Consider the following 114,310-nt stretch of genomic DNA (forward strand, 5'->3'; position numbering starts at 1 on the left):
TTGGGCTGTCTAGAGACAGTACGAAACAGAGAGTTAGAGAAGCATGATATTATAGATTATTGTAACTTCGCTCAACGTCTACGAATTTAAAGGCAAAGAAAAGCAGAGCTTGTTTCAGTAATTTCTTAGTACCTTTAACAAGCAGAAATTATAAAGTACAACGTTTAGAAGGTGAAAGGCTGTCGAGCTAACCTAGCTGTTGCTGCCAGATAAAGTTCACTTATACAGAGACTAAATGCCAAATGACAGAGCGCCGCGTACGGGGGGAACTGTTAATGTCTGTTCGATCAGCATTAAGTTATGAAAGATGTAGGGGACGTATTTGAAAGCAAATAAAAAATACGTGTTCTCGAGAAATTATCGTGTGCTTACAAGTTAGTATTTTGTACGAACGAGATGCTTAATTTTTCTGTTTGTTTTTTTCTCTAATGGGCTTCCATATGAAATGCACACTTTTTGACATCAAATTATCGTAGCTATGTTTTCTGCACATCAGAATTACCACTGAGTGAAAATTGTTGTTTTCCTGTCGGAAGCTAGATCCCTTTTGTCTCAAAAAAGTAAAGAAGGAAAAACCCATCACCTCATAAGTTTTGTAATATACTTAGAATAACAAACAAAGCTATGCTTTTTGGCCCAACCGAAAATTTCTAATCAGTGTCTAATTATACAAGAGGGCATAATTAATCACCCCTTTTTTTACAGAGAGAATAAATGCACTACCCCTTCTTTATGTATGCATGTGAAGAAGCACAATCTCAGCGTCCTTTTAAGAGCGTTTTATCTACCCGGAAGAGTGTGATGCTCTACGTTACATATTTGGTATTATCGTACACTATACTATGCCTGTATCCCCATTCTCCTCTTGTTTAGAGAGTACTCATATGAACCAGTTTGCACCCTGACCCCCTGGCACTCTATGACGTCATCGGACATTTATGTCCGAGCCGGGTTCAAAGGGTTAACATCATATTTTCACTGTGACCTGAACTACTCACATCTAGGCATACGCGTGACCTTCGTTGGTGTGTTCATGAATATAAAATGGAAAACGCATACAAAATGACTGGTTATGCGTTCTCGCAAACGAGCAAAATCATACTGAACATTCACACGTCATAAATTAGCTGTTCCAACCACCAATGTCTTTTTCGAAGGCACTTTGACCATTGATGTCTCACATAAAACGTCATAAAACGGTGGCTCTCTATAACAACACCTAATGTTCAAAAATGAAACTCAGCTCTCCAATAAAATCTCTATTTTGTTTCATTTTTGTTTTGTTGAAATATAGAGAAATTTTAGACTCCCAGCTCACTCTATTTAGCAACTTCTCTTGAAAGACAGAATGTATCTAAAGTAAAATAACATTGCTCGGGATATATCGTTTGGGCAATTTATACAGTTCAAGTTCAAAATTCAAAAATCATAATGTACAGTTTTTACAGTAAATACGTCTTATACACAACTGCTCCAGCTGATTAATCCACAGAATGCGATCAGTACAGAGATACCGCAAAGCGGGGCATAATCAAGATGACTTTTATATCTTCTCAGCACATTTGTCCAGTGGTACAAGTAATTCACTCATTTTCCACACACATGTTTTCATACGGCTTATCCTTGTGGCTGAAGAATATAAGTGCAGACTCGTAGTTTTGGAAATGGAAATAGTACCCTTGAAATGATTCAGCGTTAAGATTGTACGCGCCTCGAAAGTGAACAACTTAAACAGTTGCTAAAACTTTCCTGGATGAAACTTTCATCCATTCTCGAGCAAAGTCTGGTACTAGAAAAGCAAATCAGCTAACCTTTACCAATATTGGAAATTCAAAATGGCCGCCATCCCTGGTTAACTCCGTGGGGGAAATAAAATTTGCGATCTTCGAAAATGTTAGACGGTGATAATTTTCCTTACTCCAAGGACAAAGAGCTTTAAAATCAGCCCTTACAAGTGGTATATCAGAAAAGAGTTGTCATAATTTGAGAGTCCGAATATCTGTCCCCGAGGCGCGTTACACCTTTAAAGTCACAGAGATCCGATTGTTTCGTTATGCGCGTGCGCTTTGAATCGCTGTCAGAGCCTCCCATCTGGAAAAAATAAAACAATAGAAAAAAGTAAGTTAGAAATGAAGAAGAGCAAAGCAGGGGGAATAAAATACTTTTAAGAGAATCTGATGCGTTTCAATTAATTACAGAATATCTGTCAACCGATATATGTCACATGTATGTTCGGTATGATACTCTACATTGGTACAGTAAAAAGTTAGGTCGACCAGCGCTAGCGAGAGATAAAATACTTGTTAAAAAGCAGAGGATAAAACTGCAACAAGTTAAAACAACTACAGTAAAATACTGACCGACCAGCGGGAAATAAAACACTTGCAAAGCGCAGAGAATAAAAACGCAGACGTTTCGGGTTCAACCCTTCGTCAGTACTACATTCGAGTCGCCGCCGGAACTGAGGATAAAGCATGTTTACAAGATAAAAATGAAGCATCTAGCTTTTATTAATTGAAATATTGAAAATAGCTCTGACGTTTGGGCGGGTTTCCATTTTGTAAATGTGAAAGCTCTTGATATCATAAATCATAAGTTTACCAGACATGGATCATCTCTTCTTACAGCAGCAAACAGCGGCTATTAAGATCGCCGCGAGCACGGCAGCAAATGCCACAGCGCTGACAACGGCCACGACTATGACCAAACTATCTGTGTGGAGACAGGTGTTGACGCATTGATCGGACAGTCAACGAGTTCAATGATTGAAAATTTATCGTCATTAATGTAAAACACCACATGAAGTATAAGCGACCAAATCGTTCTCACATTGTGCATCTGTACGAGATAGTTAATATCATATGTATAAGGTAATTATTGTTATTAGACTGTGAAAGGGATGCAGTGTATCAACATACGGTGTATCTACATACAGGCTTTTTAGAGCTTTTTACATGAAAGGCTGTTTTCACTGTGATATTTATATTTGAAGCAAGTTAGTGTTTACCTGACGTTGAAGTAGGCTCTTCGGTTCCATCTTCAAACACAGCTACAATAGAAACGAAGCGTACAGAAACAGTGAACGGATTTCGGACTAAAATTTGTACTGCACTAAGAAATTCAGGGGGCAAAGTCAATGATCAGCTGCGACCAAATGAATCAAGAAATGGGAAAACTGCATCGCTGCTTCACTTTTCGTCAGTTGTCCACGACAAGTAACAAACTAGTCTTATTCTCCTTCAGTCTTCTGTTTCTAGCCCGATGCTCAGAGAGCATAACAAGACAAGTATGTCGACAGCATACTTAGTGATAGTCCCTCTGACCAAACAACCACTTTAAACGCAACCGTGCACATTCTTTTACTCAATACAAACACTTATGCGCTGGAACTGATGCTGATGGGAGCTTTCGTTGTTTGCGTTAACATTTGAAAAGAAGTCTATATAGGCTGAAATTTCTAAAATTATAGCTTTATTCATAGATCATTGTTCAGACAGAAATATCACAAGGCTTTTATTTCATAAGAAGGCCTATTAAATATTCTCTGACAAATAACTCTCTCGTATGTTAATGCCGGCGTTGCCCGATAGGTTTTGTCCGGCCTGATATGAGCAAAAAATGTACTGAAAGGTTCATAAGTATGGCGTTATGCCAATCACGGTCCCTCCACCAATATTTCAAACCTAATAACACCTTAATTAGAATATTCTCCATCCTGCTATTTTGCTTAAAATATCGTCAAGTTTTTTACTTAAATTGATTTTTATCATTAATATCAAAATGTAGGTTTTTTTAATCAAAATATACACCCACTTCATCCTTCGAGTATACTACTGCTACCATACTAAACTTTAGAGTCTCTGCTTTTTGAAAAATATATAGTATGAGGGGGTTTCCTTGTCATCTTTGATGAGACATATTGCTTTGAAAAAAACTGTGTTGGCAACATGCAATCCACCTTAAGACTTTTGCCTCACTCGTCTCGCTTCTTTATTAAATATACATGTATCTCTTACCATTGCTGCACCTTAGTATTTCCATACAAACGGCGAATAACACAACTCCACACGACGCAAATATCGATATGAGTCGAATCACTGGAAGTAAACAAGCTTATGCTTTCTTTTTATATCTCCTGCAAGTTCATAGGATTGGCGTTGTGATATCATATGTTATCATTAATGTAGCAGTATTTTCTATACAGATATCAGAACCCCAATTCCTATGAACTTGCAGTGGATATAAGGTATAACATGCCTTGAGGACAGATATTCGGACTCTCAAACTTTTACAATATTCCATTGATCTACCACCTGTAAGAGGGTTCAGTTTGAAACTCTTGGAATGAATAAAGTTTTCACAGGTTTAGTTTTCTGAAAATTTGATTTTATTTCCCACGGCAGAGATAACACAGGGATAGCGGCCATTTTGAATTTCAGATATCGGTAAATATTTGACAAATTGTTTCTCTAGTACTAAACTTTACGCGGAGATGCCTGATTTTATAATTGATATGGCAAATGGGCTTTTCAGAGTTTCGTCGAAGAATTCAGTCTTTCACTTTTGAGAAATATACTACCTTGAGGAAGCGAGACGTGACGCAAAGGTCGATGCGAGTGATGATAAAAGAAACATCCCAGGTTTTCTTCTTTGCTTTTTTGAGGATATCTTTAGGCAGCATTTTTTTTAGTTTCCTCAAGGACGTTTCGCTCATGGTTTCTCAGTCTGGCACAAAGCGTAGATTAACAATGGACTTACATGTACTAGTGATGGTGTAGGCTGGCGTTTCTGACGTCACTACAGCTGTGGTTGGGCAAGGCGTCTGGCAGTAGACACGCACCTCATAATCCTTGCAAATGGGAGGGGTGTTATCCGAGTGATGGCATGATAAACCGAGCGAAAGGCTACACACTACAACCTGGCCCGCTTCATCGTACATTGAGTGCGGCGGGATTGCCAAACGACACTCGATGTCAGTGGGCGAGGCGCAAAACGTAAAGTGGTCCCTGAGGTCGCTCAGCTTCTCATATTCACCGCTGGCTGTATTGTCCACATTTCCACCAAATTCATCGTTCATCCAGTCGGTCCATCCACCACATGATGCTGAAAGTAGTAAATACAATCGTTGGACACATATATACATATATATATATATATATATATATATATATATATATATATATATATATATATATATATATATATATATATATATATATATATATATATATATATATATATATATAAAAGTATACAGATATCCTCGTGGCAAACTACAGTGCTCGATTCTAAAGTAGAGCGTTATAAATAATAAGTCAAGTAGGCCTACAAAATAATAATTCATGCATCCGGCAATGTTCAGACAGAAGTGAAAGGAAAGTGATTCCTTTCACTTCTGGCTGAAGATTGCAGGATGCATGAAACTTAAGTAACAGATATCATTACTTTGTACTCGAAGTAATTTGTGTTATTATATATATATATATATATATATATATATATATATATATATATATATATATATATATATATATATATATATATATATATATATATATATATATAATCCCATGGTATTTTTCTCTGTTTGACGTCATCGTATACGAGTGTTTTTCGCGGAGCCGTACAACTTCGAGCCGAAGGCGAGAAGTTGTGCAGCTCCGCGAAAAAAAACGAGTATACGATGACGTCAAACAGAGAAAAATTCCATGTGATTATATATTTATCACATGAACGGTCTTCTTATTTTTCTTTGATGTAGATGGATCAAAATAATTGTAACAAATTGCAAATTTTTATCGCGATTTTGTGTTTTATTTACGCGGATTACTTACATTTAATGAGTAAAGCGGTCCGTCACCCAGGAGATGTGCAAATGTTTACAGGTATACTTTCATTCATAAATGCCATTAAGCTAAAAATTTGATACATGGAATGGTACCTCCACCAATCAGATATACGGATTCGGTCACGTGCGCGTGTCAATCATTGTCTCGCGCTGGAGCGATGCCAAGGCTGGCCATCGGCGGACATACATAGCTTTCACCGTGCTGGCGACGGATAACGATAGTATTTTGAGTTATTTAGAATATTTACAATTATATTTATAAAGCGAATGCAACGGTACACGATCGAAACAGTAGTTATCATTCTTAGAGATGCTGTGGCTTTTAAAATATCACAAGTTTACGGCCTTGGCGAGCCCGAAAGTTTCAGATCGATGACACAGTACACACACAGTGCACGCTTGTAGTGGGCACTGCGCGTCACCGGTCTCCGCCGGTGGCCAGTCGTCAATGTTTTCGTCATACGGACTTTGATATTTGCTGTGACACATATATCCCCCGTAGGTACTTCCAAATTTTGTTACTTGACGGGAACTCTGTTCTGTTGTGCGTGTTGTCCGAGTCAACTTTCGAAATGCATCGGATTCTACAGTGCTGCACTGCAGAGTTTACGCTTCATCGACAGCTCAGGTTTGATTCCGATCGAGAAATCAACGGAATAATTTGTGTGATGAAGGAAACTTATCGTTGTTCGTCGATATTTGTGCCTTCTATGTCGCTTTCCCGAAGTTTATACGGAATTCATTTATTAAGTTGAACGTCCGTTGAGGTGTATCTTTCGAGTTTATCGCCAACCGGGATCGCCAGGTACGACGTCGCTTGGCGATCGCGACAAATCGGTCTGTGTAGCGACGGGCACGTACGAACGGTACCATTGCAGGAAAAAAGTTCCGGTTGATGACGTACAACAGCAGTAATATGGATTTCTTATCCGTGCTGGTGTACGTCACACAGGTGGAGATACGGGCCAGTTCATATGTGATAAATATTATATATATATATATATATATATATATATATATATATATATATATATATATATATATATATATATATATATATATATATATATATATATATATATATATATACAGAAACTTCGTACTGTGACGGTGACAGTACAGTTGCATGGTTCTATAATTATGGTATTGTAGACGTTCAACGAGGCGAAAAAACAAGTAAAAGACTGACCCATTTGACTCATGTAACGACCGACAGTTGCCCTCATAAGTTTTGAGAGAAATTTCCACACCGCAAACTGAGTGTATTAAACAAAATAAGAAGTTACGCACAAATTTTCGTCGGTTAATCTATGGGTAAATCTTCGGGGAAAGGGAAAGTATAATTATGAAGTAAACGGAGCACACTAACGACCTCAATTTTTTCATTCAATTTATATCATTCAGATACTACTATGCACTAAAATTTTGTTTGCTTACTTTTTGTTTTGTTTTTATTACCTAAGTTCAATTTAAAGGGCAACACAATCTGGAAGAGAAAATCAGGTTAATTTTAATTAAGTTTAATGTGTATTGTGAATATTTGAGATTTTTTGTCACTTAGATGATCAGAAATTTTATTTGTTGAGGGCGATGTTTCCATACCAACTTCTGAGTTACTTGATTCAGAGTTTTATTTGAATAAATGATTGACATACAGAGTTAATAAATCGGACAGAAGTGCAACTTTGAAGACTTTTTACTGTTTTCCTCTGTTTATTGACCTTGTTTTCACCTCCATATATATATATATATATATATATATATATATATATATATATATATATATATATATATATATATATATATATATATATATATATATCCTACAATATATTATATATATCCTACAATATATATATATTCCTACAATATATATATATATCCTACAAAGTTCGGAAACCTTCACGGTGTAAAACAGTGCTCAATACCTGTATGGCAGATCGATTTACGGTAAAAATTGATAACAAGTAGAAAACAGGACTAAGGCGTTACTCAAAGTTTCACGCTACATTTGTATATGTGTTATCTGTAGCGATCATCAGACCAATGGTTCAACTTATCTTATTTTTGAGGTTGAACCGTTCGTCTGATGATCGCTACAGAGAACAAATATAGCGTGAAACTCTGAGTAACGCCCAAGTCCTACTTTTTACTTGTTATTAATTGTTACCGTATATATATGATATATATATATATATATATATATATATATATATATATATATATATATATATATATATATATAATTGAACATACATTTAGAAAGTGAGTGCTACATATAAAGACTGACAGGTAGATAGATAGATAGATAGATAGATAGATAGATAGATAGATAGATAGATAGATAGATAGATAGATAGATAGATAGATAGATAGATAGATAGATAGATAGATAGATAGATAGATAGATAGATAGATAGATAGATAGATAGATAGATAAATAGATAGATAGATAGATAGACACACACACATGTAGGTTGGTGGATGGGTGGGTGGATGGATTGATGAATGGATGAATGAATGGACAGATGGGCGGACGGACGGACGGACAGACAGACAGACAGACAGACAGACAGACACACCAGTGATGTTTTAAAGGATCTGTCGGTGACTATATCATCAATGGCTTTCTATTTTAGGGCCTGAAAAACATTTCTTGTTAAAGGAGGGACTCTATAAACTTCGGTTGATGTTGTTAAGGCTACAACGGAAAAATTACAGAATAGATTATCCTGACGACCCTGACATCAACTGTACCCGTTCCCAAGTTGATCGCGAGGCAATTTTTAGAAAGTGGCTAGCCATACGGAATTTCATTTTTTCTAAACACACACAAAATAAAAGCGATGCCAGTGAGTGACCCCTTAAATACTGACTGGCAGTCCTCGAATGAGATAGAGGCTCTCTCACGCCGAGTGGGTTTTACAAGTTAGTTCATATAGGTCCTTCAGTGGGCACAGTGTCAAAATGTGAACACGTGTAACCACAGCAACACATTATGGGTCTAAAATATGCATTCGTCTGCACACGTTTCATGACCGAGGCGACATTTCTAGCCTTGTCGCGTGCGAAATCTTTGTAGATTTTGTTTATCGTCTGCTTTAATCTGTTGTTATTGCATCAAAATTCCACAACATAGTAGTGTGTCAACGCGGGCTTGCTTCGGTCGCCTCTTATGGCCATATGTCTCACTGGTCACCGTCAATATATCCGTGACTATTCTAACTTCATATACTATTAGTAGCTATCCCATCGCTGTATTTCACTTCAATTTCTCACATCTTCCCCATAACTCAGTACTTATAAGCATCCATTCTTCAAAGCCGACAGAATTTAAAGCTTATGGCAAATTTAAAGTCACAATTTAGTTAAAATTAAAATGTAAACCTAGCGGAAACATCTTGTTCCTCACTGAATGAACAGTGTAGCGGTTGCTATCGAAAGGGGACCGTTGATTAGAGTTTACAGATAACGAAGAATATGTGTCGTACAGTCCTACACAAGCAAGAAACTGAAAATATTTTTGTTTCGGCAGGTTTGTAATATCTTTCATCGATTTCCAACATATTATCTTCATGTCGGTAAATATACATGCGTCCGTTTCAAAACTTGATCGAAAATCATTCCGCTCGTAACCGTTTCGATAGCGTGGGTTGTTCAACGGTGGGACATAAATAGGCAATCACCTCATTATGTGGTCTCGTATATCGCACAATGCGTGTGAAAACCATTGTGAACTATCAACCTAACGACTCTTTTGAAAGAGGTGTCGACGATAAATTATAAGTGAAATGGATCGTGTAAAATGTGGGACCCGCTTGCCAGCTTACTCACCTTCGGATAATTCGAGGTGTTGCCCGATGACAAGAAAAACCGTGGCCGCTGTCTGAAGTAACGAGGGAGCCGTTATCTGTGCCATGTCCAAAATAATGAAGGCTCTACTCGTCTGATATTGAGAAAGGCTCTATCGCAATGGACGGTTGTCATAGACGAAAGTCTCTTGTTTGTCCCAACAGACAGCGTGAAAAAAACTCCACATAATTAGGTTTTGTGTGTTATTCACACCGAGTCAACACAAAGGACATCATCCCATTTTCAGGATGGAATATTCAATTCCTTGAACACATAAAAGTCGGTAGGTGTGCGTGTCGGAAGAGCGGTAGCACGCCTTATACAAATTCTCAACACCTGTTCTTGACCGACAGGGCCGGACGGATTAGCGCGCGAATTCAAAACGATGGACCCGATCGGTCGTGTGTTCAATGGCCGCGGAAAGTAGATTGCTCCGTTTCAGAGGGACTACTCCATGCGTTAAAGGCCGATTCTTTACAGAAGCACGCATTTTTTTGTCGGGTCGATAATTGCCTCACTTGTGGGGATTTTGAATATTAATGACGAGGCGTGAGTGTACTTACCAGCGGAAAATTAGCCGCATATCTTTGATTCCCTTTGGCAGCTCATTGTCCGGCGGTTCCAAATTAGACAAAGGAAAGAAAAACACCGTCGCCACTCCAATTTCCACATTTAAATTCTTGAAGAGAAAAGAGACTATGAGCGAGTTCATGACATTTTCCTTTCAGATCAGTCACTGTCACCATTCCTTTTACCGATCAACAAAAACCTGTTTGCCTCAAACGACAATTAAAAATCTGCAGCGAGCCCTCGCCAAACAATGCGCGCATTGAACACTTTTATATGCAACGTAAGCGCGGCATTGATACTCCGCGCATGCGCTGTAAGTGACCTTAGTTGACGTTATTTATCAAATTTATCAGAGCACAATTAGAGGTTTAAATTCCCGAATAGTCTGTTTTTACGCCTCGAGAAAAGAAAATACCAGATATAAGATTTTGGAAAGCAATTGGAAGGTGCAGCTGAAAGGGCAGGAACAATACGCAACAAAAACACGCAGATGAAACTGACAACCTTATTTGTTACAAGCACTCCGCTTTCTTTTATTCACAGCTTTCAATATAAGTTTGTGCATAGCTTCCCGAACAATGAAAAACTAAACATACCGCTTACAATGAAAACCCGTGGGGGGAACCGTCAGAAAACTATGCACTCTTTAAGAAACAGTCAAAGACCCTTATTATTATCAAGATGATTCACATATAGTAGGAAAGAATCCGTTAAAGGCATGACGTCATTGGTCCAGTGGACGGAAACAATGTCTATTCATCTTCGGTATGTTGTTACAGGTTATTGTTAATTTATTCAAATAATATGTAAATCGTAGTGACCTAAACAGAGCTAATTATTGTAATGATATGATAAACATGTTAAACAATAAAATATTGTCTTAAAAATAAATACATCCTTAGTCACCGACAATAAGAGACAAATATTTCAATGACGCAAAGAAGGGCTCTATAGTATATTGCTATGGCAATCGGATTTGAAAAATAAGGTTTAATCTTCTGAAGTTAGGAAACACGCTTGATTTGACTGATCCATTGATCCGGACAGGTCAGCCTTGAACCTACCGTAGGGACAGCAATATCCGTGCCATGGCCTTGATAGCAAACAAATCCCTTCCTTTTTATATGGCATATCGTCATTTTTTTATCACACATGGGAATGCGCTTATCAATTTTCCCGAGGATCGACGTTGTTTCGTCTCTACTGAAAGTATCATTCACGCGAACCGACGCAGTGCTTCGACGAGGACACATTACTCGGGCTTGTGGACACAACCGCCAACCCACCGACGTATGTCATCCCGAACAGCGCCCTCGACACCCATATTCAAAGAACGTACAACCATCGCTGTCCGAGACCATACTTATCTACTGGGAATTATGATTTTAAGCATGGCGTCCAACTCCGGTTCCAGAGAGCTGGGCCTACTTCGTTAAAATTACAGAATTCCGAATATTGTAAGACAGAAATAACCAGATATCGGTTATGATATCAAGGACATTTTTCCTGCGTAATATCACCGACTTATCTCTTTAGTACATATCTCTATGATCAAAATCTTGATTCTAATAATTAAAGAGAAGAATTGAAAAATAATGTTCTTTGAAAAAGTTTATGTTATGGTTAATATGAACGAATAGAAAATGGATAGGGGGGGGCACACTTCAAATCAACGGAGTTGAGTGTTTAGAATTTGTGTTTTTTACTAAGCCGAAGATTCAGGTTTCGCTGTATCAACCAGCAAAACGGTACTCCCCGTGTCCGCCTTATCTCCGTCTTCGGCAACAGCTTTGTCGTCCACGTTCGTTTCCTCCGTCGTTTTCTCTTCGTCCGTCAAACCAGACTCGGACTTCGCTGACAGCGCCCTCCGGGTGAAGTAGTAGACAACGACCTGGATGACCACTGTTGCTATGGTGACCAGCATACAAATTGTCACAAGGGCGGCGGCGCCGCTGAGTAGCCCGTAGTTTACACCTGGAATTATATAGGCGCAATAAAAGAACGTATATGACTAGACGATAACACAATGCCAGGGACATAGTCACCAGAAATTCCAGCAACTTGTTGAATGTGTCACTTGTCACGACAGGCGCACGTTAAAAATGTGCCACCATTATTCCTAAATTATTCAGCATAGCCTGTGCACGGACGAAGAGCATTGTTACCAACGAGGCGTAAATGTTTACTTCAGTCTGTTTTGGAAACATCTCGGTCAGACCTGCATTGAATATGGCCAAGTATGACGCTATACAGATTTTACAACAAATTGTCATCATTTCTCAGCCGCTTTTGCTTTGGGCATTTGGCAAAGCATCGATGTCTCGGTGAATTTGACGACTCGCTCGAAGAAACACTGTAATTACGGTGCTGGCATTCCTATTTCCACAGTTTGGGCATGTGAGCTTTCAATCGTATGATTCATTATGACTTCAAATTCGTTCAAAATGTCAAAATGTCAAGAGATCCAAATTTCTTGGACCAGAGCGCCATGTTTCCCGACGACATATCAATATTTTATTTCACAAATGGTATAATATTCGCTTAGAATTTGACGATGTGAGGAAACTTGAATGCTGGGCCTAGGGCTTCTCTACATCCATCGAACTCAATGAAGCCAACACTTAAAAAACTTGAATACTGATTGACTGCTACATGTATGTCAGCAATATGTAGTCAGCATTACTTCATACGACACGCTTGTCGACCAAGTTGTGTGTACACTTTTTCTGTATAGAAACAGTGAATATATATATATATATATATCTATATATATATATATATAATATATATATATATATATATGTGTGTGTGTGTGTGTGTGTGTGTGTGTGTGTGTGTGTGTATTTCAATTAAACAAACGCTCTGAGCTGGTTTCAAATATTGCCACAAAAACAAATATTGATATTTAAATATTGAATTTCAACACCACCTCTTAAACACAGCATAATGGTACGTCCCAACCATGACGAGAGTGAAGATCTAATAAAATTTAGTTTTGTATTTTTATGCATGATGTATATATATATAATCACATACTGTCATTTTATCGTACTATAACAGGCTGAAAAATAATTTGCATGTTGAACTTCGATATTTAACAAAATACGAAAAAACAAAGTGACCGAGATACACTTTTACCAAGGTTTGTAGTTGTCTCACGAACATAGTTAATCACATGAAACACAAACTCTAAAAAACGCACTAAGTGTAATGACTTTTCAATCGTAGATGAAGTCACTCACTGTCGATTGGTTGCTTATTAACGTTGCCATCAGTAGTCGCTGAGTTATCGCCACCGTTCGTTGCCGAGGTAACACCGCCGTCTTCACCCACTGCGAAGAGACAAGTAAATAAAGACAATTGAAATTTTGACTGTTTACGACCCATAAACATAAACCATTAATATAGAAATAACGGGCGACGCGCTGACCATTAACGTTTATTTGTGGGCAAGGGCGAGAGGAAAGCAAAAAAGTAACGGGCGAGGCTTGCCGAGCCCGTTAATTGGCTTTCCTCGAGCCCGAGCCCATAAATAACGTTAATGGTCAGAGCGGAGTCTGTTATTTCCATTATATTATCAGCGAACCCAAGAAAACCGTCAAAATTTCCGAAAATTTCAGGAGCGAACGACAACTGGGCCCCAGAAACGGAGCAATACGCGACGCACTGTCACGCGCGCTGTAAAAAAAAAATGGCAAATCCGGAGATGTTTTCAGAAAAAAGTATCTCAACTTGACCTACAAGTGCTCCACTTTATTTTGTGATTTATTATGATTTACGTTTGAGCTGTAAAGTTACGATACTTTGAGTTGTTAATCTTATTATTCATATTCACGGGCATGTAAACAAACCATTACTGTGTATTTGTGGTCAGTCACGTGGTTCAGCTCAACAATCAAATGCTACGGCAGGGCACGGTAATATAACTGTCTATCGACTCTCAATCTCGTGGTTAAGTATTTTACAATTCGCAATACAATGTTGTTTTTCCCGGGTAAGGAAACTACTTGATACTGATAGTCATAAAGATAAATTTCCCCTACTTCATCTACCATTTACATGTAGGCGGAGTATCAAAAGGATTGATCGTCTCATCAGCATAGCTACCTCTACAAAAATGTAAGGCTACTGAAAGATATCTTCTATCAATCTCTCTATCTATCTATCTATCTATCTATCTATCTATCTATCTATCTATCTATCTATCTATCTATCTATCTATCTATCTATCTATCTATCTATCTATCTATCTATCTATCTATCTATCTATCTATCTATCTATCTATCTATCTATCTATCTATCTATCTATCTATCTATCTCTCTCTCTATCTTTCTATCTATCTATCTATCTATCTATCTATCTATCTATCTATCTATCTATCTATCTCTATCTATCTATCTATCTTTCTATCTATTTTTCTATCTATCTATCTATCTATCTATCTATCTATCTATCTATCTATCTATCTATCTATCTCTATCTATCTATCTTTCTATCTATCTATCTATCTATCTATCTATCTATCTATCTATCTATCTATCTATCTATCTATCTATCTATCTATCTATCTATCTATCTATCTATCTATCTATCTATCTATCTATCTATCTATCTGTCTATCTATCTGTTTTATCGTTTGTGCCTGTCTTTTTGCCTAAAAACTTACCTACATGCCTACTTATTTTACTTATTTTGCTTTAGTATCAGGTAAGCGGTTCGTAACAATGGTTACATATCCGTTTGTGACTTTTTTTGTTGGAAAATTATTTTCTTTCTGAACTTGAAAGATATTGTAAACGATATGATACCTATAACCTGTGTGCACTGTACTAATAATCCAAAAATCGTGCGTTTAAAGGTATATTGTCACCTGTTCAGATTTTGCCACAGTTACCATGGAAAAAGAAAATCTAACCGATCACAGATTTTAAGCGGGTGGCCGCTTTTTTAAAAACAGCGCCCTCACATGGGCATTTTGAATACCAAGGAACCATATGTGGGCATATTTAGATTACAGGGGACTGTATACCTTTAAGCATGATTTAGATATGGTATACAAATACATGGAACTAATAATACTCTAAACATGTTAGAAGTCGCGGTTCGGGTGATACGGACGCCACATACCGTACAATCTCACTCCGCAGTCGGTGCAGTCGGTTCCATAAAAACACCCAGTTTCGGCAGATACAAAACCGCCGTCTTCGCACAATGCGTTGTTCGCATACTCACACGAGTCGTTGCAAAGTTCCACTAGAAGAAATAATAAATCATTATTGATTTGTGTAAGGTCACAATCAATGCCTGTGTTATAACACCGTGACATTGGGCTACATTCACAACTACCACTGAAGTGTCATAATGCGAGCACTGATTGTACGCTTCGAAAATCATTTGTTAGCAACATTTACAATTTATTGAAATGATATGTGTAAATTTAACCGACTACTTGGAGTCACTGAATGTTAAATCATTTCTTCCTGGTTCCGAAAATTTCTTGATTCAACGAGAGAGAGGGAGAGGAGAGAGAGGGGGGGAGAGAGGAGTCTGAGGGAGGGAGCATGATGGAGGGAAACAGACAGACACAGATACACACAGACAGACAGACAGACAGACAGACAGACAAAAGATCACTTAAAATTATTTCAACTATAAACAAGTGATGCAAATGACACACTTTCAGCGTCATAAGCGTCACTTAGCGTCACGATGTTTGCGTAGCGTGAAGGGACATTGATATTTCTATGCATTGCTTCCATATAAGTATATCTCCATCAACGGAAAAGGTCCTTAGTTACAAGTTTCTCACAAATGACCTATGGTATTAGGGTATATTGATTCAATTTTCTTAAACTGACCGTCAACTGACGAACAAAACGTACTTTACACTTCGCCATGAATATCAAAGGCAGTTTCCGTTTCGAAAGTGAAAGACTCAAATGTTTTCTCAAACTTTCCTCAATGAAACCTTCAACCATTCTCTTACCAAATCAAGAATAAAAATCAGGGATCGCAAAGATTGGTACTAGAGAAATAAATTACGTAACATTTGCCTATATTCGAAATTCAAAATGGCCACCATCGCTGTCATAAAATCTTTTCGGTAAAATAAAATTTTCGATCTTTAGAAAAACTAAGACTTGAATATTTCTCTTTCTCCGTGGTCTTGAAAATAAACAGTTGATAAAAATTCAGAAATAAATTCTAAAAATTTAAGCAGAAGAGACGAAAGATACGTCTTAGGGTTGATAGAACTCACAATTTCCCAAAAGCACCCTCGGACCGCAGTCGTCACAGTCCATGCCGTAAAAACAGTTTGTAGTGTCAGCGCCAGGTCCACCGTCATCACATATGCCGTCACTGGCTGTGAATTCACACGTATTTGCACACAGTTCTTTTTGGAAAAAAGAAATTGAATCAAAATTTCAGCAACAACGGAAGACGCACTTTCGCCAGATTGTGTTCATGATAGAACACGGTGTAGAGCGACTGTGTATATATATACGTACAGTTAAATTCTCACTGTCGACGAAGCTTAGTGAAACCTTCATAATACAAATTGAATGAAAATTATATTGCTGCTCATGAAGCTTGCTGCACGTACACAGTAATAGTACTGGACAAAATCGAAGTTTGATACGGACCTGAACAAGTCTGCCCGATGTCAATCATGACTGACCAGTCATTTACGAGACTTAATTAACAGAGGAACCGAACAACAACGAGGAGGAGTACGTTTGTGGAGTAAAAAGGGGCACTCACCCCCGGCGGTGGCAGTCCCCGGGTTGGTGGGTACCCATGCTTGTTACCCAAGTTTGAAAAGTACCCCCTTTCCTAGAATATTTCTGAGAAAAACACCCCCTATTTGTGGCAAATCTGGGAGAAATTAGCTGTAAAAAACATACCCTTATTTTCGAAATCTAGGAGGTTAGTATGTTGACTTCCAGGGTTGACCCTGGAGGTTGACTTTGTATACATGTACTAGTACATACATCACAAATGTTTGTCCTCACCTTATTTTAGTCACATTCATACACAATCATCTTCCTTATCCGTTTGCATCTGGAGTTCTCGGCTGGCTCCTGTGTGACAATACACCTCCCATCATCTACTGTACCTCGTGTTTCTAGGAGATTATGAAAGGACTACCCCTAATCTCGGAGGTTACTCTGAAAAAGTACCCCTTTTTCTCGATTAACGGACCTAGAATCTCCGAGATGACTGAAGAAAAATACCCACTTTTCCGTGAATTTGGTAACGCGCATGGGTACCCACCAATCCGGGGACTGCCACCACCGGGCACTCACCAGACGTCAGTTCGATCTCTCTCGGACCACAATCGTCACAATCTGTACCGAGCTGACAGTAAACATACTCAGGTGACCCTCCTTCGCCTCCATCGTCACAGGAGTCGTCTACTGAGAATGTGCAGGTATTCCAACATCCGACTTTTAGGAATGAAAGTGAATAAATAAACTATATCCAATGCATTTTTGTAACAACAGAGTGCACTATGTATGTATGTATGTATGTATGTATGTATGTATGTATGTATGTATGTATGTATGTATGTATGTATGTATGTATGTATGTATGTATGTATGTATGTATGTATGTATGTATGTATGTATGCATGTATGTATCTATGTATCTATCTATCTATGTATCTATCTATCTACGTATATATGTATCTATGTAACTATATATGTATCTATGTATGTCTCTATGTCTCTGTCTCACTATCTATCTATCTATCTATCTATCTATCTATCTCTATCTATCTATCTATCTATCTATCTATCTATCTATCTATCTATCTTTCTATCTTTCTATCTATCTATCTATCTATCTATCTATCTATCTATCTATTATCTATCTATCTATCTATCTATCTATCTTTCTATCTTTCTATCTATCTATCTATCTATCTATCTATCTATCTATCTATCTATCTATCTATCTATCTATCTATCTATCTATCTATCTATCTATCTATCTATCTATCTATCTATCTATCTATCTATCTATCTATCTATCTATCTATCTATCTATCTATCTATCTATCTATCTATCTATCTATCTATCTATCTATCTGTCTATCTATCTATCTATCTATCTATCTATCTATCTATCTATCTGTCTGTCTGTCTATCTATCTATCTATCTATCTATCTATCTATCTATCTATCTATCTATCTATCTATCTATCTTTCAATTCATCTGTCTGTCTATCTATCTATCTATCTATCTATCTATCTATCTATCTATCTATCTATCTATCTATCTATCTATCTATCTATCTATCTATCTATCTATCTATCTAATGTAGCACTTTCAAAAGCGAAGGTTATTTTAAATTCACTTCGACTCATTGATCATTGCTGTCTTATTAGGTTAAATTCAGAATTGGAAAGGGACCGTAGTTCAACCAAAACAACGCGCACAAACACGCATTGAAATGCATGTATTTCCATGTGGGTTTGTACACATGAATTTGCTTGTACCGCCATTTGGTGATCTCTGTAACCTCCATAAATGTAATAATCTCCATAAATGTAACATCAACCATAATTGTAATAAAATGCACCCACAAATGTAATATCACCCATAAATGTAACAAAAATCAACCATAAATGTAATAAAAACACCAACCACAATTGTTATAAATGGTAACCATAAATGTAATAAAAAAATCACCCATAAATGTAATACTTGTCAACCATAAATGTAATAAATCTATTTTGTCGTTGCAATTGAGGAATTGGCCCTTAAATATTTATCTATGTAATAAGGAAAGCAACTCCACACATTATTCATATCTTAATTAATTGTTTGCAATTAGTGTGTTTTGTGTATTTGAAAATGTATTTTACGTTTCCCTGTTTTGTGTATAGAATTTATTGGCCATGGCGAGACACAGCTGTAATCTGAACGTCAGTGCAGTCTCTACTCCAGAGTGGAGGAGACTGTATAACACTACGATCCTTTAACGCCGTTTTTTTCGAAAATTGCCGTACTTTCTTAATCAGTCGCCTCAAATTCGTTTCCAGTGGATAAGTTGTGTGGAATAATCGATAGATTGTCTGTATTCCTATGTTGTCGCACTTGAAGTTTGTTCCTTCACTGGTGATGCTAGGATGTCTAATTTTGTACTACTGTGTTCAAGGTAGTGTTTGTATTTTTTTACTAGATTGAAATATAGATATATGTTCTTGTCACATGTTTTGGGTAGTAAGTTTTTGTTATAAGGGTTATATTTCTCTGTTATTTGGTCTGAGTCATCTGTCATAAACTTTGTGTGATATCACTAGTTTACGAGTTATGTTGACGCTTCCTTATTATATAATTATCAGTGTCTAGAACTGCTGTTCCACTTCCATTATCTAACGGTTTGATCAGTACCTCGCCGCTTTCTGATCGTGTTCTCAAAGTATTCTATTCTGTGTTTCGGAAAGGAAACCTAGTTTCAGGAAAGTATGCAATAACAGTACACTAGTCTTATTAAAGTTATTATTTACTCAGGGCATTGATAAACAAATTATCACATATGCAAGTTCAAGTTTATTACATTTATGGTTGAGTTTTATTACATTTATGGTTAATTTTTTTATTACATTTGTGGTTGCGGGTTGTTACAATAATGGTTGACTGTTTTATTACATTTGTGGTTGATTTTATTACAATTGTGGTTGATATTACATTTGTGGAGATTATTACATTTATGGAGGTTACAATCTCCCTTGGTGTAAAATGTCTGTAGAACCCTGCGCATCCACTTTTTTTATTCCCGAGTTGAAAGCTATACCAATCGATATAAAAACGGACATAATTATTACGGAAATAACAATGAAAATGGGCGAAGTTGAATCGGTGCAGAGTGAAGAGGTTGTCATCATGCCTTTATATGAGTTTAGTTTGTTTTTACAGTACGAGCCGACTTTACTTGTTGACATAGTCAACAACAAACCCATCAATACAGTGTAAATGTTTATTGGCAAAACCTATCATAGTCAAACGTATTAAAATAAAATAAACTATAGCACGAAAAAACCTGTGCTGAGACCAAGACACCCCTACCTCCGCCCCTACCCCTGAGGACGAACATTTCTACGACCCCGTATGGTGGTATCTATAGATCATTATGCTTATGAAACAGAATGTCGTATACGCATATCTGTCGTGAAACATACTTGTATTGATGTTGCTGATGAACAGCATCAACAGTCAATATCCATCTCTACATTGATTAACGCTATTGAGAATTGGACTACTCACGGCCTGGATCTGGATCCCGTTCACCGCAGTCAGTGCAGTCGGTGCCGTAGCTACACTGGCCTGTACCGCCTGGCCCGGCATCCTGGCAGTTGTCGTTTCTGGCATGTACACAGGTATCCGTGCATATTGGGGGGTCTTGTTCGAGAGGGGCATAAAATTAAAGAACCAGTTATTAACATCGAAGTAGCAAAGAATATTTTCTTTAATTCTCTGAGTGAGATGGAATTGTCATTGCGGAAAAAAAACTTATACGTACGCTTGCCCACTCTAATATGTCACACTTTCGCATGTGTATTGACGCTTGACATATATGTCATATCATGCCTTAAAAACATCAAATAAACCCATGTCAAACACAACATACAAGTACAAGATTCAGATTGTCCACGAAGTTCGGCATTATTCATAAGTTTCATTTCACCGAAAGTATTTTTACACAAGTACATACCACACTCTACTCAAAAATGTCTTTAACACGCTTATGTACATGGTCCTATTCACATTTGCTGCTCACAAGACAAGTTGCAAATCACATGCGCACACTATACATATAAGTACACTCTGTCTCTTTCTATATCTGTCTGTCTGTCTGTCTGTCTGTCTGTCTGTCTTCTCTCTCTCTCTCTCTCTCTCTCTCTCTCTCTCTCTCTCTCTCTCTCTCTCTCTCTCTCTCTCTCTCTCTCTCTCTCTCTCTCTCTCTCTCTCTCTCTCTCTCTCTCTCGCATATAAGCAAAAATACCATCTTTCAACCTTGAACCAACAAAACCCTGTAATTATGCTATCAAGACATGTTCCAAGTAATCTAATAAAACCATATCGACGATCAATCATACGTTCTACCGACGATATTGTTCTCAGATGAAAATTATAGGTTTGTAGGTTATCTCGTAGTAGGAACCTCAAAATACGTTTGGAAATCCTCACTATGAAATTATATAGCTCGTAAACACATCACATCGCACACATTGTAAGCCGCAAGCTCACTGATTAATAGATAGTGATTATACGTTGAACGGAGGCGTTTTCATTGATAACTTTAAACTGGGCTTACAATTTCTGTGTGATTATTATCATACGGTGATACAAATCTGTGAATTATGACAGGCCACCAGGCTACCCCTGTCGGCTCTTTCCAAAGAGAGATTGTTATTGGTTCTCAGAGTACCTTTTTAGAGAAAAAAGAGCTATCTTTATATACATTAAGCTTAAGTCTTCATCGTCGATAGCAAAGTATAACATCTCCGGTGCCAAGCGTCACGGTGGCTTGTAGATTTTGTTTAGACTGATTTGCTAAAAAAAACCACTTTTATTTCTAGTGGAAGGCTAATTATTTTGCCATATGCAAATATTTCAGATCTTATAACACCGTGTTTAGAGTCTGAAAGTTATCCAACATTAAGCTCCTGTGCCTCCGGGGATAATCCCCACACAAAAATACTAGTGCACTGCGATGTTTTCGTTTTTCACGGACAAAAATAACCGGTAGTTTTTTGCTTGGGTATTGACGCCTTTCCTTCATCCAGTTGAAATTTGTGGCAAATTTAAGAAACACGGAATATGTTGTACGAGTAATCCTTTTCCTGTAACACCTCTGCTTTACTGACTGCAGTAATCGCGTGATCGTCGTGCCCTCTAACGGCACTGGCAGTTAAATTTTATTAATCAAGTGAACTACCAGCTGAAGGTGAGGTCAATGTCTGGTCAAGTTCTGACAGACAGATTTGACAGATCTATCTATCTATCTATCTATCTATCTATCTATCTATCTATCTATCTATCTATCTATCTATCTATCTATCTATCTATCTATCTATCTATCTATCTATCTATCTATCTATCTATCTATCTATCTCTCTCTCTCTATCTATCTCTCTCTCTATCTATCTATCTATCTATCTATCTATCTATCTATCTATCTATCTATCTATCTATCTATCTATCTATCTATCTATCTATCTATCTATCTATCTATCTATCTATCTATCTATCTATCTATCTATCTATCTATCTATCTATCTATCTATCTATCTATCTATCTATCTGGCAAATTTGTATAGCGCTAAATATCCAAAATTAAACAATGCTCAGTGGCGCTTAGAGTTACAATGAAAATGCTCTCTGGAAGATGTAAGTTTTTAAGCGTCTTTTGAAAACGTTGACATTAGGAAAGATGAGCCATACATATCCTTTTTTGCAGAAAAATTTACTAAACGGAAAAAACGGTCTTGTTGACGAATAGGTATAGCGTACATGTATAATGTTCTTTCTTAATGGTAATATCCTCGAGGCCCTGTAACCGAATTTCGCCTGTGATACTACAATAGTCGTTTGTCCCATACTGTCAGTATGAAATGACAATATGTACACTGCCGGCGATACATCTGAGATCTCCCACCCACCCCTCCCCCGAGCGCCTCAATTAATCAGAAAAGACGTCACTTACAGCATCGTTCACCCACAGGACGTCAGGGGGGAGTCCTTGGGGAGAATGAACTCGTTGTCCTGGCCGGCAGCCATCATAATGAAACACTGCCATGATATAAGTGTAAAGTGTGGCCGACGAGATTATGGCTACTCTCAAGGACTGAGCTATGTAACATGCATGAGCGTAAAAACGCACACGGAGAGTCGGGCTACTTCAGCCCGCCATAACTCATTCTTCACCGTACAGCTTTATACGACAAGTCCCTAGTTTAAAGCCCCTTTGTTTGAGTGTATGTCTTAATAACTTGCTTCTCCAACACTACACATTTTACGTGTACAAAGTCATAGCGAGAACACTGATTAACGAAGTCCAGAATCGAGGAGTCTGTTCAAGGTAAAAACAAAGTGATAAAATGGCAAGTACAGCCAAAAATATTAAAGAGATTGAGCAGAAAATCCGATCACATATGGAACAGCACATACCTTGAAAATGACCCAATTTGGTACAAGCCGACAGCAATATGAACGTAACTTTCAAGACAGTGAATGTCATTTCGTTACAAACTCCGCCGTGTAGGGATATCCTTTCTTCTCTGAGAACCGAGGTCCGGTGATGATTATCGTCTGTACAGGAAAGCTGTTGCAACTGATGCTTCGAACGGAACTTTAGTCTTGATCAGTACTGAAGGGAACGAAGTCAATGACGAAATCATTAAAACGCACAATCAATGAAAACTACACCAGGAGACGAATGCCGTGTTTTCTGTTTGTTGACGACAGAAGACTACCGCAGCTCGCTTCTGTTTCTGAGCCTGTCAGACGGCCATTGACATGTACCAAGTGGTTGAGTGTACGAAAAAAGGAGCTTGTTATTGCTGTTCGAAAGTGTTCACATTATATGTGCCAGATTTTACCCTCCATGGCAATATGTGTTCTAGCACTATAAACACAATAGAGCCTGTTCACTAACTAAAGCGCCTCTTCTAGTCCGTGTAACCTGTACGTCAGGGTCGTTGTTGCGGACTCATTCGGCTGTAAGTCAAACAAAGGCACGCCCTATTTTTTCTTTCAATCTCTTTTATCTTCCTTGCTTTTCTGTTCTTTCCTTTGTAACGCGCTATACCTCTAACCGCTTGCCGTAGTCGCGTACCGTCAGCTTTTGAAGTGTGGAGCTCAACAACAAGGGCTTAGACGCTTGCACCATGCTTGAGGATATAAGCTTATTTGACGGAGAAGCTTTGCGTAAATAATGGTCTCTCACTGTATAGCTAAGGAGAAATAAGCGGCTCTAAAAATTCCCATTATTCGAAGTCGTAACCTCAGTATGGTGTTTCCAACGAGAGGGTTCTCTCACCAGAAACATTCCATTCCATAGAAGTAATGGCGTTTACTTTACACTTCATCGGGAAAAAAGGAAAGAATATCATTTGTTGTGTGTTCGACATGCTTGTGATACGTGGAATTTTTAGACTATTATCTTTGGAGGCGTATTAAGTGCTTTAACATTTTAGGTTTTCCCAGCACATGCTTTCGCAGACGTAAACAGAATTATACAATTGAAATATACAGTGAAGATATTTTTTAGCGTTTAAATATGATTTGCGCATAGCCCTAGCTCACCATGGACACCGATTCAGATGTGACAATAGCGTCACGAATATACGAAAGTACATGTAAGTTGACGTTGTATTAAATTTTAGGCACTCAATGAGATTCTTGAGTTTCGTTAAAATCTTATGGTACATTAAACGCGTGAAATTAACATTCGTCCATTTCTTTTTGGGTTTAACTCATCATTAGTTTTCGCTGAGCCACCGAGGTCAAAATTTGATTAAATAAAGGGAAAAGTAAACGAACACTGCCGTGCAAGTAAATAGGACAATACCAAGCACAAGTTAAGGTAGTATGCGCCTCGAAAGTGAAAGACTTAAACTTTTGCTCAAACTTTCCTGAGTGAAACTTTCAACCATTCTCTTACCAAATCAACAATAAAAATCGGCTGTCACCGTGCAAAGTTTGGAACTAGCGAAACAAATTACCCAACATTTTGGGAGATTTGAAATTCAAAATGGCCGCCATTCCTGTGTTGACTCTGTGGGGGAAATTAAATTTTGGATTTTCAAAAAACTAAGACGGTGAAAGTTTTTCTTTCTCCAAGAGCTTTAAAATAAGCCCCCACAGGTGGTAGATCAGAAAAGAATTGAGTAGGACTATCTGTTCCTAGGCGCGTTCTACCTTAATGAGTAAAATCTAACCCAGATGAGCGGGCACAGAAACAGGGATACACTGTAGATTAACACAATTGCCACATGACCTCGCCACAAAGTCAACAATAGACACCATCGTGCGTGTTGAATGGCTGCTCCTCCCAAGTCAATGTTTAAAATATTATTTATATTGAACAACTACGCACCAAAGTTTAACGACGACGCCCATGTTGAGGACTTCCAAAGGTTCACTATGAAAAGGGGAGCTTGCTTCTCGACAATAGCAAGTCTGTACGCCTCGCGGGTACATCACGCCCCCACAGTTGTCTCGCATACAGACATATCATTTGCATTATATTCAAGTGGCAGTTGCGACAATACGGCAAAACAAACCTGACCGGATCCAAACTAACCTAGCTCGACTAACGTATCGAAAAACAAGCATCGCAGTGTTAAATACCGTAGTTTTGTTCGGTCGCTACTGTCTATGTTTGAATGCACGTGACAATCTCATGTATCGCAGAAGTTCAAGAAGCGAAATGCGTTCGTTTTTAAATTAAAACTATCTATTGTTGATTGACCAATCAGAGTGCTCAATTCATGTGTTTTATCTACTCGTAAAGCCTTGGTCACCAAATTCCAGAAACGAATGACAGCGCCGTAGTAAAGTACTGTCCAATCAAAAGTGAACATGTCATATTCTGTAGACATCTGGTACGTTTTAATATTCAAATTTGGTAACACAGCGGAAACCAGCTGCAACACAAAATCTGCTGAGGTACAAACATAAACTAATGTGCGCTAGGGCATTTATAGGATGTTCCATTACATTGGAAGGCTAATTCACAAATAAAAGTTTTAATTCATATCCTAAACATGTTACATTGACAAAGGGGACAGTTGACGTAAAGACATTGAAAACGAAAATATATCAGTTAGGGGCGATAGTTTTTAAGTCGGATAAAACCCTCATACTCGGGCTCTTCTGGTATATAAAGTCCAACCCTACGATAAAATGTCTCGGCCTGCGGCCTCGACATTTTATCGTTGGGTTGGACTTTATATACCAGAAGAGCCCTCGTACTCGGGCTTTATCCTATACATATGCTGTGGTACAAACATAAACTAATGTGCCCTAGGGCATTTATAGGATGTTCCATTACATTGGAAGGCTATTTCACAAATAAAAGTTTTAATTCATATCCTAAACATGTTACATTGACAAAGGGGACGGTTGACGTAAACACATTGAAAACGAAAATATATCAGTTAGGGGCGATAGTTTTTAAGTCGGATAAAGCCCGAGTACGAGGGCTCTTCTGGTATATAAAGTCCAACCCTACGATAAAATGTCTCGGCCTGCGGCCTCGACATTTTATCGTTGGGTTGGACTTTATATACCAGAAGAGCCCTCGTACTCGGGCTTTATCCTATACTTAATTGGAAGAGCTTTGAAGCTCAGTTCAGTTGAGACCAGATTGATTCTGAGCCGAGCTGCTTTCTAACAGCATCGATTCTTAAACGTTCTGCACCGTTAGCACGCAAAAACACACACTGAGATTGACAGAAAGTTGGGATACTCATATTGACACTTTATGCAAGGACTTGTCATCTAGAATTGGCTTCTTGCGAAAGCTGCGGCTTTGACTCCACGTTCTTCTTATGGTTTATAACGCCACTATTCTGTCTGTATTTGATTGTTGTACTGTATGGGGCAACACCCCAAGGACCAATCTTCTATAAGAATTTATAAGCTTCAAAAAAGAGCTGCTAGGGTCATTGTAGGTGTTGATTTATCTGTGTCTTCCCGAGTTCTCTTTTTACGTCTAAATTGGCTACCAATTGACTTTCGTATAGATTATTTTGTCGCTGTTAAAGTCCTCAATGGTATTGCACCTGATTATTGAGACCAGTTCCGCTATATCGCAGACATAAGCCATTTCAACGCACACAGCTCAAGTAACAATAATTTATATACACCTTTTAAGTCATCTGCTGGACAAAGAACTTTCATTTACCGTGCTAGTGTACTATGGAACGATATTCCATCTTATATAAGAAATGTTGAAAAGTTGTCACTATTCAAAAAACGACTGCTTGGGTTTTTGTTTATCAAATTTAAGTATATATATATGAAGGTTGTTCCTTAGAATTTTTTTCCATCTGTCCCTACTTGTGTCATATGTATTTTACTCAGTACGGATGGATTTCTACTGATGACGTATATTTCTAAGGGCTCTGATGTAAATTACGATCAGTTTGTAAATCAGACTACCCTCTTTACATAAAGTGTAAATAAATAAAAATGAGTAAATACATTTATCAAGTGTAAGAATGTAAATTTTATTGACTTATCTCGAATAGATGATAGAAATTGTCTTAACTGAAACACAGACTCTCGAAAATATCTATCTCTCTATCTTTCTGTCTATTTACATGTATCTATCTATCTATCTATCTATCTATCTATTTACATGTATCTATCTATCTATCTATCTATCTATCATATATAAAGATAGATAGATAGATAGATAGATAGATAGATAGATAGATAGATAGATAGATAGATAGATAGATAGATAGATAGATAGATAGATAGATAGATAGATAGATAGAGTGACATTTCATGAAACAGAACAGTGTCCATGTAATCATTGACCCTAAAAATAGATTAAAATGAAATTGACTTTTTTGCGTAGTTTGGAACCTCACTGTGGTAAACCAATATATAAATTAACAATTGTTTCAACTCGTCCAAATTTCGTTCAACACAGATGAACTACGTTTTAATGAATGTGTCGAATTTAATGTAAACGATAAAAAATGACAATTCGAAGAAATACGTATTATATTAGGGATAGCTAGGATATTTACATTCAGATATTGAAACTGTTCGGTAAAGGTCCATTTTTACGAATATTTATTCTCGATTGCAATATTTGACAAAGTGCGATTGTCAAAATCATCCACAACCTTTGTCTGTTCATCGTATATGTAAGCAAAAATCTGCATGTATGCAATTCGTGATATCTATCAAAACAGTAAAAGAAGTTGTGGATCGTATTTTTCATGAACATGAATTTTTTCACAAAAATGTAAATACCAAGAAATATCTTCAACCCGGGATGTAGTAACATAAAACGCCGCTAGAATCACACCTGGACTACGGGCTTTAATTGATGAAATTCAACATTTTTTTCAAATTATACGATACCCAGCCATCTGGAATAGTACGACGTCTTCGTGTTTTCTTTCATGACGACATCAGGGTAACTGCTCGCAAATGCAATAAACGTAATTATTGTAATAAAATATACTTTACAAGATATTGCATATATATTATATGAGGATTTGTCACCACTTATTTAAATTTTGTGAAATTCAAAGAATTTCTAGAATGAGTCAACGGGTGTCATTTCCGCGACGGTGAAAGCCTGTCCGCGTTTCGGATTTCGTGGATGGTGGGGTTGAACGCCGTTGTTCTTCGGCTTGTCTGATCCGTCTCCGTCTTCGGCGCTTCGGTCCTGGTTCTGCTTATTGTGTGCCTTCAGGGCCTTGATGAGTTTGTGATTAAGCAGCTGGCTGAAGACCAATCCGACCACCATGAAAATGAGACAGAATACCATCATTACCACGATGGCTGTCAGCAGCTTGTCGCTTTCTGAATATGAGAGAGAGAGAGAGAGAGAGAGAGAGAGAGAGAGAGAGAGAGAGAGAGAGAGAGAGAGAGAGAGAGAGAGAGAGAGAGAGAGAGAGAGAATACTGACGACTTAATATTTATAAGAAGTGGTGATTTTAATCGAAATCCGTCGTGTTTGCGGGTCACATTGATCGCGTAAGCCAACTGTGCACTAACGGTTGTCTTACCATGCATATCAGAACGAGACTAGTTACTAATGAATGATTCTTTTACGATAGACGGATAAGAGCGCGCTTTTCCAAGTAAGGTTATCAGAACAGGCTACCTATCCAGTCCACGATCTATTCACCGATACGAGCAAGTGTAAGCTACCTTTGAAAGCGGGTTCTGGTCTAAAAAGAACAGTAATGAAGAACAGTATATGCTCCAGTTTTTTGTTTTGTTTTGTTTTGTTTTGTGAGCCAATGTGAAGAGGTCTGAACATCGGCCACCGAAAGCGCAAACCCAAGAGTAATAGACATCCTTAATTTTCAAGTTATGAGAAACTAACTGAAAATTAAATTTGAAATGTCATAACAAAGCAATCCTTGTTATTCTCAACACTTATGAATAGTTAAATTAACTGAGACTGCGGATGAAGTTACCGATATACTCAATTACTGCTTTTCTGTTAAAGAGTCCAAAAGAGTAAAAAAAAGGGTGACCGTCCAGTTTTTAAGGTAGCATGCGCCTCGAAAGTGAAACACTTAAACTTTTGCTCAAACTTTCCTCAAAGAATCTATCAACCATTTTGTTTCACAATGAAGAATAAAAATCGGGGGTCACCATGCAAATTTTGGTACTTCCTATTAGTGCAACATTTTGCAAATTTTTTTAAATTTTCTGTAATGTTTTGATAATTTTGGACCAAATGGACATCAAATTTCATTGGCTACACTCTTTACTCAAAATTTTGGCAAAAATCTGAGAAAGATTGACTGGGGTTCATTTTATAAAGGGGACAAAAAATAGACTTTGGCGCTCAAAGGGTTAAACCAATAATACTCACTTGATTGTGGTGCGTCAGTGACTCTGGCAGCCGTCGGTGACTCAGTGGTTGGGTAGTCATCTGATGAGAAAATGTATGCCGTCATTTACACACACACACAAGCTATTGTCAAAACTAAGTGGTAGAATCGTAAAGTGGGACGAATGACTCATCTTTCATGATGTCAGTTGGCTCCCTGGCTTGATGGCGGTGTCTTTGGAAGCGTACTCCTCAGCTTGCTACGAAATCATGCCACCCGCAGCTCGACTGGTGACTACATGCGGGTTTCAGATCTGCATTGTTCGTGCCATATTCAGAATATATATATATAGCGTTACGCTGACGGACCACACACAAAATGTCACAGCACTTAACGAAACTTTGAGAGTTGTGTAACAACTTTTACTTTGGATAGAGTGCAATACTTTCAAAACGGTCATGCATATCACTAACATACTTGAAGCAGAATAACATAGTTCGACAGGTAATGTTCTGATCCAAGGATCCAAATGTTTTCAAAAATCTCCTGGCATCAAATTTTCCTAGCCCTCCCCCCCGGCCAACCGACACATAAACAAAGTATTTAAAATAATTAATGAAACAGAAAAAATCTTCCGAAATCGTGTACTGGAACCAAATCAATTGTGAAATCTGTGTGTCTTCCAGTGTTTTTGTTCTGTCAGAAAAATATTTCTCAGTTCATTTTCAAAAGTACGTCTAATCGCAGCCTGCCCATATGTAATGTTGAGAGTTGTTTGACCTCTGAATATCCTGACTAGATTTTATTCAAGTTCGTCAACGATCATGCACAAAGTTAGGGCCAATAGACCTGTTCCCGGTTATCCCACAATGCATTGCTGCAGCTGCGCCAAACACCGTATACACACTCAAAACAACGAAATCATACTGATTTTTTTGTTGTACAACCGAATTATATACAAGAATGACACAAATTTGCCATCAAATTGCCTTGTGTATATTTTATACATAGGCGACGAAAAAAAAGACCGGGGTGTAAGCTGACAAGGTGTTCTATGAGTAATTTACCCTGCGTGTTAACTTACTGCTAAAAAGTTGTATGAGTGGCGCAAGTTTGTACACGTAACGCCCACGGCATCATGAAACCGGTAAAAGAACTATACACTGTGTTTCACACGGCATCATGGGTTTGAATACTGACCGTAGTAACGGATTCCGCAGTCCGTGCAGTCGGTGCCGTATTGACATCCCCAGGTGTGAGATGCGAGGCCCGAGTCGTCACACTCACCATCTTGCGCTGTATCACAACTATCGTCGCAGAGTTCAACTGCAAGAAAAGGGCGGGAAAGTTAACACAATTGGAATAAAAGATTTCAGTTGACCGTTTTGAAATATTTGTGTTATGTTTTTGAATTAATGAATTAATTAGATTGTGATAAATCAATCTGATAATCTTTAAGAAAGAAATGTTGGGGGGGGGGAAATGTTATTACCATTTTTTGCTGGTAAAATGTTTGTACGAGTAGATCTTCCAATGGCGTAAAGCCCACCGTGACGCCTGTAATTATTGAATGTGTGACATAAATTGCATATGAAAGTTTCAAAGCCTTTCCCCTATGTTAAGTCTCTCTAATGTTTCGGCTATGTGACTTTAAAATGGCATAGAGTGTCGTGTAGTCATGGAAACCGACTTGGCTTAGGATTCGATGAGTGCGGCGACTCATGCACTTTAACTCGCCGTAATCCAATAAATCGCTATCAATGCTAGACGTCCGTAGACACCAGGCAAAACCGGGGGAAAAAGACTTGCCAATAAGTTGCCCGAGTAAATGACACGTGTAAACTCTTTTTACGTTTGATCTTTTGGTCCGTTTAATTCCAACACATGCTATCTTTGTCTACGGGTCGATATTCCAGCCGACATGGCTTGACAGACATGGGAACCAATGTAGCTATGACAATCGGTGCAAACAAGCGGATTACACTACTGTTTTGCAGAAAAGCAATTCACAATTCTTACTGCCTCTTGAGAAAGAAAGTTTTCTACGTAAAATGCGTGGAGAACTTCCAGAAGCACGTCTCTATTCACTGTGTAAACGGCATGACGGTAGATTTTGTCACGAACAAGAAGTACTGGAAGTGTTTGGAGAGCTCTTGAGCTTTGGAGGAGCTAACCAGAGGTTGAATGCGGAATCAAACATAGCGACCGACAGTTTCCAATTTAGTTCTCTAATATCCCTTAACACGTAGGAGTCTACCTCTACTATTGAGGTGGTCCAGCTGAAATCGCTCAGAGTATAGCTAATCCGGCAATTTTACTTACTTGGACCGGTCAGAAATCTCGGCCCGCAGTCACTGCAATCCGAACCGAAGATACAGTCTCGATTTCTCGACCCCGGCCCGCTGTCATTGCAGATACTGTTATTGTATTCCGCACAAGAGTCGGTGCACAAAGCTGTGAAAGAAGAATGGAAAGGTGTGGCCCTTACAATGAGAAATAAAAACAACACAAAGTAGACGTCAAACTATGAGATCACGGGTTGCAACAAGCGACGTCTACTTTCTGCCAACTTAAAGAAACGCGGTTTATGTTTCTCTTATTTATTTATTTATTTATTTATTTATTTATTTATTTATTGACATATATCTATGAACTCGAAACGCTATCAAAAGTAAGGAAGAATAATAAAATAAATTGATTCATTATACATTTTTAAATTTGACTTAAAACCGCCATAGTAACGTTCAAAGCCGTACAATATATTACTAGACCACTCAACGCTGATGACATTGTCAGCTGCGAAACAGACTTCGTTGTGACGCGAGTGATCGTAAGAAGATGCACCCTCTCCAATTTATGCATTTAAATTCAATGATGTTTTGGTGAAAGTTTGTCCTAGGGCGTGACAAACTGTAATTTACACGTGTTCAGATAGGCTCTGAAGGCAATTCTGTTTCTCTTTCATAACCAATTGAACATGGTAAAGAACTTTTGACCCTGAGGTACAAAACGAAGAGTTCACATAATTGTGACACGTTGTAACTGATCATGACTTTGCTTATTTCCTCGCTCGTATCGCCGTCGCAGTATACATATGTCCCTTCGATTCTCGAGGAAATCACTCCCATTGCTCAACAGGATACTTACGAACGGTGAGGTCGATTACCCTTGCACCACAATCGGTACAGTCTGTTCCAACTTGACAATAGCTGTATACATCGCGAAGTGCGTCCACTCCATCGTCGCAAAATTGATCTTTTGAGTATCGACACATATCTGAACATTGAACTGAAAAAGACACAAGATATCATTTAGCAAAGATAGATAAATAGATAGATACAAAACATACATACATACATACATACATACATACATACATACATACATACATACATACATACATACATACATACATGCACGCATGCATGCAGCATGCATGCATACATACATACATACATACATACATACATACATACATACATACATACATACATACATACATACATACATACATACATACATACATACATACATACATACATACATACATACATACATAATCAGACATATGCATGCATGCATGCATGCATGCATGCATACATACATACATACATACATACATACATACATACATATACATACATACATACATACATACATACATCTACATACATACATACATACATACATACATACATACATACATACATACATACATACATACATATGCATGCACGCATGCATGCATGCATGCATGCATGCATGCATGCATACATACATACATACATACATACATACATACATACATACATACATACATACATACATACATACATACATACATACATACATACATACATAATCAGACGTTTAGCAAGTTATTTCATTGATGGGAATATCAGGTAGAAAGATCTATAGGTAGATTTGTAGATCTATAGATAGATAGATAGATAGATAGATAGATAGCGATAGATAGATAGATACAGGAGGGAGGGATACAGACAGACATAATAAACAAATAGATATTTTTAGTTGTTCCGTGGTTTTTTTCAATACATATTTCGACATCACTTACTGTCGATCGGTGGTGTGGTAGGTACAGGCAAAACTACCGTTGGACCGACGTACTCCTCTGCAAAATAAAACCAAGAAATTTAGTTCAGAACTGCCATTGGTCAGAGCAACCACAGCAAAACCAGGTGTCTGTATGAACAAGCACAAGAACACCAACGGTAGCAGTGAGAATACCAAAGTTCACCGGATTTCACTACTGACATAACACATTGCTACGATGTCTGAGAGACAATTGCACTCACGACAACTTCATGGATGATGGCTCCGCGACATACATCTTCTCGACATCATACCTTGCAGGGTGTATGCCCCAACATAAACAAATTCCCACTGACGAAAAGTCAACGATTAACCCTTTGAGAGCGGTAATTTTTCCCATCAAAATTTTAGTGGAACATTTTACAAATATTTTGTAATGTTTTTGGTAATTTTGGACCAAATGGACATCACATTTCATTTGCTGCAGTTCTTTATCAAAATTCTGGCAAAATTCTGAAAAAATTTTACTTGTTACTTTATAATGGCCACAAAAATTGACTTTGGCGCTCAAAGGGTTAACAGTGATAGAATGACCGTATGCATCAATGTTACCTTAAAGGTATACAGTCACCTGTAATCTAATTATGCCCATACATGGTCAAAGGGGCGTATTTTGGTATTCAAAATTCCCATGTGAGGGCACTGTTTTTAAAAAGCGACCACCCGCTTAAAATCTGTGATTGGTTAGATTTTTTCTTTCCATGGTAATTTTGGCAAAATTGGAACAGGTGACAGTATAACTGCAAGTTGCGATACAATCACTACAATGTGTTTATTGTTGTTTGTTTTGGAAGAGTGAAAAATAATGGGCGTACCCGAACAATTTTTCACATGTAATATTCCTAGGGTTCCAATGCTTCAAAAAGCCTCTTGAGGGCCCCCTAAGATGACACAATTGTTCCCAAAAGCAGGTTTGGGTCAAGAGGTCGTTAAGCGCGCCGTTTTGGCTTGTCGAGGATAGGATGATTCTTGTACGTGGAGCAGGGCAGACATGGCGAGCTTCCAGGGGTTCAGTTGTCTGTGAATTGCATATCAGAGAGTAATGACCGTGGGATGAAAACAGCGGCGAATGTCATACTTAAGAGGGGTACAACATTTGCAGACTAAGAAATGAATAATTCTAAAGATGCTTACCATAAAATCTTGGTCCACAGTCAATGCAATCAGTCCCATACTCACAGCCAAGTTCATATGAGCCATACCCACCATCGTCGCAATAAGTGTCATTGGCATTTTCGCAGTCGTCGCTGCATAGCTCATCTGTGGTGGAACAAACAGAAAAAGGAATAATCTTATTTTTTCCCAAAATAATTATAAAACTGTGGATACTAGAAACTCATTTAAAATCAGTAAAGCCTAGGATTACCATACTGTAGATCAATTTCTTTCATGAGTTATGTTGTTTCTTCATTGTCGTAAAATGTTTATTCCCCGCTTTGCTCTATGCAGATTAAAATCATTCTGTCGAAATCTGATAGTTTCTTCGCTGGTTTTAAATACGAATGAATTCTTTATCATTAAATCTGTTTTTAGATGGTTTCGGATTATTTCATGATTTTGTAATCATGAACTTAAATGTGAACGTCTCCAAAATGATCAAAAATATCTCGCAAATCATATCGTACACACCATAAAATTAAATCCCTTTATAATTCATAGTAGTTCGGTTTTGTCTACGATTAAGCTTTCCATGCAAAATGTTGAATAGCTGGTTAAAGACCCGAGTTTGAATATCATGATATTTACGAGACAAGTTTTAAATGTTCTCAATTGCCTGCTAAAATAAATGTTTGTCTTTCGGAAGTTGTTGTCAGAACACAGATACGAATTATATTTTATCGTTGAAGTTGTCATACGCAACGTAAACATAGGAGGGAAACAATGTGATATGAATTTCTGTCTCAGGGCAGAGGTTTGGGAGGGAATATTACCAAGCCTAGTATTGCCCTTGTTTCGAACTTGTGCTATAGCCTGACATCGTGACACTTTGATGAATTGGGTAAATCTGCATATCGGAGAAGAATACAAACTCAGCTGTCATGGTAAGGTATTGCGGACAAGACAAAAATTCGAGGGAGAGGCCGGTGTTTTATTGCGGGTGATTTGCAATTTTTTTGCCCGAGAATGTTTGAAGGGACATGAAATTTCATGGAGTGCCTTTTGGGAGGGTCACCATTTTTGTGTAATTGCGCTTCGTCAATAAATATCAAATCATAATACAAAGGGGTCTATCGGGCAAACTATTAACAATTTTCCCCTACAAAACAATCTATATCTGTACTTTTATAATAGGTTTGATAATTTATGTAGTTGATGTACTTTGCTTGAAGAGAGAAGAAAAAAGTGCATGTATGTACAAGAAATTTGATGTTTAGATTTCATGGAAAATGTTGATTCACTACACATTGGAGTCTATGAGAAAACAACGATTTTTTCCAATATAAAACTAGCCATATGTGTTCATATATAGACAAGGGATAATTGATATAAATGTACTTGATTAGAATTAGATGGTTACAAGTGCATATGTGAACAAGAAATTTAAGTTTGGAATGGAATCGAAAATGTGGCTTCACTATACATGGGAGTCTATGGCAAAACTATGAATATTTTTTACAATGTAAAACTAGCGATATCTGTGCATTTATAGACATAAGATAATTGGCATAAATCTATAATACTTGATTAGAATAGGGTAGTTACAAGTGCATACGTGTACAAGAAATTTGATTCTGGAATTTCACTGATACAAACTGAACAATACATTTTAGTCTAGAAGAAAACTTAGAATAATTTTTTTACAATACCAAACCAACTAATCTATGCTTTCATAAGTGTTTTACAATTGATACAGATGTTCTTGATCAAAATAGGGTGTTTGTAAGTGCAAATGTGAACAACAAATATTTAAACTTTACCCAAAAATATCAATTCACCACTCATGGTATTCTAGGGGTAAACTATTAAACATTTTCCCAACAAACCTTGCTATATCTGTGCATTTATAAGTCAGTATTGTTCAATAGTGACTTATAGGCAGTAATAAGTTTCTTGACAAACAATAATAGTACTGTCTGTAACAATTGCAGGCCAAACTGTAAATGAAGGTAATTATTACAGGTATTGTCCATTTTGATTTTGAATAGCTACTGCAAGTACTGTACTGCAAGTAGCTAATAGAATTATTTATTGTAAAATGTGATCTTTTTTCATTGAATTACTTGAAAGAAACCTGCATAAAAGAGGTTATTTTAAAGGTTAAAAAACATTCTTTGAAAAGTTCAAAAGTCAAATGAAAAATAATATTTAAATTAATACATTATTGATATGGAATGTGACACGCAGGGGAGGGTCACTGTTTTATTGCGTATGGAAATTTGTTGAGAGTTACAATTTTTTGCGCAAACGCTTTTGAAGGGTTACTATTTTTTGCGCAGCGTCATTTTGAAAAACACCAGTCCCCGTGTAATTTCTGTCCAGTACCTTTTGCTCTATACTTTACACGACTTCAACCATGCTGTTTTAATTATTTAGAGGTTGGTTGTAGATTTTTCGCGGGATCGTGTTAATTTCCGCTACATACAATTCCAGCGTAATCTATTTCACGACCAATAATCGAATGGTTTGATCTCGAGAAGGAACCATTAGGCCTAGATCCGGTTGGATTTCATTCCTGCGTAAACCTACATTTCTAATCAATACTGGAGTGTTAGTTGACGTCCGCAGAGAGGCTGCTACAATTAATCTCACCTGGGCCCGTCAAAAATCTGGGTCCACAATCCGTGCAATCCGTGCCATAGTAGCAAGAGACTGTGTCCGACCCTGGTCCACTGTCGTCGCAAACGCCGTCACGGTTTCTCTCATAGCATGTATCCAGACATAGCGCTGAAAGCACACCGGTATATGGGACATATATTATGTTGTCAAATGTTTTATGCTGTGCCTATCTATGTAACATGTAATGCATTAGTACATATATATGTATATGCATAATTACATATGTAAGTTTATAGCTATATCTATCTATCTATCTATCTATCTATCTATCTATCTATCTATCTATCTATCTATCTATCTATCTATCTATCTATGTACGTATCTATGTATGTACGTCTGTATGTATGTATGTACGTCTGTATGTATGTATGTATGTATGTATGTATGTATGTATGTATGTATGTATGTATGTATGTATGTATGTATGTATGTATGTATGTATGTATGTATGTATGTATGTATGTATGTATGTATGTATGTATGTATGTATGTATGTATGTATCTATACAAATTGTAATCAGAGTGAACGTAGTCGAATAAAGCTAGACAAAACACAGCAGCTCTTTTTGTATCTGATATAGCATTCTCATATTTGAAGGTTATTTTAAACTCAGTGCGACACTGCCATCATAGCTGTCATATATTCGATAAATTCTATAAAAAAGACAAACTTTGTATGAAACCTTTATTATTTGTTACAGAGACATTTCCAACTATGAAAGATACCATTAACAGGATAATTATTGTGATTTAATAGCTGTTAGCATCATAGTTTGAAGGATAGCAGGATATATGTTACAGCTACAGCATCACAATATTTATTCTGTTAAAAGTTCGTTTCAAGTTTCTAACATGAACCTAAAGCAAATATACTAAATTCAATACAAATCATTGCCCTTCATATTATGTCCCGGTCAATAGTTGTCGGAATTTGAGATTAGTTTTGACGGTAATTTGGAATATAAAACTTTGGGGTATGGGGTAAATTATGGCCCTATTTTATGAAAACTATAGAAGATATTGCATATTGCTATATACCATTTCCAAGTAGAATAAATCACCTTTCTAATGATACCCCATAACCTAGGTCATGTTAAACAGTAAGCTCAGCAGATCACGTACAAGAAGACAGGTTTGACAAAAATTCACGTGGGTCACAAAATCGTGATTTTGTGGTACCCTTCAAAACATGACCGTAACAGCTATTGAGTCCCTATATTTTGTCTGTTAAAATCCCATTTCTTATTCTAGGGATCCCAAGCTTCTGAAAATTACAGGTTTGTTATCCTGTGCGGTGAGGGGGGAGGTGCACGTAGACGCCCCCTCTAGCCTCGGCCTAATAGATTGTCAGTAAAGCTTGCTGTATATAAAGTAAGACAAGGAGGCATAGACAATTTTCCAAATACGCCTAAACAAAATTATTTTATAGAAAAATATTTAAAAATTAAATTATAACAATAGACAGTCGTCAATAATCTATTTACTTGAAGGAGAAAATGGCAATATGACTATGTGTGCACGTTTTCGAGTCTTCTTTTTAAGGCTGTGCATTAGTTCATTGCATAACAATAAAATGCCCATTCACGATATACCAATGTAGCAAAACTTGCTATTTTAGTGACTAGAGACAATAATGCATGGTAAATACCCAATTTTGACATTTATTTTCTTCTTCAGCGCATTGCAATTAGTAAATAACATCCATAAATGTGTTTGATTTGCTTCATTAGGAGGAAACAATAGTTATCGTATTTTCTTCCGGTTAAAAATACTGAATTACCAGAAAAAATCGATTTAAAGTTATCCAATTCTATGACGTCATATTTTTTGACTAAAACCTTATGCATTTTAGAAAGACCAGTATCTAAGCTTTCTAAACTATAAGGTATATGGCATTTCAAGCCAGTTTACTTCATCAAGGAAAGAATGTTGTACCCCTACCCCTAGCTTTTGCACACCCCATACAGATACACGCAATTCAAAATTGACTCAAGAGAAGTAGTGTATAGTTAAATATCTAATGTTAACACTTTTTCCTTGTTTAATATGTGGAAATAAATAATTCAAACACAAAAAGCTGTCAAAATTTTGCTTAATAACAAGTAAATCACAATTGTTACATGGTATTTTGGGTAAAAAATTTCAAAATTGTCAAAAAAATTCATTTTAAAGTCGTCCTATTCTATGTACACAAATTAATTTTGCTAAAGTTGGTGTTTCTCATAAAGAGCAGAATCTCAGCTTTTAAAAAATGTATGGTTTGTGCTATTTCATGCTAGTTTACTCAATGTAGGGGAGGATATAGTACCCCCTACCCCTACCCATTTTTCGCCATTTTTTGCGGTACATGCAAATCAAAAACCAGCCCAGATAGGTAGTGCATCCCAAAATATCCAATGTTAACATCTTTTTTCTTGTTCAGCAGATCCTAAAGAACAAAAAAATACCCAAGTAGTAGGGATGTGGGGGGGGGGTGCACGGTGGGCCCCTCAAGCCCACGGATTAGTACCCGTGGGTTGGTTTGTACCACCATTTGGTGATCTCCCTGGCGTGGTAAGTCTGTAGAACACTGCGCACCTTTTCTTTCATTCCCGAGTAGAAAGCAATACCAATCAAATAAAAAAGGACACAATTATTACGGATATAACAATGAAAGTAGGCGAAGTGGAGTCTGCGTAGAGTGAAGAGAGGGCGATGTGCTGCAACCTTTAATGAAAAGTTGTCATCATACGTTTTATATGAGTCGAATTGTATTGTAACAATGTTTAGTTTGTTTTTTTTTAAAGTAAGAGCCTATGTTACTTGTGGAAATGAATTGGACCAATGGCCCGTTTGTGAAAGCGTCCTGTATACTAGGGTAAACACTATTTGTGATCGCATTGTGTGTAATCTGACAAAATTGATTTTTCCAGAATAATTGAACTGCTGGTTTAACGAGGCTAAGAATCCCCTTTAACAGGATTTGTGACTGTCAGCGGCTTTATATGGATAGAATAAAAGCGGAATGTGTTGTTGGTTTGTTTTGGCGGTGAGGGTGTACGAGTGCTTTTTGCCATTTCATGATCAGAAAAGACAGCTAGGAGCAGAAAAAATCGGTGGCACTGTGAATAACTATGAACAAACGAATAAGTTAGAACACGTCGCTGTATTGGATATTTTTAGCTTTTTGGAAAATGATAGAATAATGTCTACAGACGAGTTTCCTTGGTAACAGATACTTGATTGCATTAGCATATGAAAGTTTATAAAACTCGCTAAAACATGCCTCCTTAAAAAAGCTTTGATTTTGAAATTCTAATGTGGCTCTACATAGATACACAGATACATAGATACATACATAGATACATAGATACATATACATACATATATACATAGATATATAGATGCATATATGTCCATGCATATATATATATATATATATATATATATATATATATATATATATATATATATATATATATACATACATACATACATACACACCCTACATATAATGACATATATAAAATAATATATGTATATATATATATATATATATATATATATATATATATATATATATATATATATATATATATATATATATATATTACTTCCCTTACTTTGTTGTTGATTTGGCAAGAGAGTGGTTGAAAGATTTATTTGGGAAAGTTTGAGCAAACTTGAAGTCTTTCACTTTCGAGATTGAGATTACTACCTCAAGACAAAGTCGTCATCTGCCAAACTATGCTACTCAAGAAAGACTACCACTCAATGACAAGCAATTCGTTTTCCCTGATAGCGTCCGGTTTTGTTGTGACATATTGGTCGACGCGATCATTTGTCCAAGCGTTGGTACGGCAGTAATCTACTGTAAGGTCTGAAAAGGTAGACAATTTTTACCTTCTGCCGACAGGTTGAGGGACCTCACACCACAGTCTGCGCAGTCACTTCCGTACGCGCAATAGGACAATACATAATCGGCCCCTTCTCCTGCATCGTCGCACGAAGAGTCGTTTGCGTCGATACAAGAATTTTCACATAGATCTGTAAAAAACAAAATACGACATTAAAATGAAATGAGCGTATTCTAACCATAGCGTTTTATTTATTCGTCTCTCATGACGGTGACCTATTTTGTGACTTAAGCTTACAATCGTAAATTTAACTATAATTTCATCTAAATGGTCAAATTCAGACTTGGTTTATCAAGAAATTTCAATATCTAAAAATAGTTCTCTGCAATCGGCTGTAGATCTCGCCTTGCTTTTATTATTACCAAAATATTTAAATCTGGTGATTAACAAAACAATCTTTAAAAGAGTAAAATTAATAATTAAAATATGCTCTCACCAGCTTAATCTGTATTTGTATCGAGCTATGAATCGAGTGACAGGATATGTTTAATATTTATTTTCGTCTTACTTTATATTATGACAGGATATTCGACATTTTTTAATGTAAAAGTTTTTTAAATTACAAAAGTGAGACTACTGTGCGGGTTTCATAACAGCAACATCTGTCGCAAAGATATCGCAGCAAAAACAAGATGTGTGGATTTTATTCATGGAAGTCATATTAGCAATATATGTATTCCAAATGAGAAAAGTTTGAAATTTTTATACGGTGTAATCGTTTGAATATTGGTTTGTCTTTGTTTTGAAATCAGTAACTACATATTAATTTTGGTATTTGATGACGAAATAACTCACAGCAACTCACAGCAGATATGTACCGGAACTAAGTACAGTAAATGTTAATCCCTTAACTTGAAAACCTAAAGAATATTTGTGATATTTGAATTCTGGAGTCAAACGACGGATAAGAAATGTCGTTCGGTTAACGTTCTATGACCCGTTTAACGCCTTTTGCATAAAATGGCTTCAACGTTGACACACCTCTTAACTGATTAAGTTTATTGATTGCGCGACACGTAAAACAAATACGTCATTCGACAGTACCGTGTTATTATCTCATTTCATCGAATCGTGACCGAAAAATGTCTGTTGTGATTTCTACTCGATCAAAAACAAGCCGACGATTGTACATACAAAATATTGAATACTGTACGAATTTTATAGGCAATGTAATTTTGTAAGATTTTTGCGACAGCGTTTGTTGCCGCATGATCCTGCCCTTCAACGAGGTTACCAAGTTGATGGAGTCGCCGTTAAATTTTACTCCCTGAATGAGTATATTAGACTCCGGTAAGCAAATACTCTCTATCAATTAGCAAGTCTCGTGTCAAAGCAACCTTTCTCCAAACGCTTTCAAAGTTCGAGCTGAGAACACCAAGTTGGTGACCCTGGACCGTACCGTGGTTGTGTCGTATAGTTGGTCAAGTTCGGCTTTTCGAAAGCCATGGAACCTACCTTCGCTGTGAACCACCAGACTCGGGCAGTAAAAGATCGCCAGAGCCAACGCAAACAGTAGCACAACTTTCATAGTCCTCAGCAAAAAAAAATGGCGTTGTTCAATTGCCGAAATTCTCTCAATACACACCAGCTGCCAGGTCGGTGGGAGACGACTGAAGGGAGTGTTTGCCAACAACTGTCTGTTCAGCGGTTCATTGTTGCGAGGACCTCTTGGGACTATCGTCCCGGGAAACACTAAACAAGTGCACCGAATAACCGGTACTAAGCGACCTCTTCTGAAAGAATCGCCCCGTGATGACAACAAAGGCGTGACGTCTCGGCTTACAAAAGCAAAGACAACATTCAAAGTAATGCTATTCTTAGTCAACTTTTTGTCCGTCGAATTTTGTTTTCATCGAAATCTTTCCCATTCTTGTTTCTAATATTCAATCTTTTGTTGTCGTGTGTTACATGTCTCATACAATTATTCACGAAAGCCTTTTATCGCCATGGGAATCGCTTTATATTTGACATGACTCTAATGTCCCCTTCCGTAATTTATACATTACATCTTATTACATTTAGGCATTTTTAAAGGAAACCAGTATATTTGCCTCTTCTATTCCTCAAAAAATATTGAAATACAGAGTTTTCGCCTTGCAAACATCGTACACACTATGCACAGTTACTTTTTGATAATTGAATTCCATTCAATTGTCGAAAATGACATCAGTGACAAATATACACACAGGCTGTGCCAACGACTTGAACACCACGTTTTAGTCACAATTTTTTGGAGCAGAACGGGAATCGCGTTTAAGGAGAAAGACAAAAACGGGGGCAAGGGCAAATTAAACCAAAAGATGCTGGCGATTGAGCGATAAGCGTTGAATTATTTTGTACTGTGTGATTTTTGTGACGCCAAAAGGCATAAAGTTTGATTTCAGACTGGCCGAAACCTGATGATTTTATTTCTTAAGGATCTTTAAAGAGGGATTTTGACAACACATCAAGCGAAAATGCAAAAGCGTTCTGCTCCACAGACACGTGTGACCATGAACTGTGTATACCGTTCAGCCGACAAGGTCGACACTGATGCGTGTTTCCAATCAAGTCAAGTACCTGTGGTCGGTGCAGAAAAGAAGACACAATAAAAGCGTTACCAAGTAAGGCGAATGGCAGTCAACTTTTATGATATACTTTGTGACTCCTTATTTTCCTTCTACTGTAAGGTATACGAGCGTAACAAACAAGAACTACAATTGAAATCTGTTTCGGAAGGCGGCACCACGCCATACAGTTTCTTTTATAGGTGCACCGCCGTTATAAAAAAAAACATTCAACGCATTTGACTTTCTGGATTTCAGATGTTCGTAAACAAGACCCTGTGTTTTTATAGAATCAATTCACAAAAGATTTCTTTTATTGAGCCGCAGAATCTGGTTTAACGTGTCACTGACCAACTGCTTGGTGTTCCGAGTTTTATCCAACTATGTGGAGATTTCCCGTCTCTCAAGATCTATTGTTTTCCACTAGAATCGCTGTGTGTACTTCTGAAAGAATGCTGTTGAATTTTATGAGCAGTGGACTTGAGTTTACGATCAATTACGACAATCTCCACGTATTCAATATATAAACTTTGTGATTTTATGACAACAAATAACAATACGTTTTGTTTGGATTGCCAAACTGTGACGCCAATATTGTTGCGGTGTGAAGCTGCCCGACGATCGTGTTGAAACGCACCTTTCAAGGGGAAGACAATTTGCCTCCCTGCTTCTATTCTGGCGATGTGTTTGTTTGCTGTTTTCTTCATTAATGAGGCAAATATGCCTGTCTTAAGATCTTGAAAGGGTTGCGAGAGCAAGCAATGGTCTTGAAGTGTAGCGCATTGTAACTTTCGAAAGGACAGCGAATGTAACTCCTTGAAATATTTTACCGGACGACCATTGTCTACAGTTTATGCCGGTAACTTTCAATGGCCGGAGACTCTTGGAAGCCACTCAAAATAAACGGTTTTCGTCACATCTGTCTCTCGTCCATAAATTCAGTCTTTGTTGCCAACCAACCCCCTAAGGAGGCAGTCATAAAGCTCAAAATGTTTGAAACCTCATTAATTGCTGGTCGAACGCGTACGACGGTGTATTCAACTTTATATGTTTCGCTCAAAAGTCAGGTGCGCCTTTTTGACAGGTATATTCGGACTCCAAAACCTTTGAATTTTTCTTCCAGACAGTTTGAGCAAAGAATAAGCCTTTCAGTTTTGTGATAAGTTGTGTGAAACAACTTTCGGAATGACACAAAAAAAACACTGATTAACAATATAAGGTTGTGGGAGTACCAGACGACAATTTGTGGCGCATGGCGGCGACTATTCACAGGAAAGCTAGTCTATCGTGTTATTCTTTTGTTGATAAGGTTTCTCGAAAAATTTAATACAGTCACTTAAGCGAAATCACCATCTAAAATTGCGTCCGCGTTAAGTGATGACTGCTGGAGGTAGTCTGCGCCCGCCACGATCCGCAACTTCATTGATGAAGAATGAGAACAACAACAAGAAGAGTTCGACATCTTGCTAAAAAGGGTAGATGTTACTGAAACAGACAAGGTGACTGCCGCGGGCACTATTCGGATATAATTTGATGCACTCAAATAACGACCCCTTCCACCCATCATTAGCTGATCAGCCGGTCTATCGTGAGAACCGATGTTCACGCTACCGCGGCGTATCGGCGGCGCTACCATGTGAGCTGCAGAGAACGCAAGCTACCCTGAACGATGCGTAGGCCCTTCTCTTTCCAGTATTTGATGAGTAAAACGGTTTGGAATGTGCCTTTTCGGGAGCTATGGAGAGTGTAATATTCGAATAATAACGGTTTCAGGGGGGTCCGCCTTTTTTCTAAAACGCAAGAAATGCTCTCGTCCACAAAAATTGTCGCAAATACTAAGCTTACAAACTTTTCTGACACTAAAATATTAAAGACACCAACAATCTCAGGTCAGTGCCTGATCTCTGTTTGGTGCTGAATTTACGTATTTCGTCATATCTCGTTTAAGAGAACCGCAACAAATAGACAGACAAGATCGATGACAATTGCGAGGTGGTAAAGAAATTACATTACCGAAGTGAATACTCGGGTAATTTTCATAGCGGCTTTTATTTTCTGCCGGTTCCCATGGATTGCTTCAAAGCACATTGTACTGCTGGCTTGTGATTAGTCTTTGGTGGGCATGCCCTGAACACCGCTTGACAAGATCGCAGTGGCTGGTCAATATGAAAGCAATAAAATTCACACAAAGGACACAGCCATGTGTGTGATTTAAGCAATCGAAGCTGTAGTTGTGTACCGATGAGGGAAAAATTAGAGGTTGGGTCACGCCGACGCGATTGTGTTCTGTCGACCCCAGTGCCGTGGTTGTATAATGAAGCGTTTAGCATGGGCGCCCCACGATGTCTACTAATCTCTTTCGCGACGGGTACAGGGTCTCACGTCAGTACATTCCCAAGGTCCTGGATTCTGAAATTTGAGACGTTGTCGCTACGACAACATGACCTGCGCTATGCGGTAACAACAACAACAAGTTGACGTGGTAGTATGTGACAAAACGAAAAGTTTGCGATCTTTGGCGTAACATTATGGTATCTATAACGGTACGACTAAAAGTATATGGCAAGGCGTCGAATTGACTGCAGATAATTTTCCATGCTCTCATTCTGTGATTAAGTGGTCGGTCATCATTTAGGACCTTTGCACAATATAGAAGAAACGTTATAGGGTTTTCCTACGTCATACTATAGATATTAAACATCTCATCATCATCATCATCATCATCATCATCATCATCATCATCATCATCATCTTTCGTCATCGTCGATCAGCTCCCGACATTCGCACTTTCAGATCTAAGCTGAAGACTCATTTCTTCAAGAGAGCTTACCTAGTGTAAGGCGCCAGTGAATATTGCTTGATGGATACTAGGCACTACATAAATTATTCATCGTATCGTATCGTGTCGTCGTCGTCGTCGTCATTGCTGTCGTATATAGTTATTATGGTAGGCCGGGGTTTATAACATGTTTTGGTTGGCATATATGTACTTTATCAGAATGAACTCCTCTTGGTGTAAAGGCCTGCGAAAAATTCCACCTTCCTTTGTGCTGGTACAATTCCTTTCGTAAATCGGCTCGTAAAACTTTCAAATTCGTAATGGTGCCTCACCTTACTCCCGTGACCACTTACAACTTTTTATTAAACCCACTTGACGCAGTCAGAAATTCTGCTTGCACAAAGGCAAAACCAACTCAGGGGTTGTAAATTAGAGTTTACGATTGCCACTCTGTGTTCAAGAGTGAGATAACATAACCATGCATAACACTGGGCCATATATTCAAATGTCTTGTTCGAACAACTTATTTGTCCTATCTACACAACAACCAGAGGGAAAAGACTGGTCACTGTAACTTACAGACTGTAGACCCAAAAATAATTTCCTTATATATATTATGTCTATTTTCTCCTTATCACAGTGTCTCTTTAGGTTTATGAAAATCAGTGCAGTTGATTTCAATTCCCCTAAACACACACTGTCTACATGGACCACTCATGTTTATACTAAGGTTGCAGCAGTGATCCTAAAGAAGGCGTTGCTTCGATAAATTATATCATTAAGTAGAGGCTTTAAGGTATAGCTAGATACCATATAGACCCATTCAGATTTTTATTTTTTCTCAGTTATAGTAGTCCAAACCCCCAATAAAGTTAAATGTTTTCTGAAAGCCCTGATATTGGGAAATCCAACCGTGCGCAGAACATAGTCATTATTTGCATAATTATAGTCACTTGACTTTGCTGAACCTTCCAAAAAATCGGTTTTGCCTTTTAGCAAACACGCTGCAAGATTTCCGGTTGAAATTTATGCATTGACTTAACAATATCCTTCAAATCTTTGTCTGCGATTTTTTCTCCGAGTCTCCATTCAAATTATATGGCGCGACAATTAGAATGCCTTGAAAAGCACCTTAGTCTAACACCTTCAATAGAGCACAACAAAACAACAAACCAAGGCACATAAAGGAAACAGCGGAATTTGTGACTGTATGAAGTAGGTTAAATCAACAATTAAGCGGCCACGGATGCCAGGTGTTACGAACGCGTCACGACATTTCCACACTTTTACACTGTATGTCCACACATGTATGAAATATTCACCTCAGCCCATTGCTCGTATCATTTCAAGTTCATGTTACGTCACTGCTCACTGTGACCTAATAAAATCATCATCAGAAGACTGTATTTTGCATGCTTCTTCGATTTCCAAATTAACTTTTATGAAGTTTACGGTCAATGTTACTTTAACTTTTGCCTTCACACTTTCACCGGCGGAAATACTACCTTCTCTTCCAAATGACCAGGCAAAAAAAATGAATGATTTGCATTTTTCTTTACAGTAGCCTATCATCATACTAGTTAGTGAAATTTTCATGTCTTCGTTATCAATATATTATTGAAAGTCACAGATTCACGTTTTTCGGCTGATCACGCAGAGTGACGGTTCTTTGTCCCCGTCAGATCATGATGTGTAATTAAAATCCTCAGCACCCAATCATTAATGGCCCACATTGTCAGGGCTGTATGGTGGAGATAAAACAGGTGCGTTTACCGACAAGGACTGTATTATTGAAGAGGGTTCTTGGTCGTAAAAGAGCATGTTTTGTCGGTAGATGTAATCCTTTGCTGGCGGGACTCATTACGTGAATGGGTGAGGTTGATTGACACTTCAGTACGACGTGAGATCAGGCAATTATGGTTACTCAAAGCGCGGCATCGAAGTGGGGGGGGGGAGGACAATCAGCGAACACTGATCTCGTACGATGATGTGATGGAGGAGGCCGCAAAACGAAAATCACGATAATGCTGTGAGCAAACACTTATTTCGCGGAGGTCCTCAAGATCCGATTTTTCATACTGGTACAAATGCGGGAAAGTGCCTTCGCCTGTTTGAAGTCGGCAAGAAGAATGCATTTGAAGAAGCAGTCAGTGTCTTACGAAGTACCCATAGGGCCAAAAAAGTCGAGCAGTCAGTCGGGCAAGCAATTTTTATATCGTTCGCGAAAAGTTAGAATGCGCCTTGGGGACAGATACTTTCAAATTTTTACGATACTTCTTTGATCTACCACTTGTGGGGGTTCATTTTGAAGCTCATGAAGTAAGAAAGATTTTTACCGTCTTAGTTTTTTGAAAATCGAAAATTTAATGTTCGCCTTCAGAGTTAGCACAGAGGGGTCGGCTATTCTGAATTTCAAATACCGGTAAATGTTAGGTAATTTCTTTCCCTTGTAACAGATTTGCAGGATAACCCCTGATTTTTAATGTTGATTTAATTTATGTTATGTTTATATTGATTTTTTATGTTGATTTAGCAATAGAATGGTTGAAAGATTTCTCGAGGAAAGAAAATTTTCCCAAAATGTTTAAGTCTTTCACTATTGAAGCGCATACGGGGAAAGTTTTCATTTACACTGCAGTCAAACATCACACGTGCGAAATATTTTGCTTTTCACCGACACTGGCTGTCGTATTCTGAACATGGAAGCGGTCATGGTAAATGTGATTCTCAATACACGCTTTTAAAAATACAAGTGTCCGTGAAACGAGTGTTTCCATAGCAATCCAAGTTGATCGTAAAACACGCTTCTGAGACAAATAATAGAGCAAGTGTAGCATATCGACCAAGATTAATGAAAACCACTGGTGTTCATAGCGTATTGATGACAATTCACCGTTGTCCTTTGTACCTTTCAGCGAAGAGAATGGCAAAGTTTAGGTCAACGGACCTTGCTTCATGCTTGACCTATTTCAAACGGCCGTCCGTTCAACTTCGTCTTGTTTAATTTGTATTTTTACCTGGTGATCATAGGTAGTAAAGGGAAAGCAACTCCACACATCGTTCATATTTGGGTTGTTTGCGTTTTATGTATGATATCGTGTATAATATAAGTGTATATCCTGTTTGGCTGTTTCATGTAAATTGTTGTTTTAGCCATGGCGAGACGTACCCGTAATCTACGTGTCTTGTGTTACTCCGGGTTGGAGCGGAGAGATTACTGTGACACTACGATCCTTTGGCGCTACGTTTCGAAAACAGAGTTTTCTTCATCAGTCGCTTAAAATTCAGTTTTGTTCGGTGAGACGTGTTGAATGGTTGATTGTTTTTATTTTGTAATATGTTGTTCCACTTGAGTTTGTTGTTCAAATAAGGAAGCTAAAATATTTACTGTTTGATCTCGTTGTGTTTGTATAGGTTCTTGTGAACCTGAGTTTGAGCTATTGTAGTTTTTGTGAAGTCTGGCGCTTATCAGTGTGTCGCCTATATTTCTGTTCCTTCTGTATGCGATTATTGGTTTGTTTTGGAACAGTTTTTTTTAGTGTTTCGTCTTTTTCAAGTTCACGCCAGTTTTCTGTCAGTGCTTGCTTGTTTCTATGTATGGGCTGTATGTTGTTATGAAGACTATTGTATTATTGGTGGCGTTATTTTTTTCTTTTTGTTGTTCAAGCAGTCGTTTTCTTTTTTGATGATTTGTCTCTCTGATAATGCGTTCTATTTCATTTTTCTTGTATTGTCGGTCATGTAATTTTTCACTAAATTGTGTGACTTTCTGTATAAATCGGTTTTGTTGTTGCATGTTCTGATGTATCGTAATGTTTCACCTTTGATCAGACCATTGAATGTTGCTGCCGGATGGCATGGGTAATAAAGGGAAAGCAACTCCACACATCGTTCATATTTGGGTTGTTTGCGTTTTATGTATGATATCGTGTATAATATAAGTGTATATCCTGTTTGGCTGTTTCATGTAAATGTTTTATGAAAAATATACATAACTCTTCTTGCCCGTGATTGAACCAGACGCTGTTGCAGAGTGACAAAACCCTGGTTGTTCTAAAGTGAGTGTCCAATCCTTATCAGTGATTTGTAGAATTTTCGCCATCTTCAAGAGTCATACAAAAATGTAATCCGTTGAATAAAGGAGTAGTGAGTACCTACTTCATGTTGTTTAGTGAAAAATTCTTAAAATTCGTTCATTTAGTGTATTCTTGTCACACGTCAACCGATCATGCTATCGTTTGTCTGGCCGAGAGAGAGAGAGAGAGAGAGAGAGAGAGAGAGAGAGAGAGAGAGAGAGAGAGAGAGAGGGGGGGGGGATAAAGTGCACAACCATTAGTGGGAAATTTACGTTATTGTACACAAAAAAGTTTGGTTCTACAGTCAAAGCAAAAAAAGTGTTCAAGTACATGTAACTAGATATATTATTGTCTTCTGCAAACAGCTCATTGCTTGCTCCATCGTGTGAGTTACCCGTCTCCATGCCAACCAGGGTTGCAAAGTTCAATTGACAAACAATATCAGGTAATGAACAACTACTGGGTGACATAGTACTTGAGAGGACGTTCGCCGCCTAATACAACCAATTCCAAAGCCGATAACAATTGTATGGGTCAATTTCAATGTGCTTCGTAGCCTTGATCTGTCCTTTGTGACCTGACTTATCTGCGCCACCGACCGATTTGTGTTTTCTTTCAAGGTCAGTCAGAGCCAGCCGCTTTAGTATCCCGTGTCATAGCACCATGGCAACCTTAATAACCGCCAAGATATTCTACTCACAGGCAACCCAATACACTGTTAATCCTAGGGGGGTCTCTGTTAATGATTCCTTCCTAAGTTCCATCTTCACTTTTAAATGGCTACTGCTAATCTGTTCATGTCGTGATAGCCTTCAAGTTGTTTTCTCCCAAAATAGGAAACAACTAAAATACGCTCCCTACTGAGGGATTTTTGGCTGATGATCTCTTGCCTTTATTCCTCCTGTTTCAATACCTTTCAACTCTTTATGTAGTTCTGAAGCTTCAAGTTCTTCTACTCCAAATTTAAAGGCAATCGAACACACTCTTGTCACTGAAGGATTTTGCTAATACTAATGCTTTTTCAATGACTTCCACTTTTTATGCCTTTTTAGGACGTCTTTCAATAACGTACAAAGGGCTTGCAGGTACCGACTGAAGTGTTGGAACATTATCGTGAGCCAAAGTGCAGTGGTCCCTCTAACACGTCTTTGGCGCAAAAGTAGTACGCAGATTCAATGTATAATAATACTGTAGATGGGTCCAGTTTATTGTTAAATCAATCAGGTTTAAATTACAAGAGCGACAGTTTTCCTTCGATAACAGAAATATTACGCTATAGACCAAATACGTCATGAACTTGTGAAATTCAAGTTATTCAAGGTCTTTTTGTCCCAATATACGCAGAATCACTTCTACACGTCAAATATGTTTTATGTTTTTCAAATACACAATAAATGCCATGAACAGTACAGGATAACAACAAAACCTTGGAAACTCAAATCTCTCTCTCTCTCTCTCTCTCTCTCTCTCTCTCTCTCTCTCTCCTCTCTCTCTCTCTCTCTCTCTCTCTCTCTCTCTCTCTTCTCTCTCTCTCTCTCTCTCTCTCTCTCTCTCTCTCTCTCTCTCTCTCTCTCTCTCTCTCTCTCCCTCTCTCTACACTACATTGGTGCTATGGCCAGTTTTCAGTTGAAGGTGTCTTTCGACGGCATATGAATATGAAGCGAAAAGAAACTAGTATCGTTCGGTTTGCCTGTCGACACACCCATAATAAATTGCGTGACATTTGAGAGTTCTGCCATATATTATAGTGTGTGTTAATTGTATTAATTGACTTTTCAGAATGTAAAATAAGTAGGTTGTACGAACAGTGTTCATAGCCGCCTAGCACATTTGTTAGTGTCCAACATTTACATGTAAAAATGTTGACCCCTCATCAGACGTTAGAAGTCTCATCGCCAAAAACGTCAGTTGTGGGGCCACAAGCCCGGAACTATTTTTGTGGCTCCAGGCTCTAGAAATGCGATGTTTTGAGTTCGAATAGCCTACAGTATGAATGTTTTGTTGTTTCTGGCTGATAGGTAGTATTATCATCAAAGGAAAACACACGGAGCTTATTCAGGCTAAACTTACCGTGCCATTGGCTGAAACACTTACGATATGATTGTGATCGAAAAAAATTAAGAGAGAAATATGTAGACACAGCGCCATCTTAATACTCTCTCCCCGTTTACTGGATTGTGGTAAATTAGATTCCTTATTCACATTACTTCGTTCAGTGAATTTATTGATTGAAAAAGTTCTCGATTGTAATGACGAAGAAAATTCCAAATACACAGTCTAAAAACAACTTGCCCTATTTCAAAGGTTTGATTTATATCAAATGTTTGGAGAAAATAAGCCAATATGCTAACGTCACCTATAGTATAAGCGATTCTTTGCACACTGACTCATGACATCACACTTAACAATATTTATTTGCAAACATTCTTTAAGCATAGATAAGCATAGATATTCTATAATTTGATAAAATCCTAAAACTTTTCAAGTACATTTGGATAAAGTGACCTGTGTGGACCAAAAAAAACTGTATAAAAATTGAGTTGTTACCATTTAACTTTTGTGATGTAATTGTTTTCTGATGATTGCACGATGTGTATTTGTAACATAAAAATTGATCTATTCAAAATTTCCTCAAGCAAAGTGTGAATTTTGTGATCATAATGTTATAATTGGTTAATCATTTTTTTCTAAGCTATATCTACATTTACTGTGTATAACTTTAAGATAATCATGTAAATGTTGATTTCAACATTGAATGTTGCATTGAAAGCTCCTGCAATATTTTGAAATTTGACATCGCTCACAGACTATTTTTTGCATGTACATAAACAAATAATTTTTTGAGAATCATTCTTTTTTACAATTCTATGATTGTCAGTGATTAAATGAAGAACACATGTACATTGTAATTCTAACTATAGTTCGGGAAATATAGTAAACACAGTAAATATGTTCGCCTGAATAATATTTACCTAATAATTTTTATACACAATGCAAACCAGCACAGACTTATCTCGGCGCGTTTTTGCTGACTGCAAACGTTACAACACAGTAAATAAGCATGAGACACCCACTGCTGTAAAGTTCATGAGCAAAGAAACGACTAAATTAATTTTTAGATAGAAATCAATAGAAAAATCATATTTAGTGGGGCGCACATTTGACAATTGCCGCCATAATTGTTAATAACTATCGCTTAGCAACAGCCTAGGTCGAGAAAATGGCAGAGGTCATAGCCTCACTTTGATAGATAACTAACTAATTTAAAAAACAAATATTTGGTAGGTTCCCGTGCTGATGACGTCATAGCTGCATGTTTAATCATTTTGGCCTCTTCCCGGTTCGATGTCAACCTTGGATGAATCCCTCCTCCGGAATTTACTTCGATTTCCTGATGACGTCTTTAAGAGCGATGTGATTCGCCTAATCCGCGTGACCAAGGCGACCACCAGAGCGACCGACAGTACGGAGAAGATGGCGATGAGTGCCGTTAACCAGGGAGAAGACCAATGTGTACCTAATGCAGCAACTGAAGAAAAGAGATTTCTTGCGTGAAATGAACACGCAGCTGTATATGTGTACTTCGACATTGTTCGTTTGTGTTGAAGTTCAATAGCAGACTTAAAAAATCACCGAACCCAAGAGTGTAAACCAACCAGCTTTGTTCCAAAAGCGTAATTGCATTTTATGTACTAATGCTTTTACAATAATCTTGTCTCAGACACTTTCTCGTGCTTATGATCTCCATCGCCAATTTCATCATCATCATCATCTTAGTCATCATCCTACCACTACCACCATTAGGCAAGAAAGATCGTTTCTGATCACCGCACGCGTCATTTCAGAACCTGTCCTTTTTGTTGTTGTGAGGGGTTTACATACTCATCAGTACAGCTATCCTTGATATCCCTGTTTGCATGTCCAAAAATGCTAAACAGAAAACGGAAGTATTATGCAGCAAAGTGATAAAAGACAATAACTGTTGCATCAATAGTGCCGTACCAGCATTGTTAGAAATAAAAAAATAGGAAAAAGAAAGAAAATTGAGTCGCCGCATCACTTTTGCTGAATGACAAGGACCAGAAACATTTTTTTGGCCTTACCACCACCACCACCACCACCATCATCATCATTATTTTTATCATCAATGCAATCAACCGATGGGGGTCAGTTGCTATTATAGGACTCATCTCAACTTTTCCCTTTTTTTTTCCCGCTCCATGTAAATACATTTCACGAATTGTATATATCTGACAAACGTAACCTCCGTTTTAACAATTCAAAATCGAAATCGACGAGACCGGTAATTTAAAAGTTTTGCCCGAAACCACCGTAAAGATAACCCGTTTGAAAACGTTAATAGCTACGTAGATCATTCGAAGCAATACAGTGCGGCCCAAGGAGAGGAGCAGTGGAACGATATTCATTATTGCGATGAATCAGGGGCACGCAGTTTATAAATTGAAAACAATCCAATAAAACAATGTTACTTTACCAGTAATGTTCTCAGAGGGACGATCTGTTGTTCCGTACTCCTGGAACACGCTCTGCCAAAAATTCTTCAGGAAGTCCGACGGCGGATTCTGTTGGTACGGGACGTAAACGTCGTAATAGTCGGTGTAATTGAAATCGCTATAGCTGAGGAAGGAGCTTTCGTCTGGATTCGTTCCCTCATCGGGCACGTCGGAGTCACTCTCACTATTGTAATCTTCATCTGCCGGAGACGAAAGCCCGGGGGTGGACAGTGAATCGTTCGTCGGAGTGTCGCCAGATGCCGATACCGTATCGGTCGAGGGAACGTCATCGGTCGTCAGTAATGTTGTAGGAGTGTCCAGGGTACTGGAAGTAACGTTACAGTCTGTCGAAACAAATCATAACACTAAATCAGCCAAAAATTGCGACTTTAACATCATTTTCGTTTCTGACGTTTTGTGTTTGTACTATCTTGAATGCAAAATTGAAATTTATATGTGATTTCTAGATCTGCCCCATCTTTTCACATAGTACACGATGTGTGGATTAAGAACGATAACTATTGATAATGAGTTATTAGCCATGTTACAGTATGCGCACTGTTAATAAATGACTACATTGTACATCTATGACACACTAAAACATTGTAATCATCTTTTCATTCGTCGTGATCTGAAAAAGAAAAGACAATTGAACGATAAATCTTCAATAAAAGGATACCAAATTTTGCTATAAAAATGTTTACAAACTTTCTGCTTCTTCAGGATTTTTGCTATATAATCCAGATGCAGATTATCTACATTATCCGCTATATCATTATCTCTGTACAGCAGGTCTTAATTGTACGCTTGGTATTTGCTATGAGTACTTTCCTCTCCATTTGGTTAAGGCCTCTCTCTCTCTCTCTCTCTCTCTCTCTCTCTCTCTCTCTCTCTCTCTCTCTCTCTCTCTCTCTCTCTCTCCTCTCTCTCTCTCTCTCTCTCTCTCTCTCTCTCTCTCTCTCTCGCTCTCTCATACTTTGACTATGCTTTGCGTGTCCATGTTGACCAACGCCCTCCCCTCCGCAAAGTAGCGTTCAAAGACATCTACCGTTCTTTGGTTCTGGTGTACGCATCTTAATTGACGAACGTTGGTGTTTTCTTGTCATTCCCATTTATGCGTTGCAGCTCGGAAAGTAATTTCCACGATAAAAATCCACTTGAACCCCATCGTGTTTATTACTCGTACGAACAGGCATAAATCAATCTCGGTCCGATCATGTTTTCAATCACAGTAGATCAGAGAAGTCAAATAGTGGTCACACTGTCGCTGATTCATGGGCCAATAAATATTACTCATATTTCCATACTAATATTGCGCGTCTTGAGAATGAACTTAACGCACTTAACTCAGGTTCGACATTGAACTTACGGAATTGCGTTCGATGGATGAAGTTTAGGGTTAAACTCGGATTGAAGAGTTTCAGAATATAAACATCGCAAGCGTTACTTGTTTGGTCATGGTATCCTATAGTAAACGAACTTATTTCTTCAACAAAACAGTTTGCTCACAAGCTCTGGAAAAGAATTTTAAACTCCTCGTATGTTTCTCAGTCTATGCTATCAGACGTACGGTCGTCATAAGAATCAAGATATCTGAGAGATTCCGATCTCATAAAAACTCCTTTTATTGGTTAACTGATGGTCTTGATAAAATCGACGAAAGTATGAGATTCAATTATGTCCCTTGTTAAAAAGCGTTGCTATGTTTTTTAAACAGGCAATTACTGACTCCCTCAGGGAAATTTTACCCCTCGCTCTAAGTTGTACGAAAGCGTAATCGACATCGAGAGCGTCACACTTATCAGCGGCTACGTACCTGCCCCTTGTAGTTGAAGCAACGAAAGTACAAGTCCAACGCCGAGCCACACACATGCATTAATACCCATGGCTTGATCGAAACTACTATCTCATGCCGATGGTACAAAATATAATTTTGCGCTTTCGCAGGCGCATATGCAACTGTTCAAGCGTTTGTTTTTATCTGACATCGTCATATCCAAGGCTACGACGGTAATGATCAAAACTTCGCAAGGAAATTGATCCGTCCAGCCAAGTGCTCAACCAATCAAACACTGGCCACACGGAGTGGCTTCGTCCAAGTTTTTCTTCGACTATTTGGTCAAAACGCTAATAGGTCTCCCACTTTGACAACCGCTTAGCTTTGGCTAGTGACAAAAGACCGGCTGAAGTGTGTAAATTTCAGCAGAAGTGATGGATGTCCATTTAAAAGCTCGTGAGTGCTCAGACAAGAAATCTGTCTTCATACCTGGTGACATCACAGAAAGGTATCAGTGTACGAACTATGTGTTGTAGGAATTGGACGGACGTCGTACATTTTTCCCACGGCTCAGCTACGGGTATATGTTCTTGCGAAATCGAAATTACGTGCCAAACACTTTGTGACACTTGATCCTGCTGTCGCCAGCCATTGACCAGTTTCAATAAATTATCCATAACACTTGTGGAGGCACTGTCAATGAAAATCATAGAAGTGCCCTTTAAACCCGACAAATATTAACAACATCTCGGGACTTTAGGCATTACTTGTGAGAGAGCGATACGGCTTTAATTTTGTATTTTCATTATGTCATCGGTAATTTGTGGTGATCGTAAAATTAATCAGATGAGTAGATAGGTATATCCACGGCGTACTTTCTATCAGGTTCTCGTGTCGACGCGATCACATCACCAGCAAAATGAATCCCATGAGTCATTCTTGTCGCCCCAGCCTTTGTAATTATTGTTGCAAATGTTGTTGGTGGATTGATACACAGCAAAGTGGCGATGAATTGTGACAGTTTGTTTGCATTGTGACGACATTTACACCACTTCGATAAACATGAATCAAGTTTCAAATGTCACTTTCCTGTCTCTGTATTCCTGTAGTTTTATTGTCCTTGTAAGTCAGATTACTCAATTATCGAAATCGGCTATTGACTAATATTTTATTGACAGAAATTGCACTATGCATGGATCATAATAACATACTTTTATTGATTTGTGAGAGCTTTCATCTTAGTAACGCCTTCAAGGTCTTCCGATCAAAACACAGTATAAGTAAATGACCTACTCACGGCACGCCAGAGCCTCCCACAGAAATAAACATGCTTGTAAATATATTTGATACAAAACAATAGACAACATTCATTATTTATAAGATAATTCAAGCGTCTGTCCTGTTGCTGCTGTGTCAAGCTGAAGTTTAAGGTAACCATTTTGTGATTCCCTTTTCAACGTAGTTTTGATCTTTCCTAAACATGGACTTGGCGACAACTTAACTACAGCTGAAATCTGTGCAATGTATCACCCTTTCTGTGAAATATATCACCCTTTCTCTGAAATATGTTATCCTTTATGTGAAATATACCATACTCTATGTGAGATACAGGGGTAGGCTTTGAGAGATGAGATACCTTCGAAGGAAAGTGTAAGAATTTCTGTGGAAATTAGTTTATCCCTGTTATATCCGAATTTTGTTTCTATCCTTACGAATCAATGTTATGAATAATGTTTCCATATTATTTGCATGGTTAAAGCCATGCTTTAAAATATCGTTAATTTAAAGCATCAAGCAATTCGACAAGATCATTTTACGACACGCAGACAGACACAGCACCAGTATGGACTTAGATGTCTGTCAGCTTACCTCTTGTCGGTAAAGAATGTATAATCTTGAAACAAACGTTGTCAAAGTCTCTGTTGGCCAATGCAAGGAAGAGTCTACCTACCCCTGAGCAGGCAAAACAAGCATGAAACAAAGCAAGGTGTCACTCCTTCAACTTGTTCATGTGTGATAAGTTCTATGAAATGTTTCAAACAGACTAGCCCAGAACTTTCGTCCGCAATGGCAGTGTTATCACAGTACTGCATCGAATCTATTTTTATTTCTTTGTCTTGATAACAAAGCAATTATAGATTTGTGGTCACCATAATTATGTTGTCAAAACGTTAGGAAGGGTTGATACTATTGTACAGTACCTTGGAGCCTTGGTTTGATAAGTCACATGACTCATACCGCGAACTCAAAAGCGAGACTAGTGTAAAGTAGAGACCGCCAGAGGGCAGCATTGCACCGCTCCCACTGAAATTAAAAGTTGTTGCTCTCTGTACCATATCTTACACATATCAGTGTAAGCGGAGATAACCTTTTTGTGCAATTTATGTATCATACTGGGCGCCAACGTTAACTGTCTTTGTTCATTTGACTCTGAAAATATGGACCGATCGTTAAAAAAACACGGTTTCGGAACATATCCTCACAGTCACAGTCTGTTGCGACTGTTTTAAATTCTGAGCGAACGCACACTTGGAAGGTGAGTCGTCGTACCGATCGATGCTATTCGAAGAAGGCCATGAGAAACAAGACGAGAGCCGCATTAAAGGCGGATAAAGATCACAATATTTCTGACGTCTTTAAATTCCGCGTAGTGTCTTCAACACTTCTTCAACGTTTTGTCACAAAGACAGCACCATCGATCGGTGATTGGCACAATGCAAGATGTACTGTAGGGCCAGCTTTCATTGACAAAAAACCCTCAGCATTGTTTGGTCAACAGTATGCACGTGAGATTATTGAAGAAGCCATAGATTTAAACGGTAATTTGATATACCGAATGAGTTGGCTTTATAACTTGATCATGATTGTAAAACCAGTCACGCATTCCTTTAAGACGGTCGATAGACACCTGTACCTATTTAACATTTTGCCTTCACTTAGTAACGGTCCGATGTTTTAGGCAAGCAGCTCATCTGTAAACCGTTATCCTCTCACATGGTATGAGAAGTGCGCCCGCCAGTGGCAGATCTCTGAAAATGCTCTTACTTGCCTGTCACTAGCTATTCCTCTCAGAAATATCTTGTGTCTTGCTCTCATATCGTTCCTTAAAAAACTCATGACAAATTTTGCGTTCATTACATCAGATTTAAGGCTGAGAATAGCCATAAGATACATCAGATTTATAATAAAAACAGCTGTGCCACTTTTTAGTAAGATGGTTGAAATTGGTTGTCAAGCCGTAAAAACACATTTTCAACCGGTAGCATTCCCCACTTCTCTCTTGTCCGGATCCGCTCATTGCTTTTCTTCACCTTATCTCTTGGCCAAAGCTTTAACCATGCACCGGCCGTTTCTTAGCAAGGGGCGGACTCACAGTTTTAAAGATCGGGAGAGCAATAGCGAAAACAAGACAGAGATTGGCAGCTACTGGAGTATGGTGTCAGAGAAGGTCAGCCTTCCAGAGTATGCGTTCATTCCCACCTGGCAAGAAGACAGTGTTGAATGGCAGAAGGTGGCATTATAAACATTCTCGGGTATTCTTGGAAAGCCTGTGTAGTTATTTTTTATTTCGTAGCATGGCTAGTAATAGACTCTCTGCCAACACCAGGTTGATCTTTGAAAGTGCATCGATAAAGGAAGACAAAGGAAACTTCAAAACTGTTGTATGTGTTTGTATTTGAAGTAGCTGTGCGTGATAACAATAAAGTGAACATGACTATTTAGAAACTAAGGAGAGGATTCCATCCATCTTTGAACAGGAAACTTTTACCGTCTGTGAAAACATTTCTACCCTCTAATGTAATCGACAGTCGTCCCTTCATCCATTAAACTGTCATACTGTTGTATCAATGAGGTAAGCTAAAGCTGTGCATTTGGATCTTTCAGTAGTTGAAACTTTGCAAAAAATGGCTGCTGTCTTCTTTTTCTTCTCCATCTGGAGATGGTAACATCAGTCTGATGGTACAGATGGAAACGAAACAAATCTGATGTAATCGACAGAGGTGCTATTTATTGTTTCGGATTGGTACCTTCCCCGCCGCTACAATTTTTGACAGTTGCGTATGGTCCGATTTGTTTGCAAGAACAATGGTAGTATGGACCACAGAGGATTGCCTCCAAGTATGGAGGACATTTGAGATAATGATTGAACTATTGATGATGATGATGATGATGATGATGGTGGTGGTGGTGGTGATGATGAGGATGATGATGATGATGATGATGATAATAATGATGATGATGATGATGATGATGGTGATGATGATGATGGTGATGATGATGATGATGATGATGATGATGATGATGATGATGATGATGATGGTGGTGGTGGTGGTGGTGGTGGTGATGGTGGTGATGACTGTCTTTACTTCCTTCCATTATCATCATCATCATGGCGATGGTTTTGGTGATGATGGTGGTGGTTGTGGTAGGACTCTAAAACGTAGAGTAGCCGGTATTCCGTTGATATCAGTGATGTAAGAAGCTGCATAATCATGAAGTTCCTGGTCGAAAGCCCTTAATGGCCGCTCATTTACCATTGCGTTTAACAACATATCAATGTTACATCTCAGACTCGCGGCCGGATGAGCAAACATCAAAGTAAACACACAAACCTCAATAACAAAAGCGAATGTATTGTTGTCACTCACGAGAAGAAAACGTCTATCAGCAACATGAACAATTGGAATGCTTAGGACTTACCAACCGAAAACTGAAATATTACAAAGAAATAAACCTTAGCATATCCATAGAAACTGTAAGATCCTCCAAAATGAATGCAAAGCTTTATAAAGAGTTTCGCTCACCTGAACAATATGCCTACATCTACACTTCTGGGTTGGCATCAGCGTGCGTTGTTTTCTTTATTTTAGAAAGCAGACAGAAGAAAAGATTTCTTGTCATGAAATTTGAATTTTTTTAATATCTAGAAGAGTCTCTGTACGGATGAGTCAGGTAATCTAGTGATCTGCGCTAGATGGAATAACTGTACGAGTTGTCAAAGGTGCCGACATGTTTTAAAGCCTAACACGACGTTTCACACTCGACTTCGGTCACTGAGTTTTCCTGCACGTTTCATTGTTTCTCAATTAAAGCGCGTGCTAAACGCCAAGGATTCCTGATCATACGCAATTGTTCTATTGCAAGTGCAGAGTACTGTTAGCGAGACAAATTAATATAACTGCTAAAGTACTTCAAACAAGAGCCTTCTAAGTCGAATCAATTCGTTGAAATAGGCCATAGCTGTGAAAAACATGACCGATGTTTAACAAATCCTGCTAATATTTCCAATAAGTAAACGACAGAATAATTTCACAAAAAAAGAGTAATCAACGAAAGTGACGTCACCTCTCCCCCATTTTCCTCCATCTCCTTGTCTTTATCTTCCTTTGGCGCCGTCTTATGAGCTGTCTTTCCACGCCAGAAATAACACAGGAACCCCAATGTTCCCAAGGTGGCCAACAGTCCGGCTCCCAGCACGGATCCAGCTACAATGCCAGCTTCTATAGTTTGCCAATAAAGACGTAAGTAAATATATGTGTTAATGCTGTTACTCCAAATTCTGTTTCTGTTTTAGTTCCTGCCGAGTCATTAGTCTTATTGCGCTGTCACTCCCACTGTACACATCGGGCTGTCCTATACCTCTTTCTGAGCGTCTGTTTATATGTCCGCCTCTCTATCTTATGCCTCTCCGACTGTCTTAACTTCCTTCCATTTCCGTCAGTCTCCCGTCTTGTCTGTCTGTGTCTCCGTCTATCTTTGTCTGTCTCCCTATGTCTGTTCTGTCTGTCTGTCTGTCTGTCTGTCTGTCTGTCTCTTTTCCTGTCTCTGTCTCTGTCTCTGTCTCTCTGTCTCTCTGTCTCTCTGTCTCTCTCTCTCTCTCTCTTCTCTCTCTCTCTCTCTCTCTCTCTCTCTCTCTCTCTCTCTCTCTCTCTCTCTCTCTCTAGATCTCCACACACACGAACAGATATTGTCAAATAAACACAAATACTGGGTCTATGTACATCTTACTCGAACACACTGTGTAATTCACTATGATATATTAAAGGGATTTATTAATATTGCCACATGCCGTACCTTTCGATTTATTTGAGTTCTCACGTGGGAGAATGGATGTTAATGTCAAATTCCTGGAAGGAGTGACCTCGGCATTCCAGAAAGAACTGATTCCCATCCTTGAAGAACTGATTCCCACATTTTCTCTGGCACTTTGAGTGCTCGTGATGCCAGAAACAGTCGACGTTACCAAAGCGAGAACTCCTGTCAGAGAAATAAGACAATAAAAAATTATAAACAATTTATTGCAGCAACATACTTTCGCATTTTCGATATATTTAGATAAACGTCCTCTGCACATATCTTATTGACGACCCGTTATTTAAACGAATATGAAAAAGTCACGGACGACATAGTTCCAACTTGATTAATAAATTTAGAAATCATTGACGTAAATGGGGGCCATATTAGATTGTATCACAAAACAAATCGACGTGCATGCGTATGACATAGGTTGTAATCCTTGTACCAAGTTTAAAAAAACGCTCCAGGCATTTCTGAGAAATATGAGAAAACGGACGCACGAACTGACACACAGACGCGACGAAATCTGTACGTTCGCCCAGACTTTGTCCGTTGGGACTAAGAAGCACATACCACGTTCACCACAGTCCGTGCAGTCCTGTCCCAGACGGCAATTGTGGAAAGGGGCCTCGGGTCCACCGTCATCACAGGCGCCGTCATTCTCGAATCCGTTGCAGTCGTCGGAACAAAAAGTTTCTGAAAACGGAGAGGAAAAAATGACGTCACAAAAGATTTGCATAAATCGCTATTTAATTAGAAGGTGCGGCCATTTTCTGTTTGACTATTAATATACCAGCAAAATCGTTGCAGGCCTAATTACATGTAGTTAAATTGTACAGTGAGACTTCTCAAATATACATGTACATTCTGAGCACCGATGTGCATCAGAATTAATTTATTCAGTTATTCATAGACAGCGATTCGCGAAGATTGCTGTTGTTTTACAAATATAAGGTGTGGTCTTTTTAACAATACTCTTCATCTTGAATTATTTTGTTCGGCTCAAGCGTTGAAAACCTCACGAAGGTCTGTGAAAACACCTTGTCTTCTACTCACCGCCGACGTACGGCCAGCTTCTCGTTCCGCAGTCGGAACAGTCGGTGCCGTAGAAACACTCGGAAAAATTGGAACCTGGGCCCGAGTCATCGCAACCACCGTCGTCAGCGAAGTCGCACGTGTCCTCACACATTTCTGTGATGTGATCAAACAGGTGACGTCAGTGCTTCGAAATATGATAAACTAACATGATCTGGTTTCATCCTATTCGAAAACTTAATTATTGAACCAACTTGTCAAAATCATTATGTTTCACGTTCTTGAAGTTTAAACGACGAAAACCACTCGTCAACAAAAACTGCATAATGTTGTTTCTCTTAAGGTAGTAGACACCTTGAAAGTGAAGGACTTAAACTTTTGCTCAGGTTTTTCCTAGATGAAACTTTCAACCATTCTTTTACAAAATCAACAACAAAAATCAGGGATCACCATGCAAAGTTTGGAACTAGCGAAACAAAGTGCCCAACATTTTGCGATATTTGAAAATCAAAGTGGCCTCCATCCCTGTGTTACTCCAGTGGGTGAAAAATTAAATTTCGGATTTTCGAAAAACTCAGACTTGAAGACCTTGAATGAGCCCCCTCAAGTGGTAGATCAGAAAAGAAATGTATATATTTGAGAGTCCGAATATGTGTCACCGAGGTGCGTTCTACCTACTAGTAAACCCTTGAAGGCATGTACCTGTGTAAGATTTCGCTCTTGAAGCAATTTACTATCTTAAGTTCAATTTCAATTTCATGGGAAAGGGGCCATCGTTTCTGTTAGTTTCATCACCTAAAGCAAAGTCTATCTCCGGCCAAAAGCACCGGAGAGCTGGAACTAATCTTCGTAGGGCGGAGTCCATTCTGACGGACAACACTGTGAGATGGCCAACCGTAAATTTTTACATATCATTCGAACATCTCGTTTTTCTATAAATTATATTTGCTGAATCGAAAAGATTTGTATGCCCAGCCTCAATTTCCATGGTCTTGAAAGACTTCAATCGGTGAATTGCACCATTAACTAGAGAGACATGGGTATCTATATATCCGCTGAACATGAATATGACCTTATTATCATATTTGTATGGCCGTGACTGTTCGCTTGACCACCTTTCAGTTAATGTACATGTGGATCTGCAATTGTAATAGCATTGATCGCGATTTCGGCTTTGTTACTAAATATAGCTGCACGCGCGCGACTTTCGGACAAATATGCTGAAATTCGGACAAATTTTGTTGTCGCATACGCGGCTGCTGTTGCAGCTTGTAGTCTCAGTAATCAATTCATACGAATAAGTGTGACGCTAAATATCCATTCTAACACTCGCAGGTTTTATTTTCGTCGTTTATGCGGAAAATGCAGCCGAAAACGCGGAGAAATGTTTACTTATGCATATTAATGAATAGAACAGTGACGTCATTTGCGATCAGCGCTATTAACACATTGTCCTCAGTCGACGTCTTTTTAGGAAGCTAAAAAAGTGGGACAGGGTTTGTCGTCGTCAATGTCAAATGGTGCGCTGGTCAGTTAATCAAACATACTCACCAATTGATACCACTTTGGCGTTAAAGGCCGCCATACAACAGATGAAAAACGCAGCTGTCAATGTCGTTACCATCATTGTCAAATTCCTGCCGTCGGTGACAATGCCACGGAGTCTTGATAGTAAAGCGTACGAAAGTCAGTTGCTTGACTTTTTAAAACTGAACGATACGACAATATTCACTACCGTGCAATGCGCAGTTACGTATAGTTATGACGACATTGGCAAGAAAACTCAAGATTTTATTTGGTTTGTTTTTGAAATTTAATTAAAAAAGCACCGCCATAATATAGATTTTCCGCTAATCCACTTTCCAGAGGTCAACCGTCCGAAGTCAACCACGAAACGTCAACTTTTGTTGTGGGGAATTTCCCGACAAACAAGCGCACTTTCCATGACGACCACGGGGTCGAAATAAAAGTAGAAAAACAAAATGAAGCATCAAACGTCAAGCATCATCTAATAACTTCTTATTCACACAATTACTCTCTAACTGCTGTCAGTAATTTCTATGACACTGTATGGGTATTGTAAGCTAACTATTGAACAGTCTGTTTTCTCTAGCATCGTTTTGTCTCACTGAACTGTGGTTTGGCAGGCAAAGTTTTCCACACGAGCGATAACTCCGGCAATTGCTACTGCCAATAACATGCTTAAGCACACAAAGGTATCGTTCGAAATACCTATCGTTGAAAACCTTATTGCCATGCAGCAATATGCTGTCACTATTTGTTTCTCCGTTCAACTGACACGTTGAGTACGAATACAAGATTGTACAGCGTCTGAAAGCCAAACAATTGACGAAAAACAAACTGAAATTGTCTATCGTTTTTAAACTTTTGAAAAGAAAGGGCTTTCATTATAATTTTGGTTTTTCCCTTTTTCAACTAATTTAAAGCTCCATCAGCTACAACTGTTGAAATATTTTCGATGTTTCTTCGTATAAAAAAGTTGTCTCCTTCTTTTCTCAATATAATGTCAAATTGACTAGTGTTCTGATTTTCAATACAGCCTATATATGTCTTATGTCGGGTGTTATTGTTAACATTGCAACTCTAGTCAAGCCCACGGTTCATTCTTCAACGATCGACATTGCTTATTTTACTCAGGGCGCAGTGTTGACAGAGCTAGTATTGTGTTTTTACAACACAACCAAGGGTGAAGGATGAGAAATGTGTTTGTTTTCAGAACAAAGTACTAAAATATCAGAGGTTTCAGCTATTGTCCTTTAGAAGTATGGTGAATTTTAATTAATATATTATGTCTGATTCATGACAAAATTATTTGAGTACAATGAATGCAATGGATGCCGGGTAAAACATTGAAATTCGATGTAAACTACCCAAAATTTTGGCTAATCCATTTCCACTAAACTAGTGACTATCAATTGTAAAAAAAAGTGGCGAACATACGAAGCGTCAGTAGTCAAGAGTTTCAGACGAAGTCGGTTCAACATTACTCCGTTACCTCGTTGTGCGGTATAGGCCTATACCGTCGTATTGCATCTACCGAAAGCAAGTTCCTCAGAGAAGGACAATAAAATCTTGAGAGGACAGTCACAATGTCGATATGTAAAGTATTGGGGATTTTACCATTCAAACTTTAAGCATGGATATTTAACAACGGTAGCAGAGATATATATATATATATATATATATATATATATATATATATATATATATATATATATATATATATATATATATATATATATATATATATATATATATATATAACAGGGGTTTCATTAAGTTTTGAAGTTGGGGCCAGAATGAAAAAGTAGGCGGCTTGCAGTTGCCATGACCACAAAGCGGCCGTCGTGGGGGAAGGGTCCGGGAGGGTGTTCCGCTCGGAGGGGGTGTTCCCCCTCCCGACCGAAGGCCTGAAACCTGAAAAATGAGTTAAAATTCACTTTTTACAGCTCACAGTCACTTGGATTTCTAGTATTTTCAGGAGAATTGTCAGCAGTGTTCCAGGGCCATTTGTGTTCATATCATAAGTCATTTTCCTGGGAGATTTGAGGCTCAAATATGACAATTCATAATTGAAAATGAACTCCTATGCCTCTATGCCTTAAAGAGGTAAACTATAATAATTCACTATTATTAATGATATAATTTGATATTGTAGATGATATTATACAGTGTTACATCTAGACAGGGGATAGGGGATTCCCCCTCTGTTGAAATGTTGGCACCCCAGCGGGACCACTCCTAAATGAAATGGTGCCAGTCACACCTGAGAGAGGTACAAGCAGAACGCATGAACTGGTGAAATCCCCTCGAAATTTTCTGGTAAAGGGGGAAATCCTTCCTGTTGATGCCATCCTGGATGAAATACTCATATTTTAAGCCACAGTAAATGAGGAACTTTCATTAATGTATAATGTTATGCATGAAATCAAGAAGTTGCCCTGATGTTTGGTTTGGAAATCTGTAGATGAAGAACTTTTATACCACTGGGGAGGTAAAAAGGATAATTTATATAACAATAAGGATAAAAAATGACAATCATTACCATATTTCGCAAATAGAATCAAAGACCCTCAAGGTTATTTGACTATATGGGTATGCAAAGTAAGAACCTTGATATAGGATATGAAAATTTGTACGTTCAGAAGCTCACATTTAGATTTAACCCGAGGATCGCTTTTGAAGTGAATTTAGAGGTCTGATCGTATTTTAACCACTCTTGGCGACGTTCTTATTGGCGTCGATAGACCAAAAAGCAGTGCATATCATACATCCCGCTTGTTATATACCTTCACATTTACGCCTGCCGCGGTGCAACGCACGTCGGCCTACTAAAATTCGAACTGTAATCGGGAAGATTTTTCGTGAGAAAAAATCTGGTCATTGCCTTCGAAAACAGTTTAAATCCACGTAATTATCCTCCTCTTGTTTCTTGGTCCACTTCAAAACCGAAGATCGTACAGCGAAGCTTGACCTTGCGATCGTTTCCGTCTTCATTTGTTCATCGACCATTTTGAATTGAGCTAACGACGGCCGACAGGTGTAGTACGCACGTTTTCATTGGCGTATATATAGGTCACCACATAGGAATCGGCAATTCAGCTAGCCAATAGAATCGTCCGTTGCAATTCCGATTTTTATTGAGGCAGTATACGCAAGACCGTGCCACATCGTAGTACAACTGTACAAGGCGATCGTAGTAGTCGCTCGTCTTCTAAAGTTTGTGTCACATAAAAGCCGTTGGAAAGTTTGATTACACACTGCTTGAGAAACTTGTCCGTATCATTTCAGAAGGTAAACAATATTTTAGCGATGAATGAGTTCAAATTTTCCGAAAAAGTAGCCGGCGAAATCGTGAGAGTAACTGGTCAATTTCGCCGGCTGCCGGCTCTTAATGAAACCCATATATATATTATATATATATATATATATATATATATATATATATATATATATATATATATATATATATATATATATATATATATATATATATATATATTTATATATAATCCCATGGTATTTTTCTCTGTTTGACGTCATCGTATACGAGTGTTTTTCGCGGAGCCGTACAACTTCGAGCCGAAGGCGAGAAGTTGTGCGGCTCCGCGAAAAACACTCGTATACGATGACGTCAAACAGAGAAAAATACCATGGGATTATATATTTATCACATGAACAGTCTCTTATTTTTCTTTGACGTAGATGGATCAAAATTATCGTAACAAATTGCATGAATTTCGTCGCGATTTGTGTTTTACTTACGCGGATTACTTTCATTTAAAGAGTAAAGCGGCCCGTCACCCAGGAGATACTTTCATTCATAAATCCCATCAAGCTGAAATTTGCTACACTAAAGGGTATCTCCACCAACCAGACGTACGGATTCGGTCACGTGAACGTGTCAATCATTGTCTCGCGCTGTACCGATGCCAAGGCAAGTTGGCCATCGGCGGACATAGCTTTCACCGTGCTAGCGACGGATAATCATAGTATTCAGAGTTACTTAGAATATTTACAATTATATTTATGAAGTAAATGAGACGACACGATCGAAACAGTAATTCTCATTCTAAGAGATGCCGTGGCTTTCAAAATATCACACAAGTTTACAATCTTTGCGAGCGCGAAAGATTCCGTCTGTGCCCACAACGTTGCCGTCACCGGTCTCTGCCGGTGTCAGCTCGTCCGGCAACTCGTCAATCCCGATCTCGGTCATCAATGTTTTCGTCTTACGAACTTTGATGTTAGCATTGATACATATCTCGTCCATGGATACATCCTAATTTTGTTGACGGAAACTCTGTTTTGAGTATTGTCTGAGTCAACTTTCGAAGTACATGGGATTCCACAGCGCTGCACACAGCTCGACAGCTTATGTCTTCGCTACAGCCCACGCTGCAAGTTTGATTCCGAGCGAGACTTTACGGAGTTTTTGTGTGATTAAGGAAATTGATCGTTGTTAGTCGAATGACTTTAGGCTTGTGCCTCCTATGTCGCTTTCCCGAAGATTATACTATACTCATTTATTCAGTTTGAGGTGTAGGTTTCGGTTTTATCGCCAACCGGGATCGCCAGGTACGACGTCCACACGACTCGACTGGAGCCGAGACGTTACTGAGCCATTAAAATAACGATCGTCGGTATCTCCATTCGATTCTCGGGAAAAGCTATTGTTTTAGCGACTTGAAATTTCGTTGGACAAATATGCCTTCTATGTTTCCATGTCTGGATTTATCGGGTCGCCTTTTTGTAAAAATAACGTTCGAGCTAGCACGGCATCGATCACAACAAATCTGTTCGTGTCGCGACGCCTGCATGTATGAACGGTACCATGAAAGAAAAAAGTTCCGGTTGATGACGTACAACAGGGGTAATTCGGATTTCTTATCCGTCCTGTTCTACGTCACACAGGTGGGAATTCGGGCCAGTTCATGTGATAAATATATATATATATATATATATATATATATATATATATATATATATATATATATATATATATATATATATATATATATAGACAGGTAGGCAGACATGGACTTCTGACAGTCGACAGACACACAGACACATGTTTAAAACAGACAGCGAGCAATACATTTTGCAGGAGCTGCACGCTACAATATCAAAAACAACAACTCGTACACGTCAAAGATTGGAAGTATTCTCAATAGAAATCAAGGGGATCAGTAAGTGTAACTCGTTCAAACAATGCCTTTGCTTGTTCACTATGTGAACGATACGAAATGATAGGAAGATGATGCCGCTAGAGCGGAAACGTAGATATCGTTTACCATTTACATACCCCTCACAAAAATAAATAAATAGATAAACAAGAGCTATAAACTATATGAACGCTTATCTATTATAATTAATTAATACAGTTACCAGAATCAAAAGTTAAAACCCAGGATGTGTGATGCGATAGTGGCGTTACATGCAAAATAAATTGTTGAAAATTATCAAATCTTCTGTCCCTTATATCAAGGCTAAAACTATAACAAAAAAACAGCCAAATACTGGATTTCATGTAAATATGCTGTAGAGTATTGTATGATGATAACATTGGAGCTAATTATGTTGTCTGATAGGACTGACGGCGTATTTGCGTTTGCGTCAACCTCAGAAAGGGCTTTTACACATTATGCAATGTTCAATGAAACTGTTCCTTTGATGTTATTTCGATAAAACTATATGATACCAATTGAAAGTGTAGGGCATTATTGTATGGAATTTCGGTCAGAACGCTTGATCTTCATTTTGCTTCCAGTTATAGGCGGCGTTTGCCAACCTTCCCATTGCAGATTATTGTACATATCGTACTTGATATTCAGTTCTGCGTCAAAACACGAGTCGTACCACCACGCACCCTCGTAGAGGACGGCGCAGTTGTCCGCCTTCGAGCGGTCGTTGTCAGAGTCTTTGGTCGTGAATTTCTGGTGTCGGTGTTTGCTGAGGTGATCAGGCAGCTCGCCGTCCATCTTGTGGCCGAGCCGCAGCCGGTAGTGGTCGTTCTCGTGGGCCACGGAGAAGTAGTCGTACACGATGAAGGCGGTGTTGCCCTGCGCGTTCGTGAGATCTATTCTCAACTCGTGGTGGCGCTGTCCCGTGAGCCTGTTCATCTTGTCGTTGCCCAACCAAAACTCGGCTTCCAAGTCACCAAAGCCGTTCTTGTAGTCTGTCCAGTCGCGATAAAAATCGAGGGACATGTCGTATCGCCTCTGGAAGATGGTATATGCATCGCCGTTTATATCCATGTCACAGTAAACGGCGAACGAGCCTCGGTCTGAAAGCAGGAGCAGGAGAAATACATTTTGTTTACAAATATTTAAACAAATTTTGAGCCAGTGGCGTAGTGAATAAGTTTAAAATTAAGAGCCTCCAATTGTTAACAGCAAATGTCGAAAAAATCTGTACGAAACATATTGCATTTCGATGCTTGCAAAACTGAACACAATTATGTTAGATAAATATGCCAAATATCCATGAGAGCGTGCTCATACATTTTGAGAATTTATTTCAAAGATGAAGCGTTTCTCATGTCAATTTGTTATTATAACGCGTCTTGAATAAACTAAAAATTTTGACGCAAAAATGAAACCTACTCCCCAATGTCCTTCTGTCACGATTTAAAAATGTCACTCTTCCGTTCAGTTGTTGTCTACCGCTTACCCCTCCACCAAGAAACCTCCCCATTCGCCACCACACAAGTTCACCACCGCCCTCTCCCACTTGAAAAGCTGCCCTCTCTCCTCCCTTTGCTGTGATTTATCCCTCTCAGTCAGTGAACAACCAAATCATTTTCACAGCTGTTGATGAGAAGAAAATTTATACCGGCACGCCTGTTCCAGACCGCTGCTAGAGGGGGAAAATATCACCACTGACAAACATTTTTGAGCGCTTTGTTTCCCTCGCCAACTACTAGTATGGTTTGCTGCGCGCGGTCCCTGACATAAATTCTTTTGGTCTGAGTTTCTGTATTTGTGTTCAGGGGGCCTTGAGTTGCGCGCTCAGCTTTGATATAAAACTCTAGTGTTTAGTTACTCACCGTCGGGGTCGATGTAATAAACGCCACTTGACTTGTGACCCTGCCTCCGTACATCCTCACAGTCACGTGGTACTTTTGGTAGGTAAACATTATAACATATAATGTTAATACTCTAATTTTCTTAACATGGCATTGAAAGACCCGAAAGAAATTAAACTGTAAAGTTGCGTTAAATCAAATTTCGTTTTTAAAGCTTTCCTCAACCTTGCAGAACTGTAAAAGTTTTGCCCCTTGCGGCATTTCTAAGAGATGGCCAACTATATCAGAAAGATCGTACCGTGACATTCAGCTCCCGGCAGAGTAAGAACTCATTTTTCTCTGCAGGTGCGCAATTTCCAACGCTAAAGTTGAGTCTACAGTTTAACTGATGGTTTGGGAAAACCAATGTAAAAATCTTCTTCTCTTCGAGAGGCAAAAGCACTGAATGAAATAGCCCCAAACTCTAAATGACTAGTACTTCTCGTGGTTTATGCGAAAATGATTTCTCACCCATGTTTGCTCGTTCGCTCACCTCGATTACTTTTACAGACGAATCGTTGAGGGCGCTCACACTCAGCATCATTCCAGTATCCGAATCCGTCCATAATTTCTACGCAATCTTGATGTCCACCGAAATTGTTTGGTTGTTCTACGTACAGACAAACACACAATACCAAAAAACAAATTGAATATTTCAGGAAAACTGTTCATGATTACTGCAAGAATTCGCAACCATGAAGAGACTTTGCAGCGTTTGTTTTCATAATAATTTTATAAGCATATTGCGCTGATCGCTTGTCTATTGTTATCATGAAAGTTGAAGGTCATTCATTCTCTAATTCCAATCCCTGTTGCATGTATTCTTTGGTCTGTCTGCAAGTCGCTCAAATTTCGTCACTTCTCTGTCTGTCTGTCTCTGTCTGTCTCTGTCTCTTACCCTCTGTCTTTGTCAGTTAATCGATAAAACGATCAATAAATCCGGGCAGAGCATCAGTTGCCAGAGCACTCTGGGAGTCCTAATTACCACATATATCCTGCAACAGAGCGATGTCGTGGCTGTCCCCGGAGATAACATTGTTCGTATGCCATGCGTAGACGTTCCCTGCTCCTGTGCAGTCAGCCATATTGGATTGGATCGCCTCAGCTTCTAGGACGAGATCCCACAAGTTGAACTGTGATATATCCCCGACAAAGGCCTGCTTCTGGTCGAAAGTTCCACCAACGCTGTCCTGTTCCTGCCCGAGAATGAGAATGCCGCCGCCTCGAATGTACTGACCACTAACCAGGTCGGTTCCTCCGGCCGCATGAGTGCCATCTTTCCAGAGATCCCAGTTCCCATCTACAGAACTCCATGTACAGCAAATGTGATGCCACAGGCCGTCGTTCGCGGTGACGTTGCGTTTGGTATCAGCCATATCGAGGATCCACAGCTGCAGCCGGCTATAGTCGTAGACGACAATCTCGTTCACGCTGCCGGAGTAGGTCGCATACGAGACTGGGGTACCCCTGTTGTCCTCTTCGCTCTTCATCCAGAAACACAACGTGAACGCATACATGTCTGGTATTGGTGTCATTACGGTAACATTTGAAGACTTCTTAAGGGTATATTTAAAATCTGACATGCCTGAAATGTTCCAAGGTGAAACATTCATAAAGATATATATATATATATATATATATATATATATATATATATATATATATATATATATATATATATATATATGTATATGTATATGTATATGTATATATATGTATATGTATATATATATGTATATATATATATATATATATATATATATATATAAATTAACGATTGGTCAGTTTGATGTGAACTATTAAAATATTGGCTAGCAATATTACTCTATTTCAAACAACAGCATGACATTCTTGTGCAGGTGTGTCATCTTCCTTTCCATGTTTTCTGAACCACACATCAAGCCTTTGTTTTCACGCCTTCGATGTATCCGTTAATTGACACATTTGAAGAAGACAGAATAACAAGATTTGAAACTGCGATTTTTCAAAAATGACGCAGGCCGAGAAACGCAACTGTATGATATTTTACTGAAGGGTTGTTGATTTGACGAAGCCTTCTAGGTTTCGAAAAAATGAGCATGTTCACAAAAAAATCGAGAATTAACATAAACTTTATTCATTCCAAGGTCCACTGAGCTGCATAATAATTATGAACGTCACCTTTCTTCCAGTAAGACGTAGAAAGCACCACTTCATCGGACCAGGAGTACACGCCCTCTCTGTTAATATCGTGGAGACCTATCCAGAGGTGAACACTGCCATCAACGTCGGGAATCAGATTCATTATCTTGTCTCGTAGAAATTCAGCCTCGATGTGATCAGTGATGCTGCGAACACAAAAACATGAGAGTGAACTAAGTCTTTGTAACCCTGTGAGGACTTTTTTCTGTTATTGAATGCGATGACAATTAATCATTGTAAGTACGTTATCGCGCATGCTCGTCGCGGCAAACATACGCTTTAAGTATTACTAGTACACTTTCTCTGTGTTCTTAATACATTGGAAGTCTAGACTTTTATTTCAATTAAAAAGGAAAAGGGGACAAATAAATTGTTTATACCCAATGTTGTTTTTATTCTAGACTGTGTTACATCAAACTTTTTTGGTATGTGACACTTGGAAAAAAAGGTCACAAAGCCTGAGTATTACAATGATTGTTATTGAGATGTGATCCGTACAGAAGCGAGCATGCAGAGAAAATGTGTCCGCCACATGGTCAAAGATGGCGCGAAAAAAAGTGACTCACGGTGACCGACCTCAGTAAATCGGCTCCTCCCGCATATTGGCACCAGTCTCGCGCTTCCCGCCAAGACTTTCTTTGCGTACTGATGTAGTAACAGTATCCTCCGTTGACATGCCAACCCTGACGACAGCCTGCAAGAACAAATAATAAAAGTTTTTTACATAATTTTCATAATTAAAGTTCTGCACTACAGTTTGGCGTTTAATCAGTATACGTAATACAACCAAGGACGACGTTGTCCCTCATTTACTATTGAAATCAACGTATTTCGCTATGAGCATTGGCAACCTAAATTTCTAGCACGTCAACTCCTGACTAAATGAAAACTTTATAAAACATCCATAAAAGTTTTTAATGGCGGGCATGTCATTCTTCAAATTATCTACCTAACAGTCAAATTGCAAGTTTGATACTGATGACATGTTTTCTTTGTTGCTGCTTTTAGTTTCAATTTTTAATTTTTTATTGTGATAACGTAGCATGCTTCTCTGTACCATTTTCGACATACACACACGTTTACAACTCTGCCAGTGGTATAGTACTACCCGTTTTGCCTCATTTCCAATCCTGTGGAGGAAAATATCAATATTCCGAGCAAAATTAACATGCACAAGGCTATAGCGGCCATTTTTGCTTTCAAATATCGGAAAATGTTATGCAATTTGTTTTTCTGTTCACAAATGTTGCGCGGTAGTCTTGGAGTTTAATCCTTGATTATCTAAGACAAAGAGTCCCTCAGGAAATTTTGGCTAAAAGTTTTAAACTTGTGATATGCGTAAAATATTCCAGTAATATACAAATTCCATCTGTATTCAAACAACGCTAGTTAAACCTGATTTGCAGAGTTACAGCGCAAGCGCAAAGTCCCTGCTCTCAATTTCTGAAAGTGCAACAGCTGCGAAATGACAGTGACGTCATATTTTACTAAAGTAAAAAAGGCAATTATTGAGAGTCATACCTTTAACAGTATCGAAATTGTCTATCTTCAGTTCAATCTTTTCCAATATTTTGTCAAGTCTGGCTTCGAACCTCTGGAGCGTGTCCCGACAATAGACGTTCTCCAGGCGGGGAGTGTGTTGCAGCAAACACGTGCCGTCTTCGTTTTTCGATTCTTCTTCGGCGGTCCTCGTCGTCGTCGTCGTCGACCGAGAGGCACGACCTGACTCGACGCACACCAAGATAGCAAACGTCCATATGAATAAAGTTTCCATGATTGTAGAAAGTCCAACGTGGGAGAAGCAGAAACAACCGAGGAAATAAGCCGGCTGGCCACGATGCCGAATAAATTAACGACGACCTTTTCATCCCCGATGCCGAGAGAAATCTAAACAGTCTGCGAAAGTGAATTGTTTTTGTTCATGCATTGACGTACTTACACGTTTGTTTTTCTCAGTGGAATACATGAACTTTTCAGACTTGGGCAAGTACCGTCCTGTGCAAATAACTTTCTTCACGTGTTCAGGTCCAGTTTCACACGCCATGCATTTGCTAGTCGTTCTATGCTGTCAACATTGTCGACGGGAGATGGCGACTACGGTAAATAACGGAAATGTAGTATGCAGTACTCTGCCAAAGAGTTCAGTGTACAGGATTATGGTGTTAGACTACAACGTGTGCACCCTGGAGCATTTTGCCCTTCAGAACCAAATATCAAAGGTTTTTTTCTATCCTCAATTTGTATCAGCCAATCACTGACTTTCACCTATGACCACGTGATGCAAGAAACACTGCGCCACAAATACTGTGCAGTGCGGTGCAGCCGTTCTGTGAGTAAACATGGCTTACATTATCTTTGCTGTTTATGGATATATGCAAATGTGCCTTGACCGATCAACCTCGATGTATTTTTCACACTTTGGGTGAATAAATCGCTTGCCTAGGTCGATTTTCATGGTTATTATGGAATAAACTACACTAAAGATAATATCGAATTTAGAAAAGGCCTCGCGAATACTCAGAGAAAAGTCATAGACATAGCGAATAATTCTTGTCTCTGCTTTTTGAACACCTTTCCAGTCATGGTACAAGGTGGAGACCATGCCTCTTTCAAAGATTAAATTAATCAAACTTCTCTCGGGATTCCTTCACAAACTTCAGAAGGCAAAGTTTAAATATCGAAATTCTCGCGACTTTTAGCGATGCCTTTCAAGCCATGTTATTTCATTTTGATGAATTAGAAATTAATAATTTGGACCTGGCGAGTCTATAACATTTCTTTTGTAAATAATTATACTTCGACTTTTGGACAATTTCAAATATATTTATATATATATATATATATATATATATATATATATATATATATATATTGCATTTCATTCAGTTTACATGAACCACAATGGATACGTTATATTTATATGAACTTTAACCTTTGTTTGACTGATTTAAAGTATGAGACGCACAGTAAAAGGAAAACATTTGAGTGTGACAAGAGGAAACGCGATAAACTCTGAATTGTGTTATTTATGACCGACATATCTTAAACCTGGCCACGTGATAAATGATAAACAAAAAGAAATAACGCCTATCAATGTCTCTAAAGGGTATAGAAAGCGATGGGGTGTATGTTCGTGTGTCAGTGTGGATACGTCTGTGTACATATGTCCCTGTCTGTAACGCCCATATTACCGAGGAGGCATAAGGTATCATAAGAGTTGTATTGAATGGAGAAGTTTTGCAATGAACATTCAAGAAGTGGTGCACGTGCACCACAAATTAAACCGATGACGTCAAATGATGGTAAACACATATCAAAACAGTAAGTGTTGCCATGTACTGGTCCTCTTAAGTTTGTCATTGGCAATTGTGACGTCAGGAGTTTTTAGCAGAACCACTTCTTGACCGATCTCGTAAATTGGTCGTAAACACGGGATGCTCTCCGAGCTGGCGGACCTTTGCGAAGTACACCGAACTTTAGACTTGGTCCGGCCATTACGCATAACATGTGACTGATACACATCATGATTTCTTCCAGTCTGAAAAAAATCCAGGGTGACCTAGTTTGTTAGAAAATTGATCACGCCATCGAAACAAGTTTGAACAAATGACTGTATAGAAGTGTACATGTATGTGTACAAGGAAAATAATATCGTGATTTTCGTCACTTTGCGAAAATGCTTACGTTTGCTCAAACTTATTATTAGTTTTGCCACCGTTGATTTTTAAAATAAACTCCGTGTTGTATGTAAGAACCCGTCACAAATTGTTCATTGTCCCGTCCAGGTGATTGAGTATGTGTTCTAAATAACTGGGGCAATGTCACCTCACTGGCTTGCATGACAAGTGCTCAACGGGTGTACGTGCAAAACACATTCACTGAACACCTCTAGCCTTGCCACGCCCACTTAACGAGCAGCAGGTCTAAACCGCGATCCAGGTGAACAAAATGGCCCGTTCCTATTTTTTGATGTTTGTCCCTCTCGTCGCGTTCAATCTCTGCTCTGCGTGCCGCAAGACCGAAGAGCATGGCTTCGACTGTGCCCAACTGGACGAGTTCATCGCCGGGGTCATGGAATGCAAGAAGATCCCGGGAATGTCTGTTGCCTTGGTCAAGGAACAGGACACAGTGCTGACCAAAGGTTACGGTCTGGCCGACATCGATAAAGGCATCCCTGTAGGGGAGGAGACCCTGTTCCCCATTGCCTCGATGACCAAGGCATTCACCGCGACCTTGTGGGCAAGCTTGCTCGAGGACCTCGAAGACATGTCGACTAAGACGCCACTCAGAGACGTACTGGGGTCATGGTTCAAGTTGCCGGACGATTTCCGCACTGAGCAGATCACACTGCTCGATACATTCTCGCACAGGACGGGACTAAACGATTACAACTTCTTCCTAGTGGGGTTTGGCATGGATATGAAGAGAGACGATTATATCAGGTAAACTTGGAATACGCCTGCTATAGATCGTAAAGATGCATTCAACCTGGACTTTCCATCAACAGCAAAAGAAAAATATTAAAGTTGGCCTTAATCTATTACAGTCACCTGTCATCTAAATATGCCCATATATGGTCAAGGGGCGTTCCTTGGTATTCCAAATGCCCATGTGAGGGCGCTGGTTTTAAAAAGCGGCCACTCGCTCAAAATCTGTGATTGGTTAGATTTTCTCTTTCCATGCCCATGGTGACTGTAGCAAAATTGGAACAGGTGACAGTATACCCTTAATCTATTACAAATGGCACAATGGCGCACTTTCTCAATCCATATATGGCTATGGTGGTATTCTTTTTCAGGAAACATTTTCAGTGTATTTTTCTACGAAGTTATAACATCTTATTACTGACAGCAGCCACATACCAATGAATATGAAAGCTGCATGTCCCTTCAGAGGAACACGCGACCACGCTCAAAAATGGATATGTTATGTGATCTTAAACAATAATATAGCTCTTAAAGTGGAAACTCTAATCCAAGGGATTGAGAATGGCAGTTATTATATTTCACCCCATCGTCACAGGAACATTATCTGTGCTTCGTGCTTGCTACTGGATCACGACAGCATTTGAATTCGCTAAAGGTTTAAGGCATTTCTTTATCATCTGCTAGTATCTTGTCTACGAAGAAAAGCTTGTAATTATCAAACTTTTCAGCAAACTAAAATTTTGTATTACGTTCCGATGACATTCATCGTGCACGGTCGCGCGCACACACACACACACTCTCTCTCTCTCTCTCTCTCTCTCTCTCTCTCCTCCTCTCCTCCCTCTCTCTCTCTCTCTCTCTCTCTCTCTCTCTCTCTCTCTCTCTCTCTCTCTCATTGAAGGCTTATATGGTACCTGAGCTGATTCTACAGCACTGGGAAATTACGTTTCATAAAAGTTCTTCTCTGAAGTTATGCTGAGAACTCCTGTACTCATGAACGTTTGCGGAGTATCTCTGATTTTTAGACCAGTCCGGCGTCTTCCCTTCCATAACTTCACAGGATTGACTGCGTTACGGCGAGGAAGTTTTCCCGTTTCGCACAGACTACATGTACAGCAATCAGATGTTCACCCTAGCCGGGTACGTAGCCGAGTACCTCAAAGAGACCGACTGGGCGTCTTTAATGAAAGAGCGAGTCCTCGATGCTTTGAATATGACGTCATCGACATTCTGTGAACATATCGTCGAGCGAGAGGAGGGCGTCGCGCACCCCTATGTGTACAACTTCAGTGGAAACTACTATATTCGTCTAGAAAAAGTGATATTGAGGTAAAAAAATTGTATCCAACTCCCAACCAAAGTATGTCAATTGCAGGAATACGTTGCTTTTAGGCGATCAAGCAGAGCAGGTAAACTTTTTGCGAATTTATGCAGTTATCTGCAGTGCCCGATGGGTGGGTGAAATAGTTACGGATTCTTGTAATGGTTACCGAGATCAAAAGCGAGGTGTACGTGGTATGCAGTATGCTGGACACAGTTATCAGGGATTGTACTATTTTCCTCGGGCTGGCTACTTTTCAAAGTTAGTAGCCCGGATCATAGTGCCTGATGGTTATTGGCTGTAGGTAGATAAAAACAAAGAAACAAACAAAAAGCAGCATGTGTATCTTTATTCAAAATGAATTTTACCATTTATAGAAGTATGATAGCTCTGAATAATTAAAGGTCATGTGTACATTGCTTCGCAGGTTTTATAATTTGTCAAATTGAAACTGACACGAGATGAGTGTGCGTTTTGTTTTGTTTTTCTCAGGGTCGTTGATCTGCCATCGCCTGCAGGTGCCATTGTCTCAAACTCAGTAGACATGGCCAAATGGTTAAAATTTCACATTGCCAGAGGGAAGAACGAGAAAGGTGAACAAGTTGTCGACACCGACCTGCTGGTGGACACCTACCGGCCAAATAATGTATTCCCCAGTGGTCCACAGACACGGCCTTTGTTTCCAGTCGCTGATACCATGCCGACCTATGCCAGTGGGTGGGCCAATGAGATGTATAGAGGTAAACCCATGTATGTATGTATGTACGGTGTGTATGTATGTATGTTTGGTATGTATGTATGTATGTATGTATGTATGTATGTATATGTATGTATATGTATGTATGTATGTATGTATGTATGTATGTATGTATGTATGTATGTATGTATGTATGTATGTATGTATGTATGTATGTGTTTATGTTTACGTATGGATGAATGGATGGATGGATACTGCGTATATATTGTTGTAAAGTTACCATTATTCTGAGAACTTTGTGCCGATTCCATTCTTTGCATGATTATCTTGTAGGGTATCCAAAAGTTTACCACGATGGCAGCTTGGGTGGTTATAATTCTGGAATCTCTGTGTTCCATACGGGAAATATCGGCATTGTCACTCTCATTAATGGTCCATACACGCAGGACGCCGTCAACGGCATGTCCCATATACACAGCTACGCGGCAGACCTACTGCTCGGAGAGGAGCCTTGGTTGAACGTGAGCACGGCGTGCAGTTACCCCTACCCTTGGTATCCACCGTCAAATACCTTAGGGAATGGCTTTCAAACAACTCTAGAGAGAAAATTTGGATTTAATAGGTCGGTCAGAAAAGCGGCAAAAGAAGACATCCGGGGACGTAAAGATCGTTTATCGATCAGACGTTCTAACAAGGTGTCACAGTTTGGAGCCGAACGGGACACGTTCATGAACCACAACGTCCACAGCAAAGTATCAAACCTCAGTCTAGCCGATGAGAGAAGGCCATTTCACCGCTCAGGTCATGCTGGACACCTTCACACTGTCCGTACTAATACCAAGTTCGAAGTCGAAAAACTAATTCACGCCATAAGACAGCGGAACGTTCAAACCAATCGTCCTTTGACGGACTACGCTGGAATGTACGGACATCTCTTATTGGGTAACCTCACCGTATTCATCGACGACCTGGACGGCAACTTACACTACGATTATGGTCTCTTCGGTCGAGGCGTTCTGCATCCTTACCTGGAAGACACATTCCTCTTCACCATGGACACGGAGATGTGGTACCTGTACCCTGCAACCGGAATGTTTATGCAGTTCTTCCCTTCCAATAGGGATGGCAATGACGTCATAGACAGAGTTGTCTTCCCGACAGACAATGGTGCGTTATTTGAACGGGATTTGAAACTGCCCGATGGTAGACGCAAGCCTTGACTATTGCCGTACGATTGGAAGCAAACGACGACTTCTGTTAAACGATTAAAATAGTACTTGTCGTAATGCAGACCTATTTCTTATTGTTTCCATTTTTCCTTAGCAAAAAGGCTGCATGATTTGCCGGACAAAATCTGCAATTTAGAGAAAATGTCATTCAACTCATTTTACCGATTAAAAGACACAGATTTGTAACATTGTATAACTATTTTACTCATATATCTTGATTGTTGTCTGTTTTCGGTAATCATGACAATAAACTGTGCATCTGTATACCTGACCTGTCTTTATCTTGGTTTTTCATGCTTGAACCTCGTGGAGTAACAAATATATGAACGGCTTAATTTTGATACAACCAAAATGTATTTTTCCACACAGGGATGGCGCCCGTTTTGAATTTCTCGTGTATGGAAATATTGTGTAATTTGTTGATGTAAAGTGTGCATAGAGTGGCTCTTTTAACGATGGCGAGTAAGCATGACATACATTCACGTGACATGACCTTTGTCAGTGAAATAATCGACTGATGGTTCGTCCTCGTACGCTATCCAAATAGCATCGCGGGATTGTCAACAAGACGAACGTGGCGATTGGTTTACCTGTTTTACAGGTAGAATTAATTTCTTTCAGAGTGCGGCCTGTCGATGATCCATAATGAATTATAATCTTTTGAAAGGAAAGAAAAAAATTATGAAAAACAAATCAAGCATTACTTCTGCTTCTGAGCGCGATGGTTGATAAGCACTTCTCTAACCTAGTAAACGACACAGCTCATCGACACTGTGACCGTACGTGGTGACCGATGGTCAGCGAAAAAATGATCAAACCGTGAGTAAGCTTACAACTTACAACCTGAGGGATTCCGAAATCAACCGACGCACTTCCTAACTAGCCGACGAAGTACTAAAATGTTTTAGTATCAATTTAATCACTCTTTGAAAATATTGAGGCCGACATGGCCATCTCCCTTCTTATGTCTATGCTTCCGATAATTGATTAACAGATAACAATACATTTATTGTTGCAGACGATTTTTCTAATTTTCTTATTAGACTACTTACAAACGATTCGCCTGAGTATTTCTCAGGTGACACCCGTGGGTTTGTGTAAAGCCGTAGAGTTGACATGAACTCAGTGACCTCATTTAGCATTTAATACTTAACCAGCACGAATACTGCCAATAAGTACACAGTCCCTGCTTGCTGGTCGCAGGTACAGACGTCAGAAGCAACTCGCGGTTCAAATGGCTCGCTTTCTTCCATTGTTACTATCAGTCGTCGCTGTTAGCGTCTGTTGGGCATGCCGCGAGACTGAAAACGGCTTCGACTGTGCCCAACTGGACGAGTTCATCGCCGGGGTCATGGAATGCAAGAAGATCCCGGGAATGTCTGTTGCCTTGGTCAAGGAACAGGACACAGTGCTGACCAAAGGTTACGGTTTGGCCGACATCGATAAAGGCATCCCTGTAGGGGAGGAGACCCTGTTCCCCATTGCGTCGATGACCAAGGCATTCACTGCAAACTTGTGGGCCAGCTTGCTCGAGGACCTCGAAGACATCTCGACTAAGACGCCACTCAGAGACGTACTGGGGTCATGGTTCAATTTAACGGACGATTTCCGCACTGAACAAATCACACTGCTCGATACATTCTCGCACAGAGCCGGATTAAACGACTTCAACTTGTTCTTAACTGGCTTTGGCATTGACATGGAGAGAGATGAATACATCAGGTAAACCCATCAGTGTTTCAAATCAGTAAACAGAAAATACTCTGCTAATATTGTGGTTGCAACAGTAACTATATAATGGATACAAAGGTCAATGCAGGTAAAATCAAGTCACGGGGTTATCCGACCGTAATAGATTTCGTTTTTAAAGGCTAGTAGCGTTGACTTTTTATAATTTTTTCACTAGTTTTGTTTTGTATGTCAATTAAAAGTTATTGTTCTACTCCCTGAAAGCATGCTTTAACACCGTTGTCCACACAGCATCTCTATGTGTAAAGAAATGCAACATTATTGTTTCAAATTACGTTTGAATTCTAGTCCGGACCAGAATTCATTAATTGTCAACAGCGGTAATGCAGTCACGGTCTACACATGCACAGGCTGAGTTGAAAAGCTCAACACTGTATCTCAAAATGCTTGGGGAGTAGAACTGGAATCTGTTTAGTTGACATAAAAAACATAAATTAGAGAAAAAGCATTAACAGATGCAACAACTAGCCCTTCAAAGAAGGTCGCCGATTTTTTATCGCCAAAGTCAGGTGACTGATCACAAATTTAAGATCACATTAGTAAAACATTTATACAATGATTTTTCATATCGTTTAAATAGGAGGTTGCAATACGGTGAAGAAATATTCCCGTTTCGCACCAACTACCTGTACAGCAACATGATGTTCACGCTAGCTGGCTATGTCTCAGAGTACCTCGAACAGACCGACTGGGAATCTCTCATGCAAGAGCGAATCCTCGACGCGCTGGACATGACGTCATCTACGTTCTGCGAGCACATCATCGAGCGAGAAGAGGGCGTCGCTCAACCCTACGTCTACAACTTCAGCGGGAATTATTATATTCCTCTCGACAAAGACGTATTAAGGTAAGAGAAAAAAAGTTCGATTCCTGAACGTTTTGCTGGGGAGATTTAGAATAAAGTTGTGAAGAATACACTTATAATTTATTCGAAATCTTCGACACTTAAGAATGTCATAGTTACTTAAAAATCCCAACTGATTACATGCGACGTTTTTCAAAGTGTAGATGATCTTACATTACCGTATATGACCCTATAATTCATTGTTATAAGACGAAAAAGAAACGAAAGCTTCGAAAGTGAAAGACTTAAACTTTTGCTCAAACTTTTATTTAAGGACTCATTTTACCATTCTCTTTCAAAATCAAGAATAAAAATAGGTGGCCACCGTGCAAATTTTGGTACTAGAGAAACAAATAACCCAAGATATATTTACGGATCTCTAAAATTCAAAATGGCCGCCATCCCTGTATTAATTCTATGAAGAAAAATAATATTTTCAAATTTCGAAAAACTAAGCTGGTAAAACTTTTTCTTACACCAAGAGCTTTAAAATGAACCCCCACATGTGGTATACCAGAAATAAACTGTAAAAGTTTGAGAGTCCAAATATCTGTCCCCGAGGCGCGTTCTACCTTAAATGACACTGAATTCGGTTACCCACACCACTCTGTATTACATACGCTCACAGGCTCTTTTACATGTATTCTCGCTTGCGTGTTTTGAATCGGACGCGAAGACTTAAATCGTTAAAAGCGTACAGATGGAGGAATTGCCACTTTGCTTTGAGATAAGGATGTTTAGGCAGACACAAAATGCAAAATTGGCAGTTGACTGTAAGCATTTTCTCGAAAAAAATATTTACACATAAAAATGTGACTTTGGCAGTTCACCATTGTTGTATATTGTCAAGCAAAGTGTTGAAAAGTCGGTGTGATCGGTGAGCACATATGATGGTCAATAAGCAGAATAGCTACATTTATAGCTAACGTTGCGTTGTTAAGTTGAAATGAGGTCCAGCTGCCGAAATGGCAGTCTTGCCTGGAGGACCGTCTCAGGGCAAAAGAGGATAGGACAAGCCTAAACAATGACCTCTTGATCCCCGCCACAGGCAGTGGCGCTGTATGAACGTTTGCAGGAGATAAAATTCCTTACTATTGTGACTTCTTATCCCATAACAATGTTTCTTTACATCGTACTAGGGTTGTCGAACTACCGTCTCCAGCGGGCGCCATCGTGTCAAATGCTGTGGATATGGCTAAATGGTTGAAGTACCAAGTTGCCAGGGGCAAGAACGAACGGGGCCAACAAGTGGTTGACACCGACCTATTAGTTGATACCTACCTACCGAATAATATATTTCCGAGTGGTCCACAGACGCGGCCTATGTTTCCCGTCGCCGATTCGATGCCAACCTATGCGAGTGGCTGGATCAATGAGATGTACAGAGGTAAGAAAAGGGTTTCACAATATCTTAGCATATGAGCTTAAAATCACCAGATGGACATTTCAGGCACATTTCTACATCATTAATTGTTCTCGTCTCTGTTTCTTAATGGCTAATTTGTGATTATGGTAGTTACAAAATAAATGTGCAGGCCAGTGAAATTGAGTTTCTAACGGAATTAAATGATAGGGGCTAAGGAGATGAAATGTATTACTCTTAAACACGAGAGAGAGAGAGAGAGAGAGAGAGAGAGAGAGAGAGAGAGAGAGAAGAGAGAGAGAGAGAGAGAGAGAGAGAGAGAGAGAGACTGACAGACAGACAGAGACAGACAGACAGAGACAGACAGACAGACAGACAGGTCGGAACAAACAGACATAAAGCCTGGAAAGGGGAGGGAGGGAGGGAGGGAGGGAGAGAGAGAGAGAGCTCAATGCCATCTGCCTTGGAATAATCTTCGATGGCCTTATTTTATTTATGCACTTTTTTCCACCACTGTCGTTATGATATTTGCTTATTCCCGTACAACGATCGAAAAAACAATATACATGTATGCTTTACAACGAACAAGCGCATATCCAGGGGCTATTGGAAAATGCCCTCGAGGTGTTGAATTTGATATCGCCATGTAAGTGATCTTTCACTAAGCATGTATAAAGATATTCAGCCAAACGGGCCATCACGGTTATTTTGTCATTTCTATGACAATATAATTGGACTACAGCCATCACATACTCTGTGCGTATAGCACCGTAATTGAATGTGACGACTTGTGTTCTGTGTTACATTTTACAGGGTATCCCAAGGTCTTCCACGATGGTAGCTTAGGAGGCTTCAATTCTGGAATGTCGGTGTTCCACACTGGAAATATTGGAATTTTCACAGCCATAAACGGCCCCCACACGGCAGACGCCATCAACGGCATGTTCCGTATCCACAGCTACGCCGCAGACTTATTGCTCGGTGAGGAACCGTGGCTGAATGTGAGTACGGCGTGCAGCTACCCCTACCCGTGGTATCCCCGGCGGGTGCATCTGAAAATACAGAGAATGACATTCCTAAAAGCGAAGACCATAATTCTGGTTTGATCAAGGCACTCCACAAAGTAGAAAAAGAAGACAGAAGAAGCCGTAAAGATCGTCTGTCCATCAAGCACCCAAACAGCGTGTCATGGTTTGCGGCTGACCGAGAGACACTGCACAGGAACACAGGTAAGGGAGCAAGAGTGAAGGGGAGACCAGCCGGTCTAGCAGAGGAATTGGGGAAATTCCATGACCATGTCAAAACAGCAGCCCAACATCACGTGCACACCGACGTGAAATTTGATGCCGAAAAATTGGTCCATGCCACCAGGCAGAGAAACGTCCGCTCAGCCCGTTCCCTGACCGACTACACCGGGATGTACGGACACCTCTTACTCGGCAACCTCACCATATTCATCGACGACACAGACGGCAACTTGCACTACAGTTACGGTCTCTTCGGTCGTGGGGTTCTGTATCCTTACCTAGGAGATACCTTCCTGTTTACTATCGACACGGCAATGTGGTACATCTATCCTCCGACAGGAATGTTCATGGAGTTCTCCTCATCGAACGCAGGCGGGAATGACGTCATCGATAGAGTGGTCTTCCCGACTGCCAACGGTGCATTATTTGAACGTGGCTTGAAATTGCCAAATTAAGTATAGACAAAAGCATGAGCCGTGACTGAATAAGCCGACAGTGTATTTTGTAAGCCAGACGTCACTGATTTATCCTGATGTGTTCTCATTTTTTTCAAAATTGTAAAATGAATTATTGACCTCATTTCGACAAAATGTGCAATTTTTGAGAACAATTCTCTTCAATACAGTTTACATGCAGAACTTTACAATGTATCACAAATACTAAAATACATTAACGTCAATTTGTATCCAGTAATAAATTCTGTGTACAAGTAAACCAGTCTTAAACCAGTTATTGATCTCTCTTCCGCCGCGCACTTTGAAATCAAGGATAATAAAGAGGACACATCTATGGCCGGGGAAATGTTTATGTTCTTATAGTTCAATGGTTCATCCAGCCTCGATATTCCCGCGATTGTTTTACTTAACCCTTTCAGTGCTGTAATTTTTCCCACCAAAATTTTAGTGCAACATTTTAACAATTTTTATGAATTTTTCTGTAATTTTTTTATCATTTTGGACCAAACGGACATCACATTTCATTGGCTACAGGTTTTCATCAAAATTTTGGCAAAAATTCGAAAAATATTTTACTGGGGTACATTTCATAAAGGTGACAAAAGTTGACTTTGGCACTCAAAGGGTTAATGTTATGCAATTACACATAGCCTTACTTCGAAGCAATAAGCTAGAAGTGAAATCCAAAGCCACCTGTCTGTCTTCTCTATGGTCGGACATAATCACTCGATTTGACCCATACATTGACAGGAAAAATGAGAAAAAATGTACTCTAATCGACAGCAGTATTAAGAACTACACAGTAACATTTTATGAACAAAACGGTACGTAACGCATTAATTTTATCAAAAACAATTTTAACCCGTGGACAAAAAAAGAAAAAAACAACTTACTTTCACGTACGGAATTTAACAGATGTAGAGTTCGCAAAATGTGGAAGAATGGAAATAAAATACGAGAGAAAGGTACCACTTTATAGCGGCAATTTTTTTGAGAAATAAACGACTGCAAAAACTCCGAACGAGTTCTGGCCGGGGTACGTCAGAAGACCGTCGGACTGTATAGGCTATACTCTCTACACCCAAAATCGATGCTTATGTTTGATGAGCAACATAAAAATGGAAAACTAAACAAGGGCAAAAACAAAGTCGAATTATTTCATGTAATTTCGACATAACTACCGATACCTTAGTACCAGGAGATGTATTACAGCTGGTGATGGAGATTTGAACTCTCGATATATGGCTGAACACTTTTAATAGTAACAAGAGGTCCCTAGTCTGTCCTGCAAAGTAGTCGGCCCAAAGATAAATTCAGGACAAACCGTACAGTAGTCAGATACATCTTGCACAGGCATAATACATGGTACCAAGTTCAAGTTCGATTGGGATTTTCTAAATTTATTCTGGCGTTACGAGCATCAGTTCCTCTCTGCCGTGCCATTTATGTAAATAAATGTAGGTCTGTGTTTAATCAAGGCGTCAGCATGACCCTGATGACCTCAATGCTTAACTGGGGCGCATATAATTCACTCTTATCAGTTTGTACGTGTATAAGTTGGTAGCAACATAACTCAGAGATGATCCTCTCAAGAGCGATTATACCGTCTCTCATCGCTTTGACCTTCTGTTCGGCATGCCGCGAGACTGAAAACGGCTTCGACTGTGCCCAACTGGACGAGTTCATCGCCGGGGTCATGGAATGCAAGAAGATCCCGGGAATGTCTGTTGCCTTGGTCAAGGAACAGGACACAGTGCTGACCAAAGGTTACGGTCTGGCCGACATCGATAAAGGCATCCCTGTAGGGGAGGAGACCCTGTTCCCCATTGCGTCGATGACCAAGGCATTCACCGCGACCTTGTGGGCAAGCTTGCTCGAGGACCTCGAAGACATCTCGACTAAGACGCCACTCAGAGACGTACTGGGGTCATGGTTCAGGTTGCCGGACGATTTCCGCACTGAACAAATTACACTGCTCGACACATTCTCGCACAGAGCCGGATTAAACGATTACAATTTGTTCTTAACTGGCTTTGGCATTGACATGGAGAGAGACGAATACATCAGGTAAAGCTCTACAGTTATTCTGTCATCCTCAGCAAAAGAAAATATTTGGCCTGTGAAGTAAAGCTTTACTTATCAACTGAATATAGTCAGGCCAAGTGCGCAACAAAACGAATAATAAGATACTATTGTAACGTACAAATAAAATTATTTAAGTTCTTTCTCAAATCAATCACTTTTTATGAATTGAATAGTGATCGAATTATCAATTTGTAGACTAGGGGGAGCGAATGCTCACGTTTGGGAAATACAAGTACAGAAAATATTCATATTAGTGTTTTAAACTTTTTTTCAAAAAGGAGACTTCGTTTCGGTGAAGAAATATTCCCGTTTCGCACCAACTACCTGTACAGCAACATGATGTTCACTCTAGCTGGCTATGTCTCCGAGTACCTCGAAGAGACCGACTGGGAATCTCTCATACAAGAGCGAATCCTTGACGTGCTAAACATGACGTCATCTACGTTCTGTGAGCACATCATCGAGCGAGAAGAGGGCGTCGCTCAACCCTACGTCTACAACTTCAGCGGGAATTATTATATTCCTCTCGACAAAGAGGCGTTAAGGTAAGGTGGGTCTGTTTGATTTCCACAATGCAATTCCTCTGAAGAGCTAAAAACTGAATATCGTTAAGCCGAAGAGAAAGCAGGAAAATTGAGATTAGATATTTCCAATGCTTGCAAAAAGTTTTTTTGAAAATAGTTTTTGAATTCGTGAACATTACTTTGAAATGTGAATGAGAGTCCATCATCTGTAATGGAATATGAATTTTCACCAATGGTGATGAGAATAATATTTCAAACATGGCCTTCTATAGATTATCAATATCCGTACTCACGGGTTTAATTTTTGACTCTATACTTGAAAGCACTTTTCTAACCAAACCCCACCCTCCAAGAATTTCCTATCACTGGTGCCCCTTATCATTTTTACTTTTGTTTATTGTGTTGTACATATTGTATTACAAGACGAGATAAATCTTTATTTATAAACTCTAATCTTTGCCTTCGATGGAGTACATAATTGCACTCAGCAGCAACTTACTGTATGAAGCAAATTCGATGCCTTGCTCTTGACAGTGTCGCCAACCTCCCGTCGCCAGCGGGCGCTATCGTCTCAAGTGCCTTGGACATGGCCAAATGGTTAAAGTTCCACGTTGCCAGAGGCAAAAACGAGAAAGGTGAACAGGTGGTCGACATCGGACGGTTAGCCGCGACCTACTTGCCGAATAATGTATATCCCAGCAGTCCACAAACCCTGCCCACATTTCCTGTGGCTGACTCCATGCCGACCTACGCCAGTGGCTGGATTAATGAGATGTATAGGGGTAAGGAATTATCAGCAATCATCTTGAAATGCCGACTTTAAGCATCAAAGAAATATACCGGCACCTTACAATCCAACATTACTTGCTTTCAACATTTTGAAGTTCAATCAAAAACTGCAATAAAAACAATGATCATCACATGTATGTCGCTGTAGGCCAATAATGCACGCTCATGATGTTAAAAAATAATTGCGTATATATTGAAATCTGGAAAACTGATGAGAAAACAGATACAACAGGTCAACCCCCAAAAGGGAATTTGATATCATATGAACCGATTTGAGTGAATTCGGTCAGGCCAGGTGTAATGTACATCATGAGTGTATCGGGATGCAAGTATATTCCTAAGACTTGAAAAGACAGTGTTAATAGTTAATGATTTCAATATCACCATAATCACCCCATTTACGTGAGAATTAGATGTGAATTCATAAGCTCGAGGACAGGGTAAATTTGATAATTAATACATGTACTTCGCAGCCTGTATATCATATCAGCATCTGTAGAGCGCCACTCAGAAACGACAATAATCATTGGTTATTCCTTTGTTTTATTTTACAGGATATCCAAAAGTTTTCCATGCAGGTAGTCTGGGCGGCTTCAATTCTGGAATGTCGGTGTTCCACACTGGAAACATTGGCATTTTCACGGCTATCAATGGTCCCCACACGGCAGACGCCATCAATGGCATGTTCCGTATCCATAGCTACGCGGCAGACTTGTTGCTGGGTGAGGAGTCTTGGTTGAATGTGAGCACGGCGTGCAGCTACCCCTACCCGTGGTATCCACCGGCGGGAGCATCGGAGAACACGAAGAATAACATCCAAACTACTGGAGGTGATTATTCTGACGTCATGAAGGAAGAATTTAAAGAAGCCAGGGGATACAGTGACGATAAACCAGCGATGGACAGCATTCCCCGCTTTGAGAGTGAACTCGGGACTTCTGCAAACGGCAAAGCTGTCAAAGGCAGCGAGGCAGAAGTGAAGGAAAGACTACCCGTACCTGACACTGCAGATGAGCGGCGCAAATTTCATCACCGAACCACGACATCAGTCCCGCATCACGTGCACACCGATGTGACATTCGAAGCCGAAATTCTAATCCAGGAAACCAGACAGCGAAACGTCCGCTCGGCTCGTCCCCTGTCCGACTACACCGGGACGTACGGACACCTGTTTCTCGGCAACCTCACCATATTCATCAACGACACGAACGGCAGCTTGCATTATGAATACGGTCTCTTTGGCCGTGGGGTGATGCACCCTTCCCGGGATGACACCTTCTTGTTCACCATAGATACGGCCATGTGGTACATCTATCCTTCGACCGGAATGTACATGCAGTTCTTTTCGTCAAATGACGGTGAGCGTGACGTCATCGACAGAGTGGTCTTCCCGACAGCCAACGGTGCATTATTCGAACGAGGCTTAAAAGTACCCTTAATTTGATTCAATTCATTGACATGTAAAGTGTTCAGGTAGAATGCGACTCGGGGACAAATATTCGGACTCTCATGGTTTTTTTTTATAAATTATATTACTTTTATGATCTACCGCTTCTGCATGGCTCATTTTGAAGCTCGTAGAATAAATAAAGCTTCCACCGTCTTATTTTCGTGAAATTGGAATTTAAGGTAGAACGCGCCTCGGAGACAGATACTCAGACTCTCAAATATTTATGATTCTTTTCTAACTTACCACTTGTGGGGGTTCATTTTAAAACTCTTGCTTTGATAAAAACTTTTCGCGTCTTAAATTTTTCGAAAATCGAAAATTTTATTTTATCCCATCTTCACAACCGGCGTCATTACTTCACAAATGGTCACGAAACCCCTATCGGAAAATACTTCATAAAATTTCTATCGTACTCTTATCCTTATCTGCTACCATCACCTACTGTGTCTTTTTGCCGGAAGCAGATGCTTGACTCTCATAATGATCATTAAAGTATTCATCCATATTGAAGCTTATTTTAAAATATATTTACCCAATACTTGTCAAAGTTAAAAAAAACATTTCACCAAGCGAGATCTTTGTGTGACTGTCGGCCTGTTGTCTCTGCAATGTTTTGATATTTTCCAAAGTTTTTTTACTCTATTAATGTTGGGAGATTTCGAAAACGATAAATTTGCAATTTGGTAAATAAGTCCTGGTATTTATGCCACACCAGATGCGATTCCGAATGCCAATACTAACAGTGGGACATGAAAATTTCAGAAGTCGTTCTGTTAGATCGTCAGTCGAGTACACTTTGTGAATATATTGACTGATTTACAATGTTTTGGGTTTTTTGTTTGATTGAGGTTCTGTTTGAGCGATTATGATTTGTATCGCTGCAATCCATCATACAGAAGCAGAGTAGGATTTTGTTCTCAATTTAGTAATCAGTTTTATCAAATGTGATTACAGTGTCCGGATAACTCGCGATCGCTTGCTCTAAATCGTTAATTATGAGAGCGACGCCCGGCAAATCTAAACATCTACCAAGTACTGAATCGGAATTTTGGATGCTATATGGACTGAAAGTATCATATTGATTTGTTTACATTTGTTTATGACGTAAATAAAGTTATAAACACGCATTTGATCCATTTCTAAAAGATTTTGTTTGATCAAAAATTAAATGTGTAGATTTCTATAACCTTTCATCACAATGAGTTTCTGTCGTTTTCAACGTGAAACACATCGCTACAATCATGATAAGTTAAAGGGAAGGTGTCGTCGGAACTCTGCTCAAAGGTTGCCAGGGACCCCTACGACCGATGTAAACACTGTATCTGTTGTACGTTAGCGATTGATGAAAGTTAAGACATGTTTGTTAACAATGAATATCGTAAAATTTAAAGGTTGCCGCTATGTTGACGTGATGCATCTAGATGTCTTGCATAAAATACATTGTTCGTAAACAAGAAAGTCGCACACGCGCAGTTCCCGACGACAGCCTCCCTTTAAATAGTGTGTTTCCAAGGGAGTAAGCACGTAAATATACCCATTTGCCTGCGATCACATTAATTGTTTTGCCTGGAATGCCAGCATTATTGCGCAACAATTCAATTTGAAGTGCCGACATTCGGCGTATGAGTGTTCCACCGTCAGTTTAATATTTTCACTTTCCTAAGATATGCATATATGGGTTATCTACCATTTCGTATAGCACCGATATGTAACCTTCAGCTTCAGTAAGAATATAGTGTGGTTTCAAATGACACATTTTAGAATGTAAGGCCGAGAGGAGTATCAAAACAGACAAAGGGGCATGGCGGAAAAACATCCACCCATCGCACACAAATACACGCATTGACGCCCGTACAGATATCAGTGGAGCGCATACCCAAGGAGGCTCTTTGTACAAGCTCAACTTTGAGTCCGTTCGCAATCTTTGATTCCCTATCAAAACTTGATAGCAAACATAATTTATAAACCTGTACAAACACTCGGCTGTCACATTTGTATGCGTCATTCCTCCTCCGCTTTTATTACCCCTGTAGGCTTGTTGTCAGGTTTGACACACTTTGAGTAGTTTTAGTGAAATATTTTAAACATAATGACATGAGAAAGTTTCCGTTTTTAGAACGAGCGGTCAATTTACGTCCTACTAAAACTGGAGAGTAATCTTGTATTACGCAGTCGAAATCGTTCAGCGAGACTGCATCTTGTGTTGCTCTTCTATTGTCCTGAGTTGACACCTGCGTCATAGTTATTTTTACATTGGGAGTTTGACACTTCTCACTTGCCGTTCGCGAACATGCCTCGCCACCTTGTCGCTTTCTTAACATTCGCCAGTCTCGCAGCATTTCGCTCTGCCTCGGCATGCCGCGAGACTGAAAACGGCTTCGACTGTGCCCAGCTGGACGAGTTCATCGCCGGGGTCATGGAATGTAAGAAGATCCCGGGAATGTCTGTTGCCTTGGTCAAGGAACAGGACACAGTGCTGACCAAAGGTTACGGTCTGGCCGACATCGATAAAGGCATCCCTGTAGGGGAGGAGACCCTGTTCCCCATTGCGTCGATGACCAAGGCGTTCACTGCGACTTTGTGGGCGAGTTTGCTTGAGGAGTTTGAAAACATATCCACCTCCACGCCTCTCAGAGACGTGTTGGGGTCATGGTTCAAGTTGACGGATGACATTCGCAGCGAACACATTACTTTGCTGGATACGCTGTCAAACAGAGCTGGGTTAAACGACTACAATGTCTTCTTGACTGGCTTTGGTATGAACATGGCAAGAGACGAATTCATTAGGTGAGTAAATTTGAAATCATTAGTGAACGCGATCAATTTGATATAATTATTTCATATATGTATATATATATATATATATATATATATATATATATATATATAAACTCGATCAACGAAAACTTTCGATATAGTTGTCATATATTTCTTCTTGTGCAGAATGGAGTTGCTTAATCTCCTACTTAAGGCATTTCAAATTTTTTTAACAGATTTCAAAACGGCTTGTCATTAAGCAATAATGTAACCCCTCCAGGCCAATAATGGACAAAAAGCGAACTTTGCATGAAATAGTGTACTGGGCGAATCGAGTACTTTACGGAGTGCAAAGTATGCTTGAGTCCATTATGGGAACGGAGGGAGTACATTATTGCTGGGGGTTTTTTTTACAGTTTTTCAATGCCAGTGAATATGTAGATATAGGAAGTATGTATGGCCACGATGCTGGATAATTGGATACATTATCAGTAATAATCTGAGGGGATGACGTCACAAAATTCACTGTTATTGATAAAGCTATAATATAAAATAGTGTTGGATTTTTGCTTAAACTTTCCTCAAGCAAATATTTATCCATTCTCTTTCCATATCAAGAATAAAAAATCGGGGGGAGGGGGGAGGGAAGGTCACCGTGCAAATTTTTGTACTAGAAAAACAAAGTACCCAATATTAACCGATATTTGAAATTCAAAATGGAGACCATCTCTGTGTTATCTCTATGCTGAGTAAAAAATTCCCGATTTTCAAAAAAAACCAAGCCGATGAAATTTTTGATTACTCATAAGCTTCAAAAATGTGTCAGAACAAGTGGTGGGGCAAGAGAATATTGTAAAAGTTTGAAAGTGCGTATGTCCCCGGGGTGCATTATAATGTTCTTCATTCAATTCGCTTTGATCTGTGACTGCACAGGAGACTGCGTTACGGCGAAGAGGTGCTCCCGTTCCGCTCCGACTTTCTGTACAGCAACCAGATGTTCACCCTTGCAGGCTACGTCGCCGAGTTCATCAAGAAGAGCACCTGGGAATCTCTCGTACAAGAACGCATCTTTGACGAATTGGACATGACGGCATCGACCTTCTGCGAACAGTTCATCGAGCTAGAAGAAGGCGTCGCTGGAGCATACCTCTATAACTTCACTGAAAACAGTTACATTCCCCTGGACAAAAAAGTTCTAAGGTAATGAATTGGGTCGTACAGTGCATATCCAAAGTTGCCTGTCCACCGATCTACTTCTCTGCAGCTTTTCTATACATTCTATTGGCCTTGACATTCCTGGAAAATAAATTTTATGAACAACCTTCTTGGGTTTACTGACTTTCTACTTACGTCACATATAATATAGGAAATCCAAGGGTACAATCGTGGCTCCGATCACAGCAGATACAATAGAATGGGTCGTCATCAACCATGATATGAATGTATGAACAGATAAAGGCGTTGTATACACAAGTAGAAATTCGGTCGTGTTTGTGTTTGACCTTTAGGCTTTAGTGTCACCACAACGACAAATATCTTGCAAGATAATATTTTTTCTTACTCATGAGGCTCCTTTTCATTACTCTGTCGGGCTTTTTACTTCCAGTGTCACAAACATGCTGTCGCCTGCGGGCGCTGTCGTGTCAAATGCAGTGGACATGGCCAAGTGGCTGAAGTTTCACCTGGCGAGGGGACGGAACGAGCGAGGCGAACAGGTAGTGGATCCCGATCTGCTGACTGAAACCTTCTATCCGAATAGCGTACTCGGTGGCGTTGCAACGTCCCGGCCGACGTTTCCAGTGTCCAGCTCTCAACCGACGTACGCTAGCGGATGGATCAACGAGTTGTACAGGGGTAAGATAAGAAGAAATCAGCCTATTGCAGCGTTATCAATATGATATATTACCTGAAGTGACGATACATCATAAAGAAACAAATATTGATGACGCACACGAAGCAATTTCATTCAATCATTAAGGTAGAACGCGCCTCGAGGACAGATAGTCGGACTCTCAAATTTCTATAATTCTTTTCTGATCAACCACTTATGGGGACTCGTTTTAAAGATCTTGGAGAAAGAAAAACTTTCACCGGCTTAGCTTTTCGAAAATCCAAAATTTAATTTCCGACCAACAGAGTTAACATAGGAATGGCGACTATTTTGAATTTCAAATATCGCAAAATGTTAGGTAATTTGTTTCGCTAGGTCCAAACTATGCACGATGACCCCCGATTTTAATTGTTGATTTGGCAAGAGAATGGCTGAAAGTTTCATTTAGGAAAGTTTGAGCAAAAGTTTAAGTCTTTCACTTTCGAGGCGCATACTACCTTAACAGCGCAAAGTAACGGTTCATATGCATGCATATGCACTCGCTACCAAGCAGAAATATGTCATAGTATCATACAGGTATTTTAATAAATCACTACTAGTACTTATTGGCAACTAGGTTGAATGTATTGCTTCAAAGAATCTCTAATTGGCTAGAATGGAGCGAAAAGATGTGTGGTTGCAGAACGTAGTATAAGGGAAGTTCTATTTGTTAGATAGGGATTTTATTTTTATCTAACATTAATGTATGAATCTTGGTTGGCAGGGTATCTAAAGGTAAACCATGGTGGAAGTGTGGGCGGCTACAACTCGGCAATGTCGGTGTTTCTCACTGGCGACATCGGCATCACCACTCTCATCAACGGTCCGCACACCGCCGACGCCGTCCAAGCTGTGCACAACGTCCATGCCTTCGCTGCGGATTTGCTGCTTGGAGAGGAGCCGTGGCTCAACGTCAGCACTGCGTGTAGTTACCCAGCTCCGTGGACACCACCGGCGACTGACGCTGAGACATGGAGCTACGAGACTATGCTGAGAGGGAACGGTCCAAAAGAGCACGTCAGTTCTGTTCGAAGCACCAATGATGGGCCCAAATCCGGGGCATCCTCGCCCGTTGGACGACAGAGCGCAGTTAATGAAATTCAATCCAAACAGGATTTTCCGGATTCCAAGAAAGCTTCGGCATCAGATTCAAAACAGGGAACCGTCCACAGAGCCGCCTTCACAGAAACCCTACATCTTCAAGAGGGTGTGAAATTTGAAGCTGATGCCAGCATCTCTGCCGCTGGAATTCTGCATCGAAACTTTAAATCGACACGCCTTCTCACTGACTACACTGGAACCTACGTGCATAGACTTCTGGGTAACCTCACAATATTTATGGACAACACGGACAGTAGCTTGCACTACGAGTACGGTATCTTTGGTCGCGGCGTCTTGCACCCGTTCCCGGATGACACGTTCAAGTTCAGCATCGACACGGAGATGTGGTACAAGTACCCGGATTCCGGCATGTACATGCGGTTCTCCTCGTCAGAGAACGAGAAGGACGATGACGTCATTGATAGGGTACTTTTCCCGACGTCCGGCGGGGCGGTATTCGAACGTATCATCATTCCACCCGACCCTGTCTCCTCCACCTCTCTCCTCTCGTATCATCCCCTTTGTCTGTACATGTGTCTGTGCATTTGTTTCAATTTTTCTCGTTCTTCTGTCATAATTCTAACCAGCTCCGATTAATGTTGAATGAAGTCATAACACACAGTTAACGCTCCCTGTCTTGATATGAAAGATCAGAACTTAATTTTCCTCGACTAGAAAATGGAACTTCCGATCCTTGTGCGTCTTACTTTTAATAAATTTAAATAAATTGTGCATATAATGCACCCGAAAAGAGAAGAACTGTCCCGATACTTATATCTCGGGAAATGTTTCAGTGCCATTAAGTTTTCTCCATTTTGGCTTCAGCTGCATCGTATTTGATTTAAATGCCTGTGTCCGTGTGTTTGCCTGCGTGTCATCAGTGTATTAATAATCTTTTTAACTCGTTTATTGCTTTTATGAAAGTTTTACATTCTTATTTGAACAAAATTGGTAGCCATCTTATATAAATTCTCCCTTTTGAAAGCAGCTTTCCTTTCAGTAAATCAATAATCTAAATAAAAATATCAATACATAACTGGTTGTAACTGGGTGAAAAACATACAGAATAGTATTAAATTTTTTTCTTTACTTGTCTTTTACAAGTTGTGAGAAATCACTTTCATGTTCTCTTAATCGCACTTCGGCGTTAAAAAATTCAAATAAATAATATTTTGCAGCTTATTTGTATCTTTGTAAAGCATCCATGACTTATAGATGGTGAACATTGCTACTACTATAAGAAGATTAACAACTTTGTTTTGTTTTGGTAGACCACATAAAAGTGTCTTCAAGGTGATCTCTACATGAAAATGAAAGTTTTGTAATAAAAAGGATTGAAAGTCTCTCCAGAAAAGCTTAACACGCTCACACTCTATGAACATATGACAAAGGTCATTTGTTGACATACAGATCTGACAAAGACTGGTTTCCATTATTTTCCACCTGTACAGGTTTAAACCATGTGGAAGTATGTCATGTATAAATTTGTACATAAAGTTTGACAGTTTTCTTTCCTTAGTTACAGTTATAACTCTGTTATACCATAGTTCTGACCAATTAAAGTCATTAAAGTGTATTAATAATCTTGCCCTATCCGCATTTATGTGTGTAAAAATATTTTTTTCGCATTGATATACTTTACTACGTGATCGCCTGTAGTAGCACTATCGCTGGATATGTAAGATTTTATCACATTGTACATAACAGAATGTACCGAAATATCATGTAGTATAAGGAGTAGACTGTGATACGACTTCTGATATATATATATATATATATATAATATATATATATATATATATATATATTGTGTGTGTATGTATATATATATATATTTATTCATAATATATGTATATATATACGTATATCTATTAATATACTATATATATATATATATATATATATATATATATACATACATACATACATATATACACTCTGAAGGACAGAACTTTACATGTATACAGATAGACAGAAAGACATAGATAGATAGATAGATAGATAGATAGATAGATAGATAGATAGATAGATAGATAGATAGATAGATAGATAGATAGATAGATATATAGATAGATAGATAGATAGATAGATAGATAGATAGATAGATAGATACTCAGCATGTGCACAAAGGTTTCCCGTATCTGTGAATTCTGTGCTTTGCCAGAAAATAGTTGTCACAGTTTCAGTTCTCAGATTCAGTTTACTAATATCTTGCATCAAGGCGATAATCTTTGTCAAGTTTTAGTCGAAATCAAAGACAACAAAGCCATGTTGTGCTATTTGTATAAAAGTATTTTCTTTATTCATACTTCCAAAATACAAAGTCAACCGCGATCATGATGTCTTCGCGGCCTGCCATGGACTTATAGAGAGACGTCGGCAGTACGTGACCATCAGACATGACTTTTTTTGAACAACGGATAAATAATTCAACGACCGGTGTAAAACAACGTGGCATAAACAGATAGACCTACCAATTGAGTAGTCTTTAAGTACCTGATAGAGATTGAAACGAGGCAGTAGAGTTTGAAAACACGTCTCCTTTAGCTGAGTAAATTTTGGATTATGTTTCTATCAGTACTGAACTATGTCCCGCAATTTTATCTCTGGCTTTCAAATCAGACTTTATGAAAGATAATGATGCCGGTTAATTATAATTATGAAAACTTTATAAAAGTTAATAGGACGTGCATTTCGTCCGACATAGTACTATTAGATAGGATTATTTAACAGACACATCTTTAAAAGAATTAAAGAGTTACTGTGATGGTGTTGTGTGAGCACAACCCATATACGTCTTTGGAGTCGTGTTCGAGGTTACAAAACAAAACAATAAACACATTTTTTGTAATGAGGCAGATAAATAAAGTTGTGCCGCCACTGCCCCAATAATTCTAGTGAAAAGTCTTTACGTCTGTTGATACAGGGGCATTGGCCTCGGTCGAACCTCATAGATGACGAACAAAGCCGAGAAGAACGCCGCCACAAATCCGGCTCCCGAGGCGATGAAGACCGTGGTCAGATGCGTTCCTGCCGCGCTGGCGATGGGTCCCAGCACGGCGGAGAGAAGTATCTGAGCTAGGAACAGTTGGCACTGGAGACACGCTGTGTCGGTGGCTAGTCCGCGTTGAACGCTGCCTCGATTGACGTACTGAAATGCAGAGCAAGAGAATGACTGCTTGTGAGAGTGGGCATGCGAAAGCTCCAAGATGGCTTCGTGGTGAGCCAAAAAACCGAAACTATTGTACCTACTGCAATCTTATTTGTTTTACGTCGCCGGGAGACAATCTATCACTTCGATTTTCCCCGTTTCAGATAAGTCATCATTAATGTGTATTATATTCAAACCTGAATGTGTACTTACGGAGTTCAAAGTTTGCATGAAACATTACTCTTATAGGTCACATATATTAATGTTAAAGGTGACAATCGGCGTTCGCCAACCTCTCAGTCTCTTTTTTATTCAGGGAATCGTTTGCACCAGAAATGCCGAAATGAAACCAGCGTTGCCATACCACAGAAGTAGTCGGCACTCTGTCTGTCTTACACACTGAGTCATCAATAAACTGTCACAATTATACGTAGGTCATGTTTGTGAAAAAAAACCGACACAAACTCACGTCTTCATTCTCGTGAAATCTCGCCAAGATGATGAACGGCAGAGTTGCTATGGTTGAGTACATGACGCCGTAGGTGGCGCACAATGCCAATGTCGCTGGAACACTGTCGGTGAAAATGGCCTGCAAGCCTGTCCCAACAGCGAATATCAGCTCTCCACCGACATACAAAGTTCGAAGCTGACATTTCAGAATCAGTCTGTCTAGGACCACTGCAAAATAAACAAACAATAAAACACCAATTTTATTCTTAGGAAATGTTGGCGTCTGTTAAACATTGTTTTAATGGAAGAAAAATATGTGATCTGTTACGCCCCATCTATCATATGGGCTACCAAATCTGAACTCTCAAACATTGGTCAAATGCAACCGAATACGTCAGCGAAGATTGACTGGCAATCGGCATAAATAATATTTTAAAGCTTCACTTTATACTTACACGAATAAATAGCTGCTGAGAAGGCGAATATACACATTCCCCAACATCCCATCTTAACGCCCTCATCGTAGAGTTTATGAGCATGGGAATCCTCGGGTTGAGAAGGGTCACCTAGAAATTAGAGAGTAAGAAACGATTGTAAGAAACGTGACATAGTGTTTCTGTGGACAACTTTGAGGGGTAGAAGAGCGGGTAGACCCAGAACATCCAATTTACCACCGTGACATTTCAATCCAGCTGGGGTAGGGTTAGGGTAAAGATACTGAGTGCATGCCTGGTGGATAATTGTCCAGAGGTGTATGTGCCAGAACCTTTCAAAATATTACATGATTTGATGCGACTTGATGAATGCGATATGCATTAAGTACAGTTCCTGTGCTTAAGGAATTACCATGAAGCCGTTACAATTGCAAAGACCGGGGGGACACTGTTAATTTACAGTTATTTGAAGACTAATATAGGGCGGTTGACGGTCGCAAGGCTCCGTTCAGGCGAATTGAATAATGCATTGTCGAAACAAATACCCTATAGATATGTAGTCTCCTCTTGACAAGTGGTAAATTTTAGCATTTAAATTTGAGTATAATGTAGGAACATCTTGTACTAAACCGGATTGACTCGATAAAAAGAAGATTTAAGATACTATGCGCCTCGACGACAGCTATTCTGACTCTCAAACTTTTAGTACCAATTCTTTTCTGATCTACCATTCACCCTTTTAGTTTTTCCAAAAGCGAAACCTTTTTTTATTTTCCCCGTAGAGTTAACACAGTGATGGCGGCCATTTTGAATTTCAAATATCAATAAACCTTTGGAAATTGTTTCTCTAGTACCTAAATTTGTACGATGCCCTACCCCCGATTTTATTCTTGATTTTGAAAGAGAATGATTGAAAGATTCCTTGAGAAAAGTTTAAACAAAAGTTTACGTTTTTCTCTTTCGAGGCGCATACTACCTTTAACGAATTGTCAATATTTTTGATCGTTTGTGGATGCTGTTGCGGGCCGGTGGATCATTTATGATAATACAGGTTGTTCATTGGTTGAATCTTGCATGTTGGAATTTTGACGACCTTACCTTTATACACAACTTGTCCCATGTAGTCAGTAAAGAACAAAAGTACCGTCAAATACGCCAGCTCCCCGAGAAAGTGGTTTATGCAGAGAAAAGCAAGTTCCTTTGGCATTTTGGCAATCGATTTTAACAAGGCCAGCGTTGACGTGTCAGCCAAAGACTCCACGGGGACGCTGTTGTCGCTGGACGGCGACAGCGAAACGTCATCAAACGCACTGCCGCCGTGTTTGGCGATGCCGTCGACATGTCCGACGCTGCCATATGATGTCGAGATTCCACTGCCTTCTTTTTCTACATTCCCGTTGAACAGTAACGCCTTTTCGTCCTCTGGGGTCCTCTCGGAAGACTTCACTTTCTTTAGGGGAGTTTCCTTGACACTGAACAGCGTCAAGGTGAATGTCACGAGGCACACTGCCATGTTTATGACGTAAATGACCCGAACTTGAGAGTTCCCAAATGCCGGCCCAAGGGGTGTCTTTGTCCAGTCGATGCCCCCAATAACATAGCCTATACCGCCGCCAAGACCTAGGAGAACGATAGCGGTATCATATGTTAATGAAATTCACCGATTGGTCTTATAAGGGTAAGTCGACCAGAGTTTATAGAAATTCAAGTGTCACTAAAAGTGACATCAATCTTCGAGATAATTTGAAATTACATTTTGATCGCCGGACAAATTCACATATCAAATTGAAAAAGGGGAGCACTTCCAGGTCTTTTCCTTAGGAATAGGTATCATGCACCATTGGTCCCAGTAAACTTGTGAAGTTCACAAAAAATTACAGGTAAGTCGTCAGTTCTTAAAACTGTTAGCCTTTGGTCGAAGTGGTAGAGAGACAAATTTGTGGTCGGTGGGGGCGTTGCTCAAGATGGTGAAGATACGTCGGCTGCCACGATTGTCGACGGATTATTTAATGGTCGTTTTGAAGTATAGACAGTCTCAAGCAAACGTATACCATTATTCAGATTAATAAGACAAAGAGAAACACCGTTGGACATCTCACCTGTCAACAAGGCCCTTATATTCATGCCCCTCTCTATGTCGTTGGAATTACAGACGTCGACAATGTACGCCCGATGAGGGCAGTCTACGCTGTCGGCGGTGAAATCCATCACCACCACACCGACGATTGTGAATACGATACTCCACACTGTGTACGAGCCTGTCCGGAATTGGAACAACGAGGAGAAAAACGTCGCATTACTTGCGATTTTTTGCTAGAATACTTTCAAATTCAAACGTTATTATCTACTTTAATATGGTAGTGGTGTGTTCTTTCTAACAAGACTTAAACTGTCATCTCAATATCGGGAAGTCCACAACAAAGACAGTTTTCCTAACAAACGACAGAACTAAATTGTAGTGTGTAGGCCTATATTAAATTTGTATGTATGTAGGTAGGTAGGTAGGTAGGTAGTTGGGTAGGTAGGTAGATAGGTAGGTAGGTAGATAGATAGGTAGGTGGGTAGGTAGGGTTCAACATACTATTAATAAAATTACCTGAAGTCCCTAACAAAACGCTTACGTGGTCCCGTGATCGTCAGAATTTGACTTTTTATTATGCATTATGACGGTACTGGGCAAAGATCATTCCTATATAATATCGAATTGCCTCTTTCTTATTATTTCAGTAGAGGGTAATATGAGAATACTTTTCCCTGTAAGACGTTATCAATCGATGGAAACAAAGTATAAAGAACGATTGTTTAGAGCAATAAAGTCGTCATTCGAAATAAGTTTTCAAAGCAATCTTGACACTTACTTGAATTTTGTACCAGCTTCCCTAAGTCAGCACCATTTAACACCAGTGACAGTCCGATCAATATGCCGACACACAGAGCGAGAATAAATGGCCGACGTCTTCCCCAAGAACACGTGCAGCGGTCGCTAAATGTACCGATCAGTGGTTGAAAAAGGAACCCTATAACGGGACCGAGAAACCAGTTCAAGCTGTACAGTTGGTCTGGAAGACCTACCTTCAGCAATATCGGCGTCGCAAAGGCGGTCTCTGTGGCGAAACAGTACTGAGTGCCAAAGACTAGCGCCCCCAGTAGAAGCAAATCTCTCAGAGATCTTCCTGGCGGTTCGGGCATCGGGAACTCATCAGGCGCGCCCTCAAGGGTTGGATCATCTTGAAGAGTTTCTATGGCCTGCAATGGCGGAGCTTGCGAGATCGAGATCCTGCGAGAGTCTCGTCGTCTGCTTTGTCGGCGGTAGGCGCGTTGGATATCGAGCGCTGGTCCGTCATGATCCTCCTCCTCGTCTTGATAGTTGACGGAGAATGTGCTGGGTCTCCGGTAAGGACTCTTCATGGACATGGTATAGGAACTTGAATAGCTGCCGTAGGAGATTGGCGGCGAAACAGGGGACATTAGCGCCGTCGAGGTCCGACGTTGATATCCTGGGGAAATCGGCAGTGGTTGGCCGTAGGACGATCTATGAGGTGGTGTAACTTCCGGAGAAGCCATGTTTGCAGCGGGTCTAGCTGATTAAATTGAGGGACCTGAATAATAGAGAATGTCTGAAAAAGTAGAGATTTGAGAACATGAATGCAGCGAATTGATGTATGGTAATGAGGGTTATTAAAGCATGTGACCACTGTACCGCATCAAACAGTTCAGCCTAATCGTGTCCAGTGGCGATCGACCTTATTAATAGAGCAGTATAACAATCGCACTAACAGATTAAACGGTGAAATATGGGCACATACTGATCTCGAATAAAATACACCCTAGTAATGTTACTAATGCCATCTGCCGAGCACATTGTCCTCGTGAACCGACGGTGACGGAATTATCAAGTGAAGGACACATGTTTTTTCAGTCTGATAAGTGGTGTAATTTTATGTAAATCTGATAGACCTACAGAACTCAACACAGATATGATGATATAAACACTTTTTACTGCAGGCGTGTTGAGTGCAGTGTCCGTTTAAACCCAGCTGTGTCTATAAAAGGTTCGACCTCGGACGAAGCTTTGAATATATCATCAAATTAAATCCAGGGAAAGGAATATTTGGGTAAAATTCATTCAACTGAAACTGACAGATAGCACATCTTTGTTCGTGATCTGAAAATGGTAAGTCTTAAGACAATGCAAGGGTCAATTTATTTCAATAAGGATCTTTTGCCGTTCAACTTCTCAGTATGCAGACTGGTGTAACGTGTGTTGATCTGGGATGATGATTTTAAACGTTTTCTGCAATCACAGACAGCACAGGGGCATCACAGTTCCTTCACACCATACCCATGCCTGACTCAGTGAATCTATCGAAGACAATTCAAAGGGCACCGCGTAATATTTCTAGCAAATTGTTGCAGTTGGGAAAATTACATCTGATTGGCGGATTTTTAGGCGCCTGAAACAGGGTCTCACGATACTTGTCTACCCGATTGGCTGCTTAAAAAATTGAAAATGAGTTGAAGCCAACCTATAAGCGCAAAGCTTCCAAGATAATACAATTGCCCAAATAGTTCAGTGCATTGACCCTGGCTGGTCGTCAAATTGCTATCACCATGGAGATAGCCCGCATATGTGATCCACCGCCTTTTTGTCAATCTTCCGCCCTATTGGCTATAGTCCGTGCATAGGGGATACCTTACATGTCCGTTCCCAGGGCGAGGTGTATTGGTGTCAAGCTTAGGTTTCTTTTAGAGATTGTTCATTCTGCATAATGTGTCTGACTATGATATATAAGCTTATTGCCAATAAAGATTTGTACCAGCAACCTTTGGTGTCTTCGTCTCATCTTAGCACTGGTTTTGATAAGATGTATTTCTCTCCTTCACTGTGGCATGTATAGACCATTAGTCCTTTGATAATCTTACCTTAACTTTTATCACTATGTTGCCTGTATTATCTGATGCTTTTGATTGACTAATGCACCAAAGCAACCAGGGGTAAGTTACTAATCTGTAGACGCTGTCACCAGATTATTACTGGATAATTTGACAACTACGAACGCAACAGCAAGGGCCCACCCCTTTGGACGGACATATAAGCTATCCCCTATGATCAATGGCCATCGTACATTCACCTCTTATGCACGTGTTGGACCATAGATAGTAGTAGCGAGACTACTGCCATGGCCGAACGGTCTATGAAGATTTTTTTGCACAGAGTCTGGTTGTAGTCGAAGTATATAAAGCCACAATAAATTATGCGTCGGTCCCGTGGTTCGACCAAAGTATGTGAACAAGTTCGCAAATCAACAGGTGGTTTTTGCACTGTAGGGCCCTGTTGAAAAAGCCTATCATTGCGTAATCTCAAGATTGTGTTCTCCTGCAGTCTTACCTGACAAGGTGTTCAGGAACTTAGCAGTTGATTCCACTCTGTCACTCTTCGTAACGTGTGAGAGCAGTAGATAAAACAGGCAGAGGTCCGCAAAGTGTCCCCTCCAGCGGCATGTACACTAAACGAGGTCCAATGCGAAATATTGGAGCTCGGCCCGGTGCCGCACAGCGAAGCAAGCCTCCACACAGGCAGCAACGTTTTGTAAATGACAGTCTCACACCACCACACCGGCCGTCAACGGTGACTGATAAGAGCCTCAGGTAGGTTCAAAGTTCAACGAAAAGGTCACAACCGTGTATGTAACACATTAAATGAATATATAGGTCAGCCTTCGAAACCTGCAGACGATTTCGACACGTATCCATGGAGTTTTTGCACATAACTGTGCCATTCCATGAAAATTTTGAACGATATTTAAATCACAAAAGAAAAATGAAAGTTGTTAGCAAAATGTCCCCCTCTCTGAAACAAAATAGTACACTTTGAAAACTGACCACCCCGCCATGTAAAAAGTATTTCCCGCTCTCTGTTGATCGTCATGGTTGGCAAACAGCAAAATTCCCCGCTGGTCAAGTTTTGTATTTAAAGATTCCACTGCGCCAGCTGGAGTACATTATTCTTCAACACATGATTAGGGGACACTAAAGAAATTATGTCTGATTTGTTAGCATCATAGGCAGTCCACTCATGACATCACTTTTTTCAGAGCCCTCTAATAAAACCCTTTTAGTTTGCGACCAAAGGTGTGTCCACTATTCTTAAGTCGTCCTCGCGATCGTTCTGCCTGAAGAGACCCTCGCGAACAACATCATGATATTTCCTTTTTTACCTCTGGAAATTTTTTGCCCGAGTTGGTGGAGCTGAGAATGAAGATAAGATTACTATGCCTACATAAATAGTGGATATCTCACCCTTTGAGTCATTACCAGGGGATGAAACACGATGAAGTTTCACAGCGAGAATTTAAAACAACCATGCAGTCAAAGCCGTTTACCAGTATGTTCAGTAATATGACGAAGATAAGGGCTTACTAGAGTAAATTATGAAATCAAAAAAATTATTGAACTTTACCAAGAATTGTAGTAAAAGATAAGTATAAGAAAGATACAGTGGGTTTCAATTCCGTGCCTCAACTCTGTGTTAGACGGACACATTTGCTTGGGTATCATCGCACCTTTCAGAGTCACCAACTCATTGAGTATAAAAAAGCATGGGGCAACTCTGTCTGGACCGACAGATTAACATGGTTACACTTGATCTACAATGTAGCTGTTCCAGGAAAAATTACAGCTGAAAGTTAGAAGATGTTTTCTCAGCTAAAACTATATCACACACCGAGTGCACCGAATTGAAACACACGGTATGTTTGAGAACACAGCCGACTGAGTTAAAAAAAACACGTTGGCGATCGTTTTCTGGTTGATTCAAGTTAGCGCACATGTAATATATTCGCTGTAGCATTTGCATACAGTGTATTTCTTTCTGTCTTGTGATTCATTTGACGTGATAAAACTTCCAACATCATAAATCTATGTAGGAAACTTAATTGGTTCATTAAAAGTTTCATTCGCAAATCCAATTGTCTTGCCAAAATTTTCGCCTCTTTTGAAAATAATGAGTCTCCTTAAATGTTCATTAATCATTATTATCGTGTTGTTGAATGAATACAGGCAAGGCATGAGGCACGGTCAAAATAAAGCCGAAAATAAGCAGGCAATGCGTAGTCACACACATAATCTTGCTTCCCTTTCGCCTGGGCCTCATTTACAAACTCAAAACGGTCGACACGTAGCCCGTTATATCCATTATGATACCAGGAAACCGAATAATATTGTTTATGAAACTTCGAGATGCGATAGTCTGGCTGGCTCTTTAGCATTGAACAAGCTAATATGGCATACGAAGAACAAGAATGGATGCGTTAGCTTGCGATGTGCGTGAAATAATGGTAACAGGTTACATTCAAACCTGTTCACTGTTTCCGCACGCTGACACCGAAGCCATCTTTAGTAAAGCGCTGACACTGGACAAGCGCTTTGTCTAGTTCTCATTTTGTATAGTCGAAAAACATCAAAGGTATACTGTCACCTGTTCCAATTTTGCCACAGTTACCATGAAAAGAGAAAGTCTAACCAATCACAGATTTTAAGCGGGTGGCCGCTTTTTCAAAACAGCGCCCTCACATGGGCATTTTGAATACAAGGAACGCCCCTCTGACCATATTATATATGGTCATATTTAGATTACAGGTTTTTAACTGAATAAAATATTTTTGTTTAAAAGTTACCGAACTTATTAGTTCAGATTTACTTCAAACTGCCTGTGTATGAGATTTGTTGAAATCTAGTGTATGATTATGTCGCGTTTTGCTAAATGTTAGTGAGCTGTTTTAAATTACGCAGGTTCACGGTCTTGAACGTCACGTGATTTCTGTTAATTTCCATGTGATTCAATTGGACCATGGACCTGTTTTAAGGTATATGATTTGACCACAGTCCCTCCACCAAACGGTCGGGAAACGCTATTGTCAAAACGTGCGAACGAGGGGATTAGCTGGTAGGATGCGCGTTGCGCTGGCGTTCGCTGTTGATGACGTCACACCAGCTGTAGCGTCCCCTCAAAGAGTGGGTACGGTGGTGTCGTCTTCGACGAAGAAACTAGCCTGAATCGGCCGTAAAGTGTACAGCTATTTTGAAACGTCAGCATATTCTCGATAAGCAATATTTCTTTATAAGGAAAGTGGGTGATCTTTTTATTCCCAATCGATTTTCAGCGCTAAATCGGCGTTTGTATTCGCTATCGCGTGTAGGTCATTTTCATTGAATTGCGTCTTTCATGTGTCAGGAGAACATGAATTTTTGTTCGCTCTACACTGCAAAATTATGACGGTCTGTTTCATTCTGATGTCTGTACTTGTGATTAAAGTATACGTAAAATTACACTGACGAACCCAGTTTTTGAATAAAGGTTTATAATGAGACGCAAACTGATAGTTTATTGTGTAATGCTTTGCTCTGCAATTTAGACCAGATATGAACTGAAAATGCTCACGTGTTTCATTATATATTGCATTTAGGCCAGGAAGAAAAAATAAATTGTTCATCGGAATCGCCGCTTCTACTTTGGCATATTTGGAAATTTTTTTTTTTTTTGATCGCGGCAAATTCTTACTTCGGCATTACAAATATTTTTAGTACTGCCGCTGGTGGCGCCCTACACTGTGTCGGGTTTTCGCGGGCACGGGATTTTGAATTAGACTTCATACGTGTTCGGACTTAGTTGACCGCCAACACGTTGTTGTGACGTCTGAATTTGGCAAATCACGACGCAAAGTGGGTCGATTTGGCCAGAAATTTGCTCGTTTTGTAAAGGTTAGTACATGTCACATCATGAGTATTAATTTGATCGCCAACATTCGACGTGATGGCCAACAGTTAGTTCCAGAGACGCTATTCAGTGTTTGTCCTGATATTACGTTCGGCGATTTGTTCAACAAGATCGTGACAGCATATGGACGGTGCATCCGATTGAATGAAAATTGCATCGAAAGTATAAAAATTTACGGCAATGACAAAACACATGGTTGCGTCGATGTTAAAGTACGATCTGAATGATGACTATATAACTCAGTTCACTCCGATCACAGTACAGTGTTGTTAGACCATTGTGTAAAATGTGTATATATAGACAGTGGTAAAGAGGCCAAAACATGGGGCCAAAGTAAAATGAAAAAACTCAGATGCTAGGTCCAACCAGGACAATATTAAAGGACAATACTGAATTGTTGAATTTCAGTGATTTGCTGTACATTTCAGTTTTATTCTGAGAGAATGTTGAAATGCTCAGAATATGTTGTGCAAACACTAACTGTGAATGTAATGGCCTATGTTATTGTTGGGAAATATAGTATTGAATTCAGTTACAGTATCAGTGTTTCTTGTCTGAGATATTTCCGGTAAAAAGGGAAACAATTATCTTGCCTTGTCTGCATCTGTGCAAAAATGGCAGAGAACCGCGTTTACCTTCGGCCTAAAAAAAAAAATTAAAAAAAATTTCGCTCGCCGCTCCTGGGACTTGGTCCAAAAAATCCGATGAACAAGATTTTTTTTTTCTCTGGCCTTATGTGCAAGTTTGAACCTTTGCTACATGCTTTGCTACATTTAAAGTGTTATGATCAACACAATGAATTTCACCACAGATCAATTCTAAAGGTCATTAAGTATTCAAATATGTAATTAGCTGAAATAAAAATAATTAATTTCTTTGAGTACTGTCATTGTATCACAATATAGCATGTGTAATTACCTTTGGTCAAGTCCTTCAAGCTCTATATGCCAAACCGTGACAGCTTGTTAGCTATTTATGCAAATTATGAATTAGCTGACATGAAAATGCAAAATGACTTTCAATACTGTTATAACCTGGTATAATGATCAATGTACACAGCATGTTTCGCCAAATTTTATCAAGTAAATGCCAGTATATATCCCTAATTTGGAAGGTTCATTAAATATGCATATTGGGAATTGGCTGAAAAAAATGTCAAATGACTTTCAATAATCTTGTATCATAGTATCTTTAATGTACATAGCAAGTTTTGCCAACTTTGTCAAGTCAAAACAGATAAATATCGCTAATAAATGCGGGATATCGGACCGCAGGCGGGCGAAGATTGCATTAAAGCGCGCCAACCCAAACTCACTGCATGGACATCACATTTACGAAATCGAAGTCCAAAGTCAACTACGTCATTGTTAGAATAAGAGAGGTTTTCCATCACACGGGAGCATACCACCACAAATTTTGCAAAGATGGCGTTGCACTGGCATTGAAAAAGGGTGCATGGGAGCATGGGAACGCGGCGGCAGTTTCCCTCGCTATGGGTAGGAAATGCATTGAGCAAGACACACTCCGGGTTCGCAAAAAAACGAGAATCCCATTTACGGGGCGCTCAAATATAACTATTTGCTGTGATACATAGCAGAGGCGTATATGTTTGTGATGCTGAGAATAACATCAGTAAATAAATGACGGGTTTTAAAAGTTGACGTTTTTTGCGATGAAACAGACTTCTGAAGGTAGCTCGCTTGGGGACACGTCATCCCGGCCGCTGTCCGCTTTGACCCCAGTAATTCACACTGGTTTTGGTCGGCCCCAGGTACCCAAGTCACTTCGACCCCGTCACACTTTTGCCTACATGTCCACGGAGACGATTCAACATGTTCCACAACAAAGCCAAGACAAAAATTGAAAATATCAATAAAATGGCTTCACAAAGGCTGAAATACACGATACTCGATGAAGTATGAAGTTTATGAAATGAAATCAAAATTGACAACACAAGTGTTTGTCTCGGGTAACTATTCTACAGACTGTTTTTTCCATACAGTGCAGTATTTGTCAATGACAAATTAATCTTTGCAATACATTTTTTTGCGATGAGCTGGAAATTTGATTAATATCGAGTTAATGTACATAAATATTCCGTTATTTACTGGGACACGTTTATTTTCTCGATCCGCTATCTGCGGACTACGTGCTGAAGTACATTGACTGTTCATGTCAACGATCGTTTCTCCCTCTGCAGAGTTTCTGTATCCCGTTCAACAACGCTGTACCTCGATCACACGATAGTGACGCTATGTAGCTGTGCAGTATTGAAACTTATCATAAAATGGCCACCTCGTCTAACAGTAACACGTATTGTCGGGATTATCGTACGGAAAAAACACTGCAAAAGTAAGACTTATGAATCTTCATCAGAATTGAACACATCATGATTGTACACGAGTAT

The 114,310-nt window shown here is 39.3% G+C and overlaps 10 protein-coding genes and 2 long non-coding RNA genes across 13 annotated transcripts; 4 read left to right on the forward strand and 8 right to left on the reverse strand.

The window, feature by feature from the left end:
- Positions 1 to 1,372: 1,372 nt before the first annotated feature.
- LOC139137269 (mucin-2-like) lies at positions 1,373 to 10,393 on the reverse strand. Of its 2 annotated transcripts, none has more exons than XM_070705269.1 (5): positions 9,683 to 10,231; positions 4,759 to 5,103; positions 3,008 to 3,049; positions 2,602 to 2,712; positions 1,373 to 2,091 (listed from the first exon to the last, which is right to left on the reverse strand). In XM_070705269.1, the coding sequence occupies exons 1-4, from the start codon at positions 9,765 to 9,767 to the stop codon at positions 2,612 to 2,614; spliced, it is 573 nt and encodes a 190-aa protein (XP_070561370.1). In that variant the 5' UTR covers positions 9,768 to 10,231; the 3' UTR covers positions 1,373 to 2,091; positions 2,602 to 2,611. The 2 variants fall into 2 exon arrangements, with proteins under 2 accessions (XP_070561370.1, XP_070561371.1); XM_070705270.1 differs by lacking the exon at positions 9,683 to 10,231 and adding an exon at positions 10,264 to 10,393 and having other exon boundaries at positions 1,377 to 2,091.
- Positions 10,394 to 10,775: 382 nt separating this feature from the next.
- LOC139137268 (uncharacterized) lies at positions 10,776 to 23,983 on the reverse strand. The gene is made up of 7 exons (XM_070705268.1): positions 23,455 to 23,983; positions 20,548 to 20,682; positions 17,580 to 17,720; positions 16,532 to 16,666; positions 15,400 to 15,525; positions 13,513 to 13,602; positions 10,776 to 12,244 (listed from the first exon to the last, which is right to left on the reverse strand). The coding sequence occupies exons 1-7, from the start codon at positions 23,522 to 23,524 to the stop codon at positions 11,976 to 11,978; spliced, it is 966 nt and encodes a 321-aa protein (XP_070561369.1). The 5' UTR covers positions 23,525 to 23,983; the 3' UTR covers positions 10,776 to 11,975.
- Positions 23,984 to 27,496: 3,513 nt separating this feature from the next.
- On the reverse strand, positions 27,497 to 43,341 carry LOC139137270 (uncharacterized). Its single transcript, XM_070705271.1, has 10 exons — positions 43,067 to 43,341; positions 41,598 to 41,741; positions 37,689 to 37,823; positions 35,073 to 35,198; positions 33,901 to 33,957; positions 32,973 to 33,113; positions 32,148 to 32,279; positions 31,026 to 31,151; positions 29,867 to 29,926; positions 27,497 to 28,839 (listed from the first exon to the last, which is right to left on the reverse strand). Exons 1-10 carry the CDS (start codon positions 43,137 to 43,139, stop codon positions 28,571 to 28,573), a joined length of 1,263 nt encoding a protein of 420 aa, XP_070561372.1. The 5' UTR covers positions 43,140 to 43,341; the 3' UTR covers positions 27,497 to 28,570.
- Positions 43,342 to 53,211: 9,870 nt separating this feature from the next.
- On the reverse strand, positions 53,212 to 57,526 carry LOC139136201 (uncharacterized). Its single transcript, XM_070703942.1, has 3 exons — positions 57,343 to 57,526; positions 55,508 to 55,870; positions 53,212 to 54,541 (listed from the first exon to the last, which is right to left on the reverse strand). Exons 1-3 carry the CDS (start codon positions 57,410 to 57,412, stop codon positions 54,330 to 54,332), a joined length of 645 nt encoding a protein of 214 aa, XP_070560043.1. The 5' UTR covers positions 57,413 to 57,526; the 3' UTR covers positions 53,212 to 54,329.
- Positions 57,527 to 62,108: 4,582 nt separating this feature from the next.
- On the reverse strand, positions 62,109 to 63,541 carry LOC139136202 (uncharacterized). The gene is made up of 3 exons (XR_011553151.1): positions 63,379 to 63,541; positions 62,650 to 62,804; positions 62,109 to 62,163 (listed from the first exon to the last, which is right to left on the reverse strand). It is a non-coding gene; the product is annotated as an uncharacterized lncRNA (long non-coding RNA).
- A 419-nt stretch (positions 63,542 to 63,960) lies between these two features.
- Positions 63,961 to 66,123, reverse strand: LOC139136203 (uncharacterized). Its single transcript, XR_011553152.1, has 3 exons — positions 65,968 to 66,123; positions 64,438 to 64,572; positions 63,961 to 64,077 (listed from the first exon to the last, which is right to left on the reverse strand). It is a non-coding gene; the product is annotated as an uncharacterized lncRNA (long non-coding RNA).
- Positions 66,124 to 71,279: 5,156 nt separating this feature from the next.
- Positions 71,280 to 77,418, reverse strand: LOC139137271 (uncharacterized). Its single transcript, XM_070705272.1, has 7 exons — positions 76,706 to 77,418; positions 75,761 to 75,878; positions 75,164 to 75,330; positions 73,989 to 74,588; positions 73,497 to 73,613; positions 72,986 to 73,057; positions 71,280 to 72,223 (listed from the first exon to the last, which is right to left on the reverse strand). The coding sequence occupies exons 1-7, from the start codon at positions 76,956 to 76,958 to the stop codon at positions 71,658 to 71,660; spliced, it is 1,893 nt and encodes a 630-aa protein (XP_070561373.1). The 5' UTR covers positions 76,959 to 77,418; the 3' UTR covers positions 71,280 to 71,657.
- Positions 77,419 to 80,443: 3,025 nt separating this feature from the next.
- LOC139136204 (uncharacterized) lies at positions 80,444 to 83,128 on the forward strand. The gene is made up of 3 exons (XM_070703943.1): positions 80,444 to 80,940; positions 81,425 to 81,672; positions 81,963 to 83,128. Exons 1-3 carry the CDS (start codon positions 80,720 to 80,722, stop codon positions 82,847 to 82,849), a joined length of 1,356 nt encoding a protein of 451 aa, XP_070560044.1. The 5' UTR covers positions 80,444 to 80,719; the 3' UTR covers positions 82,850 to 83,128.
- An 896-nt stretch (positions 83,129 to 84,024) lies between these two features.
- On the forward strand, positions 84,025 to 88,775 carry LOC139137274 (uncharacterized). The gene is made up of 4 exons (XM_070705274.1): positions 84,025 to 84,580; positions 85,188 to 85,454; positions 86,591 to 86,838; positions 87,628 to 88,775. Exons 1-4 carry the CDS (start codon positions 84,093 to 84,095, stop codon positions 87,918 to 87,920), a joined length of 1,296 nt encoding a protein of 431 aa, XP_070561375.1. The 5' UTR covers positions 84,025 to 84,092; the 3' UTR covers positions 87,921 to 88,775.
- Positions 88,776 to 89,299: 524 nt separating this feature from the next.
- On the forward strand, positions 89,300 to 93,672 carry LOC139137273 (uncharacterized). Its single transcript, XM_070705273.1, has 4 exons — positions 89,300 to 90,583; positions 90,880 to 91,146; positions 91,660 to 91,907; positions 92,469 to 93,672. Exons 1-4 carry the CDS (start codon positions 90,096 to 90,098, stop codon positions 93,356 to 93,358), a joined length of 1,893 nt encoding a protein of 630 aa, XP_070561374.1. The 5' UTR covers positions 89,300 to 90,095; the 3' UTR covers positions 93,359 to 93,672.
- Positions 93,673 to 95,545: 1,873 nt separating this feature from the next.
- Positions 95,546 to 100,690, forward strand: LOC139137275 (protein flp-like). Its single transcript, XM_070705275.1, has 4 exons — positions 95,546 to 96,151; positions 97,055 to 97,321; positions 97,728 to 97,975; positions 98,716 to 100,690. Exons 1-4 carry the CDS (start codon positions 95,655 to 95,657, stop codon positions 99,687 to 99,689), a joined length of 1,986 nt encoding a protein of 661 aa, XP_070561376.1. The 5' UTR covers positions 95,546 to 95,654; the 3' UTR covers positions 99,690 to 100,690.
- A 682-nt stretch (positions 100,691 to 101,372) lies between these two features.
- Positions 101,373 to 106,744, reverse strand: LOC139137276 (membrane-associated transporter protein-like). Its single transcript, XM_070705277.1, has 6 exons — positions 105,986 to 106,744; positions 105,227 to 105,385; positions 104,226 to 104,747; positions 103,149 to 103,259; positions 102,713 to 102,921; positions 101,373 to 102,243 (listed from the first exon to the last, which is right to left on the reverse strand). The coding sequence occupies exons 1-6, from the start codon at positions 106,689 to 106,691 to the stop codon at positions 102,001 to 102,003; spliced, it is 1,950 nt and encodes a 649-aa protein (XP_070561378.1). The 5' UTR covers positions 106,692 to 106,744; the 3' UTR covers positions 101,373 to 102,000.
- Positions 106,745 to 114,310: the final 7,566 nt, after the last annotated feature.

This window comes from Ptychodera flava, chromosome 7, assembly GCF_041260155.1.
Source record: "Ptychodera flava strain L36383 chromosome 7, AS_Pfla_20210202, whole genome shotgun sequence".
NCBI lineage: Eukaryota > Metazoa > Hemichordata > Enteropneusta > Ptychoderidae > Ptychodera > Ptychodera flava.

What these genes read in the sequence shown, in the direction of transcription:
- LOC139137271 (XM_070705272.1), bottom strand. Translation starts at nt 76,958, where the DNA reads ATGGAAACTTTATTCATATGGACGTTTGCTATCTTGGTGTGCGTCGAG. An exon ending in GGAGGAGCCGATTTACTGAG is followed by an intron (nt 75,331 to 75,760) that starts GTCGGTCACCGT and finishes TTGTGTTCGCAG; the next exon opens with CATCACTGATCACATCGAGG. An exon ending in TACGTCTTACTGGAAGAAAG is followed by an intron (nt 74,589 to 75,163) that starts GTGACGTTCATA and finishes GGAACATTTCAG; the next exon opens with GCATGTCAGATTTTAAATAT.
- LOC139137276 (XM_070705277.1), bottom strand. Translation starts at nt 106,691, where the DNA reads ATGGCTTCTCCGGAAGTTACACCACCTCATAGATCGTCCTACGGCCAA. An exon ending in TATAAGGGCCTTGTTGACAG is followed by an intron (nt 104,748 to 105,226) that starts GTGAGATGTCCA and finishes TCGTTCTCCTAG; the next exon opens with GTCTTGGCGGCGGTATAGGC. An exon ending in CTCAGCAGCTATTTATTCGT is followed by an intron (nt 102,922 to 103,148) that starts GTAAGTATAAAG and finishes TTTATTTTGCAG; the next exon opens with TGGTCCTAGACAGACTGATT.
- LOC139137274 (XM_070705274.1), top strand. Translation starts at nt 84,093, where the DNA reads ATGGCTCGCTTTCTTCCATTGTTACTATCAGTCGTCGCTGTTAGCGTC. An exon ending in GAGAGAGATGAATACATCAG is followed by an intron (nt 84,581 to 85,187) that starts GTAAACCCATCA and finishes TCGTTTAAATAG; the next exon opens with GAGGTTGCAATACGGTGAAG. An exon ending in CTCGACAAAGACGTATTAAG is followed by an intron (nt 85,455 to 86,590) that starts GTAAGAGAAAAA and finishes ACATCGTACTAG; the next exon opens with GGTTGTCGAACTACCGTCTC.
- LOC139137269 (XM_070705269.1), bottom strand. Translation starts at nt 9,767, where the DNA reads ATGGCACAGATAACGGCTCCCTCGTTACTTCAGACAGCGGCCACGGTT. An exon ending in CTACACCATCACTAGTACAT is followed by an intron (nt 3,050 to 4,758) that starts GTAAGTCCATTG and finishes TTTCTATTGTAG; the next exon opens with CTGTGTTTGAAGATGGAACC. An exon ending in AGAGCCTACTTCAACGTCAG is followed by an intron (nt 2,713 to 3,007) that starts GTAAACACTAAC and finishes GTCTCCACACAG; the next exon opens with ATAGTTTGGTCATAGTCGTG.
- LOC139137268 (XM_070705268.1), bottom strand. Translation starts at nt 23,524, where the DNA reads ATGACATTCACTGTCTTGAAAGTTACGTTCATATTGCTGTCGGCTTGT. An exon ending in CAAATTGGGTCATTTTCAAG is followed by an intron (nt 20,683 to 23,454) that starts GTATGTGCTGTT and finishes CTCTCGAACAAG; the next exon opens with ACCCCCCAATATGCACGGAT. An exon ending in TAATAAGCAACCAATCGACA is followed by an intron (nt 12,245 to 13,512) that starts GTGAGTGACTTC and finishes ATATAATTCCAG; the next exon opens with GTGTAAACTACGGGCTACTC.
- LOC139136201 (XM_070703942.1), bottom strand. Translation starts at nt 57,412, where the DNA reads ATGGGTATTAATGCATGTGTGTGGCTCGGCGTTGGACTTGTACTTTCG. An exon ending in GCTTCAACTACAAGGGGCAG is followed by an intron (nt 55,871 to 57,342) that starts GTACGTAGCCGC and finishes TTGTTTCGACAG; the next exon opens with ACTGTAACGTTACTTCCAGT. An exon ending in TCCCTCTGAGAACATTACTG is followed by an intron (nt 54,542 to 55,507) that starts GTAAAGTAACAT and finishes TCTTTTCTTCAG; the next exon opens with TTGCTGCATTAGGTACACAT.
- LOC139137275 (XM_070705275.1), top strand. Translation starts at nt 95,655, where the DNA reads ATGCCTCGCCACCTTGTCGCTTTCTTAACATTCGCCAGTCTCGCAGCA. An exon ending in CTGGACAAAAAAGTTCTAAG is followed by an intron (nt 97,322 to 97,727) that starts GTAATGAATTGG and finishes TTTTACTTCCAG; the next exon opens with TGTCACAAACATGCTGTCGC. An exon ending in GATCAACGAGTTGTACAGGG is followed by an intron (nt 97,976 to 98,715) that starts GTAAGATAAGAA and finishes CTTGGTTGGCAG; the next exon opens with GGTATCTAAAGGTAAACCAT.
- LOC139137273 (XM_070705273.1), top strand. Translation starts at nt 90,096, where the DNA reads ATGATCCTCTCAAGAGCGATTATACCGTCTCTCATCGCTTTGACCTTC. An exon ending in GAGAGAGACGAATACATCAG is followed by an intron (nt 90,584 to 90,879) that starts GTAAAGCTCTAC and finishes TTTTTCAAAAAG; the next exon opens with GAGACTTCGTTTCGGTGAAG. An exon ending in GATTAATGAGATGTATAGGG is followed by an intron (nt 91,908 to 92,468) that starts GTAAGGAATTAT and finishes TTTATTTTACAG; the next exon opens with GATATCCAAAAGTTTTCCAT.
- LOC139137270 (XM_070705271.1), bottom strand. Translation starts at nt 43,139, where the DNA reads ATGAAAGTTGTGCTACTGTTTGCGTTGGCTCTGGCGATCTTTTACTGC. An exon ending in CTGTGGACCAAGATTTTATG is followed by an intron (nt 33,958 to 35,072) that starts GTAAGCATCTTT and finishes TTTATTTTGCAG; the next exon opens with AGGAGTACGTCGGTCCAACG. An exon ending in TACCACACCACCGATCGACA is followed by an intron (nt 33,114 to 33,900) that starts GTAAGTGATGTC and finishes TGTCTTTTTCAG; the next exon opens with TTCAATGTTCAGATATGTGT.
- LOC139136204 (XM_070703943.1), top strand. Translation starts at nt 80,720, where the DNA reads ATGTACAGCAATCAGATGTTCACCCTAGCCGGGTACGTAGCCGAGTAC. An exon ending in CTAGAAAAAGTGATATTGAG is followed by an intron (nt 80,941 to 81,424) that starts GTAAAAAAATTG and finishes TGTTTTTCTCAG; the next exon opens with GGTCGTTGATCTGCCATCGC. An exon ending in GGCCAATGAGATGTATAGAG is followed by an intron (nt 81,673 to 81,962) that starts GTAAACCCATGT and finishes ATTATCTTGTAG; the next exon opens with GGTATCCAAAAGTTTACCAC.